At 49.3% G+C, this 142567-nt stretch overlaps 2 protein-coding genes across 6 annotated transcripts; both read left to right on the top strand.

The window, feature by feature from the left end:
* The first annotated feature begins 47478 nt into the window (after positions 1–47478).
* PJA1 (praja ring finger ubiquitin ligase 1) lies at positions 47479–52102 on the top strand. 4 transcript variants are annotated; one of them, XM_009234946.4, is made up of 2 exons: positions 47479–47606; positions 49817–52102. In XM_009234946.4, exon 2 carries the CDS (start codon positions 49884–49886, stop codon positions 51660–51662), a length of 1779 nt encoding a protein of 592 aa, XP_009233221.1. In that variant the 5' UTR covers positions 47479–47606; positions 49817–49883; the 3' UTR covers positions 51663–52102.
* Positions 52103–52235: 133 nt separating this feature from the next.
* Positions 52236–141614, top strand: LOC129052946 (uncharacterized). 2 transcript variants are annotated; one of them, XM_054544686.2, is made up of 6 exons: positions 52236–58398; positions 62681–62774; positions 129127–129648; positions 130584–130740; positions 131391–132203; positions 136272–141614. In XM_054544686.2, exons 4-6 carry the CDS (start codon positions 130641–130643, stop codon positions 136295–136297), a joined length of 939 nt encoding a protein of 312 aa, XP_054400661.1. In that variant the 5' UTR covers positions 52236–58398; positions 62681–62774; positions 129127–129648; positions 130584–130640; the 3' UTR covers positions 136298–141614. The 2 variants fall into 2 exon arrangements, with proteins under 2 accessions (XP_054400661.1, XP_063577146.1); XM_063721076.1 differs by lacking the exon at positions 52236–58398 and adding an exon at positions 59026–61522.
* Positions 141615–142567: the final 953 nt, after the last annotated feature.

Raw genomic sequence — 142567 nt, 5'->3', positions numbered from 1 at the left:
AGGCAGGAGAATCACTTGAACCTGGGAGGCGGAGGTTGCAGTGAGCGGAGATCACACCACTGCACTCCAACCTGGGTGACAGAGTGAGACCCTGTCACAAAAAACAAACAACAACAACAAAAAACTCATTACTCAACTTCGAGGCCCTCAACACTTAGGGATCTACTTGGGCTCTACTGGATAAGGCCCCCAGATACATTGTGAGCTCCCTGGGTGGCCTGGTGGGGAAGGGAAATGGTGGTTTGTTTGGGTCCCGACTAGTGTTCACATGCTATCATTTGCTTCTTGAGACAGCCATGTAAGGTAGGGATTCCTATCCCATTGTACAATGAAGACACTGAAAGTCAGAACAGGTGACTTGGCCAAGATCATACAGCTGGTTGCATGGTGGTCTTCTGATTCCAGGGCCAGTTTTCTGTCCACCACATTAAAACAGACCCCTTGCCACTTACACAGCAGAAGTATTTCCAGGGGTCCCACAATAACCTTCTTTGAGTGCTTGCTGAATACCTTTAAAGTCACATCTTAGCTTTAAGAGGCTCCACCCTCCCTCAACCCCTCGCTTCCATTTCTTCCACTGAAAGGAGCCCCCAGCTGTGCTGGCCCATTTCTGCTTGGCCTTGGGGGAAGAGATTCCACCTGCCTCACTGTCCCCCATACTGACCACCCTGATCCTACTGCCCAAAATGCCCCAAGGCATCTCCTCTGAGCTAGGTGCTCCAGGCTAGCCATAGGGGACCACAGAGAGCATAGACCCACAGTACACCCTGATACCAGGAGAGGGTGACACACTAAGCCCCTGGGAGTGCAGATCTTAGAGATCGTTGCCTTTGCAGAGTAGGTCAGTATTTGGACTGGGACCTGTATGATGAGTAGGGACCTATTACATGGAGATGGAGCAGAGGCTGAGGGACCAGCACAGGCAAAGGCCTGGAGGTGGGAAGAGCAGAGTAAGCAACTGAGTGTGGCAGGAGCTCAGGGTGCATGAAGAGAACAACCAGAGCTGAGAAAGGAGAGGACAATTAGGGTCAGGTCTCTTCTCAGCACCCCAGCCACCTTGGGCTGCTGCCAGCCAGCCATCCTGCCCAGTTCCCCATGGACAAAGTGGGCAGGCAGGCCTGCTGGGCCACTGTGTGTCAAGTCATGACAGCTAAACTTATGAGAGCCAGGACCCAGGGGCTGCTGGCTGTAAGGCTTTGGGGGATTTGGACCTGCACATTTTGACAGACAAAAGATCCTACTGTGGTGGGAAGGGCCAGCACCTGAGGATCAGCTTGAGTCTTGGCACTTGGGCCAGGAAGAAGTGGAGACGCAACCCTTGTTGAAAGTAGACAGCTCTCACCCTTAGCAAGAGACGACTCCCACTGTTAAGGCCCACCGCAGCCTGATAAATGAGAAAGCAGCGTCTGCACTTGGGGAGAAGCGAGTGGCATAGGAGGCAGGTGAGTCCAGTGAGGGTAGGCCAGATGAACCAGGAGCCAAACTCCTTACTAACCGTCCTCTCTGCCCATGGTGGACCAGAGAGAGGAAAGGGACCCTAGGATTCAGAATGTCTTGAGCACCTACCATAGACCAGGCTGGGAGCTTTACATATACATTCTCACATAATTCTCATGATAGCACTATGGTCTAGGTGTTGTTCTCCCCATTGTACAGAAGGAAAAACAAGGTACATGATGAGCAAGAGTCCTGCCTGAGGCCACTCAGCAAGTCAGTGGGGACAGTAAGGCTTCAGTTCAGGCTTGGGGCTCCCTGCCTAGTGCTCTTCTTCCCACAGCCCCTGGCATGGGAGTCCTCAAATCTCCCAACATCCTTCAAGACGCCAGCTTGTCTAACCCTGTATTTGTACAGACAGGGGCAGAAGTTTGGCCAGGAACATACAGCTGGCTGAGAAGAAGAGGCCCCGAGGTCCCCTACCCAGCCTGTGGCAGCTGGAGGGAGACGGTAAGTCGTGGAGCGGGGATGGAGGGTGGGCTTTCTCACCTGAAACATTTCAATTACATTCTCATAAAGTATAAATGTATGACTATAAAGAAAGACTTGCTCACACATGCTTTTGGCAGCCTCTGTGCAAAAAGATAGCACAGAGCTCAGAAGATCTAATTGCTTATGTAATCTCTGTTGAATTTGGTCTATCGGGAAATATCTCTTGGAAGTGTTTATCACATCCCATGTTATAAATAGCCAAGCTCGACTCTCCTCCATGCCTTCCTGAGGCTGCCTGGGAGCTGGGCTGGCAGACGTCAGGAGGGAGGAGCCAGGCCCTCTGGGGAGGAAGGGGCACCTGCCCTGGCAGGGCAGCTCTTGGAGGCAAGCAGGGAGGGCACTGGCCTTCAGTGTGCACAGAATCACAGCCAGCTACTGTTTTGCCCAACCCCCGCCTCATCCCGAGGAGGGGGGTCTTGGCATTTCCATGCCCCCCTGGCATCCCTGCATTTAAAAGCAGCAGCCCTCCTCTTGCCTATGAACATCTAGCTTAAAGAAGAAATGCGACAACAAGGGAAAGCTGGAAAATGAGAAAATATCCTTAGAAATTACACCAATATTATCATCCCCATTTTGCTGATGGGGAGACTGAGGCTCAGGGAGGCAGCAGGCACCAGTATGTGGTGGTGCTAGAACCAGGTCTGTCTGACCCCACATCTTGGCTTTTTGCAGCATGACCAAGGGCCACCCTGCTGGTGATGCAGGGTTCTGCTCATTTTCCCCTGGGAGGAATGTAAAGTGGCAACTTGGCAGGATGTGGCCTTTTTACATACACACCACTCCCCCTTCACTTCTGCAGTCTCAGTGATCTCTGGCCACACCAGGCCTGATCTGCTCAATTGTCACAGCCCAGGGAGCCCTGTCTCTTCCCTCTGCCAAGCCCCCTCCTCCATCACTCTTGAGATCCCAGCTCCAGGCCTGCCTCTTCCAGGAAGCCTTGCCTAAGATTTATTGCCATCAGTTGCCTGGCCCACCTTGGTCGTGGTCCAGGCCCCTCACCTGCCTGTGGACCTCCCTCATTACCTATCTCAGTTTCCTGTGGCTTCTGTAACAATGACCACAAACTTGGTGGCTGAAGAAAACAAAAATGTATTCTCTCACGGATCTGGAGGCTAGACGTCTAAAGCCGGTATCACTGGGCCAAAATCAAGGTGTTGATGGGGCCATGCTCCTTCCAGAGGCTCTAGGGGAAAATCTGGTCCTTGTCTTTTCCAGCTTCTGTGGCTGCCGGCATTCCTTGGCTTGTAGCCACTTCACTCCAATCTCTGCCTCTATGGTCACGTGGTCTTTTCTTTTCTTTTTCTGTCTATGTCAAGTCTCCTCTGCCTCCCGCTTATGTGATTGCATTTAGAAACCCTTAACTTGATCACAACTGCCAAGATCATTTTTCCAAATCAGGTAACTTTTACAGGTTCCAGGGACTAGGACCTGATATCTTTGGGGGATATTATTCAGCCTACTATATTGTCTTAAGGGCCTCCCTGGTCTTCCTTTTTGTGAGACTAGAAACTTCCAGAGGGCACAGGTAATAGATGATGTCTCTGAATGTTCTCCACATTGTTCCCTCTGTCACTTGGAGCCTCCAACAATCTTCAGGAAAGATTGGCTGACTGAGTGACTGGCATCTTGCCCCCTCTCCCATCGGTCAACCATCAACTTCTAGATGTACTTGGTGTTTCCTTCAGGCTCCTGGGGCCACATGGCAGCATAGAGGAGGCTGATCTGTGACCTCCAGGCATCTGTCAAAGTCTCTGGATGAATTTGCAGACAAATGCCTCGTGGCACATGTGCGGACGTGGCTGTTCACTGATCAAATATGGAGCCTGGGTCCAACTGTGGGCAGGAGGAGCACATCTCATTGGCTTTCAGAGTCTGTTTTCAAAAACATTCCCATTCCTGACAGACTAGAAGGAGGGGCTGAAGATTACAAAGTAAATATGACAGGGAGAAATGTTAGGTCTTGCTCTTGAATCCAGTCCTCAAATGTAGGCTGGCAAGGGGGAACCAGGTGAGAGGGCAAGGAGCAGAGCTGAGGAGGTGACTGTCATATGCATGGTCTGACCAAATACATCCGTGGAACCTTCAGCTGCATCTGTAGGCAGTATAGAAGTGAAGTTTCAAGAACAAGGAGGTGACAGACTGCCCTGGAATATGGTGTCAGCTCTGTGTGCCACATATTAAGGGTACCAGAGTCACACTGGAGCATGACCAGGGAGGCAAAAGCATGCCGTGGAGAAAGCAGGGGCCCTGGTCTCATGAGGAACAGTTGAAGGAAGTGGAGTTGTTTTGCTTGGAAAAGACTCAGGGGTTATGGCTATGGTGATGCTTCAGACCTCTAAGAGGCTGTTGGAGGGCAGCGGGAGAAGACAGAGCTTAGGTGCCCCCCAGAGGCGGCACTGTGACCAATGGATGGAAGCCACAAAGAGACAGAGTTCAGCCCAAAAGTTGGAGAAAGCAACTTTTGGGCCGGGCACTGTGGCTCATGCCTGTAATCCCAGCACTTTGAGAGGCTGAGGCAGGTGGATCACTTGAGGTCAGGAGTTTGAGACCAGCCTGACCAACATGGTGAAACGCCGTCTCTACTAAAAATACAAAAATTAGCCTGGTGTGGTGGCATGCCTCTGTAGTCCCAGCTACTTGGGAGGCTGAGACAGGAGAATTGCTTGAACCCAGGAGGCGGAGGTTGTAGTGAGCCGAGATTGTGCCACTGCACTCCAGCCTGGGCAACAGAGTGAGACTCCATCTCAAAAAGAAAAAAAAAAAAAAAAAAAGGAAGCAACTTCTTAGAGTTAGGCCTGTCCTGAAATGATCTCTGTCCTGAGAGGGAATGAGCTCCCTGCTTCGGGAAGTGGGAAAGGAGAGGCTGGGCAAGCATTTGGCTGAAACATGGTATACGGGACTTGAACATCTCAATGGGGATTTGACCAGAGCAGGCAGCTCTCTGGAAGCTTGGGGTGGCCTTCTGCCCATAGAGCCTCTCACTTCTTCTTGATGCCTCTTCTGGGAGGCCTTTCTTTACTCTCCCTGCTGGTCCCCTCACCCCACCCTCCACAGACATAATTCTCCCTCATCAGAAGACCGAAAGCACTGACCACCTTGTATCCAAGAAAATTCTTTAGGCTTTGTCTCCTGCATGAGACTGAAGTCCTCTAGAACAGAGAGAGGACTTCTTCCGCTGTGGATCCACTCTTTACCTTTCCCCACACAGTGCCCGGTGTCTGGGCCACAGGAGCCACCAGAGAAGAAAGAGAAGAGTGCTAAGGCACGGTGGGCAGGGAGAGGGCTCACTCGCCAGCCAGGAATCTTTAGAAACTGCACACTGACATAGATTCAGATACAGTGGAAGTGCATCCTAGATGAAGATGGGATGAGTGAAGGTGACCTCTCAGAGTTCTTTCAGGCCTCAGAACGCTCTCATGAATGCCAGCCCAGGTTCCTGGCCTTTCTTTTTCTTCTTCGCATCATTCTGAGAGAGTTCCCCCAGCCCAGTCTTCTGCTCCCAAGGGGCTTTTCCTCCCTACTGGCCCCTCTGGCTCACTCCAAGCTCCCTCCAGATGGGCCCCATCGTCCTTGAAATCCCCAGCTGGACCCACCAGCTGGACCTTCTCAGGAGTGAGGCCCGAGGAAGGTCCAGAGCCCACCCAGCAGGCTAGAGGGAGAACAGCTGCCTTTGGGGTAAGAGGGGTGTGGGGTGAGGTTCCCCCATGAGCAATCTGTGTTGGAAATGGATAAGCTCAGTATAGGAATGGAGGTGGGGGTGGCTTTTTTGGTCACCAAAAAACATGCCAGGCCCAAGGTGTTCATTCTCTTCTGCAGCTCTGTTGATTAACTCCATGCCCACTTAAATGGTTCATGCATGCGATGGTCCACATGCATGCCCTGAAGCCTGAGGGTCTGTTTTAAGGGTCTGACCTTTGGCAGGCCCTGCCCCTCCCTCACCCTGGCCCTCACTCAGGCATCCCTTCAAAAATGTTAGCAGTGCCTATTTATGTAGTGAATGACACTGGACTAGAAAGAACCCAGCATCACTATCTGTCCTCATGTGTAGATATTATCGATTTGCTTACTTGTTCACTGACTGCCCCCTGGACTGGAAGCTTCCTGGAGGCAGGGATCTCTGTTTTGCTCATCGCTGTACTCCTAGTGCCCAACTCAGTGCCCCACACAAAATAAGCATTCAATCAATATTTGCTAAATCAGTAGATGAATAGTAAAAGCTACGAATAGCCATTTGGAAAATGTCACATCCCCCTATGGTTTTGCCTACAATTCTAGGGGAATCTCAGACCCCGGAAACCTGTTTCTCAGATACCCAACAGATCCATGGTCCCGTTAGGAGACCCAGGAAAGACCCAAGAGAGTAGCACATGTTTATCGTCCTATGCACTGTGTGAAAACAGGTTGTTATGGGCCTAGTCAGGAAAAGGAATGGGCATAATCAGGGAGCCAGAAGGTGTGAGGATGTCTCTAGGCTTGACTGGGACACAGCAGCCCTGAACCACAGAGCTGCCAGAAGCAACAGGCTCTCTCTGCTGAGGCTGAGGGCTTACCTCATGGTAAGAAGCCAGTGAGAACACAGGGGCTTCTTGCTGGCTTGCTGTCCTGCCCCCAGTGCATAAAATGGGTCCTTTGGTTGAGACCTCAGCATCTTGGGCTTTGGGCCAGTGATATTCAGTGGCCCTGAGTCTGCAACCTTGGAGGATTCCTGAGCATACAGAGATGAGGAATAGCTCCTGGGTCACGGGCCATCCCTTGGTGAATCCAGGCCAGGGCCTTCCTCTACCCTCTGTGTGCCCTCACACCCACCCCAACAGCTCTCAGTCCCCACCAGCTTCAACAGGGATCCAGGTCCTTGCCCTGCCTGTTTACCAGGCCTGTGGTGGGCAGGCAAGTGCTTTGCATATGTTAAAGAGCTGTGCCCAGAGAGTGATTTTTGCTATCACTTCAGGTGCTGTGTTGCAGTCCTCTCTCTGTGGGGGGACAGACATCTTCTGTTCTGTCAGGGAGGCTGTTTGCAAGAATGGAAAAAAATAGGGGTTGGGAGTGAGCCTGGTCCGAGTTCAAACCCTGTCTCTGCCACTTCCAAGCTGTGTAACTTTGGGAAAGTCACTTGATTTATCTGAGCCTCAGTTTTCTCATCTATAAAATAGGGATAAAAATACATACCCTTCAGGGCTGATGAAAGGATTCAAGGAGATAATGCATATGGAGCACTTCCACAGGGTCTGCCACTTACTGGGTTTTCAATAGACAGTAGCTCTCTTTGGTAGTTAATATTGACAAGGGCTACTATAGAAAGTGTGGTCCCTGGACCAGCGGTGTTAGTACTACCTGGGAGCTCGTTAGAAGTGCAGGGTCTCTAGCCCCACCCTAGATCTGCTGAATCAGAACCTGCATTTTAATGAGATACCCAGGTGAGTCCTAGGCACGAGAAAATTGGAGAAGAGGAGGCTAGTTCACAGCCTTTAGGGTGGCAATCATATATGAGGAATATCCACTTCTGGAAGCCTATCCAGGAAATAGCTTCATACATCCTTATGTTAAAACGGTAGTAGTAGTGAGTGCAGTAGTAGGGTTGGGAGCAGTAGTAATAATGGTAATAAATACTGAACATTTACTATGTACCAGACACTATTTGGGGTGCATCACAGCAACCCCATGAATCAGTACTATAATTGCTGATATTTTACCAGTAGGAAAGCAAGGCACAGAAAGGTTAAGTCATTGTGAAAGTTGGGGTTAGTGACAGAACCACAGCACAAATCCAGAGCACCTGTCTCCAGAGCTCACTCACTGAGGGCAGGCACAGAAGAAACTGCATTTCAGGGGCTGGGCACAGTGGCTCATGCCTGGAATCCCAGCACTTTGGGAGGCTGAGGCAGGTAGATCGCTTGAGGCCAGGAGTTCAAGACCAGCCTGGGCAACATGGTAAAACCCTGTCTACTAAAAATACAAAAAGTTACCTGGCTGTGTTGGTATGTGCCTGTAGTCCCGATAATTGGGAGGCTCAGGTGGGAGGATCACTTGAGCTCGGGAGGTCAACGATGCAATGAGCCAAGATAGCACCACTCCACTCCACTCGGGGTAATAGAGCAAGACCCTGTCTCAAAAAAGGAAGGAAGGAAGGAAGGAAAGAAGGAAGGAAGGGGAGAAAGAGAGAGAGGGTAAGGGAAAGAAAGAAGAAGAAAGAAGAAAGAAAGAAAAAGAAAGGAAGAAAGAAAGAAAGAAAGAAAGAGAAAGAAAGAAAGAAAGAAAAAGGAAGAAAGAAAGACAGAGAGAAAAAGAAACTGTGTTTCAGGAGCAACATGGTCAATTCCATGCCACGGGCACCCACTGAATTCCTTCCCCATGTCTGCCTGGCCCAGGCCTGGGAGATACAGAGATAGAGGAGACACAGGCTCTGCTCAGTGCCAGAGACATGCATGTGAGTAAATGACGAAAGGGGGCAACCTGCACCCACTGATGTGCCTACATGGGGAAACAAAATACTGTGGTGGCACAGAGGAGTGAAGCCATGTGTCTTGCTTGTGGGTACCTGGGAGAAGCAGCTTCCCAGCAGGCCGGATTGTTCCCAGTTACAGTTTCCTTTATAAATCTCCAGGCTCTTAGGCATGATTAAAGTGCCTTCCAGATCAGACAGTGAGTCTAGGATTCTAGGGAGAAAAATTTTGACAAGGTGTGGGGAGGTAGTGGTGGTTAGGAGATGAGAATTTGAGCCCAGTTTTCGGTTTTAATTCTCTGTGTGGTCTTGGATGATCAGGCCCCAAATTCCTCCAAGTCTGTAGGGAAGAGAAGTAGAAGCTATACTGGAATTGTAAGGCCAAAGTGAGGAACCAAGGGTTTGCTGCAATTTTTAGCAGCTGCACCATGTCCACCTTGCTCACTGCTGTACCCCAGGCATCTAACTCATTGCCTGGTCCAGAGCTACTGCTCCATAGTGACTTGTTGAACTCATATTGAGGGAGCAGTCACAGGAAAAGGGGCTCAGGGTGAGCAGATCCCAGCCTCTTTATGCCATTATGCCTGAATCAGCCCTCCATTTTGAACACAGTCCAGTTGGCCTCCTCTCTGCCTCCAGGTCTGCTCTTGACCTCAAGCTGGAGTTCATTCTGCTTCTCTCCATTAGGGCAATGAGTCTCTGCTGCCTGGTGAGAAACCCAAGGCTGACAAGGCCCTTGGAGATTGGCTCATTGCACAGATAGGGAAAGAGGCCAGAAAAGAGAAGGGACTGACCCAATGGCATGCAGGGAATCTGTGGCAGAGTCAGGACTGGGAGCCACATGTTCTTGTGTCCCCACCCCATCACTCTCCCTTCCTGGCCTGGGGCTCCCAGGAGCCAGGGAAAGAGAGAGATAATGAGTGGATGAAGGACGGGGCTCTGTCATGAAGAAAGATTGGCCTTCAAGGCCTCTGGAAACAAATTGGAGGTATGGGGAGAGCCAGAGGTGGCAGCACCAAGGACAAGGCTGCTCACGGGCAGGGGCTGGTGGGGAAGTGAGGGGGAGGCGCACGGGAGTGGGCAGGCAGGGAGCTGTAGTTGGAATGCTGAGGACACGTGTTTCTTTTTAGGCACTCCTCTTCCACTGCTCACTGTCTCCTCTCGGGAGTAAAGGGAGAAAAAAGAGGATGTGATGCCTAGGTGAGCCCCATTATGTGGGATGTGTTGGTAGGGGCTCCCCAGACAGCCCCTTCTGCAGCTGGCAGCACCAGGCCCAAGGCCTTCCTCCAGGCCAGAGCCCAGCCTGCTTGCCCAGCTACTCTGTCTCCTTGAGGCTGGGTCAGCACACTCAAGGTCTCACAAGATGCCCTCAACCCACTGGCTTTGAGTTAAACACACCTAGGTTTGAATCTCTCCTCCAACACTTTCTAGGCTATGTGAAATTGACCTTACTTCTCCAAACCTAGGTTCATGCAACTGTAAATCGAAGAAAATGGTCCCTGCCCTGCCTCCCTCCCCAAGCGGAGTGCAGGGAAGGAGCAGAGACCCCAGCAAGAATGTTCTGCACTCCTTCCTGTGCAAGCGCTGTGGCAGGGGTCATGAGTCCCTTGCCTCTTTCTTTCCCTCTATACATCCTGGTCCAGCCTGGTGGGGAGGGTACTGAAGACCTTTCTGTGACAGCTCACATTCCAGGCCCTCTCAGCAATGGAAGTGCCTCTGGTCCCTCAAAACTGTCCCTCACCCCAATCATCCCCAAAGCAATCTCGGCAGTCATTTCACAGCACAACATGCAATCACACATGTGCTGTGTTTCCCCCACACGCATGCACAAACTATACCTGCTGCTTGTCAAATGCACAGGCCAAGGGTGGAGAAGGCACCTGGGGTGCCCTTGAGCAGACCCTCCAGACCAGGGCCTCCACTAAATGCTTGCTGTGGATCATCTTGCTAACTCTTTGCTACATCTGTAGGAGGGCTTGCCACTATCTGTTTCACAGATACAAAGACAGAAGGGAACATCCTGTTCAGAGAAGAGGACTCCATATCCCTGAGCTCAGCAGTGGTCGGGCCCACATCAGAGCTCATAGCTGCTCGTGCTGTGTTACACTGCCCTGTCTCAGGCCCCGAGGAGGAGACAGACAGGGAAACATCATTAACATGGAAGGTACCAGGAAAGAGTCATATAATGGAATACCACACAGCAGTGAAAAAGAACATGGCCACATGTAACATGTAACAACATGGGTGGCTCTCCCAGATGTGATGTTAAGTGAGGGAAATACAGCATAAAGAAACAACATACTATGGCACGCTATATTTATATTCCATGGATATGAACTTCAAAAACATGCGGAACCAACCTACAGGGAGAGAAGTCAAAATAGTAGTTTCCCTTGGGGCGGGGATTACTGATTGGGAAGGGGCACACAAGAGCCTTCTGGAGTGCTGAAAATGGTCTATATCTCGACCTAGGTGGTGGTTACAGAGGCTGATACATATGTAAGTATTCATGGAGATGTACACTTAAGATTAGTGCACTTTAATGTATGGAAATTATGCCTCAATAGAAAAAGTATCTTTAAAAACAAAAAGTGCCAAGAGCTTCCCCCAGATCTTTGCATAACTGGCCTCTTGTCGTTCAGGCCATCCCCTAAATGTCACCTCTTCAAAGAGGCCTTCCCTGGTCCCCCCCGCACCTAATCGAATTTAGCAACACTCCCCACCTCTGTGCCTCAGTTGCTCTCTATTCTATTAACTGGTTTTCTTTTCTTTTTAGTATGTACCAATGTGCTGGAGCTGGCTTTCACTGGCTCTTCCCAATTCAGTATTGAATAACTTCACACTGCCAGCTTGAGATCAGCCATGATGGGAATGTCAGCACCACAGAAGTCAGCAGGTGCTGCAGATGCCCTTCTTCAAGCAGATGACTCAGCATTTTCCAGTACACCCTGTACACAACACTATTTCAAATCATCTTATGTATTTGTCGGCTTACTGATCTGCTATATGTCTCATCTACATTAAGTTTCATGAGGGCAGGGTCTATGGCTTGTCATTTTTGCCACTGTATCCCTGGTTCCTAGAACAATGCTTGTTGTATAGTAGGTATCCAATACATGCTGCTTGAATGAATAAAAGTCTGAGGGAAACATTGGAAGCACAAGAGAGGAAACTGTTACCTTTGTACCTGAATAGGGAATATTTGAGCTGAGGCTTCAACCATAAAAAAGAGTTTGCTAAGGAGCCAAGGGAGAAAGGACTTCCCAGGCAGAGGGAATAAAATGGAGGCATGAAAGAGCTTGGGAGGTCTGGGGGAAAGCCAGCCACCAGAGTGGCTGTATTGTAGGGTGTATGGGGTAAGAGAGGCCTTGGGAGTGGCACAGAAAGGTAGGCTGGGGCCACATTGTGAAGGGCCTTAGCTTCTTGGATGGAAGGCTGGATTTTCCCCTGTAGGAGATAGGGAGCCCTTGAAATGTTTTAATTAAAGAAATAATCCAATCAAGTCTTTGCTGGCAAGGTACCTCTGATGGCAGCCTGGAGGGTGGATTGAAGGAGGATGGCTGGAGGTCCAGTCACCTCTCCACAATATGCCTAGGATAGAAGGCTCGTCTTTTGAAACCAGCAGTTCTTCTCACTGTTTTTCCTGCCTGTTTCTATTCCCTCAGTCCTCAGTGAAGATGGAAAACAGCTGGCTCTTCCCTCACAGCTCAGTGGCCCTCTAGGTCCCAGGCCTTAGTTTCCATTGGCCACATTTCTCCATCTGGCCTAGCTCTGTGGGGGCAGCCCCTGTGGCCCTGCCAAGATGCCCAAAGGGTGAGTGCCCAGTGTGGGCACAGGAACTATCTGTGCCTTCCTAGTGTTTTGACTTAGCCAGCCCATTCCCTGTTCTGTGCCTCATCCTGCTGAGTCCCAAGGCAGCAGCAGCCACTGCTACAGTCGCCACTAGAAGAGGAGGGTTAAGGGGCCTTTGTTGTCTGTGGTGTTGCTATGCAGGGACGGCCACAGGCAGCTCTGAGGTTGGGTTGTGGTCTAGAGTGGGGTTCATGCTTGGCAGCTGAGGCAGGCCACCCCAGCCCAGGCTCCCGCTCCGGGCAGGGAGTTGTAAATTAGAACCTCCAGCCTTCTAATTTAAGGGACCAAAATAAGCCCAGGAACATTCCTGCTGGGGCCCCAGAAGCCCAGCCTTCAGGCAGCAGCTACGCTCTGTCCTCAAGCCCTGAGTTGCAGAGGCTGGGGAGCTGGGCAGCCAAGGATGGCTAAAGCCTGGGTGACAGGACGTACAGGAGGTATGGGAGGGACTGGGTCGAGGCATTTGTCTGTGGTTCTATAATCAGTCCACTTTAGTTCAGCCTGAGTCCTTATCAAATGTTTAATATCAGGCACTGGACTAGCTTAGCCCTGGGATGACAGTGGTGAGTAATGCTAGGATTGACCCATCTGGGAGAAACCTTAAAGACCATTTGAGTCAAACTTCTCAAGATATAGATGAAAAAGCGAGGCCCAGAAAGGAAAAGACACTGACCCCAAGTCACACAGAAAGTCAAGGGGCAGAGCCAGGACTAGAATCAAGGGCTGTAGTGCAGAACTAACTCCACCCCAAGCAGACTTTGGGGAGCATCGGATGGAGCTTCAGATGGCCTGTTGGGTGTGTCCTACAGGAACCTGGAATTCAGTCAACATGCAGGAACTGCGGGAGGCCTCCCAAAGGTGAGGCCTTGGAACTTGGCCTGGGGACAGGGCAAATTAGGCATAGAGAACAGGCCACATGAAGTCACAGAGGTGGGGAATCTCACAAGGCAGAACCAGGAACGTGATGTGGTCTAAGAGTTGCATGGGTGCATGGGTGTTTCTCCCTAACTCATGTTCCAGTGGACACGTTCCCCAAGAGTACCTGCTGCCTCTCTTTCTCAAGAGGAAAGGAAGCTGAATTGTTGATGAGCATCCTTATCATCACAGCTAACATTTTTTGAGGGCTTACTATGTGTCAGGCTCTGTGCAAAGTGTTGTCTCATTTGATCCTCATAACAACCTTATGAGGTGGGGCTATTATTAACTGCCTTTTAAAGATGAGAATACTGAAGTACATAGAGGTCAAGTAGTTGGTTAAGTTGGCACAGGGGATTTGTACAGAGGAAGTCTGATTCTAAGGTCTGTGCACTTAACCATCACACTAGAATAGTGTTAATGATAACTGTGATAATAAGCTAGTGTCTGTTGAATATTTACTATGGGCCAACCACTGTTCAAAGGATTTCATAGGGAGTAGCTTGTTTGATCTTCCCAATGACTTTATGGGGTAGGTATTATTACTATTATTGTCATCTCTAATTTACAGATGAGAAAACCGAGGCAGAGAGAAGTAAAGAGTTAGTATTGCTTCCACAAGACCTTGCCAAGTAGACAAGGGAGAAAGGATTTCCAAGGCAGAGGGAACAAAATGGAAGCATGAAAACAGCATGGCAGTGTCTGGGAGAGCCCAGCAGTCAGACTGTACTGTAGGGTGGGTAGGATGGGGAAAGACATTGGGTGGTCCTGGAGACTGCCCCCCTGCCCACTGAAGGAGTACTCTGCAATGGCCCTGACAAGAGGGAAAGAGAGGGTTTCCGTGGTTGCTCAGGATTTGAGAGCTGGGTTGGGAAGCCTGAAACATCCTAAGATCCCTCCCTGCCTCAATGGGCCAGGTGAGGCTAGGGCAGGCGTGAGTCGAGGGAGCAAAAAGTACAGGACTCAAGCCACATCCCCCAAGGAAAGCAGGGACAGAGGGTGTCTCTGTGGGGTCTCTTTCCTCATCACCAGGAGCTTGGCACCCCTGGGAATTGGATAGTTCTCAGAGACCCAGGGAATGTCAGGGTCTTTAGTGTGACAATCCAGTCCCACCCTTTTATAGCAGCAATGTAAAAGCTGAGGTTGGGAATGGTGGAGGGACTCATGCGATGTCACATGGATAGGAAGTGGTGGAGCTGTGACTCAACTCCCAGTCCTCCAGAGTTCTTTCTGCTACCCTTCCTGGCCTCCTTTGGAGCAGACCCTTGAAGTCAGAAGAGACCTGAGTATTAATGATGGTGGATTTCTTGCCTGAAACCGTGGAGACCAGAGGAAGTGCCACAGTATTTTTTAAATTCCAGAAGAAAAGAACTGTCAACCCAGAGAGTTCAATATCCAGTGAAAATATCATTCAAGAAGGAAGCAGAAGTAAAGACATTCTCAGATGAAGAAAAACTAAGAGAATGTGTTTCCAGCAGATCTGCTCTAAAAGAAAAGCTAAAGGAAGTTATTCAGTCGAGAGGGCAATGAGGGAAACTTGGGACAGGGGTAGACTTGCTTTTTTCTGTCATACTGGTCCTCAGTGCCCTCCCCCATTTTAAACCCTCTTCTATTAAAGTCCCTCCCAGCTTGGGTGCCCTATTACCTTTGCCCTCTGGCTGGGGCAGAGATCCAGGAGCCCAAAGCCTGGGTTTGTAAGCCAGGTGAAAGCTAAGGGGAATATGCATGGGACATGGATTCCTGGATTGCAAATTGTGCTTAATACCACCACCAACTAGCTGTGCAACCTCAGGCAGGTTTCTTGTCTTCTCTGAGCCTCCATCTGGCTACTGGGGATAATTACCAAGCCTTTTGTGTGGCTGGGACAAGGGAAGGGGAGGGAAGCCTGTTAGTGGTGTGTGAAAGGGCCCTCCAGATGGGAGGGATGGTTATTATCATTCCTCTGCTAGTCCCCTCCTCTCCAGCCAGCCAGGCATCTGCAGTGGGGTGGAGGATGGGGGAAGGCCACTTAGCAACTCAGCTTCCTTTCACTTCCTCCCTGGGGCCTTTGCAGTTCTGGATTCCAGGGCTTTGATGGAAGGGTAGGAGCTGCCTCTTTGCATTAGCAGCCTGGGCTGCCTGGCCTGGGCCTACCTATTTTCTTGGAATCTTTTTGGCACCAACAGCTTCTTCTTCACACATGCTATTAAGAGAGAAGGAAGTGGGCCAGAAGTGGGGTGGCTCTTCCACCAGGGGTAGCTGTGGGGGCACCAGCTGATCCATGGGTGCTCAGGTGGAGGGCGGGGACTTCTCCAGCAGTAGGTTCGGCTCTGAATGCAAAGCTTGAGGACAGGGTGAAAAGAGGACAGGTAGGAATAGCTGCTGCAGCTTGGTTGTAAGATAAGGACAGGAATGTAGCCAGGCCTGTACACAGAACCATGGCTGCCAGAGGAGCCCAGGGATCTGGCTTCTAGACCCATCAACCCGCTTGCCGATCTTTGGCATTCTCCTTTCCCTCCCCAAGCCTCAATTTTCCAGCTGTAATTGTGTACTTGTGTGTGTATGCATATGTGTGTGTGAGGGGAGGGCTAGGCTACTGACCTCTGAGGTCTCTTCAAGGTTGGACACACTGTGGTTCTAATGAAGTAGTTAAGGCCTGAGGCAGGGGGCTGGCGGGGGAGCTGAGGGCTCCTGAAAGCTATCTGGGGGAGTTGGTACAATGTGGTCTTTGCTAGAGTGCTTTGTTGCTGACTGAGGACTGGGGAGTTGCAGCTCTGCTCATTATCATCTACATAACCTTCAGCAAGTCACGTAATGTCTCTAATTTCCCAAGGCCAGTTTTACCCCCACGTTGGTAGGACATTGCCCTTGTGGAGAACAGAAGATCCCCTTTACATCTGATAAGAGGGCTTGTAGCATAGCTATGAGAGGGATCCACGCCAATAAGTCTCCAGTGTGGTTCCCACATCCAGCCTGGCCAGCCCCCTGCATGGTTGGCTCCTTGACAGGCTGCCACCAGACCTCTCAGCCTCCAGGGCTTTGAGCAGACTGGCTCGCCTCTGGCTGATTCTCCTGGGGCAATCATGGGTCTGGACTGTGCCATTCCTCCAGCAGGTGCCCCCCCACCCCCTCAGCAGATGGCAGGGGGTTTCACCTTTACCCTGAGGTCATGACATGTACTAGTTTACAGGGCTTTAAATTAGGCTGGGGGCAGGCACAAAATGATCAAGACCAGTGGGGGAGATGTCTGTGTTGGCCCCTTTAGTTGTGGCCCTAAAGGACATACATGGAGAGGAAAAAGAAGTTATTTGGAGACATAGTGAGTTCAGAAAGCCCAGGGCTGGCTGGGGCATTTGGAGAAGCCAAAGAGCTTGGTCAGTTAGAAAACAATATCAGCTTGCGCATAGGCTGCAGTAGCTGGAGAGAGTTCAGGGAGGGAGGGGGGAAGGCCAGAAGCTCAAAGAGCTCCTTCCTCAAGCCCCCTGACAGACAGCCAGATACTCCTCATGGAAAGAAGCATTTCAGAAATGATTCCCAATGTCAGGGTCCATTGGCAGGGGTCAGGTGAGGAGAAGCAGTACTGGAAGTAGTGTATGAGCCTGACTGTCCCTTGGTTCTGTAACATACTTCCCTGCCTCGTTGGGTGCCTGCCCTTTCTCTGAGGTTGGTTCTCCCCCATCCCCAACAAGGCTGTGAGCCATCCCAAAGCTTTCCAGTAAATCTATTTTTGGTCAAACTTAGCTGGACTCAGATTCAACCAAAACCCCTGCTAGATATGGCCCCTGATGGCTAAAAGTCACAAACCAGTGTGCCCATCCTAGCTCTAGAACAGAGGCAATGCATGGTGAGGGGAGGAGCCAGTTCAGAATCTATTAATAGGTCCCTTGAGTAGTGGAGCAGCATGTTAGGGTGCCCGATTTCCAAGTCCTTGGTCTAAGGAATGCAGTAGGTGCTCCATGGATGGATGAATGAATAAATGAATGAATAAATAGTCCCCACACCCAGCTATCCCACGCACCCTGTCCTTGGTGCCAGACTACCTCTATTCCTGCCCATAAGCCTTTTCTGGGCCACCCTGCCCACCTGGCCTCTGAGAGAAGAAAGAGAAACTCACAGAGTCATGGGATGGCAAGCTGGCCTGGCCTTTACTCTGCAGAATCCAGTGCCCTCCTGGCCCTGTTGGAAAGGGCAAGGCTCAGAGAGGTGAAAGGTCTGGCCAAAGGTGTCAGGACTCGGCTCTCCTGCCTCCATCATAACACATGTCAGGAATTTTTGTAAAGTTTGTGTTCCAGAGGTCTCACTCCACAGCAAGTTCTATCACAGAATGCATTGGGACTTCAAAGCATGACAGGACGGCATCTGAGCTCTCCCACTCCCCTTCGGCCCCGGCACTCCTGGGGCCAGAGGGTGGGAGTGCCTTTGATCAGTCAGGAGTGTTGACTGTCCTTCACCGGGCCTGACAGCAGAGATGAGCCAGAGGCTGGCCCATGCCCTCTGGATGCCGGGAGAGCACACAACGTCACAAGAGAGAAAGTCCAGCCTCCAGCCTGGGGCCTCCTGCATCTGGGGCACGCCACCCAAAGCCTGAACAGCTGGCCAGCAGGGAGGGCCACAGCTGGGGGATGTTTGTGCTAATCCTCAGCAAAGGAAGCAGTGTGATAGCTAGGCTGATGTCTCCAGGGTGGGCTGCCACTCAGCGCTGGGGGCTTTGCTTCCCCTCCACCTTCCAGTCCCACATTCCTCCCCTCAAGTTCCTGCCTCCTGCAGCCCCCACCCCTAGCTTCTCCTACCAGTTACCATCACTTTCTCAGATAGAGTCCTGGGTGTGGGAAAAATGGCCCTGGGCTGGGAGTCTGGAGGTCTGGGTTCCACTGCTGTCTTTCCGTGTGATATGAATCAGTCCCTCACCCCCTCTGGACCTCAGTCTGCCCAGCTGCAATGCAAGGAGGAAGGTATATGGAACGGCCCTAGCACTGCTACTCTGAGAGTCTCTGAATCAGGGAATGTGATTTGTGACTGATGACTCAATCACATATAAGGGAATGCTTATTCTCTGTCCTGTTGGGCTCAGCTGGATTGTCTGGGCACTCTAGCCCCCATGACCATGCTCCTAAACTTGCTGTTAAAGGAACAGGAGAGTAAGGTCCAAGAGTGAGCTTTGATCAGGCTGGGGGGAAGAACAGAGGGAAGTACAGATTGCTCAAACCCAGAAATGCTCCATTGGTTCTTGGACCCATGGCCCAGGGGAGAAAAGCTAAGAAACCTGATAGTTGATAAATCCAGGAACAAGGTATCCAGGTCTCCTCTAAGAACAGGTTTTCTGTGACCAGAGCTCACATACCTTGCTCCCAGAGCCAAGTGCTGCTCAGGCCAAGTTCCCTTTCTTAGGGGAGATGACCATGTCATGACAGCCTCTCCAGCCAACGAAGGATGGGGGCTTGTTACTCCTGGAGTCCTCAGTGCTCAGTGGAACCAGAACAACCCACCTTGACCTGCACAATACAATGATGCAGGCCTCACTTGTTAAGACTGGGGAAAATCTCTACTATCAGGCCCCAAACTGAGGCTGCCCAGAAAGGGGGTTTCCTGTCAGGACTTTCCTCCCTCAGGGATTTTTGAGGACCACTGCATGCTGGGCTAGGAAGAAAGCAAAGATAGAGAAACAATCTCAGGGGTCGGGGGTGGTAGAACAGTCCTTGGCAGTGTGCTGTGGAGCAGAGGGCTGTGGACATGGAGTGCCCCTGGGAAGAGGTGATGGGCTCTCCCAAGGCCTGTTCACTGTGTACCAAGCTTTGCCTGCTGCCTCTTATTCCACCCTCACACAACCCAGAGGAGAGGTATTCATGACTGCATTTTATAAGGAAGGACACTGAGGTAGAGTGATTAAAAGGCCTTCTCAGATGTCCCACGGCTCAGTTTTATCTCCAAATCTCATGGTCTGTCCGATCTCCATATTACACTGCTGCAGTCTCAAAACAGCCAAGAGTACTTTCAACAGGAGAGGACAGGAAGGCTTCACCGAGGAGGTGGCATTTGGGATGGACATTCATGACAGGTGGATGGGAAGAAGGAGAGTATTCCAAGGGTGTAAAGGAGTGTGGGGATGGGATGGAGTACGCCAAAGACAGGAGTTCAAGGCATTGAAAGGTACCTTGGAAGGACAGCAAGGAGGCCAGATTGGCTAGAGGGAGTGGCTGGGAAAGTAAAGGGTGAAGTTCAACAGATAGTTGTTCCCACCGTGGGAGCCACTGCATGTCAGAATCAGGAATTTGGCCTTGATCCTGTAGGCCATGGGAAACCATAGAAGGATTTTGAGCAGGGGATGGGCCATGGGCCCTTCCCATGGCAGTGTGGAAAATAAATGCGAGGGGAGAAGACAAAAGTAGAGATATGAGATGAAGAATCTAAAAAAGTTGATCTTATAGAAGTAGAGGGTAGAACAATGGCTCCCACAGGCTGGGGAGGGAAGATGTGGAGAGATTGTTCCAACTGTAACTATGTTACAATTAGACAGGAAGAGTAAGTTCTGGTGTGCTACTGTGCAGCAAGGCCATGCAGTTAACAATCATGTAGTGTATCTTGCAAAATATCTAGAAGAGAGGATTTCGAATGTCCCCACCACAGAGAAATGATAAATGCTTCAATGATGGTTATGTGAATTACACTGATTTGATCACTGCACAATGTATACATGTATGGAAACATCACTACACCCCATAAATATGCAAAATTATTATGTATTAATTAAAATAAAACTAAAGAAGAAGGAGAAGAAGAAGACTCTAGGGGGAAGGATCACTGAAGGAGAAAAAGAGGAGGGAGACTGAAGAAATGTGAGTGGGTAGGACTGAAGACCCTCGAGGTGTTGCAGGGGGAAGAGAAAGGAATGCAAGATATACCACCCAGGGATGTAGTAGATGGGAGAGTCACTGTGGGGGATGAGGCTTCTGGGAGAAGGAGGATTTTGGGATGGGGTGTGGGTACAGGAGAAATGTCAGCGCAGTTTTGGCTGTGGTGGGTCTGAGGAGCTTGTGGGACATTCCAGCCTAGGTGTGCCATGAGTAATAGGAAGAAAGGAGATGAGAAGAGAAACCAGCTCAAAAGAGAGCAGTTTGGGAGTCATCAGCCTCTTCCTAGCAAGTTTCATAGCCTCCCAGACCTCATTGTCTTCTTCATCTGTATGATGGCGTAATATTAGGGTCAACCTCATTAGGTTGCTGTGAAGATTAAATGAACTGACACAAGCACAATGTTTAGAACAGTGCCTGGCACAGAGTTAGCACTCACTTCATCTGAACTCTTATTAGCACAGAGGTGGTAGCTGCAATCTAAGGGGTGGATGAGGTCACACCAGAGGCATGTGAAGGATGGAAGAGAGGTGGGCCTGGCACAGAACTCTAGGAGCACTAACCACCAGTGATGGGCAGAGAGCACCTTAGGAGTGTGCCAGTGACCAGGCTGGAAGGGCCTGGGTCTTCAGTTCTAATCTCATGAGGTTCCAGTGCCACCTCCCTGTGACAGAGTCTTTCTGCCTATCTTGAGACCCAGGTCGTAAGCTGTGAGAGCTGCAGGCACTTGGGACTCCAAGTATCCCTGCCTCACCTCTGCTCACGAGCACCCCATTCCCTCACACTGAGCCCACAACCAGATATCTTCATGTGCCACAGCACTGTGCAAAGGAAGAACCCCACATGGCCAGAGTTTCCATCCCAGGCCGCCATGGGTCTGAGACTGGTCTCTTCAGCTTCCCATCTGGGGAGTGATTGCAATATGCCCCCCTTGCCCTTTTCCCCCAGGGTGAAGCAGGCAGATGGGCTTGTGACTTTGAAGTGTTTTTGGGTACTCTTGGGAATTCCCAAGGCAGGCCCAAGCCCTAATTGCCTCCCAGAGGCTATGCAGGCTCTGCCAGAGGAGGAAGGGCCAATTCTTGCTTTTTGTGATCTTCCAACAGGCTGCGGGCAGTGCCTCCAAGAGAGCAGGGGAGACTTGTTTGAGGGCTACAGGCCTAGGCATTCGGCAGGCGGAGGCCCCATCAGCAGCCACCACTCCACAGTAATCTCAAACTTCCAGTCCTCTCGGTGTGTAGCATCTTGCAGAGTCATGCATCCAGGCTCACACCTGTGGTGGGGTCCGGGGACACATGTGAAGCTTTCAGGGCCCACGCTCATGTCAGGCAGCCCAGCAGAAGCTGTGGGAGCATGCACAGAGGCCAGAGCTTCAGCTTCTTGGGATGGTTCTTTCTTTTTGGCAGGAGGGAACATAGTGGGACAGGACAATGAAACAAATAGCTGAAGGAGGCCCAGACAGTTGCATTGGGAAGAACACTGAGTGTGGAGTCAGGACAGGGTGTGGCCCCAGCTGATTGGCTGAGCAGGCTTAGCTATGTGACCTTTCACCCTTGTCAGAAACAGGCTTTATTTGAATCTCTACTATGTGCCAGGCACACCGGTCTTTCTTTCATCTTAACAATGCCTCTCCAAGAGAAGCCTTATTACCCCACATTACAGATGTGGAAACTGAGACCCACAGGGGTGAGGTGGCTTGCCAAGGTCAAGCAGCAGGAAAGTGGCAGAGCTGGTTTTTAACTGAATCCAGAGCCTGTGTGCTCTCACTATACCCGGCTATCTCCTGTTGAAAAATGAGAGGATAAGGAGGAGCTCATCATTACTTAACTACAGAGGGGCTGAGCCTGAGTTGCAAAGCCAGCACTTGTCCCACACACAGTGGAGGCTGCCCCAGTGTGCCTAAACCCAGACAATTAGGAGTTGCCCACAATCGCTGTACCACGGTCTCATGGAGGCAGCCAAATTCTTAAACATATGGATCAGTGAAGGCCAGAAGGCCTCCCTTCTGCAGCTCAGTGGACTGGGGAGCACCCCACCTTTCTCCTCAACTTCATGTGGACTGCTCTTCCTATCAGTAAAATCTTAGGAGGTCGTCTTACCTCTCTGAGCCTTGGCTTCCTCTTCTGCAAAATGAAATTTCCCTATCCTGTAGGGATGTCATGAAGATTAAATGAAATAACCCATGAGAAGGAACTGGGGCTCCAAAAGAGATGGGAACAGGGAAGAAGTTATCTAAGAATGCCTCACCTGTGTACACTAAGTTAGACTTTACGACAGCACGGTCTCATTTGTTTCCAGGGTTTCCCTTGTTCTGTTCAACAAACCAGATGCCAGCGATGGTGTATTGGTGGTGGTGGTGATGGTTGGGGTAGTACATACAAAATGAAATGTTTATCAAATGGAAACATGGCTACCCTTTGATCTCACAACTTCGCATTAGGAATTAGACAAGTGCATTAAGGATGTTTATTGCCTTCTTGTTTGTACTAGCCCCAAATGGAAAACAACATAAAAGTGTAACAATGGGGGATTGGTTAAATCATCTCTGGTTATGGTACATACAGTACACAATTAGAGTACATTTCCAGTTAAGATGGCAACAGAGCCCCTCTGTACCAAGCACGGAGTGATGGAAGATCAATACACTGTAAAAAGAGAAAACCCCAAAGACAGAATCAGGCTGAAAAAATGAGATATAGAGCACACACAGAAATGCAAAGCAACCAGCACAGCTGTAGCCTGCCGGCCCCTGGGTCAGAACACGGGCGCCGTGGCGGGGGGTGGGCAGGAGTGGCTGGGACTCAGCTCCTGTGAGTACTACAAGTGCTCCATTGTGGGATGGGAGGCAGAAACCAGGGGGAGGAGGGGCAGGGCTCTCCCCTTACGAGCTGGAAAAGACAGCTTCCAGCTGCTTCTGGGAGTTCTGACTACAAGACAGCGTGGGCCATGGGGAGCTGGGTGGAGGCAGACTCGGCCTCATGACAAGGAAGTGAACCGAGCCCCAAGGTTCTACACTGAAGCAGGAGAATGCCCCCAACATCTCCTATAGGGCAAGAGACCTGAGTGTCATAAAATCGGATTCTGGGCTGAGGGGTCTGGAGGGGCCAGTGGAGGCCACCATGAAACCACCAGACAGGGAGGGGTAAGCACTGAGAGAGAAAGACAATAAGACACAAACACAAACAAAACAACACCAACACTCCCTCTCCAAACCAAAATTCCAAAACACATAAAGAAATCTAATGCTCAGGGAGAGCCAGCAAAATCTACAATCAGCACATAAATTTACTCCAGATGAGTTTTAGAGAATAGGCTGACAGATTTTGAAAATAAGCATGCCTAGGATGCACACAGAGAGAAATGAAGGAATGATATTCCTTAAAAGGACAAAATAGGATTGCACAAAAACAGGAAGAGAGATAAAAAGAGAAAATCAAGTAGAAACTTTGGAAGTCAAAAATATAGTCATCGAAATAAAAAGAAAGCCAACTTCAATGAATGGGATAGCTCTAGCCTGGACACAGCCAGGGAAAGAATTAGAGAATTGTAGGCTAGTGCTGAGGGATTCACACCAGTATAGAAACAAACTTTGAAAGAGCAGTTAGTAGGCATGAAGGTTGGCATTGAGGGGCTCCAGCCTAAGTCTAACAGAAGCTCCAAACAGATAATGGTGAGGAGGCAATCATTGAGAGATAATAGCTGAGAATTTTTCAGAAAGGAAAAGAGGTATGAGTTTCAGGGAGAAAGGGCAGGCCAAGGACTAAGCAAAATAAGTAAAACAAGTCTATACCTAGACACTTTGTGGGGAATTCACAGACCATCAAAGATAAGGAAAAAAACCTCATGGGCTACAGCAGAAAAGAGACCCATTCTATACAAAGAACAAGTTCACAATATGAGACAGAGCCATGCCCAGAGGATGACTGCTATGACCTGACGACGGGGAAGTGTCTTGTTGCAGCTTCTCCGGTAAGCCGCCTCTAAAGATGGCCAAAGACATGGTTTTTCCTAGGTTTGAGGTGCACTACTTCAGGGTTCCTGCTTACCTCCTACTCGTTCTCTGGCCCTCATTGTGACCATGCTTGACTCTCCCATCCTGTGCTGGGACAACCATTTTCCTTTCCTCATTGCTGCTACTGCAGAGTGAGGGGGGCTGGGGCCTGGAGGAGATCCTCTCAGTGCACCACTGAGTCTTGCTTTGGAGGAGAGGATCAGGAGAACCAGCCCTTTACAAGATGAGTACTGTCACCACCAAACTTGATATCGGAGGGTAAAGGAGTGCTTGCCTTGGAAGGTGAAGGGGGCTCCCCACACACTCGGGTGTCACATGCATCTAGCTTAGAATGTCTGCCTTGCGACTTCCAGACTGCATGCCTTTGGTTAGCAAGTCACTTCCAAGCCCCAGTGTTCTCATTTACAAAAGAGGGACAATAACTTTACCCGATAGAATGGTTATACAGAAAAAAAGGGGAGCCTAGAAATTAATGGAAACGTGCTGTGTAAGCTGTTATGTGATGGACTATTATGACTGCCTCTTCCTGTCTCCAGCTCACCTGGAATCCAGTTCCTTCCCCTGAGTGATTTCAGTTAGTCCCCACAACCCCATGACATGGGTGATATTATCCCATATGTATAGAGGAGGACACTGAGGCTCAGCAAGGTAGTTCTTCCTCTCTGAGGTATTAAGTGGAAGAACCAGGACTTAAACCCGGATCTGTCTCACTCCAGGTCTGTTCTTTACTGCTGGTCCTGGCTTTTCCCTGACCTCAGACCTCTACGGTACATGGAGGGAGGGAAGGAGGGAGGGAGGGAGGGAGGGAAAACCTGCTGCATTGGAGTCTCCACTCTTTAGGGAGACTGAAGAGGCAGGGTCCAGCTCCCAGGCTGAGGTTTGGGGACAGCTGCAGAGCAAAGAAGATGGGAGATTGGGATGGGGGAAGGTAGACAGCACAGGGGAGAGAGTTTCTAACTGCACCCCAGTCAGGGACCACACAAAGCAATTGGCCTGCCTTGCCAATCTCAGTTTAAACCCAGCTCCACCCCATAATGCTTGTATGATCCATGGCAAGTCATTTAGCCTCTCTATGCCTCAGTCTCCTCATCTTTCTATGAGGTAGTAATCTCTATCTCCCAAAGTTGTGGGAAGGATGACATGAGGAGGCATATGTAAAGCACTCAGAACTGCGTTCATAAAGGGTGGCCTCTCTGCACCCATCACTGTCCCAGTCCTCAACTCTGGGCTCTGTCCTGGCTCCTGACCCCAGAAGCATCTCCCTTGCTCCTAGTTCTGCCATGCCTTCTTTCTTTGCCTCACATTCTCAGGGAGACACAAGTCCAGATGCCCTGGTTGTTTGGAAAGATGGCAGTGTCTATGGCTGGGCCCACGTTCGATAAGTGAGAGTGAATTATTGGTTCATTCTTGTATTCACTCATTTACTCCAATATTTATTGATCACTGACTAAGTGTCAGGCACTGGTGATAGAGCAGCAGACCAGACAGACAAGGCTTTGTGTTCACAGAGCTCACATTCCAGAGAAGATGAAGCCTACCTCTTCTGTAGAGGCCTTAGACACAATCCTACCCCAGGTTGGCTTCCATGTTAGACATCACTTTCAACTGCCTCTGAGCTGCCTGGCCCTTATGACCCAGAAGAGAACCCAAGAGATCATCTCATCTACCCTCTGTTTCTAGACAAACGTTCCAGCCCAGATGGCTAAAACCTGCTTCTGTCTATAAAACATGGGCTCTGGAGTCCAAAGACCTAGGATCAAAGTACAACTCTGCTGCTCATTAGCTTTGTGACCTTGGGCAAGTTCTGTAACCACTCTGAGACTTTGTTTTCTCATCTATGAAAGGGGCATTAGAACAGTGCTGTTTTCATAGGGTCATTGTGTGAATGGAATAAGTTAGATAACACACGTAACGTGCTAGAAACAGTGCCTGGCATATGGTATGTGCTTAATGCAGATAAAATGGTGCTATTATTATTATTATTACTACTGTTGTTATTAATATTACCTGACCTAGGGTGTCATAGGCCTTTGGTTCTGTGTCCAGCCTCAGTTTCAGAAGATATGCTTATTCCTGTCCCTGTGGCCAGGCCAAAATTCATGGGGAAACCTCCCAGGAGGCCCTCTGACCATGGCCCTGTTGGGGGCAGTCTGGAGGTTCGGACTCTGTCTCGGGTGTCCTCACAGTACACTGTAGAGAGAGCAAGTGCACTCACTCACCTCCCTCAGGCTTTGCTCCAGTGCTCCCTTGTTAAGGAGGCCTCCCCTGATGACACCATCTAAAATCACAAACCCTAGCACCCTCATTCCCCCTCCACTACTTTCTTCTTTTCCATAACCCTTGCCACCATCTTTCATGCTACATATTTTACTTGCATATTCTTTTTAAAATTGTGGTCTGACTCTTCCCTCTAAAATGTAAGCAGGAAGAAACTATCAAGTCTGTAGGGCCAAGCAGGCTAAAGGCTAAGAGATAAGCCAGATGCCCTGGCTTGTTAGTTACCAACTACAAGACAGTCTCTGCCTGAACCTAAACCTCAGCTTTTCCATCGGAATCATGAGGTGGGTGGAACTGGGGTTCAAAGGGCCTCCTCAGCTCTGACTTAGAACGGTCTGTACTTTTGTGTCAGTTCTCATGGCAGACTGGGCAGGACCTGGCCTTACAGACCAGTCTGTTGTAGGAAGCTGTGCCACAGGCAGTGTGTCAGGGCTATAAGCAGAATTCCTCTGCCCACTCAACCTGGCTTTCCTCCACCCTTGACCTTTGTTGGAAAGGCCCTGGGTTTGGGAGCAGGGTGGTCTGGCTCCCCTCTTCAGTGGGGCAGGAGGATTCAACCTCATCTCCATATCCTGGCAGGTGCAGCCTCAGCCTAGTGCCCTCCTCCCCTCTGACAACATTGCCACACGATGTGGCCAGCTATTTGCTCCCCTTAAAGGCTACTCGGCTGGACATGATGCTAGCACATGTTCTGTTGAGCTGCCTTCTCTCTCAAAGGCTGCCTTGTGGTTTGCAAATGGGGTGAAACAACCCCATAGGACAGTTTGCTGATTCAGAGACTGCTGGCCCCTGGGTGCAAATCCTGCTTGGAATTTCATCTTTCATCCTGATTGTGGGTGTAAGATATCTGCTAAGGCCCAGCATGAGAAAAGCCAGGACATGACATTTAGCACCTAGCCTCTTTCTCTACCCCACTGCCTTGCCAAGAAAAAGGCTGCCTCTGGAGAAGGCAGCTGTCTCCATCCTAACATGGGCCCTGCCATTTATGTATTTGACAATATGTATTTATTGGGTGACTACTATGTGCCAAGTACTGCTTCAGGGGCTGGGGACACTGTAATAAGCAAACATAGACACAATCTCTGCTGTCTCGCTCCGCTTACATTCTAGAGGCAGAGGCTGGCATTTAATACGGGGGCCTGAGGCATATTACAAAAACCTGAGCGGGAGACTCAAAGTTTGACATATATGGTGATGGAAGCTATAAGCATAGATGAGATGGCTCAAAAGGGAGTGTATAGAATGAGAGGTGAAGGGGTTTGGGATAAAACCTGAGGAATCCCAACATCTCGGGGTAGGCAGAGGAAGAGAAAGTAGAGAGGAAGCCACCATGGGTAAAGGGATCCCAGGGCATCAAGCCAAGACAAGAGAGGATTTTCAGGAGGAAGAAATGATCAGCCATTAAATGAGTCATATCAAGAAAGGAGAAGCCCAAGTAAAGTCCACAGGCTGAGTGTTTAGAGAGCAGTGTTGTTGAGTAGCACACATGGAAGGCAACCCATTACAGGCTCCAGAGCAAAGACAGTGAATGCAAGAAAGAGGAAAGCAACATTTCTTGAGCACCTACTATGTGTCAGGTTCTCTGCTGGGGCCCTTATATGCCTCATCCTTTCATTCATTTGGTCAACAATTTTCTAGATGCAGGGCCTTTATGTAAAGCAAAGATAGGTAAGGCCTCTGCCCTCATGGACCTCATAGTCCACATGGGAACAGGAGCCAGACATTTATCAAAGTATCCCCCAAATGAATGTGAACTTACAACTGGGACTAGGGTTATGTAGGAGAAGCATGCGGTGCTAATGAGATCCTTTAATTTGGGGCTTTGACCTAGCAGGGAGCTCAGGGAAGGCTTCCTAAGGAGTGGACAAAGAAGCTGAGATCTGAAGGACACATAGAAAGGAACCTGGTGACTGGAGCAGAGTGGAGTGTTTTATGCAGAAGGAACAACATATGGGCCAGGCTCGGTGGCTCACGCCTGTAATCCCAGCACTTTGGGAGGCCAAGGCGGGTGGATCACGAGGTCAGGAGATCGAGACCATCCTGGCTAACATGGTGAAACCCTGTCTCTACTAAAAATAGAAAAAATTAGCCAGGCGTGGTGGCGGGCACCTGTAGTCCCAGCTACTCGGGAGGCTGAGGCAGGAGAATGGCGTGAACCTGGGAGGTGGAGCTTGCAGTGAGCCAAGATCACGCCACTGCACTCCAGCCTGGGCAACAGAGCAAGACTCCGTCTAAAAAAAAGAAGGAACAACATAAGCAAAGAACTAAAAGGTGGCCACTGGGAGTGGAGTGGAGAAGGAGGGGGCAGAGGGGGTCAGGGGAGCAGGGAGAGGTGGGTGAGGCAGGGCCAGTCTCAATGAGGCTTCACAGGCCATAAGGAGGAGTTTTGTCTTTACCCTGAAACCACAAGAAAGCTGCAGCAGGTCGTTAAGCAAGGCAAGGATATGATCAAAGTCATGTTTTGAAAATACCAGTCCAGCCACTACGTGAAGATAGAGCAAGAAATGATTTGGGCAGAGTATTTAGGAAGCTATTCCGCTGAGTCCAGGAAAGGATGGTGGTAGCTTGCGCTGGAGTGGCGACAAAGGAGACTGAAACAAGTGGATGGGTTGAAAAGATGTTTGGAGATTGCTTAGAATAGCAGATTACCTATAACTGGCACTTGTAAATAAGGGAATGGTAAAAGAAATGTTGTTAGGTCCACCCAGTAGAATACTATTTGTAAAAACAGAGCAAAATATTTCTAATACTGAACAGAAAGATTGACAAAATATATTTTTAGGTGAAAAATGCAAGGTACAGAACAGCATGTATAGTATTGCATTTTGTGGAAGAAAGGAAGCAATATCTATTGTTTGTCTTTCCACAAAGATGCACTGGAAGGAAACCTACCCCCCAAATAAAGGTGGTTTATCTGTGTGTGTTTTAGGGGGAGTGCTGAAGTTGATGGAGTTGGGTGAGACTCCTTACTAAATCTCGTTTTATATTTATTTTGATTTTTCAATGTATTTCCTGTTTAGAAGTAAATAATCTTGAAAGCCAAAGCAACTTAGGAAGTAAAACGAGCAGGACTGGCTATGAGGTTGGTAATGTGGAAGATGTTGAAAATGACTCCTAGGCTTGTGGCTTGTGTAACTAGATGTAAGGGGGTCCCTTTGCTATGATAAGGGACAGGAGAAGACAGTAGGTTTGGGGAGGGAGATCATGAGATCAGTTTAGGACACACTGAGTGTGAAATGCCTTCAAAAGAGTGAGATGACTCTTGAAGAAGTTTGGCTGTGAAGAAGAAGAGAGAGGCAGGGCAGTAGCTGCAGAAGGAAGTAAGGTCCAGGAAGGTGGGTTGGTTTCTTGGTTTCAGTGGGAGACACCTGGGCACCTGAAAAGTAGTAGGGAAAGATCCAGTTGAAAGGGAGAACCTGGTTGTCCTTGAGCCATATCATTGTTAATTATCCCATTTTAGGGATGAGGAAATGAGGCTCTGGAAGGCCCAAGATCACATCGCTAGTAAGTGGCAGAACGGAAACTGGAAGCTACATCTTCTGACTCCCAGACCAATGGAGCCATGGAAAGGTGCTGGCAGGGAGCCATTAGGAGATAGGATTAATGAGGTCACCAGGCCTAGAGGCTCAGAAGACACCCACGTATTCTGAATAATCCCTCTAGAGCAGTTGTCTCAACTGGGGGTGATTTTGCCCCCCGGGAGACATTTGACAATGTCTGGAGACAATTTGGTTGTCAGAACTCAGGGTGGGGCTGTGCTATTGGCACCTGGTGGGCAGAGACCAGGGATACTGCTAACAGTCTGCCTCACTGCCCCCCATCCCCAGCAATGCACAGGACAGCCCTTGCAACAAGTCAATAGTGCCCAGGTTGAGAAACCCTGCTCTAGAAGCTCCAGGGGTTCAGGGAGCTTGTCAGCATCTCCACCCTCTCCACAAATGCGAGTATCTTTGTTGTTTTTACTATCTTTTTATTTCTGTGATTTGGGCACATTGCAAAACATTCAAACATTGCAAAGTTTTTAAAGTATTAAGTAAAAGTCTTGCCTCCCTCAATCAGAATTCCCCAGAGGTAATGGTTGTTATTGTAACTTTAGTAAACGGGCTGAAATCCACAAGCAGAAAACTTATTTTCTCCCTCCTATTTCTTCCTAAACACTCTCTGTGACCTATTTCTCCCCTACTTCTTGGATGAATTCTCCTGAAGAGCCAGAACTTTTTGAGACGCTTTCAGATAATTAAAAAAATCCTCCGATTACCTCCAGGAATTAACATGTCCAGCCTAGTGGAACAGACAAAACCCAAACTTCACTAAAAATGAAAGCTTTACCCCTCTCCTCCACTGAGGCCTGTCAGGCTGCAGAGGCCAGGGATGTGGTCAGTGTCTTCTCTCTTTTCTGTCCCTACTGGCTTATTATTTAGCCAGTTTCCCCTGTTGATGCATATTGAGGTAGTTTCCAGTTTTTTACTTCTATAAACAATGTTGAGCCATCCTTGTACCTACGTTTATCTGTACACACTTGTTATTTCTTTAGGACAAATTTCTAGAAATCAATGTGCTGAGGTATGCATATTTAAAACAGTAAAACATACTTCCAGATTGTTCTCCAGAGTAACTGCATCAGTGTATGTTCCCACCAGCAGAGTATGAGAGGGCCCATTAAGAGTTCTCACTCTTGGCTGGGTGTGGGTGGCTCATGCCTGTAATCCCAGCACTTTGGGAGGCTGAGGTGGGTGGGTAATTTGAGGTCACAAGTTGGCCAGCTTGGCCAACATGGCGAAACCCCATCTCTACAAAAAAAAAAAAAAAAAAAAATTAGCTGGGCGTGGCAGCGCATGCCCGTAATCCTAGCTACTCAGAAGGCTAAGGCACGAGAGTCACTTGAACTCGAGTGGTGGAGGTTGCAGTGAGCCGAGATTGCACCACTGCACTCTAGCCTGGGTGACAGAATGAGACTCTATCTCAAAAAAACAAAGTTCTCACTCTCTCTCCCCATCTTTTTCGATACAATATATGCTAGTGGGGCCAGGCTGACATTAACTACTGATTGAATGAGTGCTGAGAGAACACCCATTCTTTGTGGGCTTCTTGAAGCCCATGAAGAAAGCACAAACTCTCCCAAACTCGCTCCTCCCTCTTGACACACAGTCATCTCTTACTCCCCTCCATCCTCCACCCCCTCAAACTTCAGGATTCTAGGTCCTGAATTGCTCTTGAATCCATTGTCTTCTTTCCATTTTATCACCAATGTTGGAATTCAGGCCTCATCATCTCTTGCCTACCAGAGTTCCTTGCTGGTCTCCCCATCTCCAACTTTGCCATCTCTGATCCATTCTTGACACCCCCAGAGTGAAGGTTCTAAAATGCCAATGTGGTCACCCCCCACCCCCAGAGACTCGCTCCCTAGGGCCCACTCCACAGGGCACACTGTGATCTGTCTTCTCCCTGTTCCCGTCTCATCTGTGGCTCTTTGCCTTTCTCCTCTTACACCCCAGTCACACATTGCTGCCTGCCTGCCATGAGCACAGCAGGCTTCAGCTCTTTCTTTGCCCATTCGGTTCTCTCTGGCTAGAATGCCCTCTTCCTCTTTCTTTTAGCTGCCGTCAAGCAGAGAGTGGACATTTGTTGGTTTGTGGCTTCCCAGACTTCATTCCTCCCCTTTCCTTAGGCTCCGGTTTAGTGAATTGTCTCTGCCTGATTGTGGGTAATGTTGGTGAAACAATAAATCCATGCATGCCTCCTTCCATAGAAGCCAAAGGGAAGTTGCCTTCCCCTCCCCAGCCCAGTATAGCCAGGAGGCGAGCATGGGACTAAGCTTGGTGACTGGACACTCTCGTTGGACTTTGAATCTGGAACAAGCAGTATAAGAATAGAGGAAACAGACTTCACTCACGTTATTGGCAACATCCTGATCAAACCATTCCTGCTTCCTATTCCTTCCCGACCCCTCCCCAAGAAGTGCCTTTGCTTATGTCAATTTCCATACCTGGTTCTCTAGCTTTTCCCTTGATTCTGTAAGCTCCCTATAGCTTACCCCTCCAACCCCATAAATTCCCTTCTCTCCTAAGTTAATCAGAGATGCTTTCTGTTGCTTGCAACCAACAATTTCTGATAGGAAACCCAGCTCAAATGTTCCTTCCTCTGGTTCTGCACAAACATACTTCCCTGTACATTCCCATAGCACCCTCTACAAAGTGCAGATCACATATTGTTTTTTTTTTTTTCTGTTCCTTCCATTAGGGTAAAAACTCATATTGGTCCCATCCTTGTGAGCTCTGGGCTCACTAGCTCATGCGTGGTCCAAAGCCAAACATTTAAGGGAACAAACATTTAAAGACAAAATTAATGAACTAGTAGCTCTGCCTGCTTCCCCTCTAGGTGCTTCAGTGACTTACACAGACTCTGTCATGCCACAAAAATAGTAAAAAATGCACCTGCCTCCCTCGTGAGTCTGGCTAGGAATAACGTGGGATGATTTCTGTTTGGGACACTGCTTCTGTCTGTGTCATGGACGATGGTGTGAGGGAGGGCAGGAGGGGGAAGAGAAAAGGACAGAAGGGGGACAGGGAGGCAGCTGTTGGAGCAGCTCAGGTGGAAGATGGTGTGAGTGGGATTAACATGGTGGCAATGGGAACAGAGTAAAGGGGCTGACTGGTGAGATTGTGAACAGAGCATTAGAATTGAATAGACTGCTCAATTGTTTCTGGTAATTCTTAAAGCAAAAACTGGCCATTTGAGATGGCTCCCATCAGAAGGAGGTGGTGAGGGAGTTCGAGTGTGCCTGTGCATGGTGGAGAAGGGGTGGGGGGATTGGTAGGGGAGGGTGTCACACTGTCTCCAGCATCCCCCTCCTGCCAGCAGCCATGACCGTGCAGGCTGTCTTGCCTGTTTTCTAAAGAGCTTCCCCAGGCAGCAGGGGAGAGAGGAGAAGGGGGGCTGGCCACCCACGCCACTCAGCAGAGGTGAGCCAGGAGCAACGAGTCCTCAAATTCGCCCTCCCCCCAGCCACTACAGGCTGCCAGGTGCCTTGTTTTTGATGAAAGCTTTTAAAAACCCATGTGCATGGATGGTCATGCATTCATTTTTGTTCATTTAACTAATACTCACTGAGCCTGGAGCCATGCAATGGTGAGCAAAGACTGCCGTGGACCCTGCTCTCAAGAAGCTCCCGAGCTGGCGAGCTGGTGGGGGAGAAGATGCGTAATCAGGCAATTAGGAACCAGTGTGAACGGGAGGTAAGCATTGGTTGCTATGGGAACACGAGGAGCGGCCACAGCTGCTGCTCCTCTCTGAAGAGTGGTGGCAAGCAAAAAAGGAGGCACAAAACAGGCAGACCTGCTTGCCAGGCCCAGCTCTGCGCACCCCAGCCAACTGGTCCAGCACAAAGATCTTCTGGAAGGACAAAACCCATCAGCTCTCTGCCACACCATCTCTGCACCTAAGAAATAAGTAGGGAGAGCATGATCCAAGGACCCAATGAGATGCTGTATGTCTGTGCCTGGCCCCTAGTAGGTCTACAGCACATGGCAGCTTCTAGGGGTTTTGTTTTCAAGAAATATTTGTTGGTTAAAAGTTTCCTGGGTTATTGGACACCAGGGGTAGAGCTGTGAACGAGATAAACAAGGGTCCTGCTATCAGGGAGCTGATAGTAATTGAGGAGGAGAGACAGATACAAACATACTTATATGGTACAAGCAATTACTACTATGATCATTATCATGATGCTATGAGTGTGTTTCAGAGTGGGAGCTGGCCTAAGCTAGGGGCCCAGGAAGATTTCCTGGAAGAGGGGCCATTTCAGCTAAGATCAAAGGGAAGAGAATTACCAGAGAGGTGGGAATCCTGCATTCCAAGTATAGTGAACAGTGTGTGTGAAGGTGCCAAAGCAAGAGGGAGTCTGATACATCCCAGACAAGGAAAGGAGGCCAGGGGAAACTGGAGAGGGAGAGGGGAGGCTGGAAAGATGGGCAGGGCATTAATCTACTCAAGCCTCTAGGCCGTGGTAAGGAGTTCACGTTGGATCCTAGGATGACCCCAATGCACACCACCCCCACCTCACAATGTTACTGTGACTTCCACTACTGATCAGCACATTAAAACAACTGTCAGTGCCTGAGGCACAGCCATGCTCAAGGGGCTTGACTCAGAGAAGGTTTGGAGAAGATTCTGGAATTTGAGAGCTGACAGAGCTCTTGGAGAACATTTAGGTCCAAATTCTCACTGTGCAGATGGAAACACTGAGACCCAGAGAGGAAGAAAAAAGACCTGCTCAGGGTTGCACAGCAAGCAGGGGTATCAGGCCTGTAACTAGAGCTCCGCTTAATCAGCCACACAGTGCCCATTGCCTCTGTGGAGATCTAAAGGCAAGCTTTTTCTTACAGGTGCAATTTCCTCTCCCTCTCAGGACAACCAGGAGAGTGTTTCCAGCCCTTTCTTACCTTGCACTTCCTCTAGTGTTCCTCTTTTCAAAAAGGCCCCATTTCTATCAACCACAGATTCTCATTTGCTTATCCTCCACCTTTCTGTCATGATGGGGCAGCCAGAGGCAGGGCTTGGACCCCAGGCAGGGCCTAACAGAGCTCTCGTACCAGCTATTGATGTGTCTTCCTGGCTTACCTTAGCTCCTGCCCTTGCTATCCCCTGAATCATGTTCTGTGGGCAAAGCCATCTCCACTGACATGGTCACAGCACTTGCCTGCCCAGGCAGGCCTCACCACACACACACTGGTGGAGTTGACATGGTCTCAGCCATTGTCTTATACACCCGCCCATGCCCCATTGCCCTGATGGAAACAGTGAAGCAGGGGCAGCCCAGAGTTCTTGCCTGTGAATGATCTGTGTCTGGTCTTCTGACTGCCTACTCTACTCTCAGCACTGTCTGCTGGCTCCCTTCTCTCCCTGTTGAGGAATAAAGGGAGTGGGGAGACCCTATTGGAGGAGGGAGGCCAGCACTGCCTGAGCGGAACCTGCAGGGGTTGGGGTGAGAGGAACCTGCTTCTCTGCCCCTCTAGCACAGCTCTTACCCAGCTAGCCCTCCCTACAGAGTGGGCCCAGGGTCCAGGAAGGTGCTCTAGGCCTCCACCAGGGAGCTCTCTACCTGGTAGGGCCTCCCTTTCAGGGAGGAACTGAGGCCACTACATTCCTCTTGCTTTAGTCCTAGAAGCAGCTGGCTTTGGAATCAACAGTCCTGAGTCCAAATCCCAGCTCTGCTGCCTCTGGCTGAGTAGCCTTGAACAAATCTTTGAACATCTCTGGGCCTCAGCTTCCCTATCTGTCCATAAAAATTGCTATCTCATTGGCTTGCTGTGGAGATTAAACAGGGGAGCTAAGTGCTAACTCCCTACCTGGTATATAATAATAGGTGTTTGACAAATGGTAGTCAACTCCCCACACTCTTGGCTTGTCTCTCCAGCCACACACCCAGCAAGTTCTGCCTAATTCCTTTCAGAGATCCTTGGAGCGAGGCTGTGACCAGATTTGGCAAGAGCCTCCTGGCTCCGAGGAGAAGAGAAGGGAGCTGTGTCCCATGGTAGACAGTCCTAATCTCTGAAATTCAGCAGGAGGCATGCAGTGAGAAGACACACCAGGGAAAAAGATGATGGGAAGGAAATTGGAGGGAAGGAGGAGGTGGCAGGTGGCTTTGGGATCTGTGGGAAGTCAGGACAGTGGGGAAAGGGGCCTGAGCCTCATGGGGCCCATTGGGCTAGTTGAGGCAGTGCCAGAATGTTGAGAGAGACAAAGGAGGAGGACTCTAGGCCACAGGCTGCCTGGACCTCTTGATGACAACTCCTCTGAGCTTGCCTTCGGAGCATGGGATCTCTCTCTCATAGAGACCCATGTAGGCTCCAGCAGGCAATTCATCCCAGCCCCATTCAGCTCCAGACACTTGGCTCCCTCATATCCCTATTATCTGCCTCCACAAACTAAACCCTCACCCCAGAACCATGTTCTCTTTTGGCCTTTTATTTCCTGCAATCCAGATGTCCCCAAAACATCTCTTAGATTTTACAAATTTTTCTTCATGAGAAATTCCCCCGTCTCCAGAAATCATGGGCATTGGTTGCCACAAAGAAGCCTTAACTTTGGGTCCCAGGTTATGGATACGTTTGGCTGAAATGTTTCCACTGAAATGTATCCACTGACAGCCAGGAACACCCCTTGAAGGGGGGTCCTTGGCAGGAGTTCAGTGAAGTCTGGGGCCAGGAATGGCCCTCAGTTTCCAACTTGGGTGAGGATTAAGTCTATGGCGTGGATTAGAGTTGAATTCGTAGTTGGGATCATGGCTGGATTTGTGACCAGGTTGAGGTCTCAGTCCATAACTATGGTTTATTAGTGTCTTTTGGTTGCAAGCAACAGAATTCAACTCTGGCTAACTTGGGCAAAAACTAAGACTGTATTTTCAAGATATTGGGCTTGTTTTCAGAATTGATTGATATGAATATGACTCAGCTCCAATCTTCTCAATCTCTGTGTGTCTCCTTTTGAATTTCAAATTCCTTGGAGAGGAATCTCTGCCAAGAATAAGTCAAGTTAGCCAGGCTGCTGGGCCACACATTGTCGAGGAAGTGAGAAGGCTCCAGCCTTTGGGGAAAGCAGTCTGGCACCATTTATTAAAATGAAAAAGATGCACATCATTTGACCTAGCAATCCTACTTCTGAGACATCATCCCATAAGAATGGAAGCCCCAGTACTTAAGGACCTATATGGACAAAGATGTCTTAGATCATTTTCTGCTGCTGTATCAGAATACCACAGACTGGGTAATTTGTAAAGAACATAAGTTTATTTGGCTCATGGTTCTAGAGGTTGGGAAGTCCAAGAGCATGGCACTGGCATCTGGTGAGGGTAATCCCATGGTGGAAGGCAAAAGGTGGAAGTGAGCATGCAGAACACAGAGTAAGAAGAGGCCAAACTTATCATTTTATCAGGAACCCATTCCTTCTGTAACTAACTCACTGCCACAATAATGACATTAATTTATTCAAGAGGGTGGAGCCCTCATGACCTAATCTCCTCTTAAAGGCCCCATCTCCCAATTCCATTACATTGGCAATTAAAGTTCAACATGAGTTTTGGAGGAGACATTCAAACCATAACAGATGTGTATTGCATAATTACTTACAGCTTTTTTAAACCCTAAAAATCATAGTAATAGCTGAGTAGATTGTGACACATCCACACTCTGAAACACTAGGCAACCATTGAAGATTAGTAATTAGAGCCATACTGATTGATTTCCAGGGAGTGTTATTGAGTGAGAAGAACACAAACTGGAAAAGTATGTATATAATCTCATTTTAATAAAAAAGGACAAATAAAAACTTGTGCATGTATTGCATATGTGTGTATGTATATACACACAAAAGTATACATATATGTGTACGCATATGTCTGTATGTGATTACACAAGTATGAAGAAAAATATGGAATAATGAATACTAGCTTATTGACGTAGGTTGTGGAGGGGGTACTGATAGAGGCCGAGGTGGGAGGCAAGTAAAAATAGAAAGGACTATAATTTTTTTCTCTCATAATTGAGAGTTTATTGGTTGAGGATCAGTACAGACATTTTGATTTGTACACAATTCTTAACATATGTAACAAAAATCTAAAAAGCCATGTATTGTAATTCTTTTTTAAAGTTATTCCAGTGACTTTCCTGCTTAAAATTTGGAAGCAAATTTTCCTTAAAAGGCTATCAAGTACCAGTACCTTCACATGTTGAAAAGCTGTTATATACGTCCCAACAATTCACAACTGAATAGCATGTACACTACCTATTCAAATTTTAAATCTTTCACAGCACAGTAACAAAGTTATCAGGAAAACAGGACTACCACAACCAAAGATGTTATAGAGTGCACACAATTCTGACAGGGAGAGCCATGATCAAGGAGTGGTTTTCTTTAGGAAACAATTCTACTAAAAAAAAATAAACAAAAACAAAAACATGGGACTAGAAGTAATTTAAAATGTTCAAGACATTAAATGCAGGACTGATTCCATACTGCCATTTAATATGCTTTGTATTATACGGTATAAAAACTAACCCCCCATCTATGGAATGTTAAGCTGGCACCCGAGATGGTCAAAGCCTCCCATAATTCAATATCCCACACTATTTTCTGGTTGTACCAAAAAATAAACAACCAGCAAACGATTTCACCTCTTAAAAAAAAAGCATTTACACTTAAAAAATGGGATAAGGTGTGATTCCCTTCTTCTTAAAAATGTTTCTAGAGCTACTAAAAAACTTGCATTTACAAAATAGTTGATAAAAATATTCCTCTGGATTGTACAAGAAGGGAGACAGGGACCACTGATTAGACATTGTATATGGTGCTAATCAGACTGGGCTCCTGCTTCATCAGAGGCTGGACTCTCCTCAGTTTTCCTTTCCCTGTTTTCTGCAGGTAAATCTTCTTTAGTTTGTTGGTTAGCCTCTTTGGCCTGTTTTCCCTTTGCTCCCCTTTTCCCTTTTGTTTGCACTTTTTTGTCTGAAGATTTGTCCTTTGCTGCTGCCTTTTTCGGCTTTGCTTCCACTTTTGCAGGAGGTTTAGCTGACAACCGCGCAGATCTCCTCTTGGGCTCTTCCTTGGCGGCCCCTTCGGCGGAGCAGACCTTCCTCTTGGGAATCCTGGCGGCGGGGAGGGCGCGTGCCGGGTGCCTGTGGGCCGCGGCGCGCGGAGAGCCTTCGCGAAGCTGGGCTGGCTGGCTGCTACCACTCCTCCGGCCACCCAAGCTCAGAAAAGACTATAGTTTTAATAAAGCATGCACATAGAATTTCTTTTATGACTGTGTCTAAAATTACATAAATATTTGTGTGTAATTATAAAGATATTACCTTAAAAATATTTTAAAAAGATGAGTAAAAATATGCCAGAAAAAAATCTTATCAAAAGAAAACTGGAGGCCGGGCGTGGTGGCTCACTCCTGTAATCCCAGCACTTTGGGAGGCCCAGGCAGGCAGATCACTTGAGGTCAGGAGTTCAAGACCAGCCTGGCCAGCATGGCAAAACCGTGTCTCTACTAAAAATATAAAAATTAGCCTGGCATGGTGGCATGAGCCTGTATTCCCAGCTACTCGGGAGGCTGAGGCAGGAGAATCGCCTGAACCCAGGAGGCGGAGGTTGCAGTGAGTCGAAATCATGCTGCTGCACTTCTGCCTGGGCGCCAGAGCGAGACTCCATCTCAAAACAAACAAACAAACAAACAAACTGGAAAGTAGAATTGCTGACAGGATTGACCTTTATACCAAAAGTCTTATTAGAGATACGTCATTACATCATTTATTAGTGATCAAATAATTCTCTGACAAGATAGAACAATCCTGAACCTACAATGCCCTCTATGTGCTTTTAAAACATATATAAATACTATTGTAATATACATACCCTCTTACAACTCACTTTTTGCATTCAATATTGATTTCTAGATTTATCCCTTCTGATACAACTAGGATTAGATTCTGCATCTTAGCTGCGTTACAGTAGGTCTTCCACCATCACAACTATTCATTTCCCTCTTGATAAACGTTTAGGTTCGTTCTAGTTTTTTGCTATTAAAAACAATACTGTGATGTAAGGAATATAACAGCACATACTTCATTTCAATCATGTGCAAGTATATCTGTAAGCAAATTCCTAGAAGTAGAATTTCTGGGCCAAAAAGTATGTGCTTTAGTAATTTGATAGCTGTTGCCAACTTGCTGACTATAGAGGCTCTAAATACCAAGTACCCTCACCCTACCACCAGCAATGTTGAAGGGTGCCTGCCTGTGGCTCCACACCTTCAACAACAGTGTTTATCAAACTGTCTCTCATTGCTCAGTCTGATGGGTGAAATCATATCCCATTTTATTTTTATCATTGAGCTTGAACGTCTTCTCAAATGTTGAAATGCCATTTGTATTTCCTTTCTAATAAAATGTATATTGGTATCCTTCGCTCATGTTAAAATTGGTTTGTTGGCCTTTTATTGATTTGTAGGAGCTCTTCATGTATTTGGGAAATTAATCCTTTATGCAATTAGCAGCAAATATTTAATTGAAATGGGGTCTTGCTGTATTGCCTAAGCTGGTCTTGAACTCCTGGCTTCAAGTTGTCAAGGCGAGCCACTGTGTCTGGCTCTTCATTTGTCTTTTACTTTACTTAGAATTGTTTATTTTTTGCTGGCCAGAAGATTTTTTTTTTGATGTAGTTGAAACTTTTTCTCTTTTTTTTTCTCTTGTATAGTTCATCGAACTTACAAAGGTCTTCTCCATTCCAGGATTATGAAAAAACATTCTCCCATGGTTTATTTTAAGTGCTTTTAAAATTTCATATTTACATTTAAAGAAAACTCTGACTATGAGAAGATATTTGCAACGGTACAAACACAGCTGACATCTGGTATTCAGAATATATAAAGGACTCCTAGAAATCAATAACCATAAAAACAACCCCAGTAGAAACATGGACAAAAGATATGAACAAGCAATTCAGAGAAGAGATCTAAATGGTCAAAAACTGTAAAAGGATGCTTAACTTCTCTAGTAATTCAGGGAAAAGCAAAGCCAGTGTTCCATACTCATCAGATTGGCAACAACTTTAAAGCCTATATCAAGAGTGCTGAGGATCTGGTGAAATACTCACCAAAAGCAGAGACGTGAATAAACTTCAGGTGAAAATGTGAATTGTTACAACCACTTTGGAAAACAGATTGGGAATATTTATTCAGGTTGAAATGCTCCAACCTCCTCCTGCCCCCATGATGCCTCATGATGTCCTTCTCCTGCCCCGATGAATGCTCTTGGGTAATCTCCTCCCATTGAGTATGGGTTAGGCCTAATAACTCACCTTTAATAAATAGAATGTGGCAAACATGTTATGATGTCACTTCTAGGAACTGCCTTGCAAGAAATGTTAAAAGAGTTTCTTCAGAGAGAAGAAAAATAATATTGGTTAGAAATATGAATCTACATAAAGAAAGGAAGAACATTAAAACAGAAATAAATGATGGTATAAATAAAATAAAATATTTTGTTTTTCTTGTTACTAACTGATCTAATAACAGCTTTTTCAAAAATAATAGTAACAATATGTTGGATGATTATAGTATATATACTAATGACATGAATGACAGCAATGCTTATTACATTTCTGTTATAAGAGACTGAAGGAAGGAATTGGAAATATTATGTTATAAGGTGCCTGCCCTATTCATGAGGAGTTATAGTGTTATTTAAAAGTGAACTTGGACTAGTTGTAAATGTATATTGCAAGCTTTAGAGTAATCACTAAAAAAGTAAAAATAAAAAGTAAAATTAATATGCTAAGAGAGGAGAGAAAATTGAACATATAAAATGCTTAATTAAAATCAGAGAAACTGGGTGCAGTGGTTCATGCCTGTAATCCCAACATTTTGGGAGGTGAGGTGGGAGGATCGCTTGAGCCCAGGAGTTCCAGACCAGCCTGGGAAATATAGGGAGGCCTCATCTCTACAAACAAGTTAAAAAGTTAGCTGAGCATGGTGGTGTGTGCCTGTAGTCCCAGCTACTCAGGAGGCTGAGGTGGGAGGATTACTTGAGGCTGGGAGACAAGGCTGCAGTGAGCTGACATCGCACCACTGCATCCCAGTCTGAGTGACAGAGTGAGGTCCTATCTCAAAAAAAAAAAAAAAAAAAAAAAAGGGGCTGAACATCGTGGCTCACACCTGTAATCCCAGCACTTTGGGAGGCCAAGGTGGGTGGATCACCTGAGGTCAGGAGTTCAACACCAGCCTGGGCAACATGGTGAAACCCTGTCTCTACTAAAAAAATACAAAAATTATCCAGGTGTGGTGGGCGCCTATAATCCCAGCTACTCAGGAGGCTAAGGCAGGAGAACCACTTGAACCTGGGAGGAGGAGTTTGCAGTGAGCTGAGATCGTGCCATTGCACTCCAGCCTGGGTGACAGAGCAAGATTCCATCTCAAAAAAAAAAAAAAAAAAAAAAAGCAAAGGCATAGGGAATAGTTACAAGTATGGTAGATATTAATCCAACTATATCAATAATCACTTTAAATGTGAATGATCTAAATGCACCAATTAAAAGAGACTATCAGAATGGATTTTAAAAACAAGACTTAACTATATGTTATCTACATGAAACCAACTTTCTAAAGACAGAGATAAACTAAAAGTAAAGGGAGTCAGAAATACATACCATACTAACAGTAATCAAAAGAAAGCTAGAGTAGCTATGTTAATTTCAGACACAGCAGATTTCAGAGCAAAGAAAATTATTATAGGGATAAACAGGGGTGTTATGTAATGAAAAAGGAGTCAGTTCTCCAAGAAGACACAACAATCTTTAATGTGTGTGTGCCTAACAACAGAGCATCAAAATACATGAGTCAAAAACTGATAGGACTTCAAGAAAAAATAGATGAATCCACAATTATAGTTGGAGACTTCAACACCACTCTATTAGTAATTGACAGATCCAGCAGGCAGAAAATCAGTAAAGATATAGTTGAACTGAATAGCACCATCAATCAACTGGATCTAATTGACATTTATAGACAACTTCATCCAACAAAAGCAGAATACACATTCTTTTCAAGGTCACATTGAACATTCACCAAGATTGACTACATCCTGGGCCATGAAACATGCCTCAACAAATTTAAAAGAATAGACATTATACAAAGTATGCTTTCAGACCACAATGAAATTGAATTAGGAATCAATAGAAGAATGGTAGCTGGAAAATCACATAATATTTAGAGATTAAACAATATACTTCTAAATAAAACACGGGTTAGAGAAGAAGTGTCAAGATAAATTTTAAAATATTTTGAGATAAATTACCAAAATTTGTGGGATGCAGCAAAAGTGGTGCTTAGAGGGAAATTTGTAGCATTGAATGCATACATTAGAAAATAAGAAATACCTTAAATAAATCATCTAAGCTTCCATCTTAGGAAACTAGAAAATAAAACAGCAAATTCAGCCCAAAGTAAGCAGAAAAAAAATGCAATAAAAACTAAAACAGGAATCAATGAAATTGAAAACAGAAAAATAGTAGAGAAAAAGCAATACAGTCAAAAGCTGGTTCTTCGAAAAGGTCAACAAGATTGAGAAGCTTGTAGCCAGACTGACCAAGAGAAAAAGAGAGTAAACAAAATTACTCATATCAGAAATTAGAGATGAGCCATTGCTACTGACCTCATGGACATTAAAAGGATAATAAAAAGTATTATGAACAACTCTATGGCCACAAATTTGATTACTTAGATAAAATGAACAAATTCCATGGCTTGTTTTTAATGAATAGGATATGGCAAAAGTGATGGGATCTCACTTCTGAGATTAAGTTATAAAAAGACTGCATCTGTCCTCTTGGGATCTCTCTCTCTCTCTCTCTCTCTCTCTCTCTCTCTCCAGCTACCATGCTGTGAGGAGACTCAGGAAGCCTACGGATAGGTCCACGTGACAAAGAATCAAAGCCTAACAACAGCCACATGAGTTAGCTTAGAAATGGGTCTTCTTTGGCCTGTCAACAACCATGTAAAAGAGCTTGGAAGTAGACCTCTTACCCTACTTGAGCCTTCAAATGAGACTGCAACCCTAGATGAGAACTTGGGTGCAACCTCATAAGAAACTTTGAGCCAGAGGCACCTAACTAAGCCATGCCTGGATTTCAGACCCATAGAAACTGATATGATAAATGTTTGTTGTTTTTAGCTGCTATGTTTTGGGGAAATTTGTTACACAGAAATAGATAACTACTACATACTCTTTGACCAAGAAATTCTACTTCAGTGTTTCCATACTAGAGCAATTTATTTCAGTCCTTTTCACATCAGAACATATATTTAAAATGCTATCAGCTCACTGGAATAAACAGACAGTGTGCTCTTGGCCAGAGGCAACAATCTCTAGGGGCAGCTGCTGAAGCCAAAACTACCTTCCTGGAGAGCTAAGGGGATCAATATATCAGAACACTTATAACTCAGTTGGGAAGCTCTGCCCTGAAGAAACTCTTCTATGTAGGCACAAGGAGCCATGCACTAGGATGTTCATTGAATCCTCACTTATAATTGCACAAAACAGAAACAGTAGGAAAAGAGATAAATTAGATAACTTATGCAAAAGAAGTCCATACAATAATATGTTATAGTAATATATTGGATAATTGATACAGTAATATTCAGCAGTTAAAATGCATGACTTAGGTCTACAGGTATCAAAATTGCTGAGTTTCAAAAAACAATAGAGTGAAAATCTAAGTTACAAAAGTATATATTTATAATGATACCATCTGCATAATTTAAATACATGAAACAAAATTGTGTATTGGTCACAGATATATATATGTAAATATATATTATATATCTGTATAATATATACATACATATATACACGTATACATATATATATACACACACACACAAACATGAACAAGACGAGAACACATCAACTTCCAAATGAGGCTTATTTTCAAGAGAGAGGTCAAGTGAATAGGATGAAGTGAGGGCTTCATCTGTACTATTTTGTTTCAAAAACAGAAGGATCTGAGGATCTGGAGAAAATAAAATTTGCTCAATCCATGTGACAGGTGCATTCAAATGTGTATTTTATACTCTACTTTTCTGTATAGTTGACATATTTAAATATATTTTTATAAAGAAAATGTATCCTCTCTTGAGTCCAAAAATACATATACGAGCTGGGCACAGTGGCTCACGCTTGTAACTCTAGCACTTTGGGAGACCAATGCAGGTGGATTGCTTGAGATCAGGAGTTCAAGACCAGCCTGGTCAACATGGTGAAACCCCATCTCTACCAAAAAATACAAAAACTAGCTGGGTGTGGTGGTGCGCACCTGCAGTCCCAGCAACTCAGAAGGCTGAGGCAGGAGAATTGCTTGAACTCGGGAGGTGGAGGTTGCAGTGAGCCAAGATTTTACCACTGTACTCCAGCCTGGGTGACAGAGCAAGACTCTGTCTCAAAAAACAAAAATACATATACATTCGGTATATTGTATTGTCCCATTTCCTCATATTGTTATTTATTTTGCAGTCTATTTGATTTATCTGTACCATAAGAAATGAGGTGAAGTTTCCCATCATAATTGCAGACTTCCTGATCTCTCTTTATATTTCTAACAGTATTTGCTTTATATATTTTGAAACTACATTGTTTGACACATAAATTTTTGTGACTATCATATGCTTTTTTTTTAAATGCACTGTTCTGCAACATGCTTTTTTTCACTTAATATATTTATATTAGACCAGTACATATATACTTGCCTTATTTCTTTCTTTCTTTTTTTTTTTTTTTTTTTTTGAGACAGGGTCTATTGCCCAGGCTGGATTGCAGTGGCGCAATCTTGGCTCACTGCAGCCTCCACCTCCTGGGCTCAAGTGATTCTCCCACCTCAGCCTCCCAAGTAGCTGGGACTACAGGCACATACCATTGTGCCAGGGAAATTTTTACATTTTTTTGTAGAGATGGGGTTTCACCATATTGTCCAGGCTGGTCTCAGACTCCTGGGCTCAAGCAGTCCTCCTGCCTTGGTCTCCCAAAGTGCTGCGATTACAGGTGTCAACCACCATGTCTGTACATGCGCCACCATGCAACATGTTTAAATAAATTTAAACAATTTATTTGTTGAGAAGAATTAAAGTTGTTTACATTATCTTGCTACACTCCTATTCACATATCTTTCTCCACTTGTGTGTCTTAATAGAACACACAATAGAGCAATTGACTAGAAGTAGAATTGCTAGATGAAAATGTATCTCCATTAAAAAAATTTGATAGTTTCAGATTTCTCACCAATGAAGTTCTATTATTATTATTATCATCATCATCATTTTGAGACAGCATCTTGCTTGGTTGTCCAGGCTGGAGTGCAGTGGCGTGATCTTCACTCACTTCAGCCTCAACCTCCTGGGCTCACACAATCCTCCTGCCTCAGCCTCCTAAGTAGTTGGGACTACAGGCACACACCACCAGCTTGTCATATCTTTCTCAGTGAATAAAACAACCTGTTTTGTTCTCTTTAGTTCTTTTTACTTTGAGTTCTCGATGTTTAGGATATTGATATTGTTACGAGTTTCTTTCCTCCTTCCTTTCCTTCCTTTTTTTTTTTTTTTTTGCTTCTTTCCTTCCCTCATTCCCTCTCTCCTTTTTTTCTGCTAGTATTTTACTCTCATATATTTTTTATTCCTATTTCTGCTTTGGGTGAAACTCACATAAATAGAATATAACTTGGCTTTTGAAAACAAAATGCTCAAAATAAGAGTTTGGTTTTTATTAGGAGATGTTAACCCATAATGCATGCTGATATATTTGGATTCCTGCATTTTTGTTTTCTTTTTGCATCCTTTTTTTTGCACCCCCCCCCCAGCAACATTTCTTGGCCTTTGTTAAGAATGAGTTTTTCTCTTTGTTCCACATATTATTACTTTAATGGTTTGAAAGTTATACATTTTATTTCTATTATGTTGTTACCCCTAAGATTTTTGTTCTATTATGCATTTTGTTTCCAGTAAGAACAAAACTTTGTTACTGTTGTGAACATGGGAAATGTTTAGATTGGCTGTAAATATTAGAGTTCCATTATAAAGCGCAATTTAAAGACTTCAGAATTCAGTAAAATGGTATAAATCCAAAAGGCATAACTACAATATTTTTTAACTGCAATGCAATACCAGAATATGAACCTGTGTTGTGTCTTATGATCTCTTGGGATAGAGAAGCTTGGTTTTGTGATTAGCAGCAACAAATTCAACATAAACAGCTTCAATTTGCTTTAACCATCAGGTTAAAAAAAATTTAAGCTTACTGCAACCCTAAATATAGTTTCGCAGTTTTAATACTTTCGGTACAACCATAACACGCAACATAGGATGTGATGTAGTAACGTAATTACTCTCACATTGGACTTAATCAGAAAGAATTTGCAGATTTTATTTTATTTATAAAAAAAACCAGAAGGGAATATAGCTAAATGTTTAACATTAGTTAAAGCTGGGTGTTTGTGACATTTTTCGCTGTCCTTTTCTGTATCCTTGACGATTTCATCATTTAAGATGAAATAATGCTTTCGGGCCCACCCTGATTTGTGGAGAGCAGCTGCCGCCCCCGCCACATCAAGGGGGCGGGCTCCAGCTGACTTCACAATCACTTCCGCCGCCGCAGTCGCCGCCCGCCCCGCTGCTGTCTGGCGGGGGAGGAGCTCGAGACCGGGAGCAGCGGCTCTGGCGGTCGTGGCGGTCGGAGATCCGAGAGCTCTGCTTCTCTGAAAAGCGTGTGGCTTTCTGGACTTGGTGAGTGAAAGGCTGATTGTTTCCTCGATTCATCCGGGCGCTGGCGGTGGCGCGAGTGGCCGGGCGCGGGGCGAGTGGCCGGGCACGGGGGCGAGGATTTTGGGGGGTTCCTGGGAACTGCTTTTCAGGTTCGCCCCTCGGGAAGGGGTGGGGCGGACGCGGGACCTGACTGCAGAGTGAGGCCCATGCCCTCCATCGGCCTGTTCTGGGGCCACATCCTCCGCTGCCGGAACCCCTTTGGTGTGGCGCGGTCCCCACTCGAGTGGCTTTCATCGCTCTTGGGAGGGCAGTGGTGGTCGCGGCCCTCTCCCACTTCTCCCTGCCTCTCCTCCCCTCTCCTTCCTTCTTCCCTCCTCGGCCCCTTTGCGGAGCACTCCGTGGCTTTTCTTCCCATATTTTGCTGTTGTTTTGCCAAATGGTAAATGGTTAAGATTTTTAGGTAAAAATACTGTTCCCAGGGAAAAAATTGTAAGGAAAAAATAATTATTCTCAGGGAAAACTAGACCCACGCACGCCCTTTTCTTTCATTTTCCCTCTCCCCTGCCACATCGGTTTGGGTCTCCCCGTTTGAGCTGATGGCCTTTTCCCACCTCTTATTATGACATTGCGTCCCCCCCTACCCCCCACCCCCAGTGTCTCGCGAGCACGCGCCCCCGCACAGAAGCCTTTCATTGTAGCCCCCTCCTTGCCCCTCCATCCGCAAGGTTCCAGTGCGTCCCCTCCCCCGCGCATGCGCAGGCACACGCAGCACACACCCTCTCACACACCCTCACACCCTCTCATGCCTTCCCCCTCCTCTATCCGCCTACCACATACACACCTCTAGCACCGGCCCCCTCCCTGCTCGGCCTCTGCGTGCTCTCGCGAACACATGCCTATTCACACACCCCCTCCGGCTGCCCTCCTTCTTCCTTCCTGTTATATACACACATAAGGACATCTTTCTATCGCTGGCCAGTGACATACATATGTAGCCACATGTGCTCATTCATACCCCCTTCTCAAATGCTCTCCTCTATTGCTCTCTCTGCCACGTGTGTCAGACACAGCTCTCTTTTGCTGGTCCCCGAGGTGCACACACTCACACTCACATAAATCCTTCTATGGGGACACCACCTGCCTCCCTACTTGCCATATCCACACAGGCAGGCATCGTTCTTTGATTGCCCGCCTCTGTTCCATCCACCTCAAGCACATCCCTCTCCAGTGCTGCGCACCCCCCACCCCCGCTTCCATTTGTGCCTGCTGCATTTGCTCACACTGACATTTCTCCATTGTTGCCTCTCATTTTGGCTAACATACACACACACAAACTCTCAGACACTCCTCTCCATTGCCAACCATACACTCCCCTGCCTGTGACATACACATAAACATGGGCATCCTTCTGTAGTTTCAGCTGCCTCACATACAGCTACACACACAAACACCTTCCCTTTCCTCATACATACACGCACCCCTCTCCTCCAAAGCCACCCCACCCATGCCTGTCATTTTCATACCCACATCCAGAATGGGTCTCATTCTAACACTCATACCCTTTCCCCCTACAAACATAAACATCCCTCTGTCCCCTTCCACCTGTCCCTCTCCTCTTGATAGACAGACACATAGGCACTCGTGCACACACAGCGATCTGTATTTTCCACTCTATTCCAATTTGCATTTCTCCTGTATGTCTGCAGCACTCAGAAAAACGCAGACACCCCATAAAAAAACCTACAGCAGTCTTTCCTTTCCCCACGTTGCATAATTCCACAGTACTTCACCCACCTTCCAAGTGTCCAGTCACCCCCCAACCTTCCATCAGATTCTCCTCTAAGTCTGGCTTTCCTGCAAACCCAGTCTTGTAATCATTTTGCCAACATTAAAAATGTGTTCCAGGTCTACACCTGACAGTCACTGGAATGCTACTCCAGGCCTTAGAAGAAAGTGAAACTCATTTTAAAGGCCCCTTATTCTTTCTGTTACCTGCCTGCTGAAGTGAAAATAAATCTCCCTGCTCCTTTATTCTAAACTGATTTTACTTTCCCATCTCAAAAACGTGTGCAGGGAGCAGGAGCCCTCCTACCCGAGCCCCAGCTGTATTGGAAACCCTCCTAAGTCAGAGTGATGGGTCAGGAATCTAGCAAGCCTGTATGGCCCAATCCAACAGGAGGGTATCAGTCCAATACAGGTAGGAGGTATGGAAGAAGGCATGCTTATGTCAGTTTCAGGCCACCCACGAGCCAGCGGGAAAGGATTGCCAGCCAGAGAAAGACAAACTCCGAAGTCCCAATGCACAGATCAGCCCCCAGTCAAACCACCAAGAGGAGCCGATCGCCATTTTCCACTACTCGTCGTAGTTGGGACGACAGCGAGAGTTCAGGAACCAACCTGAATATTGATAATGAGGACTATTCCAGGTATCCGCCAAGAGAGTACAGAGCTTCGGGTAGCAGAAGAGGAATGGCCTATGGACATATTGACTCTTATGGGGCAGATGATAGTGAGGAGGAGGGGGCTGGGCCTGTTGAGCGACCGCCAGTGAGAGGGAAAACTGGCAAGTTTAAAGATGATAAGCTGTATGACCCAGAGAAAGGGGCAAGGTCTTTGGCTGGGCCACCTCCACAGTTCTCTAGTTTTAGCCATGATGTGAGAGAGGAGCGAGACAAGTTAGACCCAGTCCCTGCAGCAAGATGCTCAGCTAGCAGAGCTGACTTCCTGCCACAAAGTAGTGTGGCCTCACAGTCATCTTCTGCTGAAGGCAAGGTGGCTACAAAAGGTGACAACTTGGAGAGGGAGAGAAGGGAGCAAAATTTACCTGCACGTCCCAGCAGGGCTCCTGTGAGTATTTGTGGTGGTGGGGAAAACACCTCAAAGAGTGCAGAGGAACCTGTGGTCAGGCCCAAAATCAGAAACCTGGCAAGTCCAAACTGCGTGAAACCAAAAATTTTTTTTGATACTGATGATGATGATGATATGCCACACAGTACTTCCAGGTGGAGGGATACCGCCAATGACAATGAAGGCCACTCGGATGGCCTGGCAAGAAGAGGGAGAGGCGAGAGTTCAAGTGGCTATTCTGAGCCAAAGTACCCTGAAGACAAACGGGAAACAAGGAGTGACCAAGTGAAACCAGAAAAGGTGCCGAGACGACGACGCACCATGGCCGACCCTGACTTCTGGACGCACAGTGATGATTACTACAAATACTGCGACGAAGACTCTGACAGTGACAAAGAGTGGATTGCTGCTCTGCGTCGGAAGTATCGAAGCCGAGAGCAAACCCTGTCCTCCAGTGGCGAAAGCTGGGAGACTCTGCCGGGGAAAGAAGAGCGGGAACCTCCACAGGCTAAGGTGAGTGCCAGCACTGGCACCAGCCCCGGCCCCGGTGCTAGTGCCAGTGCCGGGGCTGGCGCCGGGGCCAGTGCTGGCAGCAATGGCAGCAATGGCAGCAATTACCTTGAAGAAGTTCGAGAACCATCTCTTCAGGAAGAACAGGCATCCCTGGAAGAAGGAGAAATTCCTTGGCTCCAGTACAATGAGAATGACAGTAGCAGTGAGGGGGATAATGATTCTGGTCACGAGTTGATGCAACCTGGGGTATTCATGCTGGATGGAAACAACAACCTTGAAGATGACTCCAGTGTGAGTGAAGACCTAGAAGTGGATTGGAGCCTCTTTGATGGATTTGCAGATGGGTTAGGAGTGGCTGAAGCCATTTCCTACGTGGATCCTCAGTTCCTCACCTACATGGCACTTGAAGAACGCCTGGCCCAGGCAATGGAAACTGCCCTTGCGCACTTGGAGTCTCTCGCAGTGGATGTAGAGGTGGCCAATCCACCAGCAAGCAAGGAGAGCATTGACGCTCTTCCCGAGATCCTAGTCACTGAAGATCATGGCGCAGTTGGTCAGGAGATGTGCTGCCCCATCTGCTGTAGCGAATATGTGAAGGGGGAGGTGGCAACTGAGCTGCCGTGCCACCACTATTTCCACAAGCCGTGTGTGTCCATCTGGCTTCAGAAGTCAGGCACCTGCCCCGTGTGCCGCTGCATGTTCCCTCCCCCACTCTAAAGACCAAGGCTGTTTACTCCTGGTCTGATTATTTTCCCCATCTGAAATCCACAATACTGCAGGAGCCCTCTTGAAATTAACAATGGAAACAAAAGCAATCAGTCAGTTAGCCTAAACCTATTGATTCCTCGTGATTATTTCCAATGTGAAAACAGTTGTGTATGATTGCATTAAAAATCATATCATCTTTTAGAGGTTAGAAAAGGGAAAACTAAACTTTCTAAATGCTACTTGAGATTGCAGTAAGAAGATATGTTTTCTAACCTGAAAGTTAAATCGCATTTGTTTTCTTCAGTAGAATGTGTTGCTGTTACTTGTAATGTCAAGTTTATCTGTTAAATATGTCCAAAAGGCAAAATAATTTTTGTTGCATGTTATGGGTCGATGTTCCTGTAATTGCAGTGCCGTAAAAGCTTATTAAAGTTGTTCTTTTGGTTTTACATGGTATAATGGAATTTTTTGGTTTTGTCTGAAGCAGTGGTACTGAATGACTTTATAATTGATCCCTTGCATTTGCATCAAAAGCTTTAGTTTCACTGGGGATGCTGACTTCAACAATTGCAAAAAAAAAAAAAAAAAAAAAAAAAAAAAAAAATGAGGGCAGTGACTTTAAAAGTAGGAATAAAGTGTATGGTTGTCCAACTACTGCAGGGGAAAAGGTCAAATAGATGAAGAAGGAAGAAAAGAAAGAAGGAAAGAAAGAAACAATAAGAAAGCATGGTAAAGAAAAAAAACAATGGTAGGATTAAGTCCAAACTGAATGTAGGGATGAATGAGTTAAAATCACCTTTGAGAAAACAGAAACTCTCAGAGGGAATGGGTCCAAAAAAATAAAGCTATATGCCAATTTTATAGCTTAACACAGTGACACAGATAGGAATTGAAAAAATATGCCACACAAGTGCTACAGGAAAATACAGGTACTCACCTACACAGAGTGAACAGGTTTTAACATTTAGCTATATTTGCTTCAGAGATGTCTCTGTCTGTCTGTCTGTCTGTCTCTCTCTCTCCCCCTTGCCACCCCTCTCTTCTCTCTCTCTCTCCAATAAATAATTTTTTTTTAGGCACAGGTGAAGTTCCTCAGCCCATAATATTTACCTTCTTTCTTACACAGAGGTAAGCACTACCCAGAAAATGGTGTGTTTACTTCTTGTCTATGTCTTTAGACATATATATGAGTGTGTGTTTGTATGTATATGTGTGTATATAAATATTCATAATCAAAGAGTATTAATGTTTTTTAAATGGATATAATTGATAGACTGTATATATCATTTTGCAACTTGAATTTTAAACTCAACAGTGTTTTGGAGACAGCCATTTTGATACATGTCGATCTAGTTCATGCAGTTTAACTGCTGTATACAAAATATTTAATTGTATGAATTACCACACCTTATTTATCCATTTCCCTACTGGTGAACATTTAGGTTCTTCCCAGCATTTTGCAGCAATGAACATACTAAACAGATGTGCTTTTGTGTACATGTGTGAAGTTCTCTAGAGGTAAGTATATGGAAGTGAAATTTCTGGGTCCTAGGGTTTGAGCATCTTCACCCCAACTAGATATAGCCAAATTGCTTTCCAAAGTCGTTGTACTTGTTCATGCTCCTGCTAATAGTTTCTGAGTGCTATTTCTGCGCATCTCCAACAGGCTGGATGTTGTTCATGTTCAACCTGACTCATAATCGGTGACATGTAATTTAACACACCAATGAAACATATTACATCTATCAGAAGCCAATAGCTTTTCTTCATGATAATATCTAGTTTAGGCTAGGAAGAGATGAAATGAGAAGACTCATGGGGTTGGTGTGCATATAAACAATAGCAGTCTTTTTGGAGAACAGTTTGGGTAGTAGCTATCTATCAACATATTCAAATGGTGCATGTCCTTCAGCCTAACCTGGGTTCCTTGCTACTATGGAATTAAAACTACGCAGCAGTTAAAAGTTGGATGTACTGATATGAAAAGATCTCCAAGACAGTGTTAAGTAAAGAAAGCATAGCGTAGAGCAACACGTACAGTGTGTAAAATAAAACTTACAAAACCAAATTTTATATGAAAATGCTTAAGAATGTCTGGAAGGCGACATGCCTAACTGATGGCAGGGGTTACCTCTAGGGAGGGACGGAGGATTGGGGGAAAGCAGTCAGGAAGGAGGCTTTTGTTTTTCACTTGAAATAATGAATTTGCTTCATATTTTTTACAGTGTCAGTGCATTTTCATGAATATTATTACAACAAAATAAGCAAAATCAAAAATTTTTCCAACTTAGAAAAAGCAAGATGTCATTCTTCTCTCACTGCAAGTACAGAAACGTGGGTTGAAACTGCAGCTCTTTTTTCTGCAACTGGTCAAGCTGATATTTATGACTTCATCCCTCACAAGTCATTCTAGGTTTCCCCTTGGCCTTCAGCCAGCACCTTAGCTGGTTATGGAGGCTCAGGAGTCTGAGTCCTTGGAGAGCCCTTTTAGGGTGGGGTTTTGGAGGTTTGCCATTAACCTTTGCTGTGCTCCGACTGGCACCACCTAAGGAGGTATTTTAGGAGCACGCTTGGGTCCTAATCATCTTCCTTTCTGTTGCTATTGCATAGCAGTGACCCTAATTTGCCTTTTAGTCAGAATTAGTCTCTGCACAGAAAGGAACACTTACCCGGTGCTCAAAGCCCCCTGCTGGTGTGTTGGAGCAACCTGCTACTGCAGTGTCTTGGTGGACTTGAGGCGTGCTCTACCAGGAAAGCCCACAGGCCCCAAGACCTGTACTCCTGGGGCCCTGAGCAGCTGCGACTTGGACCTGGGACGTCAACTAAGCCCATCATACGCTTGTACCCAGTACTTTAAGGCTGGAGGGAGAAAGTCAGAGAAGTGGGGGTCCTGAATCATTTTGTCCCTGTACTGCTGTGGTGATGACGTTGGTGGCAGCAGGGGCGGCAGCAGCGGTGGTACAGGGCGGCAGTGATGTGGGTCCCGTGCTGACAGTGCTGGCGGCCAATAGCTCCTATGGCAGGATGTGGCTGTGTCCTTGGCTGCCCAGTTCCCTTGCTCCTGCCAGTTTCTGATTCTCCAGCCTCTCTGACAATTCCCCAAGCTCCTCCATAGCTTTCCAATAAAACTTTTCTGATTCAATTAAACTAGCATTGGTTTCTGTTGTTTGTAACTAGGAACCCCAAGTGGCACACTTGCCAACACCATAGCCCACTTTTGTGACTGTTTTCCTCATCATATGAGATATTCCACATGGCCAAGGGTCAGATAATTTCTGTTTATGATGCAGTGGACCTGTCATTGGCACCCGGGGCCATGGTTTTAGAACAGCAGGCCTCAGGGGCCTCCAGATATGAAGCAGTCATTTATGAGAGTAAGTTGTTTGGATGTTCATTGAAGGTATCACCCACCACAATTTACTTCTGGGTTTCTGGTCTTGTTTTCTGGCTGTGAAATAAAAAGCCCCAGATTTGGTCAATCATTTGAGGCATAAAGCACTACATCTTGCAAGAGAGCACTGTAACTTCTGAGGTGGTCTCCCCAGCTGGCACTACAGCTGAACCATTAGAAGGCTCTTACTGTGCCCTAAGGCCCTACCCTTCTCTTAGCCCTTTGTTTCAGTGAAACCCTTCCATGGAAGTGCCTAAGGACCTCTGACCTGAAATGTCCTTTTCAGCTCTGTTTAAATTTTATTCATCCTTTAAAAAGTTCATCTGTGGCCGGGCGCGGTGGCTCACGCCTGTAATCCCAGCACTTTGGGAGGCCGAGGTGAACTGATCACGAGGTCAGGAGTTTGAGACCAGCCTGACCAACGTGGTGAAACCCCGTCTCTACTAAAAATACAAAAATTAGCCGGGCATGGTGGTGGGGCGCCTGTAGTCCCAGCTACTCGGGAGGCTGAGGCAGAAGAATGGCTTGAACCCAGGAGGTGGAAGTTGCAGTGAGCCAAGATCGCACCACTGCACTCCAGCCTGGGCAACAGAGCAAGACTCCATTTCAAAAAAAAAACAAAAAACAAAAACAACAACAACAAAAAACCTCATTTGCCAGCTCCTGAAAAGAAAAATTCAATATCCCCTAGCTCCTTTCCTCTCTGTGTCTCCCATCTCTAAGTTCTTAAGGTCAAAAGCTATGTGTGAGCCATTTCTACAGTCCTGGCATGCACTGCTTGGCACAAAAGTGTTCAGCAACACTTGGTGACAGGGTGAATAGATTCCTCTCCCAAGGTAGGCTCAGGCAGGGGCTGTGTTCAGAGAACCCAGTAGGAGTCATGGGGCTTGGACCAAGCTTAGCCCCACTCCCACCCCCAGCCTCTGAAGGCCCTGACGCCCCCTTCCCCTCCTGCCATCCTCTCAACCCTCAACCTCTATCCCATTTTCTGTTTGTCCTGTGGAATCCCCAGTGTGTCAGAGGCTGTTCTCATGCCCAAAGCCTGTGGAGAGAAGGTGGCGTTTATCTGAAGATGGAGAAATACATGGCAACAAGTCTCAGCACAGCCTTCTTTGGCCCGGATTGAACCTCTGAAAAACATGAAGCTGATAGGGTGTTTGCCGACATGGTCCCAGCCTTGCACAAGGTCTGGCGTGGAGCAAGCCAGGTTCTGGGACCTCTGGGCAACCCTTTCAGCCTGCCTTGGCATTTGCCTCTGCAGCCTGGAGCTTAGTAGCTAGGCCCATTGCTGTGGGTTTTGCTGATCCCTGGAGGTCCCCCTTCCTCCTGTTTCCTCCCTGTGTACTTCACTATCCCAAGAAGGGTGGTAAAACATTAGTGAGACTTCACAGTCTCTCACATTTGGATAAGATTTCCCCAGACCCCTTTGCATTCACTGATTTCACTGGACCCCGCCATCAACCCCAGGTGAGTGGTAAGGAGACCAACGTTCAGAAAGGTGATGGCATTTTGAAGACAGAGCAAGAGCGTGTTTGCTTGGTGGGGGAGGGCACCAGAGATGTCTTCTCCCCATCCATCCTAGTCCCACCGTGGTGGGGAGCATGCGGGGATCTGGACGTCAGTGTAGAAGCCCCAACTGGCTGCAGCTAGACCCCATTCAGGCACTCTGGTCGTAAGCACTGTGTGCCACCTGCCTCCAAGCAGAGCACTGTGGGACCAGGGCAAGAGCAGCTCAGGGGCACACAGACAACAGAAGTCAGGCACTTCGGTAGGAGAAAGAGGAAAAACAAGACACATACATAGAAGAATTCTTCCATGGGAACTGAGGACTAGGAGACAGTGTCTACTCATAGTCAGAGGTGTGTGACTAAAGCAGGGCCTGGGGGCCAGCCTGAAGGGAATCAGGGACTGGGCCACCAAACACATGGATACAGATCTGCAGGGACCCAGGGAACCAAGCCCAAGGCTCTGCTCAGTCAGGACCATGCTCGCATTGCATTCAGCAAACACATTTCTGCCCACTCTTGCACTCAAAGATGGAGGTTCAGAGCTGGCTAGTTTAGTTCAACAAATATTGATTGAGCTTCTGCCTGTGGTGTGTTCAGTTGGGGCCTGTGAGAGATGAGTAGGGCTTAGTCCTTCCCTCAAAAAGCTCATAGTCTAGTGTGGGAGACAGACAAACATAGGTTTGCCACATTCTTTGTAAAAGGCAACGTGGAGGCAGGCACAGGGTGACCTGAGAGCAAAGACCGTGGCTGGCCCAGCTGGGAGGGGGCTGGGCCTCAGAGGCACCAAACAGGTAAGGAAAGGGAGTGTAGGATGGGCCCTTTCTACGTTGTCTTTGTGGGGTTGTCTTTGACAGTGGGGGTGTCAATTGTTACCATTTGTTTGAAGGGCCCTTTAGTAAAATGTATTAACATTTAAAATCCACATACTTTCTGACCCAGCAATTCCAGTAGTAGGAATTTATGCTACATGTGCAAAAGCACAAGGTTGTTTTTACAAGTATCTTTATTGTTGCATTGTTTGTAGTAGCAAGAGACAGAAAGGCATTTAAATGTCCATTACTAGGGGCCCGGTTTAAAAAATTATGGCACAGCCATCAGATACTTCGCTAGACAGCCTGTACCCAGCATGAGGCACATCCACAGTTATTGCCGTGCAACAGTATCAAAAAATCAAGAAGTTACAAAAGCAAGGCGTCCAACAGTGGGCAGTTATTATCATTCACGATTCACAAAAGACACATATTCATTTGTACTAACCAATATACGGAATATCTCAGGAAAGATGATATATAAGAAACAGGGGCCAAAGTGAGGGACAAGAGGAGCCTCACTTCTCACTGTATGCTCTTTTTCCCTTCTGGAGTTTTTGTTATGTTAATTTGATTGTTTTTATTTTTGTTCGTTTTCTTTTTTTTTTTTTTTACCATGTGCATACATGACAGAGACAGAGAAAGAGGGAGGGAGGGAGAAAAAAGGGCAGAAATCTCAGGCAAAGGGGCCTGAATGAACAAAGGCCTGGAGGTATGAAACAGTACCGTGTGTGTGTGTGTGTGTGTGTGTGTGTGTGTGTGTTGTGCATGTGAGACCCTGAGTTGTGAAAGAAAGACCCTCCCACGTGACATCTAGTAATGTAGTAATGAAGTGGGGAGTCTATTGTCAGGATATAAATGGGAAAACGCCAGTCGAGACTTTCAGCTACAAGGCCAGGCCCCCGGTGGGGAACCAGAAATTTTGGCTCCAGCAGGTCTCCAAGGGAGAAGAACTGCAGTCGAGCTGGCCTCATGAAGATATGATGTGGGGGCTGGAAGGTGGCCCAGCACTCAAAGCAGGTCCACCATGATCTCAGGTATGTAAAAGAGATCTTCACATTGTATATGTGCATAATAAAAAGATTATCAGGAAACCTACCATGAAGTTAGCTAACAGTGGTTCTCTCTCAGTGGTGGGATATAGGTAATTTTAAGTGTCTTTCCTTTTTAAGGGCATTTCTTAAATTCTCTTCAACAAGCAGATGATTGGGGAGAAATAATTAAAAGACAATTCAAATGTTGCTCGAACACTGACTGAAACCTCTCAGGCCAGGATCTTCCTGAGGGAAGCCAAGCGGGCCCTCGTTGGCCACCCGGGTCCTATGTTGGAGTTGCAAAGAGGCTTTGCACCCAGGCAGTGTCGCCTAGTGGAACGACCACAGCATTTGGAGTCAGACCTGGGTCTGAAGCAGTTTTAGTGCTAATTAACTGTGAGTCTTGATCAAGCATATGCCCTCTCTCAGCTTTGGTTTGCTTATTTATAAAATGGGACCCCCAAAAAAAATCCCTATCCCATAGAGTGGTGGGAATGAGCAAATGAAATGACAGACAGACAAAATATACTATACCATCTTAATGGGACTGTTGTTGTTTGTTGTTGTTTTTGCTAGCTCTTTTTTTTCTGGGCTGGAGCAGTAGGAGCTCAAGGTTCAGAAGGAAAACAAACAAACTACTCCCTGGGTAGAAAGAATCCCTCCATCCCATCATTCTCTCTTCAGCAACTTAGCAAGGCTGACTCCGGATGCCTGGCCCCAGTCTGGAGAAAAATAGTTAGCAGGAGTCCAGCATTCCCTTTGGAAGCTGAGTGTTGCACCATGGTGGGGTGGGGGCGGGCGTAGGGGGAGGAAGCAAAATGTTTGCTATTTTTTTTCTGTGCAATTGACTCCGCTGGCCCAGGCCCTTTGCTCACTGCTGCCTGCATGCACAGATGGCGGCTTAGCCTCTTGGTGAAGGGCTTGGCTTCCTGTTGCGCGTGCCCACCCCATCCAGGCCTGCTGAGGAATGTGGGCTGGTCCCGGCTGGATGGGCTCTGTGTCTCCTCTGGCCCCTCCCAGAGCCCCAGTCTGACCCCTCCACAGGCCTAGATGAAGGAGCTTCTGTGTCATGGGGCCCCGCCTGATTAGACATGGCTGCCACATCGACTCCTCCCTCCCAGGCTGGGCACTGGGAAAAGAAAGGCCCAAAGCTTGCCCAGAGTCCCCTCAGCTAAGAGGGTAGCTGACCTGGGATCTTATCTAGGGCTGTGGGAGTCAGAAATTCCTGCTGGTCTCTTTGTTCTCACGTGAAAATGTCCTACAGCACCAAGTTTTGAGGCCAGCGAGGGTGGGGGCTTCTATGGCCCAGTCCCCAAGGGTTGTCAGTGAAGGCTTAGGACATATAAGTGCAAATCTCATCGTGTGCTGGCTCTGCAGAGGTAGAGCTTGTCCATTGGCCGTAGATGGGTAGTGTGAGGCAGAGGTGGTAAGGCCCATGATCACCAGAGAATTGTCAATTGGTGTGTTAAAATGCACCTTCCTCCCCTGCCATGAATGGGAGGGGTTCTTTGTCCTTTTTTTTTTTTTTTTCCTCTCTCTTCTCTAGGTTGGAAGAGTCACTTGACTACTCATCAGCTCTGGGCCCTTAGTGAGAAACTTCACCTCTCTGAGCCTCAGTTTCCTTATCAGTCGAAGGGGGATAATAACCTCACAGGACTGCTTCAAAGAGGACATGAGGGACTAGTGCAATGGCCGTACACAGGAGGCACTCTAAAGTGCCATTTCCTTCCTATATTTATTAAGTACTTCCTTTTGTGGAGCACTGGGGAATCCAAAAGTGACTTAAATGGTCTCTGCCCTCAGTCTCATGGGTTAGTTCCCTTGGCCACTAGCCCAGGCTTGACCTTGAGCCCTGCTTCTGACCAGCGGAATTCTGGCCTGTTCCTGGAGTTGCTGATGCTGCCTCAGGGCCTGTTTGATGCCTGAGGCTCAGGCTTCCTTTTGCTGGTCTAGCCTTTGTAGCCTCAGCCCAGTGACAAGAGCCCACAGTCTGATGACAGTCCTTCCTGGGCAGCCAGCCAGCCTGTTAAACACTTCCCTAAGTATCATCTCAGTGAATTTTCACAGCAGCTGTATAAGGAAGGTGCTCCGATCACTAGTCTCAAAGATACCTGCCTTCAGGTCTTAGTTTTGCACTTCACTTGCTCTGTGACCTTGGGCAAGAGCCTGAAGCGCTCTGTGCCTCAGTTTTCTCATCTGTAAAATGGGAGTTAAATAATAGTAACTCCCTTTGCAGGAAGCAGGTGCATAGGACAGTGCCTGGCACATATTAAGCTCTCAGCACTTGCCAATTGCCATCCTTAAGAAACTGAGGCTCAGAAGGGGAAATGACCTGTTCAGGGTCACATAGCTAGGAAGCAGCAGAGCTGGAGCTGCTACTCTAGCTTTCTTGGCAGTAACTGTTATGCTACCCTTTGCTTCCTATCCTTTGGATTTCTGGATGCTGCACCTGGAGGTCCTATAACAGGCCTCTGCCAGCTAATGAGGACTCGGTTGGATTTGCTTGTGCTGACTTCTTGACAGGACCATGGCAAGCTCCTGCTGTCATATTCTTGCAATCCGACCCACTGCTTCCCAGCCTAGCCTGGCCTCCCCCTGGACTCCTGGAACTTGGTTTATGGTCAGGCCTTGCCTCACTGCATATTTTAAATAATAAAATTAACAATGCAAATAGAACACTGTGCTAGCTGGCACTTTAAAATAGCAATGTAGTCAACCCTGAGATTAGCCCTATGAGGTAGGTGCTATCATCACTCGCATCTTCCACACAAGAAAACAAGCACAGGGAGATTAAGTGACTTGCCCAAGGCCACACAGTTATAAGTGGTAGAGCCACTTGTATTTTTAGTAGAGATGGGGTTTCACCATGTTGGCCAGGCTGGTCTCGAACTCCTGACCTCAGGTGATCTGCCTGCCTTGGCCTCCCAAAGTGCTGGGATTACAGGCGTGAGCCACCATGCCTGGCCTGAATACCTGCTTTTAACCATTGTGTTCTGGCTCATCTTGTCGGCCCCATCCCACTGCAGCGAGCCCAGCTGTGCCTGACAGAAAACTCCATGGGACTGTGAACCAGATCGGATTTATTCACAGCCAAATCTTCAGTGGCTAGCACAGTGCCTGGCACATGGTAAGGGCTTAATAAAAAGTTGCCGAATGAGTAAATGAATGAAGGAAGCTGACATAGGGTCGTGGCCACAGGGAAGAGAGATGAGACAGATTTGAGAGATAAGAGGGAACTGAACAGATTGGGAGACCAATCCAAATGGGGATATGAGGAAGTCTTGGATGACTCCCAAGATTTTGGCTTGGGTGGCTGAAAGATGAGATCATTTACTGAGATAGGAGCCATATAGGAGAGACCGAATGCACGGGTGTGGAAAGTGGCATTGATGAATTCAGGTTAGGATGTGTCAAGTGCGAGGTGCCTTTGAAACATGCAAGGGATGTCCAGGAGGCTTTGGGATCCAAGTCTTGGAGTTTAGAAGACGGATTTGGGCCTCCTGCCCAGCCCTCTCCCACTGCCCCTCCCCCTTCAATCATACACTAAACCGCTGGCCCAGCGGCTTTTACTCTTCCTACTGGGAAGGAAAGGAAGGAATCTTTGATGGTGGGAATGGGAGGGGGCTAGACTTTTCTAAACCAAACAAACGCATACACAGTGCCTGCTTGTTGCATATCAGCTTGCCTGGCTCTGGGCACATGTAGGCTGGCTTCCAGGGCCGACCTCCCCCAACCACCCACAGGCCCCTGCCGCCTGCTCCCTGCCAAGGTGAGCTCTGACAGGGCGACTTGTCATCTTTTCAACACCTCATTTTTCCCTCCTTACTCACTGCCCAGGGAGAGGTCCTTCCTGTTTGCACACCTCAGGGGCTAGGCCAGGAGGAGGAACAAAAACAGCCTTCATGGTGGAGGGGGAGGGGAGGGAAGGGCAAAAGGAGGGGGGTGAGGGAAGACGAAGAGAGGGAAGAGATGGGGTGAGGAGCGGGGGGGAGAAGAAAAGAAGGTAAGAACCCAGCTTCTGCCTCCCCCTACCCTCCAGCCCATCACACCCACCCGCACACCTCTCGCTGGCTCTCTCTCTGGGGAGGCTGATTCCCAAGTCAACCCAAGGTGGTCAAGACCCGAACTGAGTTTGGAAACTAGCTGTCACGTCTTTCCTACCTCCAGAAGAGGTTTGGACCTAAAGTTGCCCATCCCAAACCCCTTGCTCAGTTTTCACCCCAGGAGGCCTAGGCCCTGGGCCTTTTTTCCCCGGCTTCCCCACCGTTTTTCTCCGGCTCTCCAGGTCAGCGGGTCCAAGGATCTTCCGGCGCCCCCTCCCCGTGCCGGCAGGGCCCGCCACCTCCTCGGAGCCCCGCCCCTCCGCGGCCGACCAGCAGGTAATCCCCTCCCCCTTCCTGCCCCCGGAGCTGCAGCCCCTTCCAATTAGCCCAGGCTCGGAGTCCTTAGGCTGGGACCCGCTTCTCCCCTCCCGCCCCTCCCCCACCCGGCTCCCACGTGGGGAGCCCGGCTCCCAGGCCTCGGCGGCCCCATTCACAGCGCCCTCCTCCATTGTCCTTGCACTGTCACTCATGCATGGTATTAGCATTTCTAAAGCCCCCTTCTCCGTGTCGCCGCTGTGGCCCAGCCTGGGCCAAGGAACTTAGCCCTATAGAACAACTAACAATTATAACTAACCTTCAAGAGCACTTTAGAGTATATAATTCACTTTTCTATATGGCCATTTCATTTACTTCTCACAACAGCCCTTAGTGATGTGGGACACTGACATCCACAGAAGTCCAGTGAGTTGCCCAAGGCCACAGAGTAATTTCCAAAGCCAAAATTTCAACTCAGGTTTGTCTGATGCTAGAGGCCACATTCTTTCCACTACACCATCTTGCCTCTCTGTCAGGCTGAGCTTGCTTCTGCTTGACTGAGCTCTCTTAAAAGGTGGGCATGGCTGGGCATGGTGGCTCATGCCTGTAATCCCAGCTCTGTGGGAGGCTGAGGTGGGTAGATCACCTGAGGTCAGGAGTTTGAGACCAGCCTGGCCAACATGGTGAAGCCTGTCTCTACTAAAAAAATACAAAAAATTAGCCAGGCATGGTGGCGGGTGCCTGCAGTCCCAGCTACTTGGGAGGCTGAGGCAGGAGAATCGATTGAACCCGGGAGGCAGAGGTTGCAGTGAGACGAGATCTTGCCACTGCACTCCAGCCTGGGTGACAGAGTGAGACTCTGTCTCGAGAAAAAAAAAAAAAAAAAAAAAGGTGGGCATGGTGGCTCACTACTCCTGGGGAGGGCATGCTGGATCCAGCCTGCAGAGGAGGGCCTGGGTTGTTTCCCTGCTGCCACTAACCGAGAGGCTCATAGGTGGTGCCTCCTTCAGGCCACAGCCTGGGCAAGACAGCTTGGCCTAAAATGCTGTATGGGGAAGTGGTTAAGGACACCGGAGCCAGATGGCCAGCTTCATATCTCAGCTCTGCCACTTGGCAGCTGGGTAGCCTTAGATAAGTGACTTAATGTCTCTGTGCCTCAGTGTTCCCTATGTAGTGAGGAGGATAATCATGATACCTACCTGATAGGGGTGTAATGAGCATTAAATGAGATAATATGCATAAGGGACATAGAACAGTGCCTGGACAGTGCCATGAGTCTGTTAGTATTATTGTGTGCTTGTCCATAGTCCTCTTGGGGTCAGGGGCAGCATGGTGTGAACAGAGGATAACTTTGTCATCACATAGCCTAGGATTCAAATCCTGGCTTTGTCATTTACTAGCCTTGTGTGTCTTTGGATAAATGACTTTCACTCTCTGGGCCTCAGCAGTAAAATTGAGATAATTATAGTTCTCACTTCTCAGAGTTGTTATGAAGATTAATATTTGCACAAGTGTTTCCTCAAAAAGTAGAATGCTATAAACTACAAGCTTTAAAAATTATTAACTTTGCTCAAGATCCTACTCAAGATCTTTACATCCTTTGCCTCTTCCGTTCTCACCTCTGACTCAGGGATTCCTTTCACCCCTCCTGGGCACTGGTTGCTTCCCAGTGCCCAATCTACCCTTGAACCATAGTAGACAAAACATTTTCTGAGCCTCTCCACTGACACTGAATGTGCAGAAGATAGCCGAAAGACACGATAGTCTCCGTGTTTGTACCCCTGTTTTCCTCTGGGTGGGGAGATAATCCTTCACATGTGCTCAACACGCTCAACACTTTGAAGTCTACAAATTCTGTTTGCATGTTAGTTATCTCATAGGCCCCTCCCTCAAAACAACTCTGGGACTCAGGCGGGCTGGCTTTGTTGATCCCACCTTACAGATGGGGGCGCCAAGTCTCAGAGAAGGGAAGAAACTTGCCCAAGGTCCCATAGCCAAAAGCTGTAACCAAGTCTTGAAATAATTGTCTCAGGGGCAATGTCCAAGTAAAATGTCCATTTTTTTTTCTGTGTCCTGGTCCACATTTGCAAAGATTTTCCCCTATCAATACATACACTGGCCCATCCCACCTTCATAAACAAAGTCTTAAGTCACCAGAGAAAAATGACTTCTAGCAGGGTGTGGTGACTCACACCTGTAATCCCAGCACTTTGAGAGGTCGAGGAAGGAGGATTGCTTGAGGCCAGGAGTTTGAGCCCAGCCTGGGAAACATGGCGAGACCCTGTATTTACAAAAAATTTTTAAAAAAATTAGCCAGGTGTGGTGGCACACACCTGTAGTCCCAGCTACTCAGAAGGCTGAGGCAGGAGGACCTCTTGAGCCCAGGAGGTCCAGGTTGCAGTATGCTGTGGTCATGCCACTGCACTCCAGCCTGGCTGACAGAGTGAGACTCCGTCTCAAAATAATAATAATAAAACAAAAAGAAAAATTATTTCTTTTTATGAACTGGAAGTAGAACACTTATTTTAATTCTACAACATTTGACCTTGGTGATAAGGCTACTCCAGTAATAACTTTAAGCAGGCTATATTTCCTTTAGAATAATAATTCTAATAGGCCAACATGGCTCCAAGTGGATTATAACTAGCCCAAATCACTGGAAAATTCCCTTGTCTTCTGAAATCTCAGGATTAGAACTCTACTAAGAACACTTCTCTAATGGAAAAAGTGTTTCCATTTAGGCCAATGACTGTGAGCTTGGTCAGGAGGTAGGGATGTGGTGGTGGTAGATTACAGAATTCCCAAGGGCATGTGTAGTTTGTAGAAGCAGATTCAAGATACCTATTTTCTTCCCCGTGATCTGACCTCCAGAAAGTCAAGCTTGTATCAAAACCTTTTTGGTTGACATGGGGTACATAGAACGTGGAGGTGGATGCCCATGAATGAAGACTGAGAAACACTGAGCCAGGAGGGTTCTCAAAAAGGTGAGAACCGACTGCCTGATATACCCCTGGGCTGACTTGTGCTTAAGCTGCTCCTGTTGTTGGAAAGGTGACCTGACTCTGCATCGATTTAAGTGTCTATCTGTGACAGCCCAAGGCCGAGTTTCAGTGTCCTTTGGTTGTGAGGAGTGAAGGGCCAAGTCCCACAAAACCAGGGATACTTCCAGAAGAGGCCACAGTTTTATGGTCTGGAGAAATGGGGCTCTACCAGTGCTCATCTTGCTTCCTGAGAACTGCATCACTTACTGGACTTTCTATTTTTACTAATAGCTAGATATCCTCGGTGTGTGGGGGGATAGGAGGCGGTGGTGGTTGAATGTTCAAGCTGGAAGAGTCTTCAGGCCAATCTTCTCACTGTAATATAGTTGTAATATCTAGAGAAGGTGAAGTATTTATTCAAGCTCCCTGGTCATGTAGCATCAGCACCAAGAGTAGAACCCAGGACTCTTAGCTCCCAAGTCAATATCCCTCCCACTTCCTGCTTCCCTTGCACAGTGTACCGACCCTGCCTCTGCATTATTTTCGTTATCTTCTGTACTCTGGGTCCCTCCAGGTCCACACTCTGTTTCTAGATCTGTGCTGTTCAATACAGTAGCCACTCGTCACCTGTGGCTAGTCAGCACTTGACCTGTGCCTAGTTGGAATTGACATGTGTTGGAAGCAGAAATACACCCTGGACTTTGAAGATTTACTGTGAAAGATCACAAGTAAAACATCTCATTAATAATTTTTATATTGATTACACGTTGAAATAATAGTCTGGATATATTGAGTGAAATAAAATATATTACTAAAATTAATTTCACCTGTTTTTTAAAAAAACTTTTTGAACTGAGCTACTAGAAAATTCCATATGTGGTTTGCATTATATTTCGATTGGACAGCACCATGCTAAATCTCCAGCAGAGGTAACAATGCTGTCAGTTCTGAAGAAATGCCCTAGATAGAGCAGGGCAGGTAATGGGGGAAGGTCCCATCAGATGGCAAGAAGACAAGGTCCAGCCTGGCAGGCAGGAGGGCCAGCGAGCCTAGGGTCGGAGGGTTGGGGCGGTATCAGGCAGGTGGTTGGCATCTGGTAAGACTCTGATAGGCAGCCAATTGAAGAATAGCCACAGGGCATGGGGTTTGGAGGCCTGACTGCCATCCTGGCAGACTGAGAAGACAGGGCAGCAGCCCTGGAAGGCAGTGATTGTGTGCTTGAGGGCATGATCTTTATACTCGGCTGAATCCCACTTCTTATACATGCTAGCTGTGTGACCTTAGACATGTTACTTAACCTCTCTGTGCCTCAGGTCTCTCGCGTCAAATGAGAGTAACGCTGAGTTTCTATGTCATAGCATACGTATAAAGCTCTTGGAACAGTGCCTGGCTCATAGCAAGCATTCAAAAGGTGTTAGTTATCATTGCTATTATTACTTGTCAGAGAAGCAAGTAGCGATTGTACCCCTCTTATGGCATCCTTCCATAGTCCTATGATGGGCCCAGACAGATAAGCTTGGGGGTTAGCTGCTGGATCTGGGGTGCAAGGCAGAGGCACAAATTGCTGTGAAACCAGTTGCAGGTGATGATGACACCCAAGCCAGGGGTCTAAGAGTCCAGGTGAAGCTTCAGCTGAGTTTAAAGGTCAACCCCAGGGGCCAGGGTGCTGGCTCTGTGGCCACAGCTGTAGCCATAAGGAGCCGCAGGCCAAAGAAACCAGGTAGCTCAGCCCAACTTTGTCTCCGCTGCTCATTCTGGGAACATCTTTGAGATGTGAGAGGCTTTGTCCCAGCCCTGCCTATGCATAGGGATTCTGGGCCTTGGCGCTGAGAGGGAAAATCACATGGAGACATAGAAATCCCTCTGTCTATAGCTCAAATAAGAAGACCCAGCTCTTGCTGCAAAGCAAGAAGCAGCACTTGACTGCTCCAAATGCTGCTGTTTCTGTTTGTGCTTGTCTCTAGGCTTAGAGAGCTTGTATAGGCAGACACGACACTCCATTGATATTCTCAGTCATGCCCAGGAGTTTAGCTTTTCTTCCCCCGTGATAATAGGGTTGCAGCCTGGGTCTGGCCCTTCAGATAGCTGAATCCTAGAAAGTGTGTCCTCCCCCCTCCCTCCTTCTCACCCCCCACTATGTTTAAGCCCTGCAGCGACGAAAGCACAAGTGTCAATAGTAGACACAGAACAAAAAGGACTAAGGAAATACTTTGTAATATCTGGCCTAATCCAGTGAGGCATGAGACACTGGAAAGGGAGGCCCAGAGAGGCTGGGATGATCCAGTCCGAGGAAGGGAGTGATTTCTGGTTCCCCCATGGCTGATATTCCCTCTCAGCTTCAGAAGTGGGGGTAGGAGACTTGCCCATCTGTTTAGAATTTATTGCAAGAAAAAAGAGAAATGGGGAGTGAGGGGGGAAAGAGAGAGAGAGGAACGAGGAGGATGTTTGTGCATGTGCGTGCGTGCGTGTGTGTGTGTGTGTGTGAGAGAGAGAAAGAGAGAGAGGAGGGGTCACTGAAATAGAATCTAATCTCCTTGGTCACCATCTCCCCAAACCTGTTCTTTAGCATTGATCCTTAGCACTCTTGGCATGGACACCAACACAGGTGTTTTCAAAGCCCCTTGGGGCAAGGGCTTTGTGTAGACAATGGGCCATGGGTTACTGCAAAGCTGGTAGTCTTAACAGTAGGGTGAGGCTTGGCCAGCCCCCTAGGCACAAGTGGAAGGACAGCCGTCACCAGATGCTTCTGGAAACAGTGTATGTGTGCAAGTATGTATATGTTGTGGGGACTATCTCTTTCCAGGTCCCTCCAGGAGTCCAGAGAGCATCCAGAGACAGCCTTGGGGTCTGCTACAGACTAGACCAGAGGGTCTCTACTCCCTCAGCCTGGCCTCTGGTGGGCATGGAAGGAGACCAGGTTTACAACAGAGTTGGCAAGGAGGCAGACAGATCTGAGATGAGGGAGGAGCCGAGTAGGGACTGAACAGTGCTGGGCATGAAACTCTTGGTAGCCTGGGTTGGACTAGCCAGTGGCAGGCTGGAAGCTCTGCTTCCAGAAACAAGGTCACAGGCCCAGTCACCTAAACTCAGGTGCTCACCATTTGGCAATGCTGTTCACAATCAACTGTGGGTATTTGAGACTGGTCTGGGTGAAGAGGCAGGCACTAGTAGAAACTCCCTCACAGGCAGCTGCGGTTGCAGAGCAAATCCAGAGAGAACTTTCAGACTTTGCAGAGATCCCCTGAAAGAGAACGCCCAGACCCTAGGTTAGAGCTGGGGTGAGACGGGGTGAGAGAAGCCTGGAATCTGCTTTCCTACAAAATCACAACACTTGAGCAAGGGGAGCAGCACAAAATGAAAAGAGCACTGGACCGGAAGCCAGCAGGCCTCTGATGCAGGCTTTGTCCAGAACCTGATCTGCTGTGCTATCCTGAGCAATGCCTTCCCCTCCCTGGGCCTCGGAGTCTCTGTCTCTCGGCGAAGGGCTGGGCTCCAGGATCTCTACTGCCAGCCCTGATTAAGTTAGGACTCACTGAATCAAGATATATAGACTCTATTCATGTCTGCAGACATCTTTGAATCCTTTACATCTGAGACTCAGTGGGACCTCCCAGAGCAATCATCCTTCCAGGCAGCACCACCCTCCCTGCAACCACCCAACCCCAGATAGGAATCTTTAGGAACTTGTCTTTCGGGGAATGGGTGAGCTACCCCCCTCACCTCTCCCATTTCACCTGCACCTCCGGAAGTCCTTCCTGTGTCTCCCTTTCATCCCTTCTTTATATTAGGGTTCTTTTGAAAGTGGTGTCTCTAGGGTCCCATTTTTAATTTCTTTTGTTTCCCCCAACCAAGAGAAGAAGAATCTGACTGCACATCTGGTTGAAATTTGGGGGTGGGGGTAGGGAAACGAGGCAGCTTGCTTCTCCTACACTTGGTGAGTTGCAGGGTGGGGAGAACCTGTGAGAGCCAGGGCCTCCTTACCCCCTCCCCGCCATGCCCCCCATGGTCCTTGTCAGCTGCCTTCTTGGCCTTTCTCATCTCTGAAAGAAACAAACAATCAAGAGGCAAACCTGAAACCTTGTGCTGAGACGGTAAACAGCGCGGCCGGGCTCCGGCTTTAATGGGCCCCAGCCCCGGCCTGTCTGCTCCCCGCCCGGCCTGCATGCCTCCAATGTGTTTCTGATTTGTACTGAGCTAGCGGCTCTGCCACGCCGAATGTGGCAGCTGCCTCAGCCCCGCCTCTCGGGGATCCAGGGGTGGGAAGGTTGGGAGAAGTGGGAGGAGGGGACCCCACCTCCCCAGCCAGCTTGGTGCAGAGGCCGTGGCAGGAACTTCTGAGACATATACACAGACGTGGGAGGGGGTGGGAGTAGGGATGAATTTCTTCTGGCTATAAACAAACATGCTTCTCATTTAAGGACCCGGGGTGCCAGTCACCAGATCCCCCTTACCCATTTTCCAGGGGGCAGGCAGAACAAGAATTGGAATGGGATGCTTGGGGCCTAGCATGGCGTCTCTTCAAGGAGTCCACCTCCCAAAAGGTAATGGGAAAGGCAGAGGTGGGCATGAAGAAAATGAAGTTCTGGGAAGTCTTGCCTCCAGAAAAGGATTAAGGGTATGGCAACAGGAAGTTCTGTCTGCAAAAGAACTGAGGAGCAGGGGCCAGGGGATACAATGTTTCTCACCCTCCCCAGCCCTAAGCCTACAGTGAGAGAATGTCAGTTTCTGAGGACTATTTACCCTTGGGCCTGTTCGCTCCAGGGAAGCATCAAGAAGGTGGTTTTCATATGGGTTGGCCCTGGTGGCTGAGGACGGGCATCATGCCATCTTTGCTCATCGGCCTTGTACACGTACCCATATGCATCTCCTTTCAGACTTGGGTTGAGGCATCTGGGCCCATTTTCCCTTGTCCTTTCATCCTAGCCCTGTATTTAAAGATAAGGCCTACACATTTGACAATGCTAAGGGGGCCAGCTGAGGGGACAAAGGAGTTGACCACATTTTCGCCAAAGAAGTTTTCCCAAGTCATCTGATAAAATCAGTTTTCTTTGATCATCTCCCCCTCATCTCTCCCACATCCTTAAGCCACTGCTTACCATCTCAGGGATCGCTTTATCGCTGGAATTAGGGCCAAGACTGAAGCTTGGGTTGAATAGAAACAACTGGTTTTTCTACATAGACCTGATTAGGCGTGTGGAGACACATCCCTTCGGCTTGGGCCCTGACAGTTGTCCAACTGCTGCTCACCCAGCCTGGACCCAGCCTAGAGATTGGATCTGACCAGAATCCAGGACCAGAGGGTCCTGCTAGGTCAGCTGGGCAAAAAGATGAGAGGCCATGGAGAACCTTGGGTTCTGTGCAAAGAGACAAGCCCTGCATACCCAGTGGGCCATTCGGTGTGGCTGAGAGGAGCGCTTGCTCCCTCCTTGCAGCCTCCTTTCCAGAACCCCATTCATGGGAATGTGGGAGAGTGGGGGTAGCAGGCCATCTTTGGGAAGGCAGCCCCTGGGACCCTATGGCTTTGTGGCTGTTTATTCCTCCTCCTGCTTTTTCCCAAGTACTAAACATTTCTCACAGTGTCTAGCCAGTTCTAGTTATGCAAGCAGCATTGTGTGTTAACAAGAAAAATATCCATCGGGGGTGTATGGAATCCAAGGGCCTTTGTCCCCCAAGCCACCCAGTACTTCTCTTCTAACTGCAATGCTAGGCCCTACTGTGAGACAGGAGGGACAGAGAACGTCTTTATAACCATTGCCTCTGTCACATAATGGGACAGATCCCCCCTAGAGCTCTGTGCATGTGCATCAGTGTGTGTGTGCATGCGGGCGCACACAGTGTGGTGTATGGGGAACACAAACCTTGCCCTGTGGACTTTTTGAGAGTAAGGAACAACTGGCTCAACCTCAGTGGCATCAGAGTGGCAGAAAAGGGCTGGAATGGACATCTGTCTCCTAGATGCACAACTCTACTTATGACCCGGTAGTTCCTCCTCTGCTCCCCCAAAAGAAGTTCATCTCTCCTCTTTCTTTATATGTTCTCTATCCTTCCTGGTTTCTTCACATCTCTCCCAGGCCCAGAAGCCACTGGGTCAAGGCTCCCAAGCATCTGTCTGCAAACTTCAGTGGCTGAGAGTGCTGTGACTGAGGCAGCTCAGAGGCGGGAGCTAGGGGAAGCAGTAAGCTGCCTGAACTGGGCGAGCAAGGCATGCCCCAGGCTGAGCCCTGTCACCAGTGGGCTGCAGGATCTTGGAAAATTCATTCCCAGTCTGAGTCTCAAGTTCCTCACCTAAGAGAGTGGGGGAGAGGTTAGATTAGATGACTAGGAGGGGGCTGGGCATGGTGGCTCACACCTTTAACCTCAGCAGTTTGGGAGGCTGAGGCAGGTGGATCACCTGAGGTCAGGAGTTCGAGACCAGCCTGACCAATATGGTGAAACCCCATCTCTACTAAAAATACAAAAATTAGCCGGGTGTGGTGGCATGCATCTCTAGTCCCAGCTACTTGGGAGGCTGAGACAGGAGAATGGCTTGAACCCATGAGGCGGAGGTTGCAGTGAGCCGAGATTGCACCACTGCACTCCAGCCTGGGCAACAGAGTGAGATTCCATCTCAAAAAAAAAAAAAAAAAAAAGACTAGGAGGGGCCCTGCTAGCTCTGGCTGATGATGACCCAGGGCCCCACCTGCTGTGCCCCATTGTGCCAGGCCTCCCGATCCCACTAGCGGTGCCCAAGGGCTCAGTTCCTTTTCTCAAGGCACTGTCCTTTGAAACCTTCCCCATGCAGCCAGCCACACCAAGTCAGCCAGGGCTGGGTGGTGGGCTCAGGCCCAGGCCATTGTGATGACAATGGCAAACGGTGACAGAGCTCATTCATTCATTTATCTAATAATCATAGATTGCCACCCACAGGGTGTCAGGCAATGTCCAATCTCATAAAGCCCAAGAGACTTATCAAACTCATAGCTCTTTGCTTGGGGACCTCTGCCTGGCCTCTCTCCAGCTCAGCAATTTCTTCCCCAAGCTCTAGAGAGGCTGCCCTCCGCTTCCATCCCTCGTCTACCTCCAGTATAGACTAATGTCCAATGGCCCCTGAACTGACACTTTCTGGATGGCTGCCAGGCTACTCTTCCAGGACCTCATCCCAGCTTTGTCAGAATGGGGCTCCAGCCCGTCCACTCCTGAGCTTACCTTGCGTGGGCTATTTAGCCCTTGTCTCCTTCTGTTCCCTCTCCAAACACTAGAGAGTCTTCCCCTTGCTTTGCTCTATCCAAGGTGTGGCTGAGCCCCACGTCTCCCAGCCGGAGCCTTCTGGATCCAGTCTACATTCATACAACTCCCCCAACCACCCCCCTACACCCCTCCCTGCCTCCTCTGCCCCAGCACCTTCTCTGCGCAGCTGTGGGCAGTCATATCAACAAAGGGAGACCCAGGGCAGCCAGTGGGGAGGGGCCTGTGAATCAGTGTGGGTGCACCTGTGTGAGGGGATGGTGGGGAGGGGATGGGATGGGTAGTTGCTGGCGAGTGGGCAAATGGGGTTGGTGGAGTGCGTATCTGGGGACGGCCAGCTGGGGTATGTGTCAGAGTGAATGGGCTGGTGTGTGGCTCCATGTGTGACCCTCCCAGCAGCCGTCAACCTGCATTAGCACACACACGGGTGAGCCTGTACGTGTATGCAGGAGGCAGCAGGGTACAGGGGACGGTGGGAAAATATTGGCTGTGGAGGCAGAAGAGGTTTCTGGTCTTCAGTCTTATGCCAGGTTTCTCAGTCCCTGCCCCCTCTCTGGGCCTCAGTTTCTTCATCTGTAACCTGAGAGGGTTGAATTGGAGATGTCTAAGGGCTTATTGGAGCTGTAGCATGCTGTAGTTCCTTGATGTTCTGTGGACTAAGGAAGGCTCAGAAATGCTTCCTTTAGGGCCGGGCGCGGTGGCTTACGCCTGTAATCACAGCACTTCGGGAGGCCGAGGTGGGCAGATCACCTGAGGTCAAGAGTTCGAGACCAGCCTGGCCAACATGGTGAAACCGTCTCTACTAAAAATACAAAAATTAGCCGGGCGTGCTGGCAGGCGCCTGTAACTCCAGCTACTCGGGAGGATGAGGTAGGAGAATCACTTGAACCTGGGAGGTAAAGGTCACAGTGAGCTGAGATCGTGCCATTGCACTCTAGCCTGGGTGACAGAGTGAGACTCTGTCAAAAAAAAAAAATTGCTTCCTTTATGAAGGAGGAGGACATGAGGGAAAGGCAGGCAGAGTCACCTCTGAAACATCCATGAAACTTTCTTTATTCCTTTGCAAATCTCGGACTCTCCTCCTTGTACTTTTGTCTTCCTAGAACCAATGTAAGGGCAGAAGTGGAGGAGGGTGGGGCTCTGAGAAGCCTCCCTTAGTTAAGGAGGGGTGGGGTCCTGGGCCAAAAGAAGGTACCCACGGGTGCTGTGTTCCCAAACACAAAGAGGAGGCTTCTGGGAAGAGTGCAAGGGGCCCATGTCTACTGAGTCACCACCATCGTTTCTCTATAGGAGGGCCTTGAGGGCAGCAGAGATCTGGTGGGAGGTTAGCTGTCCCTTGAGGCTGCATGTGCTGAGCAAACACTGTATACGCTCAGAGGATGTGTGTTACAGATACATAAAAAGAGGAAAGTTTTCTGAAGATACCTTTATAAACATTTTACACAGGATTTTAACTATGCATTTATTTTTAATGCTATTATAATTAATAATATATAATAATAATGTGTAAAATGTGAATAAAAGGAAGGCTTGGGGAAGTGGTGGAAAATTATAGGAAGCTAAAATCTCTCACACTACCTTTGTTATCACCACTGTTGATCTGGATTTTAATCCTGACTTTACTATTAGCTTCCCTGGATGACCTTGAGCAACTGGCTCCCCTTTCCTGTGCCTCAGTTTGCCCATCTATCCGATGCTGGAGGATGGGGGGAGTGGTTTCCACTATCTTCAGGGGCCTACCTAATCAGCTGTCATGTGCAACAATTCCAAGGTTCTCACAAGACCTTGAGCTGTGGAGGAGCTGCGTAAGGGAAGGTCAATTCCATTCATGCTCCAGTGAAAACAAGAGGCTGGGCTTGCAAACTCATGCAGGGAAGCACACTTTCTAAGCCTTGATTTGCGATCAGAGAGGTGAAGGGACTTGCCCAAGGTCACAGAGCAAGTGGGTGTCAGAGCCAGGCCCAGGCCAGGTCTTCTGGATCCCAGTCCAGTACTCCTCCATTGTCCCCACCCAGGCACAACTAATTTATCTCAGGGGGCTCCAGGAAAATGGTTGGGAACTAAGAGAGCTCTCAAGATCCACAGCTGGGTCTGAGAAGGTTAAATTCCCAGCTGGAAGCATTCAGCGAGGCTTCCAGAAACCGGGCAGTCCTTACAACTTGCAAATAAGTACTTTAGGCCACAGGAAATGATCCCAGACCACAAGGCCCAGGGATTGCACCAGAAGAACAGTCCTGCCTGCGTGTCAGCCAGCGTGTGGGAGAGGCAGCCTGGGGTGGGGGTGGAAGGACACATCCTGCAGACCCCTGGGTTAGGCCCAGCTCTATGAGTTGCTAGCCCAGGGGCCTTGGGCAAGGCATTCCCCTCCCCCAGCCCCATTTGAGAACTGATAATAATAGAAGCTCCTAGCGGGGTTGCTACGAGGAGTAACTGGCCTGGTGAATGTGCAAAGGCATTGCAAACTGTAAAATGCCGCTCACGCCTGAGGGACTGTTCTTAGAATTGCTGCTTGTACACATGACCTCTGGGTAACTTGGGAGGAGATAGTCCTGGATGTGCCCTGTTCCATGGCCAGCGCCTCCCGTTTGGGGAAAGTGGGGGAAAGGGAGATGCGGTGGGGAGAGGTGATCTGGTGCGTCCTTGGGCTGGGGGAGAGTGGGAACTGCGGGCCCGGGCAGCGGACTTTCATGCGGGGGCTGAATGGCGGGGTCCCGAGGCAGAGCTGAGGCCCGTTGGCCAGGAATGCCGTTCCACAAAGCCGCCACACATCGCTGAGCCCGCCATGACCACAGCCGCGCACGGGGGACCCGGGGGACGGGGCGGGGCTTCTGGTCTTTTCTCTGGGAAGAATCTCCTTCCAAGAGGGTCCCGGCTAGAACACAGGATTTCCATTTCAATGCTCCCTGGCAAGCTGCCCTCCCCCGAAATCGGCTGAAGGCTCACGGAAAAGCCTTTAAAAACACACTAATTACAAACAATTCCTCCGCTTCTCCTGATTTCTCTCCACGCGGCACTGGGGGCGGGGCGGGGCGGGGCGGGGCCGGGCTGGCCTGGAGAGGGGGGAGGGGAGGGGTCATCTCCTCGAGGCTGCGGAGTTGTATGTGAAAGCCGCGGCGAGCCAGCCCAAGCACTGACCCAAGTGAGCCAGTACTTGGGCTCCTGCTTCCTTCTGGGTGCCCTAAGGCCGGCCTAGCTGGGTCTGGGTGGTGGGAGGCAGCTATGAAAGCCGAGAGCAGGCGCCTGGGAAAATGCACCGTGACTCCAGGAAGCCTATTGTAAATGGAGCCAGAACAGGAACTTCGGGGAGCATTGTCGGCCCTTCACCGTCTGGGCCTGGACCCCAGGTGTTGGCCCCCAACTCTGCCCTACCCGGCCCTCTGCTGCTGCTGAGCCCATGTAGCCAAGCCCCTACCGCCCACAGCCATGGGGGCCAGAGTTAGGTGTGTGAACGGTGGATCTATTCCCTAACAGCCACCTCTGGCCTCCCAAGAAGGGAGAGGGATAGCGGGTAATGGTTTCTGAGCTCTCCGAGCCCAACAAAACCCTTTGCAAGGACTCTGGACAGTTCTGGCTGAATCTGGGGGACAGCCTAGGGCATCTTGGCTGAAGTCTGGCTTGCACACAGCTATCCTTACAAGCAGGGCCCCAGCTCGGGAGGGGTCATTTTATGCCTTTAGGAAGCTGAATGAAAGGAACCCCATTAATCTGTTCCAACTGGCCTCAGCTAATGTCTTTGTTCACAAGGGGATGTGATGCCTTGGGCGAAGAGGGACACTATTTCATGCCTCTCGGGCCTTTGTCTGATAATAACAATGCTCACCAACACTCAGAGCATGTACGCTGTGCCAGAAGCATTTGACATGTAGTCACTTATTTAATCCCAACCGTATGTGTGCTGAAGAAACCAAGGCACAGAGAAGTGAAGTGACTTGCTGAGGGTCACATAGCTAGTAGATAAAGCTGGGCTTAGAACCCAGGTGGTATGGCTCCAGAGTCTTCATCACTGGCTCTGCCATCTAATCTGTGAGAACAATAATAATGACTCTAGTAGTCCCAGCTCCTGTGTCAGCCATTTTACACACATACTTGCATGTGGCCGTTCACAACGATTCTGTCAGGTAGACTTCATTGTCTCCATCCTACAAATGAGGCAGCAAAAACTTGGAGGGTTTATGTGACTTTCTTAAGGCCCTACAGTTGGTAAGGGGCAGAGATGGCATTTCAAAACCCAGCTCTGCCTAATTCTTGACAGGCAGACTTTCCTTGAACACCTTTGCCACTGTTTCAAACAAGCTTTCCAAGTTAAGGTGCAGTGTTGTATCTGTTGGGTGCTTAGGACACACCAGGCATTTGTTTCATTTTACGTATATCATCTCTTTTGAGACTTACGCCTACCATGTGAGGGTGGGGATGTTATTCCTTTTGCAGATGGGAACCCTGAGTCTGAGAGACCTTCTCTCTCGCCTGTCCTCTCTCTAGGTTGGGCCACACCCAGCATTCACATCCCTTTTCTTTGGGGGAATAACTTCCCCAGCCACAGTCTCAGAATCCTCAGGCTTCCTGCTGGAAGGAAGGGGCTTGCTGCAGACTTTATGCATTGACTAAATGTTGGAGTCCCAGCTCTGCCACTTCTGGGTGACTTGCGGCAGTTCACTGCCCTGTCTGGGACATGACTACCACATCCCAGGTGCGTGAGGCTGATCAAATGACGAGATGAGATGCAAAAACATTTTGTAAACTCTGGAGAACTATATAAAGGTGAGCAGGGGCTCTGAGATGAAGGTTTCCATCTCTAGCATTCTGGCATGACCTCATTGCACACGTGTCCAACACATGCGTTGGCATCAACATTGAAACACACATACCAGCACCAGTAGGCTTCAGACAGATGAGTGGGAAGGGAGGGGATTGTCCTTGCTCCTGCGTTGTCTCTCCTCTAGGCAGAGCATCCACTAGTTCTTTAATCTTTCCTTCTAGGACAAGATTTCAAGACTCCCCTCCCCCAAGGAGTTAGATAAAGTAGAAAGATCATGGGGTTCGGAATCCTGCAGATCTGGGTTTAAACCCACGTTTTGCTAATTTCTAGCTATGCGATCTTGGAAAATTGCCTTTACCTCTCTGAGCCTCAGTTTCTTCATCTGCAAAGTGGACATGATAATATTATAGGACTGATATCACTCAGGCTAGTCTGAGGCCCATATGAAAAGTCATGGGCTAGGTGCTAGAGATGCAAATATGGGTAGACTTCAGTCCTGGATATTAAGTAGCAAGGGAGAAAGGTCAAGCAGCAGGCAGATGGTCTCAAGTGTTGTGATAGAAGTTAGCCAGGGCTCTAGAGTCCCAGAAGGAGCCAGAAGAGGAGCACGTAGTCTCAGAGGAGGGTGTGGCTTCACAGATACGGTATTGTCTGCACTGGTTCTTAAAGGGGAATAATAAATAGTGGTTAACACTATACAGTGCTTAATGTGTGTCAGGCACTGTTCTAAGTGCTTTACATGCATGATCTAATTTATTCCCTTGTAAGAGAAATACAACCTTAAGAGGTAAAAACAGTCTTCACCCCCATTTTACAGATAGGGAAACTGAGGCCCAGAGAGGATAAGTGACTTTCCTGGTTAGGCAGTCGGGGCCCTGAGCCCACACTCTCAACCACTCCACCAAGCTGCCTGTGTGAGTAGAAGCTTGCCAGCAGAAAAGTAAGGTGAGACTACGGAGCATAGCATGAAAGCACAATCCCTTCCAGGGCTGGGAGGTGGGATAGGTGAGCAGGGGCCGGATCTGAACGGCCTGTGCGCCAGGCTCAGGAACTTAGACTCTCCTCTGGGGGCAGTGGGGAGTCGCTGGCAGATTTGAATTGGAGAATTACATGCTCAGATTTGTCTGCAGAAAAGGTCTAAGTGGCTGTAGTGTGGAGGCTGGTCCGAGGAGGACGCACTCTGGTGGCAGAGAAATGATAAAGGCCTGGATTCCGGCCGTGTTTGTAGGGATGGAATGCTTGGGATGGATTCCAGAGCTATTAAGGAGGTAAAATTGGCAGGTCACAGTAACTAATTAGATGTGAGGAGCAAGGGAGAGGGAGGAGCAAAGGTTTCTAGCCAGGAACTTCGGTGGATAGTGGGGTTACCCCTGGAGAAATAAAGCTGAAATGAAGTGTGGTGTGGGTCTGGAGAAATGAGGTGTGGTCTGGGAGTATAAATTCTGTTTGGGGCAAGGTGGGTTTGAAGTGTCTTTGAAGATGACCACTGGGTAAATGTCTGTACTAGCTGATGCTTGGGGGAGTAGCCCAGGCTGAGATTACATGGAATTCACTTGCTGAGAGGAGGTGGTGGAAGCCGCAGGAGGGGCTGAGAGAGCCAGGGAGAGCACCTGTAGGGGAGGTGACCCGACATTTAAGTGGCATACTGGAGAAGAGGGGCCTGGGAAAGAGACTGAGAAAGAATGGTCAAAGAAGCCGGAGAACTAGGAAAGCCATGTCGGAGTAGAGTAGAGGATTAGGGAGTCGCAATTGTCACATAGCAGGAAGTAGTCACAAATATCAAATGTGACTGAGAGGTTCCACGAGCTAAGGATGAAAAAGTGTCTGCTGATTCTTGTAATTAGGTTTTTGAGGTCCTGGATGAGAGCTGAAGTAGGGATGGGAAGCTGTCAGCAGTGGTCTGAGGTGTGGAGGACAGGTGGGGAAGTGGGGACAGCCCAGTGAGGACCCTGGAAAAGGAGATATGGAACATTAACTAGGGAGAGACACAGGATCAAGTGGGGAGCCAAGAGCAGCCGATGGGAAAGTTAGTCCCTTCCCTCCTGGCCATTTTGCTCCCTGCCTCTCCCCGCCATACCCCCCAGACTTGGGTCTCTGCCCTGGGCATGCTGGGGTTTGTCAGTGCCTTTCAAAGTGCCGGCCCCTCCACCTCTCTTCAGGCTCCCTCAAGTCTCACAGCAGAAACCTCCCTTTGCTTGGCTCTGGAATGAGCCCCTAGGAGAGCTGATGAGACAGCAATTAGACCAGTTGCAACGGCCATGCGTTCATATCTCTGTGCCAGGGCAGGCCTGCTGGCACCCTGCCAAGCTCTTCTGAGCCAGCCCCATAGCCTGGTCTCCCTCCTATGTGACCCCCATGGCCACCATCTACTGAGGGACCTCCAAAGGAATAGAGGCTGGGGAATGGCCTCATTAACATCTCTGGCCTCTGTCAGATATGGCTATCTATGCATTTAGGATCCAGGTACAACCCTACAAGCCCTGGGGCTGGGCCAGTGCCCACCAGTTTTAGGGTAGCTGAGTGAAACAGAAAGGGCAGGGGCAGACTTCCCTTCCGTGCCCCTGCCCTTCATGCCTGTGTGACTCAAGATGTTGCCCCTTTATCAGGCTCCCATGTCTCCCCTTTCCACAAAGCCTCTAGAGGATTCCAGCCTTCTAGAAAGAAATCTGCCTTTGTGTGATGGGTTTGTTGTTTTGGGCCGGCAGCATCTGCCTGTTGTGCCCTGTAGCTGTTGGGACCTATTTTTCCAGAGGCTTTTTAGCCTCAGTAGGAAGGCTTCATAGCCCTGGGAGTCATCCATCTCACATCACTACCCCCAACCTTAGTACACTTGTCTTTCCTGTTTCCAGCTTGCAGTCAATGGATGGCAGCCCCCTGGCTTTGCCCTCACCATCTCAAAATTGATATATCCTAGAACTATCATAAATGTTCATTTATCCTAACAGTTTTTGATTGAATGAAGGCCACAAATACCTCGGCAGACTCCGCATTGAAAAGACCATCTGCCCCTCTCCCCAGCCCCCCACACCTCACCCCTTCCACAACATCTCAGTGATTTGTTCTGCGTTGGGCCCCAGAGAAACAGAAATGCATCAGAGATCACTCCCACCCTCTCCGAGCTCACCATCTGGTGGGAGGCACAGACATGTCCACAAAGCATTCAAATGTCTTATTTGGGTGTCCTGCTGGGATATTGTTCAGAGTGCAGGGAGGGAGGGAAGGCAAAAGAGGCAGCCACTGCATTGTGCTGAGGGGTGTTGGGAGACTTGAAAGGTAAACAGGTGTTTGGAAGGTGGACAAGGAGGCAGAGGATGCAGTTTGGGAAGAGACTCAGTGGCATACAATGGCCTGGTAATTTTGAAGGCTGTGGGTTGGGCTCTGGGGGCACTTCTCATAGTACAGATGGAGACACTGAGGTATGGAAAGGATTTACTTGTGAGGTGATGGTACAAAAGGAGGGGAAAGCTGTGTGAGTCACAGCTTGAGGACTGGAGTCACTGTGTTGGGTGGCTTGGCCTGGTAGAGATCAAATGTGTGATGGGCTGGGGCCAGGCTATGGCTGTAGAATAAACTTGTATTGGAGGCTTGAAATCCTGTCTTCTCATCTCTAAAATGGGGATAATAACACATACTTTATAGGCTTGGTGTGTGGGAGAAATGACATAATGCCTGTAAAAGGGCCTTGGACGTGTAAAGCTCTCTGTCTATGGGAAAGGTTATTGTTATTCGGCCCGCCCTTTCTGGCCCCCAGGTTAAGAGCTACCACTCTCAGGAAGCCTTCCTTGGTTCTTCCCAGCTGGAAATCGGAGCCTCTCTTCAGGTCATTTCTCCTTGCACAGCATCTGTGAGTGCTTCGAAGGCAGAGCCCATGTCTGATTTCTCTCCACAGAGCCCTGGGGGAGGTTCCTAGAAGATCAAGCTGCATATGCCCTCATGTTCCTGCCATGCACACACACATGGCTAAATGTATGAGCAAGGACAAGAGTCCAGGTACCCACATTTGGAGATGGCCCTGTGGGTAGGTGTGTTCTCAGGCATGCCCCTCAAAGGACTCCCATCTACTCTTTTCCTGCGCACAGCCACATTCCATGCCCACAGGAATAGTCCCCTTACACTTTCCCCGCATTCATTTGTTGAACTCAATACCACTCACTCCAGTTTACAGGTGAAGTGAGACTGAGAGAAGTGTTGTACAGCTGGAAAACCTCACATGGAAGCCACGGTGGGCACATGCTTTCCCAGGGCATGTCCTCAGCTCCATTTGTGCACACGAGTCCCCTAAGCTGGCTGATTTCTGCTCCCCATTGGAAGCCAGAAGGCATCAGTTTAACCTGGGAAGGGCCCACAGAACTAGTCACTGGTGGGAGGGCAGTGCTGCTGGCAGGGGTGGTGGTGGGGTAGAAGGGTGGAGGGTGGGAGACAGGGTGGGGGGTGTTGGAGTTGAAGAGGGAGGAGAAAACCTGATCAAAACCATGTCACAGAGGAGGGGGGAAAGGGTAGGGGGAGAGAGAGAGGGAGGGAGAGAGAGAGAAAGAGAGAGAGAGAGGAGAGAGAGGTTTCCATTCACAAAGAAATCATTATGGTTAATTTAATTCATTGTAGCGTTTAATACAGAAAAGCTTTTCTACAGAGACTGGGCATCAGGCCAACATTTATATATAAATGGGTTTTATTTTAAAAGCGAATGCAGTGAGGGGGATAGGCTGGAGTTAGCCCTCTCACTCCCTCTTCTTTCCTCCTCTCTTTATCTACCTTTCTGAGTCTGTGTAGACCAGGAATTGGGTCTCCCACAAAGCAGGAACCCCCTACTCCCCACTCCTATGGCCCAGAATTTCTACCCCCAAGACCTTGTTTCCTCTACTTTCTCAAGACCATAGGGAGACCCTGGGCTGGGCCCAGCTCAGAGCTTTGCTGGGACATTAAAATCTTTGAATGTTCTCCTTAAGATAGCACTTAGAGACCACTCTACCTTCCTTGTCCCCATCCAGAGCGCGCTCTACCTACTGCACAGATGAGGACACTGAGGCTCAGAATGGGGGCATGACCTGACTGTGGGCATACAACTTGGTCAGTGACAATGGCAGAACTTGAATGTGGGTTTTCTGTTTCTCAGTCCAGTGCTCTGGAAGGTGCAGTCCCCCTGTGCCAGCTCCTTGGGGGCCTGGCACTCTTCCCTCTTGCACCTGAGTCAGGCCCAGATCTATCCTTCCAGGCTCTGAAATGATCTGCCCCACCCCCATCACTCCTGGTACTCCTGCAAGCTAATCAACTAATTCACACTGTGGCGTCAATGGCAAATAATAACTCGCTGTAAAGTGCTAATGGTGCAATTTCAGGCTCTCTGGGCTTGTTGGAGACTGAAAAAGAGCTTGAGGATGAGGGAAGTTTTAAGAGTCCATCATATTATATTACACACCATTTATCCAATACTCTGTGTTGCCTCATACTCAGTAATGCCTGTTGGTCTGGGATCACAGCTTACCGCCATAGGTTGAGTGGCACCGCTCTTAAAGGAATATGTCCAAGGATGCACCCAGATTTGCCTGCCCAAACTTTCCTCCCAGCCTCTAGTTCCTGCAGCAGGGACCCAAACCCACATTGCCAGTCCCTTTCCTTCTGCTTAGCATGGCCGGGCCCTGTGGGAGAAGAAGCAAGCATGTAAGAGTGGGGGCAGGGGCACCACTCCAGAGGTCTCTGGAGTGTTGCCTCCTTTCCCTCTGAGCCACCAGGTGCCAGCTTTCAGGGCTGGGATCCATTTTTCCTCACATAGCAGAACTGCCCACACATACTCCCATTCTAGGGATGAGGTAACTGAGCCCTGGAAAACTGAAGTGACACGCACCCAAGACTTGGCACTCAAGTCTTGTGATCCTTGGGCGTCATGGCTGCCCAAAGTCCCCTCTGGACAAAGAGGGTCAGCTCAGGCTGGGGACAGAACCAAGTGTAGTGGCAGTGTCAGAGGATAGGGCTTCTGAGTCCAACAGGAGCACATAACCTCTTCCATGGGCCTCAGAGCTACCTACCAGGCTCCTCATCTCCCATAGGGAAAGAGCTGGGGAGCCTCGCAGCTGAGCACCAGGACCAAGCACAGAATCAAGAGAGAGGAGAGGCCTGGGCCCAGGCTCCAGATCTTGCCCTCAGGCCCCTGGAGCACAACTGGAGGGGGCTTGAGGGTGGGGTTCAGGCCCTCGATGAGGCCGGGAGTCCCCAGCATGCCTCCTGCACGTCCCCAGGTCTGCCGGTGGCCTGGCTGGTATTTGGGGTATTTGGGGTCCAAGCCCAGAGGACTCCTACATCTGGATCCCGTTAGCTCGCCGCGTTCCTTCTTGGCCGGGAAGAATGCTTGCAGCGCCGGAGGAGCTGCGGGACTGCGGACTTGCCTCCCGGACCAGGCTATCAAAGCAAAGTGGCGGGTAGCCTGCCCCTGGGGAGGAGCTTCGCGGGCTCTCCATCTTCGCCCCGCCGCTGCCGCACCACAGTCGCCGCCGCCGCCACCGCTGCCGCCGCCGCCACGGCCAGTAGCTCCGGGGTGGAGCAGAGGCCTTTCAGCAGGCGCTCGCTGCTGCGTAGGAGCGAGCCAAGCGGTCGGGGCGCAGCCCGGGCAGACCCGCTGCTTCTGATTAGCTGCTCACCCGCTGCTCCTGCCCCACCGACCTGCTCCCGCAGCCAGAGTGAACGGGAGCCGCCCAGAGGCTCCCCGAAATCCAAGGGGCCCCAGGCTCCTAGCCAGGGCAGGCACAAGCTGACCTCTGCATACCTCCAGCAGCTTCAAAAACAGGCACTCACTTGTTCTTTCCTCTCCAAATCCTCATTTGCTCTCCCTTAGAGCCTCCTCTCTGAAGAACACCACGACCAGCCTTAGTTAGAGGCAGTTATTTAAAAATCATACTGAGGAATGTGCAGCCTTTAATAGTGCAGATGCACCTTAAGGTTGGGTATGTCCACATAAATCCATCATAAGTTGAAAATATCATAAGTCGAACATTCATTTAATACACCTCACCTCCTGAACATCCTAGCTTAGCCTCGCCTACCTCAAACGTGCTCAGAACACTTACATTAGCCTACGGTTAGGCAAAGTCATCTAACACAAAGTGTATTTTATAATGAAGTGTTGAATATCTCATGTATTTTATTGAATACTGTATCGAAAGTAAAAACAATGGATGTATGGGTACTCGAATTACAGTTTCTACTGAATGCCTATTGCTTTTGCAGCATTGTAAAGTCAAAAAATTCTAAGTCGAACCATTATAAGTTAGTGACTGTCTGTGTAGCATAGTGTTTAAGGGGAAATAAGGGGAAGTGTTTGGAGCCAAGTCTCCTGGGCTTAACTCTTGGTTCACTACTTAGTAGCTCTGTGACTTAGGGTGAGTTACACAGTTTCTTTGTGCTTTAGGCCCTCCCCCATCCCCCTGTATAATTGTGATAACCATAAGTCCCTAGGTCACAGGGTTACCGTGAGACTTAAATGAGTTAATACTAGAAAGTGCTTAGAATAGTGCCTAGCAGTTAGTGAGCACTCAATAAATTATTTGTGTTACAAAGTTTGTTTATAACCATTGACTCATTTGAGCCTCCAGCAATTCTGTGACCTAGGGGTTGTAATGGAAAGCTAGAGAGGGGAGGGCCTTACCCAACGTTACACAGCGAATAGTGGCAGGGTTGGAATTGCACTCTGCAGGTCTCTCTGTCCTATTCACCGACACCCATGCACCTCCTGGCATTGCCCATGGCAGCTCAGTCAAGCAACAGAGAGAAGGAACTTTTTTCTCCAGGCTGCAGTCCTTAATTTTGCCGTATAGCTGATGGACCAAGGGGAACAGGTCAAGGATTTCTAAGTGTGAGTTCAGATAATTGCTAATCCCCCTGAGCCATGGCTGCAGAGTGTAGGCCTCCAAGCCAGTGGCCTAGACCTGCCTGAGGTCCTGAACAGACCCATCCAGAGTCCCCCAAGACTCATCTCTTTAAGAGGGCAACTCACCTAGTGTGAGTGAGAAGCCAGGAGCCCATGAGGTAGTCTAAGTGCCTGGAAAGGGCTTGAGTCCTGATAGTTGTGCCCTGGCAGTGGAGGGGGGAGGGAGGGTAGGAGAGCCAGCCACCAATGTGGTTGATTGGGTAGTCAGCTCAGAGGAGGGGTAGGATAGCAGGAGAACTCCTGAGGCCACCCTCCAACCAGAAGAATCCTCCCCTTCTCCCTTGGATAGCCTGGGTTACCTTCTGTAGCCATCTTGCACTCCCCCTGCTTTCCACGCAGCCTCATGCCTGCCTCAGTGCTGCTGGAGTGGGTAGGAGGCAGCAGAGAAATAGGAAGTCCTTGCTCTGTCCCCTCTGGGACTGAGGCTCTTTCTCAGGCCCTGCCCATAGCCAACAGATCCGGGCCAGCCTTGCAGAGAGCTGGCAGGAAAGCCTCCAGGGAATGTGACCACAGCTCGCCCTGCCTCTGCCCACGAGGCCGCCTGGCACCAAAGGCCTCAAGCACCCTTTCTAAATCAAGCTCAGAGATTTGTTTAGATTAGATAGATTGAGCTCTAGAGGTGGGAATGAGGAAAGGAGGGAGAGGGAGAAGAGAGCCCAAGAGAGTGCCACTAACACAGAGTCCTGAAGGCCCTGCTGCGATCCCGAGGAGCTGCTAAAACAGCAGTTCAGTGGCTTCCCCACAGGGGCAGGGGGAGAGAACAGCCAGAATCCTGGGTTCAAGTCCCAATTCAGCCTGTTGGTAGGTGATGACATCGGACAAGTCATTTCCTGCCTCCGAGCCTCCAGGTCCCCATCTGTATTTGGAGTTGATACTGCCTGTGTCTCAGGGCTGAGGTGAGGATGAAGGGCACGATACGTGGAAAGAGCCTGGTGCGAGGCCAGCCTCGAGGAGGCTCAACACGTCTTCCCCATGTGCCTGGATGGCCATTACCCACGCCCTCAGCACAGAAGGCTTTGTTGGTCTAGGGTTGCTCTGATACCTATGTCCTAGCATCCCTTGTCCTGGCCACTTGCCATTTGGAAGCTGCCCATTTCCCGTCCCCCTGCCCCCTGATTTCTTTTCTTTTTTTCTTTTTCTTTTTTTTTTAATTTTTTGAGACACGGTCTGGCTCTGTTGTCCAGGCTGGAGTGCAGTGGCAGTGATAGTGGTGTGATCTCAGCTCGTTGCAACCTCCACCTCTGGTACTCAAGCAATCCTCCCACCTCAACCTCCTGAGTAGCTGGGACTACAGGCATGCGCCACCATTGCCCAGATAATTTTAAATTTTTTTTGCAGAGATGGGGTTTCACCATGTTGTCCAGGCTTGTCTCGAACTCCTGGGCTCAAGCAATCTGCCTGCCTCGGCCTCCCCACGTGCTGCGATTTTAGGCGTGAGCCACCCTGGCTGGCAACCTGATTTCTTTTGAAGGAATTATCTCTCCCTATTTTATGGTCTTACTGGGGTGTAATCTAAGATAACTGCTTCAACTTAAGGTGGTTGAGGGGGCTGGCCATGAGAGCAAGGGACACAATGGAGAGGTGGATATTGGCCATGAGGGCTGTGTGGCAGTGACAGCATCCTGACCAGGCAGTGCTGGTTACAAGACAGGCACTGCACATCCTGTTTCCTGAACCTTGGCTTCCACTGGCTCTCAAGTCTGGCTCTTTGGTTCCCATGAGTTCTGTCAGTACCCTTTCCATGAGTCTCGGTACCAATCCCTTTGAAGCTCAAGTTGACTGGAGTTTGGTTTCTATATGTGCCATCAGAACCCTACCTCTTTCACCACCCCCCGCAGACTGTGGGGGCAGATACTCTTTCCTCTGGTTCCCCATCACCCCTTCCAGGGTTTAGCATGGGCCACAGAGCACACACCCATTTGCTGACCCCTGGCCCCAGACCTGGAGAAAGGGAGACATGCATTGCCAGAGATCAGGGAGACCCTGGTTTGACTGGTGTGGGAAGAAGCCATCTGGTGTGGAGGTAGAAGTCACAACGGGATGACTTCTGGTGGTGCTGGTCGGCCTCAGCTGAGACTTAGCCACCCTCGACAAACACATGTTCAGTCCTAGCTAGGACCTGGCCTAGAGTAGGCATTCAGTTACCTCTTCTTAGTTCCTGTCTTGTAGTTGTGCCACTGTGGGATGAAGAATATCAGTGAAGAAGTGTCAGGCCCCACCTGCAGGCCAGGCCAGGGCTAGTGGAGCAGTCCAGGAGGGGCGAGGGAAAGCTGGCACTTTGTTCTGTATATCTGCACACATACATGAATAAGTATAGATAGACATGTAGAATTGGCTTCTTTTTTTTTTTTTTTTTTTTGAGAAGCAGTCTTGCTGTCACCCAGGCTGGAGTGCAATGGCACAATCTCGGCTCCCTGCAACCTCCACCTCCCAGGTCCAAGCAATTCTCCTGCTTCAGCCTCCTGAGTAGCTGGGATTACAGGCACCTGCCACCATGCCCGGCTAATTTTTGTATTTTTAGTAGAGACGGGGTTTCGCCATGTTGGCCAGGCTGGTATCAAACTCCTGACCTCAGGTGATCCGCCCGCCTTGGCCTCCCAAAGTGCTGGGATTACAGGCGTTAGCCACTGAGCCCGGCCTGGTTTCACTTTTCACAAGTGGGATCTGACTTCACGTGCACCCAATGTTTTACAGCTGTTGAAACTTAATGGTAGCCAGGCGTGGTGGTGCGCGCCTATAGTCCCAGTACTCAGGAGGCTGAGGCAGGAGGATCACTTGAACCTAGGAGTTCGAATCCAGTCTGAGCAACATAATGAAATTCTGTCTCAAAATAAAATAAAATAAAAATAAACTTAACGTATGTGTGGGGCATCTTTCCATTCTGCATGTATTGATCTATCTTATTCTTTTGACCAACTGCATTGTATTCCATAGTATGGAATAGCTTTTAAAACCAGCCCCCTAATGATGGCCATTTAGGTTGTGTACAATTTCCCATGCATGAGTGTAGGATGGTTCATAGAAGAGAAATGCTGGGTTAAATAGTTGTATTTTATCTAACAACTTGGTCGCTCCAACTAGACTGTAAGTTCCAGCAGTCCAGGGTCAGGCTATTGCCATTTCTACATCTGCAGCACCAGCAGAGAGGGAGGGAAGCAAGAAAGAGAATAAAGAAGCAGTTATGGAAACTTTCTGGCTTGTAGGTGGGAACAAGTTTACTTTTCACCTGGTTTTCCTGGGGAAAAACATCTCAGATCCCAATTCTGGCCTTCTGAGGACCCAAGGCACTGAATCAGGAGCCATCTTTCTGCCCCTCTGAATCACACCCACACATAGGCACATGGCAGAGGAGTGTGCCGTGCTAACCTGGCATGGTTGAGCTAAGGCCAGAGCCAAATCGAGCCGGGACAGGCTCACAGGCAGGATGTTTGGGCAGCACCTCCAGCTTCCCCTCTGCATGGCCCTGGGACCTGCATTACCTCCAGCCTCGGGTCGTTCCCCTCCCTCCTCATTTGCCCACCGGAGACCAGGGTCTCATCTCCCCCTCCACCAGGGCTGCATACCTTCAAAAAGCTCACCCAGGCATGATAGGCCATGGAGTCCCGAGAGCTTACGGAGTACAGAGCACCTGGCAGGGGGTGGGTGGAGTGGAGGCCAGAAGCTGGGAATTTTTCCTTAATAACAACCTGGCGCCCCAACTCATTGGCAGTTCTGCCTGCCTGCAAGCTGGCCTGCACTGCCTGCCTCCTGCAGGAGCCTTCATCTTCAAAGCTTTTTGGGAAACAGTTAATTAACCCCCACAGCCCTACCGCCTGCCCAGGAGCCTGCCAGTTCCCTCATCTCTGTGGGGTGAGGAAAAGGTGGGGGGCAGTGAAACTGAAGTGTGAAGAAAGGATGTGGAGCTGGAACCCAAGTGATCCCCGGCCCCCAGACAAAGAAGCAGCTTACCTTTTCAATGCCCCACCCCACCCCTCAAAGAGTTGGTGGGATCCCCCATAGAGGCCAAGGGACTAGGGTTTAAGAAGCTTATCTTCGAGCACAATTTTTGGAGGGGATGTGTCATATCATCTCTTTGTGCCCCAGTTTCCCCATCTTTAAAACGGATATTAATAGCACCTAGTTGTCAGAACTGTGGGACTAATCTAATGGGACAGGGGAGGGGCAAATGCTCTGGGAACTATGTGTACAAATACAGATTGGAAGAAATCAGGAGTATCAGGGATGGAAGGGGGTGCCGAGTAGAAGAGAGGGGCCTGAAGTGGGGCAGTGGGTGGGTAGTCGAGCTCCTTGAACTCTGTAAACAGGGGCTGCCACCCAGCACTGGGAAGAGGGAGAGAGGAGCTGGCAGAGGGGAGACGGAAGTCTTTTTCCCAGCCACCTGCTTCTCTTGCCTCATCTTCACCCACTCTTTTTCTCCCCTAAGATTCTCATGAACATGCGCACACACATATACACATTTGTCCTATACATGCATGTGCATATGTATACACAGACATGCAAACCCATATGCACACGCACAAAGGCACACAAATGAGCTGGAGCAGACTGTGGGGGGTCTTGTGACTTCCTATGTGGCTGTGCCACACAAAGACACTCTTGCCCAAGTGTCCAGGGTCTTAATGAACACAGGGAAGGACAAACGGGAATTGGGTGGTGAGTTGAATGCTAATGAAATTATCTCCTTCACTAACTCTACTTTTCCTACTCTTTTTTTTTTTTCTGACCATCCCCAATAATTTGTGTGTCTCTTTTTAAGGACGAGTACCACAGTTCTTCTTCTGTTCTGGTTGTTCTCCACATACGAGACTGGAAGCTTCCTGAAGGCAGCAACAGGGTCCTGTTTCTGTGTCTGCAGCCCATAGCACATTGAGAATTAGCATGTACTCTATGTCTTCTCTGTGCTTGGCATCCTGCCGTGGGGCTGGCGGTTTAATCTTCACACCAAAGTGTGAAGTCAATGTCATCTTCCACATTTTACAGATAAGGAAACTGAGGCTTGGAGTGGGAAATGACTTGTGCAAGGGCATGCAGTGAAGCAGAGCCAGGATTCCAACCCAAAGCCAGTGTTCCTCTTCCCCCTCTTACAGCACACTGCCTTTTCTCTGGGAGTCTCCAGGGCGTTCCCTAGGCTGGGGGTGAAAGCTGGGTAAAGTCAGTGTCTCTTCTGGGGTTTCAGCAGAAGCTAGCAGCAGCCTGACTTGGAGGACTGCTTGGCCTTTAGACATCTACATCCGCTCTGCCCCGTCTGTGCAAGGAGCTCAGAGGCAGCAGCCATTTTCCCTGCATACCAGGAGAGGCAGGTGATGGCAGGAGAGGAGGGAGGCCCAGAGAGGGTAAGTTCTGGCCATTGGCAGCAGAGCCCAGAACAGGATCAGAGCTGAGCCAGGCCCCATGGGGGTGCATCGGGTGAGTCGGGCTGGAGCCTGCTGGTGTGCTAACCACCAGTCTCTCCAGCTTCCTCCTCCGGCATGGGCCCTGGGGTCAGGAAGGAGGTCCCAGAGCACCACTGAGAAACCGAGCCCTCCTGAAGCCGAGCCAGGGGCTGGGCCACTGTGCCTGGGCCCTGTGGGCGGTGGAGGGGGCAGTCTGGCGCCTGGTAGGAGGGGCAGCCAGGTGAGCACCCCTCGGCCTCAAGGAGGAGGGAGTTGGAAGTCCAGAGGGGGAGGCTTATTTCTCTGGAAGGGAAACCTTCAAACACTAATTGGTAGTTGCAAGTAATTAAAGTAATTTACTCAGATTATAAAGAAATTTCTTAAGAGTGATTAAGCAACTCCGGCTGTGTATGGTTGTTGGTAATCACTTCCCCAGGGGGATTAGTACACTTGGCAGGGTGTGAGAGGGATGCTTGCACGGGATGGGTCCTGCTTTCTCGGCATGAGGGGGAGGGTCACGGAGGCTGCAGGGGATGTTGGGGGACTACTGAGACTCCCCAGTGGAGATTGAGATCAGGTCTGAGAATACACTGAGGTCTGCGTGTACCAGGCTTCCTCAGAGACTCAGGTGTACACAGACAGATGCACATGCAGACATACTCAAGTGTGTGCTTTACATATATATGCCATTACAGATACCCCTAGACCCAGGCACGTGTGGTGGAGACGCTCTCCCAGATGCACAAAGACCCTGATGATCACACTCCTGCAGACACAGTGACTCGTATAAATTACACACATGATATTATACACACCTGGGCACCCACACAAATCTGAGTCAACAGTCAACAGGCACAGATACTGGTATAGGCACCTGTGTCCACACCCAGCCACACCCGGACACTGGAAAGATTATCTCACGTGCTTACAATCCTGCACACACACAGTTGTAGTTACAGATTTACATAGAGAAATACACGTCCATAGACACAGTGGTACATGTGGATAGATACATGTATACAATGGCACACACATCCAGACATCTGTTTCCACCCGGGCAAACAGAGCCTCAAGTGCTTGGAGTCAGACACATGTACAGACCTAGGGTCTCCTGCACAATTGCAAATCGACTCAGACACCCAGTCGTCCTGCATGCAAGCATGTGCGTATACACAGAACCACACCTAGACAAGACTTGCACACAGTACCTGTCACCGACACCTGTCTGTTCCACAGTGTGCTGAGAGCTGCCTCCTAAGTCCTCTGATTCCTTAGAAGTGGCTGAGTCAGAGCCTGTGTGTTCCCAGGAGCACTGAGCTGTGGATCCCCCACCTGGCCACTCCTATTGGGGTCAAGCTAGGTGAATTGGAGGTGGGTTGGAGGTGGAAGGGGAAGGGAGCACGGGCCGGGCTGGGGCCTGGCTGAGACGAGCTCTGAGGAGCCCTCTGAGGCAGGAGGATGGAGGTCATAGGACACAGGTTCCAATGCCAGAACAGCACTTTCTAAACTAGGTGACCTTTGCCAAGTCTCTTCACATTTCTGACATTTAGTTTCTTCACCTGCAAAATAAGGATAATCATGCTGCCTTCTTCCTAGGTAGAATTGCTATGAGGATGGAAAAAACTGACCAATGTGGGAGTATTTTACACATAGTAGGCCAGCAGCAGATGGGAATTTCCTTCCTTTGCCCCTCAGAGGACGGCCTAAGCCGCCCTTAGCTAGGGGAAAAGCTCCTCTGACCCCACCCTGTGTAAAGCAGGCCAAAGTTGGTTCTGATGCACCCTCTAAGGCTCATTCTCAGAGGCCCAAGCCACAAGCCCTCAGGGTTGGAAACAAAAAGCATGGCTGAAGCCCTTTGAGCCATCAGGAACCATGGCCTCTGCTTCTGGCTCAGTCTCTTACTCACTGTAGAACCTTAAGGACTCCCCTTCTCTGGGGCTCAGTTTCCTTCTTTGTTCCCCAAAAGGGTAGGAACGGGGGAGGGGATGACCTAGATGATCCTTAAGCTCCCTCTCAGCAGAAGCATTCGAGGGTCCATGTAAATGACACACTTGAGTCTGCTTCAGCTTGAATGGTGTTAATCACGATGCTTATTATTTTGCCCTAAGAAGTCTGTGCTACCCCCAGACTCTATTGATGGTGAGGGAGTGATGGGGGTGGGAGCTGATCATGAGGGCACCTTGCTAGGGCACACAGGAGCCCCAAGCTCAGGCATAAAACAGAGAATGAAGTTAACAAGCGATGTCCATGGACCATGGAAGAAAAGGAGTCTGGGAAAGGCCTATGAGAACGGCAGCCCCAGCCCCATTTCCATTTCAATGAATGCCAAAAGCAACTGGAACTATACTCTCTTGACCCTTTGAGGCTTCCTCTTGGTTGTTATTCTGGTGACACCCCCCACTCTTTACTTGTTTCTCTGTCCCGAGTAACTGTAAAGTTAAAACACAAAAGGCTGTGGATTTGTTGCAAAGACAGGAGGGAGGAGAGATGCTGGGAACGATCTCCCTTTCCCCAGTGGGCAGTGGTGGAGCAGGTGGGGCAGCTGAGAAGCAGAAAGAGAGCTGAACCCATTGCTTGTGGCTTGTGGAAGGAAGCAGAGGCCCCCTCGAGGAAGCAGTGGGCTCTGGAGTGTGCCAGCCACAGGCCCCATGGATTTCTAGCTCCCCCTGCCTCCCTGACATGGGTTCAGATATCCTCACTATTTTGTCCTTCATTTGGCCATGTAGATTCTAACACTCATGGAGCACCCAGGTGCATGGCACCATCTCTGGGCACAAGCACATATGTTCTCTTGTTTCAGCCTCTCAATAGCTCTGTGAGAGTGGGACTAGCCTCCTTGTATCTCAAGGGGCACTATCTTGGTACTGGTAGAGAACCCTGGATGCCCTGGTGGAGCTTTGCCTTGAATGAGACCAAATCCATTTTCAGTAACTGCTGAGCCTAGGGCCCTTACACCTATTCTTTTTGGCGTCAGAAAGGGCTCTAGCATAGACACTGCCCTCAGCCAGCCCTGGTACCCTGGGACATCAAGGGTCAAGGTTGCTTGGGTCCTGAGGAACCTCATCCATGATGGCCTGGCCTGATGCAGCAGCCTTGCTCCTGACAAGTGCCAGTAAGTCAGTGCCACACTCTTCCCCACTTCCCTCTCCACCAGCAGCAGTGGCCCAACTTGTCACTGCTCTCCTTGGAAACTAAGGCTTCTGGAACAGTGGAAAGAGCACTGACTTAGGAGCGAGACCTAGGCTCAAATCCTGGCCCTGTCATTGCTGTCTGTGTGTGACTTTGGACAAATCACTTCACCTTTCTGAATGAGCCTCAGGTTGGTTCCTCATCAGTAAAATGAGCACAATAATCCCTTTACTTCAAAGGCTGGCCTTGAGGGGTGAATGAGGTCGATAGATTCAGAAGCACCAGGGGCACATCCTGATCTATAATTGGTCTGCAGTGAGGAATGGGGCCATTCCCCTTTGGCCATCCACAGTCTCTTAGTGGAGCTCCCAGTTCAGAGTCCCAAATCTCTATCCCAGGGCTTCACAAGGCCCTCTTACTTCCTGCTTCCTAGTCAGGTCTTGCCAAAGTCTTGCCCAGTGCCGCTTATGCTGTGCCTTCTTGCTCCCTGAGCCTCTTGGGGCCATCGTGTCCATGCCTTGATTCCAAAGAGAAGAATGCTTTGCCCAGATTGAGCTGGAATGGAAGGTGACCTGATCTTAGAGCTTTCTAGAGAGAATGCTGCACACCCAAATCTAGGGCCCCCGGTCCCTGCGTCACTGATCCCTCTAGGTCAGAAACCTCAGTCTCTTCAACTGGAGTTTTCATCTGCTCCTTCTTATCCTGCTGTCAGGGAAAGGGGAAACAGCTGGTTCCCATCCTCAGAATAATAAGCCCGCCGTGGAAATTGTTTTCCAAAATCATTAGGCCACAAAGATTCTATTCAGCGGCATGTTTGCATTGGCTCCACCCTCATTTCCCGGAGACTGGAAGACATTCACTCACAGAGACAGTGGCACAGAGATAAACCCGAAAAATCTCGGTTCAGAGGCCTGTACGGATTTTCCTAGAGGAAGACAGAGCCTGGAAGACAGTCTCTGAAGGGCCAGGAAGGCCCCTCAGCCCAGAGACCTAGAGCTTAGGAAAGATTTGGAATCTTCACCCTTTTTGGAAGGACCCTTAACAGCTGCCCAGCCACGGAAGCAAGAACTAGGTTGGCCTGAAACTTTCCAGGTGACCACCCTTGTGAGAAGAGTGAACAGAATGGATGAAGGGGTACCCCCAGGTCTTGAGGGCCTTGCAGTCTAGTTGAAGAGACTGCACACACCCAGACACACACATAGATATGCACACCAAGCCAAATAATACGAGGGACTTAATAACAATGCAGGAGATGTCTCCAGACAGCATGTTCTCTGTGCCATATGGAGGGGCTTGTTAGAAGACTACAGAGCAGGGAGAAGCCACACAGTGTCCTCTTCTTAGTCAATCCTGCCACATCTACCCAAGTCAGTGGGGAAGGGCCATTTTCCTCTCCTGGCCACAAAGAGATGATCATCACCCTTTGGCATTCTGGGAGATCTCCTTATGGACCAGAGCCTAACCTGGAGGTTTCCCAGTGAATTGGGTCAGGTGGTAGCAAGATGAGCCTCTTGGACACCTAGTCTCCCTCTCTGGGGTGTTCGGGTGCACCACATGGATAAGGTGTTAGGGAAGACCATAGTGTCTCGGTGAGATTCAAAGGGAGGAAAAAGACCTACTACTAGTCGTGGAATGCCCACCATGTGCTGGGAGTTGTGACAGGCCCAGTGTAGAAATATGTCATAACAATCCTCTGCAAAGTATGAATTTTTAGCCCATTTTCCAGATGAGAAAACTAGGTGCAGGGAAGCGCAAAGACTTTCACAAGAGCACGAAGTTGGTAAGTGACTACCTTCATTGTCACCACTGCTGCTTCCATTACCATTATCACCAGCTTAACAAAATCCATCATCGTCACCATCAGCAACAACTTTAACTATTTGTCCTATTACTGTTATCAACAACAACTACCAATATTTCCAGTCATAATTTCCACTCACTGTTGTTATCTATTTCCTCCACCACCTTCGCTGGAATATATTTACTTATTTAAAGGCCCAATTGCCGTTGGTCTCTGGAGAGAACAGTGGGAGGCCAGTCCCGGCCTTCTAGTTAAAGGCTGATAAACTAACACAGACACAGGTATTTGGGAGCCACCAAAACCAGTGTGTATACCTGTGGAGCTATTGCCTGTTTGTGACCATATGTTCAGGTCAAAGGCCAGAACCCTGCCAAGGTCAAGGGCATATTGGGTCTTAAATGGGTCACATGCTGTTACCCTAGTTGATGTGGGTACTGCACCCACCACACCTCTGCTGCCAACTGTCCCCTACTAGGGCTGGAGGCCCTGCTGAAGGCCAGGGAAGGGACTGATAAAGAAGGGGTACACTTAAAGGGCACTTGGGGGTGGTGGGCAGGGCCGAGAGGAACCACCTGCTAGAAGTGTAGCTCAGGCCTGGGGGTTGGCGGCCCCTGAAGCCTTGAAGTTTGCTTGCTCCCACGGCTGTCATGAAGACCTGTGCCTGCATGTCCATGGTGAGGAGGTGACTCATCCCGGGCTCCAGGGCAAGGTGTGAGAGGCGGCCTAGTACATGCCTTCCAAAGACTCTAATAGGGTGTGTGAGTATGTGAATGTGTTTGAGTGTGTGTGTGTGTGTGTGTGTGTGTGTGTTAGCGGTAGGGAGATATGTGCCTCTTTCTTTCTGAGCAAACCTTGGGTACCAGGGGTAGGACAGTGCCAGTTGCAGACTGGGGAGAGTAGGGGGCTCTCTAGCTGAGGAAAAACCTTGCAATCCCAAGGCACTTTAGTAGTCTTCACTGCTCAGATGCCAGCACCACCCTCTCTGCTCCTTGACCTGCACCCCATCAATTCAGTTATGTTGGAAAGGAGAGGGACTGGTCATAATGGAGAATGGCCTCAGGGATACTCATGGCCTTCCAGTGCCAATGAGCTCCTTTCCTCATTCTCCTGGACATCAGTTCTAGCTCAGGACAGGGCTGGCCATTAAAATCATCCTCTGTATACATGCTGGTAGGATGTCTGGAATAGGCTCAAAAATAATCCTTGGATGAGGAGTAGGTTGGGGTGGGGATAGAACAACACTGGCCATGAGTTGGTAATTGTTGAAACTGGGTGATGGTTACATACATGGGGGCTCATGAAACTATTCTGTCTACTTTTACATATATCTGAAATTTTCCATAATAAAAAGTGAAAGCAAAACAGAACAAAACCAAGCAAAACCCCACAAACACCATCTATGTATTGAACTGAAATCATACTTTCCAGTGGTTTTCACCCACAGATCCCAGATATGACTTCTCAGACCACCCTTATTTTCTCTGCCCCATGTGGGTCTTCAGCAGTTTGGACAAAAGTACAGTCTTTGGAACTAAGCAGATCTGGGTTGTGTGCTGCTGGCTGTGGGACTTTCTAGATGTGTGAGCTTGTGCAAGTTACTCCACACCTCCTGAGTCAAATGAGAGTGAGAACGCCTCCCCTTAGGGCCGCTGTGGGGGGTTCCATGTCGGTAAAGCCTTCTCCCATGGTGACTAACACAGAGTAAGCGCTCAGCATGAGTGGTCTCTACAGAATACTGCTATTTTAGGCCAAGGCTCATGAGTCCCCTTGGATAGGGGACATGGCCGCTGTTTCTCCTACCACTTCTCACATGTGGCAGTTCCCTAGCCTGCGTGACCTTCCCTGGCTGTTTAGCAATGTGCCTTAGCAAATGTGGGCCTACAATCAGGCCCCATATTCCAGATGGTCTGGACAGGCAGGAGTACAGTAGAGCTATTACCTCTCTGTATCTGAAAACTGTATTTCTATTCATACAGACTGAGATTTCATTAGCTTTTTTAGCCACCACATCACACTGTTGGCTTTTGTGAAGCTTGTGGTCAGCTCAAAGCCCTCGGTCTTTTTCACACATGTGGCTGTTAAGCTCTGTCTCCCTAGCCCGTATTTGTGCAGTTGGGCTTTGAATCTCAAAGCAGGACGTTACATCTACCCCTATTCAATTTTATCTGGCTGGTTTTGGCCCCTGCTTCCAGCTGGTCAAGAATTAAAAAAACATTTTTTTTTCAATCAACATATTAGCTGTTCCTTGCAGCTCTTGGTCTTCAGAGATCTGGTGGTGACCAGGCCTTCTGTGTTCTCCTCCGGATCACTGATAACCTTCGTGTGCAGGATGGGATCAAGGCCCAGGGCCCTGTGGCAGCTGCTAAATAACTCCTTCCGGGTTGACATCAGTCAAGACACTTTAGTTCAACTATTCAGCTACTAACTCACCTTGCCTGACCTTCTCCAGCCCACAGTTCTCTATCTCATTCACCAGGACAGCGTGTGGGTCCTTGTCAGAAGCTTTGCTGAACTCGAGACCAACATAGTCACAATATCAAATGAGGCCTAACTGGCCCAGACATGTTCTTAGTGAATGCACTGCTTCCTTATGTTCCCAGCTTCATTCAGAGGTTTCCTGACAACCAGCAACTTAGTACTTCTTTTGAGAATTTTGTTAAAGTTCTAGACTGAGCAAAGTGGCTTGATATTGCCAAAGTCTACCTTTCCCTACTTTGGAGAATTGTTGCTATACTTGTAAACCTCCCAGTCTCCATGTGTTCTTAGAAGGATAATGATAGTTCTAACCTTGTATCTGCAATTGCTGTTGGTACCCGGACTTGGAGACGAAGTCATTTACAATGATAACAAGTGCATTCAACATCACTGGGCTGGAAACAGTGGTGAACCAGGGCTGAGCAAGATGTGATTCCTCTACTCAGCAAGCTGCCCATCTGTCTAGTAGGAGAGGTAAGCCATGCCAACAAATAGTTCTAATAAGAGACAGAAGGTGGCAAGTGCCAGAAAAGAGGGACAGATACAGTGTTAAGAGGTTTGGAGGAGAAAGAGCTGAGAGGCAGCTGGGAGGTGATAAGGGAAGGCTTTGTGGAGGAGGTTAACAGTTGAGCTGGGCCTTAAGGCATGAGCAAGATTTGGATATGTGGCAGTGGGGTGAAAGATTTTCTAGTTGGGTGGAAGAGCCCAAGTGAAGGGCATGGTGGTGGGGGATCTTGCTTGAGGTCTGTAGCATGAAAAATGAGGAGTAATCATAATAGCTGCTATTTATTAAATATTTACTGTGTGCCAGAAATTGTATCAAGCAATTTACACACATTATCATGGAATCACCATGCCCCCTGTGAAGTAGGTAGCATGATCATTTTTATTTTACACATGGGGAAACTGAGGCTCAGCAACGTTAAATGACTTGCCTAGGGTCACGTGACTAGGATGTGGCAGTCAGGCCTTTGAGCCAGAGCTGTCTGACTCTAAGACACATATTCTTAACTAATAAGTCATTCAGGTCTCTGTTTCTCAGCCCTTTTTGATCTCCAATGCCCTCTTGTTGGTGTTTGCTTTTCTTTCTCAATATACAACTCTTTCTGGGATAGAGAAGCCAGAAGGTAGAAGAACTAGGTTGTGGACTTCCTGTCAGTCTTCTTGCTGCCTGATGCTGTTTGCTGCCCTCACTGCTTCTGACTTTAGTCCTGTGTTACCGCATTCTCCCATGGCTTGGTTCTCTGCCCTACCTTGCAGCCTTGGTGCGTAATCTTGCCATCTCTGAGTTCCTTTGGAAAATCCTTCTGTTGTGCTTCTTACTTCCAATAACTGCGCCATTTTGTCTAGACTATAGGCAGCTCTACCATTCAAGTCCAATGTCTAGGTGCTCCTATGCCTCTTGAGCTTTTGAGCCATCTTCTTTTTGAGGGTGTTGTGCTATGAGATCATCTTCTCTCATCCTCCACTCCTGATCTTTTCCCTGGCTTCTCTGAACTGAGTTCCAGGTGCCCAGGGTCCATGCCCTCTTGATGAGAAACAACCCTGAGCAGACCTTCTCACTCCTCTTAGGGTACCCAGAACCTCTGTCTCCCCAGCTAGGTCCTTCTTGTGGGCCAGAATTGGGCCCAGAAAAGCCACTGGCCTCCCCCACCCTCTGCCCTCTGAGAGGCTGATGGACACCAAGGGCCACCAAGGAGGGGCAGCCGTTCCCCTTCTAGCACCAGAGGGCTGACACCCACAGCAACCTGTGTATGTGGTGTGAGGGTATGGGAGGGCATGCGTGTGTGTCTGTGTATGCAGGAGGGAGGGGATGAACTGGAATTTTGAGGATGGGAGGGAGGAGGCTGCAAAGGAAGGTGTGTGTGCATATGTGCGTGTATGTGCATATGTGCGTGTATGTGCACATGTGTGTGAGTGAATGTGTGAGTCCATGTGCAGGGGTGTCTGTACCTTTCACAGGATGATTCCCTCTCCCCTCTGTCAGATCCCTTTCCTTCTGTCACAGGCTTCACCCCATCAGGCCCCAGTATTAGCATCCTGGTTCTATGTTCCTTCAGGGGCCAGCATTTTGACATCTCTGTGGCTTTTACCTGTGCTCCGTGCTTGTCTCAGAGGAGCAGGAAGCCTTCACCAAGAGGCTTCCTCTGGTCCAGTGAACCACAGCACCCCAGTCCAATCCTCTGCCACCATGGCCATTCCATCTCCTCACTTGACTAAGCTGGTCCCATCCCCTCTTTTCAAAATGAGGCAGGAGAGCATGATGCAAAAAGCCCTCTCTCTCTGGAGGCAGGAGAACTGAGGCTGTGGCCTGTAGCCCCCAGAGCAGTCTTTTTCAAACTGCGTGTTGCAACTCATTAGCAAGTTATACAATCAATTCTGTGGGTCTTGATCAGGATTTAAAAAAATGGAATAGAGTACATCCCACGCAGGCCAGGTGCAGTGGCTCATGCCTGTAATCACAGGACTTTGGGAGGCTGAGGTGTGAAGATCACTTGACGCTAGGAGTTTGAGACCAGCCTGGACAACATAGCAAGACCCTGTCTCTACAAAAAATTTTTAAAAACTTAGCCAAGTGTGATGGTGCACACTTGTAGTCCTAGCTACTCAGGAGGCTGAGGCAGGAAGATTGCTTGAGCCCAGGAGTTCAAGCCATGATCACACCACTGCACTCTAGCCTGGGCGACAGAGTGAGACTCTGTCTCTAAAAAATAAAAATAAAATGAGTACTTCCCATACAGTAAGGATAAGTAGTTTCATGAAGCTTTTGTTTCCATTTTATATACACTTATATATTTTTACATAAATGTATACTGAGTCTTGATGTAAAAAATGATTTTATACACACACATAAATATTGTTATTGTTGGTTTTGTAACCATGAGTTGCAATGAAAAATCAACAACAGCAACTCAAAGCACTGGTCCATAGTCTAGCTATGGGACCTTGAACAAGCCCTTTCTACTCTCTTGTCCTCATTTTTCTCATGTGGAAAACAGAGATGGTAATCCTTTCCTCCCTCCCTCATTCATAGGGGCTAGGTCTCCATGGCACGCCTCTGGAAGCGCTTTGAAGACTGACACATGCTGCACACACAGGAGTTATCCTTCTCACTATGCCTGCCCCACATCCTTTTGTTTCTTCCCCAGGGCCTCACTGCCACTTGGCATCCATTGTGGGCTCTGCTAGGGTGCCTCCAGTGTGCAGATCCTGGGCTGCAAATGGGAAGGCGTAGCACGCCTGCTCTGAAGGAGCTTCCCAGATCCTCCCACCCCTCTTCCTGGCAGGAAGTCAAAGAGGAGCAGCCAGGGGTTCATCTTACCTGCTGGAACAGCAGAAACTGGGCCTTCCTCTTACTAGTGGACCTGGCCAGGCTTTCATTTCCCCAGAAAGTGGAGCTTTAGAGGACACCCAGAGGATAACTTCCCAAGGGGCTAGGTTTGCAATATCAAGGTAGAGAGGGAGCTGCAGGGTCCCCATCACACCGCCCCCCAGGAGGCGGCCAAGCCCATGGGCAGAGGCACACACACCTGAGTCTGATGCCCCACCTTTTATTACTTTCTAGCTGCGAGAGCATAAGTCTCATCATTTTAAGCCTCAGTCTCCTTGTCTGTGAAATGGACATTATGAGCTCTACCTTTCAGAGCTGAGGTGAGGCACCAGTGAGCTAGGCGGAAAGCCACTGCACAAGAATTATACTGGGCCTTTCTGGTCTCCTCTGAGCCCCTGTCCAGGCCCTTCCATTTTACCCCGGCAGAGAGTGCAGAAGAGATGCCTGCATGCATATGTGCACGTGTGTGGCTGTGTGTGTGTGAGCTTTGTGTAAATGTGGATTGTTGGTGGGGTGGAACAATATTTCCAACCCCTCAAGAAAAATGGCTTCTGTCTCTTTTCCTCTGCCTTCTATAGGCAACATTTCATCTCAAACCCAGGAACATTGTTTCCCTCTTTGCTTAAAGCAGGACCAGCACCCCAGGCCCTCTCACCAGGACATTGGGCAGAGCATAGAAAAGTGTGTGAGTGTGAAGCTGAAGCTCTGGCCCCTGCCCCTCCGTGGGTGGCATCTCTGTGTGGCCTCTTCTCTGAGCTGATGCAAGGGGGCTAAGCCTTGCTCAGACAAGCCAGGTCTCCCGGCACCTGGGGCCCCTGGGAGGCAGGAGGGGATGGGCTTCGGAAGGGGGCTGCTGCTCCCAGCCCTGGGCTGCCAAGCAACCCTGAGGCAGTATGTGTGGATGGACAATCAGGCCCAGAGCTGGGAATATGCAGCGTGTGCTCATAGAGTCAGTCCTATTAGAGATGGAAGAGACCCAAGTTGGCACTAAGCCCCACTCCAGGGAGTGGGGCAGAAAATGGGAAGTGGCCTGCCCACTCCATGGGAGGGCCTAGGGTGGGAGGTCAGCACCCTTGCAGGATGGGGCACCCACTGAGGTCTTCTGTAGCTCATCAGGGCCGTCCTCCAGGGCCCTGCTCCCTGGCTCAGCCTAACTCTCCCAGCGCAGCTCCCAAGGTGGGTGTCCCTACACTGACTGGCCAAGGCACTCTACTTCCCACCCCTCCCCTCCCCTCCCCTTCCAGCTCCTGCTGCCTTCCTGCTCCTCCTCCTCTTCCTTGAAGCCTACTTGGCTGTTTACACCTCAGAGATATTTGTAGATTACTATCTCGGGAGGCCTGACTCATCCCTGAGCCAAGCCCTGTCTGTTGGATCCTTTCATCTTCCTCTCGCAGCCAATGCCTCTTCTGCCTAAATCATTTTCTCTCTCCCTCTAAATGCCCTCCAGCGAGTCTGGCTCCTGCTCCTCTACTTTGACTGCACTTCACTGGAGAATTCTTCAGTGGAACCCACATGCCACTGCCTCCCAGAGCAGGACTGAGGGCAAAGTGACAAAGGCCACCTGAGGTTTGCTCAAGGGCTTGGGTCAGCAGCTCACTCACTGCCCCAGAGTTTAAAGTGGTTCTGCTTTCCTGGGCCTTGGTTTACCCTTCTGGCAAATGGGCAACGGTAATCTCAGCCTCACCAATGTCACAGGTCTCTGGTAAGAAGCAAAATTAGATCATGTGTGTAAACAGCAAGCCCTACTTGAATGAAACTGGTGCTGCTATGACCTGCCAAGGCGGTCGCTGTCCTTTGATAACTCCCTCCAGGCCCCAGGCCCCAGGCCCAGCCTGCTCACACCTTCTGCCTCCCCTTCTCTGTCTCTGTCTCTCTCTGTCTCTTTTTTGATCATTTTTGCCCTATAATCCCTGCCCCCCCCCCCCCGCCACTGCCCCATCATATCTCAGTAGCAAATGCTCTTTCCCACCAGCTGCACTGCCCACTTGGGCTGGTATTGCCCCCACAACGCCCCTGGCGGGGAAAGGAGCAGGCAAGCCCAGGGACGCAGACCATGAGACCTAGAAGACAGTCTGACCCTACCCTCAGTCATCCCCAGAGATGAGAAGGACCTGGGCGCAGGGACTAGCCCCAGGTTTTTCTTCAAGTGCCTTGTCCAGAGATGGAAAATGAATGGCTTAGTGGCGGTGAGCAAGGTAGATTTGCTTACGTAGACTTTTCATGTTCTTTATACAAAACAAACTAGTCCCTGACAATTTTCCTCTTCAAATGTTGCCCTGCTCCCCTGAGAGCTGTGTCTTGAGGTGATCTGGACTCACTCCCTATGCATGGGCCTCAACCTCCCCATCTGTGCAGTGAGAGAGGCTGGACTGTGTGGCTCCCAGGGTTCTTTCAGCTCAGACTGTCTATGTCACCCCATCAGATGCCATCTTCTCAGCCATGTCTCCCAAGGGGCCCTGGAGGTTTCTCTCCTGGGGGTCTGCTTTGGGTGGCATCATTGTGATGCATTGGACCTCACCAGCCCTGCTTCCCAGGAGGTTTTCAACTGGGTCTCTTACTAAGAAAGCCCAAAGACCAGGATCCTAGAGAGAGCTGTCAGGCAGAGGCCAGCATGGACTTAGAGAGCATGGCCTAAGAGAAGCCAAAGAGCAAGCCCTCTCCCAAGGGTAAATGATAGCAGAAAGTCCTGGGTTCAAATCCTAGAAGCTCTGCCACGGACTCACTGTGTGACCTTGGACAAGTCACTTCCTTCTCTGAGACTAAGTGTCCTCATCTGTAAAATGGGGATAAAAGAGTCTTTCCATCACATGGTAAAAAGGATTGCTCAGCAGAGGAGCTACAAAAGGTTGCTTCCTTCCTTCCCCAATCTTCCCCAGGATCCTGTGTGCAGGGGCTGGTGTCCTCCTCCTTCCCCTCTTTGCTCCTTCTCTGTGCTGGGAAAAGCAGCCGTGGGCCTGGTCCTGCTCAGAAGCACGGCCGGCCAGCCCACTGCGGGGCCAGGCTTCACACTTGGTGCTTCCACAGCTGATGAAAGCCTCTTGGGAGCCACTCAGGAAAGGGAAAGGGAGAGATGACAGGGGAGGGCAGTGGGGCAGAGAGGAAGACAGACAGAAAGAGAAGCAGAGAGAGACAAGACATAGAGAAGATAGAGAAAGACATGCTCAGGGACACAGAGAAATGGACCCATCTAGAGAAGAAGACAGGTTTGGAGAAAGGCAAACAGAGAGAGAGAAAGGGACAGGCAGAGAAGTAAAGCCAGAGACACACACAGAGGGAGAAGGAGCCAGGGAGAGGGCCAGAGAGACAGACAGACAGACAGTGGGTCCAAAGATGAAAACGAGAGACGAAGGCAGACAGAAAGGCCGGAAAGAGAAACAAAAGCAGGCAGAAAGAGAGGCTGACACCAAAGAGAGAAAGAAGCCAAGAGACATGGAGACAGAAAGAAAGACTGATGGAGACAGAGAATGGGAAGGACAGAAGGGAGGAAGGAGGGAAGGAAAGAAGGAAGGGAGGGAAAAGGGTGAGGGGAGGGGAGGGAGTTGTTAGTTCAGGGCTGAGCCTGAGCACAATTGGCTGACACAGCACATTCTCCTACACTCTCCCCTCTCCCTCCTGCTGCTGCCTCCAGCTGCCCCCTCCCCCTTTCCTTATCACTGGGTCCTTGGCTGGGAAAGGGGCCCTGTGGCCTGCTTGTTCTGCACATTCTTCTAAGCCAAGGTTAGCTGGTGTTCCTAGCCCCTCCCCCGCCCTCCTCCACCTACTCGGCAGCTCTAGTGCTCAGGTAGGGAGGAAGCAGGTGACCACCCCAGGGAGAAAGGGCAACATTCCAACTCCTCAGCGGCCTGAAGAGTAGGAGGAGGGGGCAGGAGAGGAGGTTGGCCTACTTCATTCATTTGCAAGCTCCTGCTGATGCTGTCATCTCCTGGAGGGCTTGCCAGGGTCCCAGGGTCCTGGGGTTCTGGGCGGAGCCTCAGGCTTTAGCCTGGAATCTCAGCTCCACCTCTGATGCTGCTGTAGCAGTAGCTGGCCGGCTGGCCAGGGGGCTCAAGGTGGCCAGCTCTTACTTCCTAAATGGAAGCAGATTCCATTTCCCCCAAACCAGCCTCTGTCAGAGATCTCTAGGCGTGGCCTTTGAGGATCTTCTTCAGACAGGATTCCAGAAGGAAGGGAAACTGTAATGAACAAGATTTAGGACCTGAGATGGGGGTTGATTCCTGGGGAACTTAGTTTCAGCCCTGACAGGAGGGGAGAAGGCATCAGGAGTGTGTCAGGTGGCTGCTTCAGGTCCTGCTTCTTGGGGCTTTAGGAATAAGGGCAGCTGAGTAACTATAAGGTCAAGGAGAAGACTGCATAAATATAGAGAAGACAAAAGTCCAAATTTGTTTCCTTCCCTCCTTCTTCCTCTCAACACACAGTTCTGAGTATAGGTCACTCCGGATTACCCCCGCTTCCACTCTCACTGAGGGGTGTTTGCTGGCTGGGAGGAGACAGGGACTCATGCCCTAGAAGGATAAGTTGAATAATCTGGAGTTGTTGATCCTGGAAAAGAGAAAACTGTGGGAAAGTGTGGGAGGTGTGGTCTTCATCCTCAAAAGTCTGAAAGGCTGTCATGGGGCAGAACACTGACAAAAAAATCTTAGAGCTGAATAAAAATCATCAGGTGTAACCTGGAGGGGAAGGGACCATCTAAAGATGAGCCAGGGAGGCTTTCTCTCAAATGTACTGCTCTTTCCATCCTCGTCCCCCTGGCCAAGTATCCTCCCCATCTATGAGGGCATAGAAAGCAGAATAGACACAAGGAGGGAGGTTCCAGGGAGGTGACTCCAGACTTTTAATAGGGAACCACTTTCTGACAACTAGAGTGGTCCAAGAAGGGAAAGGTACTGAGTCCCACCCTCCCCACCCCAAAGCTAGGGGTATGCAAGAAGTCCTCTGGCAGGGCATTAGGTGGGAGTGGAATGGGATGGCGTTCAGGGTTCCTGCCAGCCTGGGAAATGGACCCAGAATGACGATGGTCCACTGGGCTGCAAAAGAGCTATGTGCCATGGGAAACTTCCTCCCTTCTCTGGGCTTCCATTTCCTCATTGCCCTATGGTTGGCCTTCCTCCCTGAGGACTGGGTTCGGATCCCACCAGGGTCTGCTTGCAACAGAAATGATCAGAGCCTAGAATCTCACGTAAGCAGCTGGCTCCTCTCCCTCTGCTGCCTGATTTTCTGTGGGCTCATATGCTTTTCTCTGGGTCAGTGTCTGAGGATTTCATTTAAAGAGGCAGAAGGCAAGGTAGACAGAGTCAGCCCATGGTGGGGCTGTAGGTGTGACCAGAGGTGCCAGGTGTGACAAAGTAAGTCCACAAGTTGACCTGCCTGGAGAGGTGATGAGCAACCTGTCCCTGGAACTCTTCGAGAAAATGCTGGTTGACCACTTGGGAGAGCACTGTTGAGGGAGTCCTGGTGGCCTGAGAATCTGCAATCAAAAGGCTTGAGGATCTTTCTAGACCATGCTAAGCAGGTGTCTCCTGGGACAAAGCCAACTGGAAAAATACCCACTGGGCCTGGGCTGGACCCTTGATCTCAGTGCTGGCAGCTCCAGGAGGCCCCCACTCCAATTCACCTGCTGAGGCTGATTTAAGTCCCAAGCTCAGCCTACCTTATGTCTCCCCAGGTGCAGGCAGGGTGGAACGTGTGTGTGTGTGTGTGTGTGTGTGTGTGTGTGTGTGTGTTTGTGTGTGTGTGTGTGAAGACCTGAAATGAAGACCACATGGCAGGTTGAACCCCACTCATGCAAGCAGGGCCTGGCTGAGTCCAGAGGAGCCTCTCTCGCTTTTGAGGGGAAGGAAGGGGCCAGACAGCCACTGGCTGGGGCTGTGCAGGCCTTTCTGTAGCACAAGCTTTTCTCTCCTTCTTCTTCTGAGCCCTGGCCTGGTGGCCCAGGCCCTTTCTGCCTGGTTGGACTGATCTTTTCTTATCTCTGCCCTCATCAACATTCCTCATTCTGGCTTCCCCATCCTGAGCTGGGACACATACCTGAAGGGCAGATCAAAGGCCCACAGCTGCTCTTGTCAGCTCCCATTAGACCTTGGCTGAGAAGGGGAGCCCACCCTGGCAGGCTGCCCCGGCCCCTTCACCTTGCCTTCCCCATCCTGGCTTTCAGAGGTGAGCTCACCCCAATGTGGCGCCTCCAGATGTGGAGGGGGCCCTGCCCCTGCCGGCCCCCTCCCCCTGCCTCTCTCTTCTGAGGAGAAGAGAATGCTTTGAATGCCTGAGTAGGAACCAGTGCTGGAGGCCGGACCTGGGCAGACAGAAAAACAGCTGTCTGGACAGTGGAAATGCTGGTGCCTGGGGAAGGCCAGTCCCTGTTCCAGCAACCCTGCTAGAGGTTTGCCAGAGAAGCTGAGATAAGGGATGAGAAGCCAGATCTACGATGTGAGGGCAGTGCTCTCAGGGTCTTGAGGAGTCCTGGGCTTTCTTCCCAGTCCTGTCATGTAAAGGGAGCCTTTGAGGCCCTCGGGATCCAGCCCTTGTCTACATCTCCACCCTCTCTGATCTTCCTAACACACATCACATATTTCCCCACCTCCATGCTCTTGTACTCGTCTCCCCACTGGCTTAGAATGCTTTTCTCCACCTGACAGAATCCTGCTCCACAGGAAGAAGTAGGATAGCAAGCTACATGTTTAGTAGAGTTCCCTTTTTTATGGAAAATGTACCTAATAATCACTTAGACTTGTTGAGCACTTACTATGTTCCGGGTACTATATTTTTTGTCTTTAGACTCACCAGCTACTATTCTACGTGCTTTATACCTTATTTAATCTTCATAACAATAGATAAGCATTAAACAATGGACATGGCATTCATTCTTCTATGAATTAGGTATCATTATCATCATCACCATTTTACAGATGAAGAAACAGAGGCCCAGAGAGGTACAGCCTCCTGCTCCATGACACACAGCTTGTAAGTGGCAGAGCTGGAGCACACACCAGGTGGCCTTGCCCCGGAGTCCGTGCTCTGAACCATCACACTTTGCTGCCTCTCATTTCTAGGGCAACAGCAAGAGGAAAGGCCTGGAAGCATGTGTGCCTAACTACCTAATGGGGCAGGTTGGGGATTCTTTTTAGAACATAGTGTGTTTGAAATGTTCTGCAATATGTATGGAACTGGATGCAGAGGATGTGGTAGTAAGCATGTGAACTCTGGGATCAGGGAAATCTGGGACCAAGTTCCAACTTTGCTACTCACCACACGAATGACCAGGGGTACCTCCTCTTGGTCATTGGTAAACCAGGGATGATGAGAATCCCTATTTTTGGGATTGGTATCTGGATTAACTGAGATATTGAATGAGCAGAACTTAGCTTTAATTGACCAAAAAGCCTTAATTTTTATAATCAAAGACAAAGACTAGAAGAGCCCTCCACATCCAACAAGGCACTGGTCAAAAGTTACCTCCCCTGGGAAAGCTTCCCACTGTCTCCTCCTCCTCACTCTGCCTCCAAAAAGCAAACAACTTGCCCGTTCTACCCTTAGTACACCAGCTGGAGTTTCCAGTGTCTCAGGAGCAGGGAACACGATATTCTGTCTTTTAATCATTGCTTGCTTCCCTAGGACGTTGTTCAGTGCCAGGCAGAGAGGGGTCTCAATAAGCTAATTCATCGAACATTTGGTGAGCACCTACTCTTATTTGCTGTACACTGGGGATAGATATATGGAGAAGATGCTGCCCTGCTCTTGGTGAGCACATAGTCTGGAGTGGGGGTGGAGGTGGGATGGGGTAAGGGTGGAGGTGGGAGATAGTCTTGAAATTGTGGATCATAATAGAATATGTTGACAGAGGAAAGTGAGAGGAACACATTCGCTCAATCATTAACAAATATTTATTGAGTGCCTATTATGTACCAGGCACTATTCCTAGAGGTTTATCTCTCATCATTAGCATACTGACAGTTCAGACTGGAAGAGTAATGGGAAGCTTCCTAGAGGAAATGGAATTTGGCCTGGTGAAGCTGGGGGAGAAGGGTGTGCCAACAATGGCATGGCTAGGGTCAATGGTGCTAAGGAAATGTCTGCCCCCTTTGTCCCCTCATGCTGGCTAAGGACACCACCACTAGAATCTCAGAAGCACCCCCACAGACTGGTACTCAAAGACAGATGTCCCCTTTGGCCCTGCTCTCACTATGCCCCTGTGTTCCAGGAAGTGGAAGTAACACATGCAGGGCCAGGGGTGAGGGGCGTCTGGTGCATTTATAGAACCACAGTTCTATTCAGCCAATCCGATCTGGAGTGGGACAGTCAGGAATGAAGGCCAAGGAGAGGAGAGTGGGGAGAGGGTAGGCTGGAGAGGTAAATAGCGGCCAGGCTCTGTCTTTTGGCTATGGAGTATGGACTTGATCTTGTGGGCCAAGGAGAGTCCCAGAAGTTTTCTGAGTGAGGTCATCAGATGTGTGCTTCAGAAAGTTCACTGAGTGTGTGAAGAAGATGAGCTCAGTATGGGTCCTGTTGAATTTGAGGGGCCTGGAGGTCATTCAAGCTGGGATGGGGCTGAATCAGCCCAGGGGAGAGGGCTGGGTGGGAGGCCTGGGGTGGAGATTCTCAGCACACAGATAGGAACTGAAGCTGACAGAAGATGAGCTCACGCACAGAGGCTGGGTAGCACAGGAAAACGAAGGGGAAGGACTGAGCCCCGGGGCCTTCCAGCATTCAAGGAATAGGAGAGGAAGAGGAGCTGGCAAAGGAAACAGAGAGAGTAGCCAGAGAGTTAGTAGCGAAACCCAGAAAACGTTGAGTGGTCAGTGAATATTTGTTAAGTGAACTCAGGACAGGAGTGATCAACATCAGGTATCAAAATGAACTCCTTGCCAATGAAGATTTAAAGGCAAAAAAATCAAGCAGAATCTTTATGAATGAAACACTGGTCATAATGTAGATTTCTGAGCCCTGGCCCCAGAGATGTGGATTCCACAGGTCTGAGTGGGGCTGGGAAGTCCTCATTTCTAGTGATTCAGAAGCAGGGGTCTGTGATCACTACTTTGAGAAATGTTGTCATCTTAGAGGCAGAAAGTGAAAGGCAGAGGGTAGGGAGGATGTTCTGGTGGCCTGCACTCAGGACAGAGAGAAGGGCTGGACAACAGCAGCATTCCCCCACTCAACACACACACACTCTCACACACACATGTTCACACACACACATGCACACACACACACACACACTCACACACCCCCCAGACCTTTTAGAACCCAGGTGCAGGCCCAGAGCCCAGCCAGGAGTAAACTGAGCCTCAGCGTGGAAAATATGGAACCAAGATATCCGGGGAGGGAGGCGGGCGGGAAGGGGAATAATGCAAACCATGCAGCTCTGCCCGGGAAAGAGCAAGGAAAGGGGGGCCAGGGACTGGTGAACAGCAAATGAGATATGAGCTTGCAATGTCATATGGTAGCCCACTGAAGTCAGCATCTCTCTCTCCCCGTCTTTCTCTCTCTGCCTGCATGGGGCCACACTGCTGTAGCACAGAGTAAAGGCAGAGGACCCCCTATCTGCAGGCCCAGCACTGCCAGGACATTACCTAGAGGTGTCCTCATCACATCCAATTCAAAAGAGGGGTACGGAAAAACACCCAATATTGCTGCAGGAGCCAAATCAGGGCTGTGAGATGAGCAGCACTCTAGTGTGCTATGATACAGACAACCCGGATTCCAGTCCCAGACCTACCACTGATAAGCTGTGTGGTCTTGGATAAGTCACTTAACCTCTCTTGGCCTCTACTGCTGCATCAGTAGAACAGAGGAGGCAGGGTTCAGAGGATATTGCCCCCCCCCAACTTCTAACATGTAGGTGCTTCGTGGACTGGTGGATTTTCACCAGTTTTATCCTGACCACTTTTGTAGAGACAAAAAGTGGGTGGGCTGGCCTAGCACTTACTACTTACTTTGTGCTTGGGACTGTGGTGGGAGCTTTGTATCCAGTCTCTTGTTTCAGCTTCACAACAGCCCTGTGAGGAAGGAATTGTGCCCATTTTACAGAGGAGGACATTGGGACTTCGGAGAACAGGCTATTGGGCATGGCTTCAGCCCCTGTGTATGCTTTCCCCGGGGCTATGTATCCTGGGGCTTCCTAGAACCCATGTTCCCAGTCCCAGAGAGGAGCACTCCCCTAGCAGCTTTTGTCTGACTAATGGGCCCATTGCTCTGAGAGGCAGGCCCTTGAGCTTATAGTGCCCATATTTCCCCATGACAGTGGGACACGTGCTTATCAAGTGAGGGGTGGGGAAGATGGGGGCACACATGGCTTGAAAAGGGGCCGACTAGGTATTTTAAATGTCTTTTTGACATGCCCAAGGTAGCCGGCAGCCATTGGGGGGGGCCTCAGTGTGTAGTCTAGGCACTGGGGTCCTCTCTGCCAGCCTCTCCTTCACCTTGATCCGTCCCAGAGTCAACCTCTCCTGACAGGGATCCTCTGAGCAAACCTAATGATTGCCAGCTGGGAGTGGAGGACCCAGGGCAGAGGCCGCCAGGACCCCACCTAACCCTGGCTCTAACTGGCACCCCCACCAGCTGGGGATAGCTGCCTGCTCTGAGTTAGGCCTGGCTTCTCTCAAACCAGGACACTTGCCTGGCCAGCCAGGCCCAGCCAGCCCTTCTATTCCCCTGACAAGCTCTTTCCTGAGGGCTCCCTGCAGAGAAGGAGACCAATGGCATGGCTCTGGGGTCCCTCCCGAACACCCAGACGTGGGCCTTGGCCCAGGATTCTGGGCAACCAGCAAGACTCCAGGGACTTGACTGCCCCTTTAGGGAGCCCCGTACCCAAAGCCACATCTGACAGCCTGGGTGGGTATAGGGATGGGATGTGGGGCTGCTCCAAGTCAGGTTCCTTTTCTCTCTTTTTCTGGACTCCCCACTCTTGTGGTCCTTCCTCCCTTGTCTCTGCTTGTACAAATCTCCAAGGTCTGCCAAGACCCAACTTAAGGCCTGATTCCTGCCGGGCACAGTGGCTCACGCCTGTAATCCCAACACTTTGGGAGGCCAAGGTGGGCAGATCACGAGGTCAGGAGTTCAAGGCCTGGGCAATATGGTGAAACCTCGTCTCTACTAAAAATACAAAAATTAGCCGGGCATGGTGGCAGGCACCTGTAGTCCCAGCTACTCAGGAGGTTGAGGCAGGAGAATCACTTGAACCCGGGAGGCGGAGTTTGCAGTGAGCCAAGATCGCGCCACTGCACTCCAACCTGGGTGGCAGAGCGAGACTCTGTCTCAAAAAAAAAAAAAAAAAAAAAAAAAAGGCCTGATTCTTACAATCTCACTGCTCACTGGTTTACCTTGTCTAAGTCATTGGCATCTCTGGAAGGTCTCAGTGTCCTTTCTAGCTGGGAAGCTGGGACATGTCATGACTGTCTGAGTCTATTCCCTTGAATTACTCCTTGGGTGTAGCTTCTCTCAGCAACCAGAAAGTAAGTGGATTCCTTGTCACTTGCAGAAATGAAGTCCCAATTCCTTGGCTTGGTATTCAAGTCCCCACTTCTCTTCCACAAAGTCTTGTAGTGGCCTGGGACCCGGCACTATTTCCAGAACACATCAGGCCTTTTCCTACAGCCATGCTTTTCCTCCGGCAGTTCCTCTGCTGGAGATGCCCCTCTGTTTACTCCCACATCCCCAGGTCTTCCACCCTCCCAGGTCCAGCCCAAGTGGGAAAGCGAAGGACTCCTTCCTTTGTTTCCAGGGCCATTGTTAGTTACTGAATAAACCTCTGGTGCCTGCAGTTGAATATTAGAATTAGGGTCTCCTTGAGAGCAAGAATAAGTGTTTGTTGAATTGTAAACATAAGGAATATCTCTGATCTGCTTCCCTCATGCAAGGATTCCACCTCCCTTCCATCCATAGAGCACAGTGAAATTTCATTTACAGATCATTACCTATTCAACAGAAAAGTCCAGGTTGTAGAAAGCGCTAAAGATCTGAGTCAGAAGATACAGGCAATGCCGCTAACCTATTGTATGCGTGACCTTGGGCAAGTCACTTCCCCTCTCTGAGCCTCAATTTCTTGTCTGAGTAGTACAGCACAGTGGTTAAACTCACGGATTCTAGAGCTAGAATACCTAGGACTAAGCCATACCTTTGCTGTGTACTAGTTCTGTGATCCTGGGCAAGTTACTTAACTTCTTTGACCTTCGGTTTTTCCATCTCTAAAAATGGGGAAAATAATGGTACCTGTTAAGTAAGTTAATAAATACAGAACACTCAGAACTATAGTAAGTCCTCAATAAGCACTAGCTGCCTTTATTATTAGTGATCATCAACTGCCAAATGGGGCTCAGGTTGCCTGACACGTGGGGGAAAAGCAGGTATTAAGAGAATGAAAGGGCACAGAAAGCCCTCTAGATGTTGTTTGTAAACTGGATCACACAGTACAAATGCGAGTCGTCATGTGATAAGCACACAAATTGGGTTTCCCTTGCAATGGAGTGGTTTAATGGGCAGGTGTTTGTGTGTGCAGATTCCCAGGATGGGAAAATACATGGAACTTCAGCAGTTCACAACGTCTAACATATTTCCTCAATCATTTGCTTATTTGATCTCCACAACAGCCCATGCAGGAGGCAGGGGAGGGACTGGGATCCTCATTTGTCTAGTCTTAAAAGTGAGGCTCAAAGGAAACGGAAGTGATTTGTCTAAGGCCACACAACTAAAAATGGTCAAGGACTTGAGCCCAGATCTTCTGAGTCCAGGTCCACAGTTGGAAGAACTCACCCAAGAGGACAGAGTCACTCTTACTTCTCTCCCTGTTCCCTTCACCTATGCTGAACTCCGTTCCTTTAGTGGATACACCCCATGGAAAGCCCTGTGCAGGGCACCAAAGATGCAGAGATGAAACTACACAAGCTCTGTTCTTGAGGTGGTCTGAGGGATGCAGAGGAGAGAGCCCAGAAACGCTGTTCCAAGGAGCTAAGAGCTGCTAAGGACCACAATGGAGGCACATACAAAGTGTGGTAAAAGCACAGAGGAGGGCAGGCTAGTGGCATGTGGGGGACAGGAGGAGGCGGGGGATGGGTTGAGGGAGAGAGGATGGGGCAGTGGAGAGATGACATTCAAAAGAGTGGGCGGAGCCTTTTCTGAGCTGGTAGCAAGGTGTTTGGCCTGGAAAGTGGGTGGCCCAGCTGCAGATGGTGGATTAGCCCCAGTGCTGTCTGCCATTGATGAGCTGGCATTATGCCACCAGCCTCTTGCTCGGACTCATTCGTCCCTGCATTGGCCACAGCAGTAAGTAGGACAAAGAGCTCTTAGCGGAACTGTATCCTCACTGTGTTTTTGCATTGAAGAGGTAAGGAGCAGATGACAGAAACCAGGAAAAGGTTAACTCGTGAGAGAGGGGACTTCAAGCCTAGGTGAGAATGAGTCATCTTAGCTCCCAGAGAGCTGGAAGCCATGGTGGAATCTTCCCAGGCTCATCGGTGATCCGTGGGCATGCAGATTTGAGAAGGGAGAGGCTTGACCTCATCAAGTTGCTGGCATGTGTTGGTCACAGAGCTGGGATGTCAGAGATCCTTCAGAGCAGGTAGGCATCTTGAGGTGGGAGGCCGGAGTCATCAAGTCCCAGCAGTTGAGAGCAAATCCGCTCCCAACCTGGTGTTCTTAACAGTATGGAGGCCCATTCTTTCCACTTGACATTCATTATCTCAGTGCATCCTCACGCTAACCCTGTGACTTAACCCCGTGTTGCACATGAGGCTCAGCGGGAAAGGACCTGGCCCAGGTCACATAGAAGTAAGTGGTGGTCGGTGTGCTTCTCACTCCCTGCCTGTGCAGAGGCGGCCTCCCATTGTGAGCCAGCCAGAAGCAGAGCATTCTGCCGCTTTCGTTATCGGAGAGAAAGAAACTGACAGGTACTCAAGGGACCCCAAGTTTATGCTGGTGCTAAATTGGGAGAGAAACACCTCATGTGGGCCCTTGCCTGAGGGGCACTGAGCAGCCCAGTGGACAATGTCCTGGGCAATGGCTTGACAACCCAACAGACACCGTTTACACATGGCTGTTTTCTTCTCGATTTTCGTCAGATAATGTTTATTTCTCTTCCTGATTATGAAAGGCACACAGGCATGCCTGTTTCTTGAAAGGGCCTTTGATAAGAGCCGAGGGCAGTACATGAAAGGGCTGCTCCGAAAGGGCCATTCTGCCAGCGCCTATACGCATGTGGCCAGGGTGGTTTTTTTGGTTGGTGTTTTTTTTGTTTGTTTGTTTTTTGTTTTTTGTTTTTTTTGTTTTTTTAGGAGATGAGGGGAACAACCAGAGCGGTGGGTGCCCGCCATGGCGCATGGATGCTTCCCCCCATCCCAGTGTGCCTTACAGAGGGGCTCTTGTTCCCTCTGTCTTGGGGCAGGCCCTAGCCTCTCTCACTTTTAGAGGCTTCACCCCACAGCGTGTCATATATATGAAAATGCTCCCACATCCCATATTAAATGTAATTTTTGCCATAAAATATTTCAAAGGATTTTTATAATTCCGCTTTCGAAATTATTTGCCTATGAGTAACTCGTTTCATTCCCAATTGGCTCTGATTTCTTTGTAATCACTGTGCATACTTGGGAATTCTTGCAAAGTGAGGAAATCTAACCAACAAATTGTTTTCAAATGTAATGAAATTTTTAGGAATACTAAATTTAACAATTAATGAGGTTGGTCTTATATTACATTTTGTAGACATATAATAGAACATTTATTAATTCCAATTCTGCTGTTTTCTTTTCATATTTTAGAGCCAATAAATTTTCTTGGGGCTCACGTGTTTTCATAGGCCCCTGAAAAGCCCGGAGGCCCTGGGTACTGTGCCTTTAGTGCCACGTGGAAAGAACAGCTTGGGCTCAGGACTTCAGGTGGTCTCCACCCGGCCACTGGAGAGAATGAGACAAAAAAGCCCCAGGTATCTTTCAGAAGGGGCAAGAGGGCGATGTGAGCTCCTCTGTGCTAAGTACTTCCTCACACATTGTCTCCTACAATCCTCTCGCCACTCTGAGAGCCAGCTGTTGTGATTATTTCTATTTTACAGATGAGGAAACTCAAGAAGCTATGCAAAGTGAACGCATTTGCTCAGAGTCACACAGCTATTGAGGGGCAAACCAAGGATTTAACCCTTCATCCCTTTAGCTTTGAGGCTCTTTCAGCTGCCCAGTGCCCGTGAAGATGAATAAATATCAACTATTACTATTATCATTACCAGAATTTTTCTCTCCCTGAAGGAATTAAAAGAATAAAAAGCATCCTCATTCTACCGCTTACTAGCTGTGTAACCATGGGTAATGTACTTAAGCTGTCTGTGCCTCAGTTTGCTCACCTATAAAATGGGGATATAGGACCTACCTCAAAGGGTTGTTGTGAAGAGTCATGAGTCAATACAGGCAAAGCATTTGGCAAAGTGCCTGACACACAGTAATGTTCGATAAGTGTTAACTATTATTATTATCATTGTTATTATTATAGTTCTCTGAGCACCAGGATCCAGGCTACCCACTGTGTGAAGCTCTAAGTTGGAGTCGCTGGGATATTGGGAAACAAAGAACAAAGAGGGCAGTGCATGGGGAACCTAAGCTTTTGGCTGGAACTGGGGCTTGCAAGATTTCTCCTTGAAAAGGATAATCTGATCTCTCAGGCTTGGAGGGGCCATAGACACCAACTGCCACCTGCCAGGCCTCTGGGACCCTGCAAGTAAGAGGGGCTCCTTCACACCCAAAGCTGCCTAGGCTATTTTTAGTGACGATAGCAGCTGGCCCTGAGGCCTCCCAGAAAGCCTGGAGGAGAAAGGTGAGAAGAAGGGAAGGGGAGGGCCAGAGGGAGTAGGAGGGATTCTGTTTGTGGCCGCCTGGCCCTCTTTCCTAGGCCTGCTTCAGTCCCTGGGGCCCACAGCACACCAGCCAGACCAGCGTGTGAAGTTTCTCCCTCAGTGCAACCTCTGCCCAGGGCCAGGGGAGCCAGAGACACTCACATCCCTCCCAGCCCAGCTCCTCATCTTGCAGGCACCCCACAAATCTCTTTCCTTTGCCTCCTTCCAGCTGCTCAGAACCAATAGTCCTGGATGAATACTCAGGGCCAGATTGGAAGGACCCCAAGATCTCCCTTCAGGCTACAGAGGCCTAAAGCAGGGGAGGAATGTGGCCCCAGTCAGGCAGCCTGTCAGTGGCTTACTTGGGACTCAAACTCGGAGATACTGTCTCCCAGTCCAGTGCTTACGTCACCACGTCACTCCCTAGGCCTACTCTGTGGCCTTTGGCAAGTCCTACCCTGTTGGGGACACACACATGTTTGTGGTGGTGGCCCTGAGTCTGGTGAGAGGTCCAGCCTGAAGGAAAGTGGCTGCAGGGGCAAGTGAAGGGGGCTACCTCACATTGGCTTCCCCAGGGCCCAATGTGGTTCTGTTAAGTGCATTTTCCACAGCTCTTGCATACTCCCATGTGCACATGCGCACACGTGCACATGCTTTGCCGGTATTATCTGGGCTGGGGATCACCATGCCGCATGTGTAACCAGTTTGCCTATCCTCTCCCAATCTAGAGACGGTTGAAGCGATTTTAATTACAGCCTGCATTCCTGCTCTGTCTGAAGGCTTTCCCTTTTCCAAACGGTCTAGTTTTTTTTTTTTTTTTTAAGTCAGCACTTGGCTCCCTTGCTCCCCGCTTCCTGACTACCCCAACACACACCTCATTCTCACGCCCTTCATCTCCTCCCCCTTTTCTGGGTTGGATTGTTCAACTTCAGCTTGATTTTCTGATGTCTGTGGCTTGGCAAGACTTAAGAAAACCCACTCTCGGTTGCCTCTGCATGCATGTGCGTGTGCGTGGGTGTGTGCTTGCATGTGTGTATATGATGGTATGGGGTAATATGGCTGTGCATGGTGTGTTGGGCCTGTATGCATGGTGTGTATACGTTGGTACATGCAAAAGTGTACATGCCTGCTTATGTACATTTGCATATACATATGATTTTGTCCACATGTTCATGCTTCGTGGGGGGTTGGGCTAGGGTCTCTGTGTGCATACAAGTGTGTATCTGAGGGTATGCAGTCATGAGTGGCTGCTTGGATGTGTGTTTCCATGCTTTGCTTGTTTGAGATTGTCTTCTCTCTCAACAGAGACACTGCCCCCTGCAGGTTATATGGGAGACCTACAGAGCTTCCCCTAGTTACAGGTCTTAGCTCACCCTCCGCCTCAGCACCACCAGCCAGTAGCAGGCAGGCAGTCTTTCAGCCTCCCCATGTCTGCTGGCTTGACCTGATGAGCCCATTTTCTTGACAGAATCCTGCTATATCTCATTAGGACTCATATCCCTCTTTACCTTGCTCACCGCAGAAGCCAGGCCTCCTGGTCTTCCATCACCCCCCAGACTCCAATCACTCCATTGCTCTGTACAGTCCCTACTTTGGGCCTCATCTTACATTCCTTCCAAGCTCCTCAAACCCTTCCACTCTGCCTTCTGGGACCCATGGTCTACTGGCAGCAACTGTTGCCCCTTCCCCATATCCTCAATCTCTTATGACCATTTCCTTTATTTCTATACCCCAAGGTCACAACTCTCCTGTTATATTTTGGGAGCTATATTTTTCTCCCACACCCCACATACCTCTGGGCAGGGAGATGGGGTAGATGTCCTCCTTGTTTCCCATGGCTGCTTCTAGACCACTTGTTTTCCTTCCTCCTTCTAAAACAATCGCTCTTCCCAAGACTGCCTCGTCTCCCACCCCTCCTGAAGGCTGCCATCTTTTGACTGCATTTGTCGCTGCCCTCCATTCACTGAAGATGTCAGTAGGTGGCTCACTGTCTCCTCTCTACCCCTGCATCCTGCAACTTCTTCATTAACATAGACCTACCACCCTGGCTTTTCTTTCCTGGAGTACCTCACACCTCCAAGGATCTGGCCCTTCACCCCATCTCAGTCACTGATTCTCTTGGCCGTATCCTTGACCTTGCCATCATGATTAATGACATCAGTTTAAGAATCTTGATTTCAGTCATCTCACTTTTTGATCCCACACCCTATTATTCTTATTCCCTCTAGTACCCTTACTTACCAAGGCTCCGTCCTCACTTAGGCCTCCAATCCACTGCACTGCTACTTTTTCCTCACCCATGCACTCCTCCAGCTTCTGCCTCATCACTCTGCTTTCCTTCTCAGTGGGACCTCTCACACCAGATTTCTACAATCAATGTGTCTGCTTCCTCACAGCCCATTCTCACCTCTAGCTACCCTAGAGGACTTCCATCCTCACTGAAATTGCTCTTGTCAAAGATCACCAATGACCCAACATTGCCAACCCCAACGATCTGCCTTGCCTTTCTGGACCTCTCAGAAACATTGGCTATAGTTGACCACTCCCTTCTGGAGCCAGGCTTTCCTAGTTTCAGGCTTTCCTCCTATTTCTCTGATTGTTCCTTCTCTGTTTTTTTTTGCAGGCTCTTCCTCTAAATGTTGGATCTTAGTGTTAGATGCTCTCATCTTCTCTACCTATATTTTCTCTATAAATGATCTCATCAAGCCCCATGGCTTTAAATACCATCTATATGCCAATGACTCCCCCAGATTTGTATCTTCCATCTTGATCTTTGCCCTAAACTCCATGCTTGTATATCTAACCTCCTGGTTTGGTGGTGGTGGTGATGGGGAATCAAGTATTCTTTTGTAGCCAGAGTATATTTGAGATGCCTAACTAGACAATTCGAGTGGATATATGGAGGAATCATCCATTGGAGGTAATCAGGAAGAGCCTGACACCTCTACTGAAGTCTGTTGTAGCTAATTACCCATTTGATATCCACTTCTCTCTGGCCACCAGCCTAGGCCAGGCCACCATCATCTCTCACCTGGACTGGTGCAATACATTTCCCTGCTTCTACCCTTGCCCCTCAATAATCCATATCCCTTGTAGCAGCCAGAGTGATCTTAAAACACAAATTCAATCACACTCTTTAACATGTTTAAAGCCCTTTAATGGCTTCTCATCACACATAGAGTAAAACTCAGAGTCTTTATCCTGACTTATAAGGCTTTATGTGATATGGTCCCTTTCTGTCTCTCCAACTTCAGCTTTTACCCCTTTTCCCCATCACGTTCATTTCCACCTCAGTGCCTTTACGCTTTCTGCTGTTTATTCCTCAAACCCTTCCCCCAGATTCCCACATAGCTGGCTTTTTCTTGTCAATTGGGTCTCGACCCAAGCATTACCTCCTTACTGAGGCCTTCCCCGATCACTCAATCTAAAATAGCCCCCTCTAACATCATAATTACATAAGCCTGGTTTATTTTCTTCATAGCTCCTGTCACAATCTGGGATTAACTTGTTAATTTATGGTTACTTGTTTATTGTTCACCCCTTCCCCTGGCTAAATGCTAAAGTTCATGAAAACAAGGACTTTGGGCTGTTCACTGCTGTATCTCCAGTGCCTTGAAACAGTGCTTGGCACAGAGTTGGTGCCCCATAAACGTTCACTGAAATAACAAATATGCACGTATATGTCTTCATTCAATTGAGTTTTCAGAAGAGCCTTTTCCGTGGGTAGAAGACCTGCTCAGTTTCTACAGGTACGTGTGTGAATGGTGTGTGGGGCCTGTACACGTGCAAGGAGGAGAAGGCGTTGGGGCGCAGGGCTTTAGCAGCACCAGGAAGCCAGTGCTGGGCGGGCCAGACAGGCGGCCGAAGGGAGCCTGCTTCCCCTCCATTGATTGCATTAATGCCAGGGATTTGGAATGAGGCAGGTTGGGTAATGGGTGGTAATTCAGTCCAGGTTTCACACAAATTCACTGCTGAGAACCAGAGTGGGGAAGGATGAGAAAGACAGATGGGGAGAGAGACAGGCAATCTCCCAGAGCCAGTGCAAGAGTGAGCTCCAGGCAGCAGGGATAAGGCAAACTCTGACTGAGGACTGTAGCCCTGACCTCTGCCATATAGGTTCTCTGTGCTCATGGCGCTTTTTCTGGGCCCGAGGTCTTTGGGACAGGGGGAACCTCTTCTTGCAGAAATCACCTTTCCTCCCTTGGGGATAGGCCAGGCTGAGGTATAGGAGTGGGTATGGGAAAAATACCATGCTACTTTCTCATTGTGTGGTCTTGGGCAAGTTACTTCTTCTGTCTGTGCCTCAGTCTCTCATCTATAAAAAGGCCAAGATTGTTGCTTGCCCAAAGGGTTGTTGTGAGTATTCAAACAAGAGAAGGTATGTGAAACTGGCTACCAGTGGTTGACACACAATCAGTGCTCAGTTGGTTGGATAACTTGAGACACACAAGGCATTCCCTCGCTCTTCCAAGTGCTGTGTCCTTGGTGTACACTTTTCTTCTTCACTCTGGCTTTAGCTTTAGAATAATACAATTTTAGGGAAATAGAGCTGAGATGGAGCCTCAGGCCAGAGTAGATCACAAGCTGCACACAGGTCAGCACAAAGTTTCACCATTTGAAGCCTGAGCAGGATCTGAAGCTCTATGACTAGCTGCTGCAAAGCAAGTACGGATGAACTGGACCTCTTTCTGTGACAAGAGGACATTGGTGTGCAGGCATGGGCATGTGAAGGGGACAAGGAAAGAACACAGATGAGAGGGTCTAACTACCCAGGCTCAAGTTGTGGTGCCAGCATTTCCTGGCCTTGGGCCTGTGGGTCATTTCTCCATTTCAAGCCTCAGTTTCCTTAGCAGGCACTGTGATGATATTAATACGAAAATGAGGTAGAAGGCATGAAAATGCCTGGCATGCTCAGTGGATGGCAGCTGCCTTCCATTTCTACAGCTTCAGAGGGCCTCGTGAAGCGGAGAATGAAGTTTGTGGCAGAACATGGAAGAATTTTGGAGTCCAGAAAGAAGGGCACAAAGACCTGGGATTCACCTCTCAGGAGAAGTAGAGGACAGAGTTGAATTCAGGAAACAAGAGGATGTCAGGGCTGGGCGGGGAGGAGCCTCTAAAGGAATCAAGACCAGACTGACTCAAGGTCATGGATTGTAGCTAAGGTAGGACTACAGCCCAGAACAACTACCTTCCCAGCTATGCCTGGAGGGTTATCTGGCCGCTGTCATGTACCTGTATCAGCAGCATAGCCATGGACCATGGGCCATGAGGGCCATGAGGACACAAGGGCAAACGCCATGAGGGATGGAGGTGTTATCTAGGGAGAAATGCCTTGGTGGCATTTTATTTTATTTTATTTTATTTTATTTTATGTTATTTTTAAGATAGGGTCTTGCCCTGTCACCTAGGCTGGAGTGCAGTGGTGCAATCGTGGCTCACTGTAGCATTAACCTCCTGGGCTCAAGTGATCTCTTGCCTCAGCCTTCTGGGTAGTTGAGACTACAGGCATGCACCACCATCCCCAGCTATTTTTTTTTAAGCTTTAGTAAAGATGTGATCTCGCTGTGTTGCCCAGGCTGGTCTAGAATTCCTGGCCTCAAGTGGTCCTCTTTCCTAGGCCTCTCGAAGTTTTGAGATTACAGGCCTGAGCCACAGCGCCCAGCCTGTCTGTGGCTTTAGAGTCTTAAAGGAGGTGGCTTCCTTCTCTAGCAGCCTGGAAGAAGGGAAAGCACCCCTTTGAGGCTAGGCTGGAGCTCAGAACACTCCTAGAAAGTGAGCTTTCAGCCCCCTTTCTTAGTCCAGGCTGCTGCTGCTTCCTGGGCCCCAAAAACCTCCTCCAGGTGCCCCCTGCTTTGCCCCAGAGGCCTGGGTAGGGGAAGATCAGTGTGACAGCTGCTAGGCCATGGGCTGGCGGACGCCAGTGTGGGGGTGGGAGTTGGGGGGTGGTCAGCCTAGAAGAGGGCCAGCGGGCAGGAGCATGGAAAGGAAGTTCACAGTCTGCAGCAAATGGATTTCAAGGCCCTGTTAAGTGGAAAAGCCTCCAGGAACGTGGCAGAGAAAGGCCCCTGTCTTTGGAGAGGGGCTATGGGGCCAGGGTGGGGTTGTCTTGGCAGGGGGAAGCTGAGCTGCATGCCTTGTGTGTGATGGGAGGAGTGGGGGGAGGGTGGATGTGGGCAGCTGAGTGAGTCTGGGGCCTTGGGATGGCTGTCTGGGTGGGGGTGGGCTCCAGTCATAGCTCAAGCTCCGGAACCCAGGGACCCCAGGACTCAGTCTTGGTTCCCAGAGGCTGCGTGAACTGAGGGTTGACAAAAGCTAGCACTGACTTATGTCTCTCAGTCCCCAGGCTCATCTCTCTAGCCATCCCCTACAGTGGCACCCAGGGCTGGATCACAGGGGACATAGAGGTTAGCTCAGACACGATTCCAGCCCTCCTAGAGTTTATGGTCTGGTAGAATAATTTATTTTCATGGGTACAGAGCTTTGCAGTTTATAAGACACTTGCCTATTCATTCCCACATCTCAAGTCTGTGAGGTAATCAGGGCAGGATGGAGAAACTGAGGCTCAGAGAAGGGAAGAGATTACCCAAGTCTCACAGTGGCAGAGATGGGAAGTCCCAGCCTTCCTCTGCTCTTGCCCTCCTGAGCAATGTATAAGCCCGCAGCCCTCCCTGAGCCCTGTATTTTCCATTCCTATTGGTGGCTCCTCTTAGGAGATGCTATGTGGGAGGGCTCAGGCCAAGAAACCCCCTTAGCTCAGGCAGGCAAAGTGTTTTCTTGGCCAAAGAGCACGTCTGGCTGTCTGGCTGCCCCATTCTTGGGCTGGACAGTATGCAACCATCATGCAATCCTTCTCTAGTGGCCTCAGTTTCTCTGACATCCTTCTTAGCACTAGAAGGAGTCATAGTAGAGAGGGGCTGTGAAGTCAGAGAGGCGGTGGCCACGGCTATGCAGGCGGCTTAGCAGAGGAGGAGGAGCCTCAGGCCTCTTTCCCAGCCAGGCCCCCTGCCCTTTGCCTGGCCTGGCCCCAGGCACAGGGCCCAGCCAGCTGTCCCAGGGCAGGCCAGCTAGCTGCATTAGCAAATGTGTTTGCGGTTATGGGCCGCTCCCGAAAGCAGAGGAGCGTTGCATGACGTGGGTGGGGGGCGGGTAGGGACTGAAGACAGACCAGACTCTGGTTCCCAGCCCTAGCCAGGGAAATCAGAACCAGGCTGGACTTCTGGCCTCAGCTCCCCCCCGCAACAACCTCCCTCACTGCCTCCTCCGAGCCTCCCTGGCCTGGGAGAGGCCTGAGGGAGGCCAGGCCTCAGCAATGCAGCGAGTTCAGGGAGGGTTTACCCTGTGCTACTCAGAAGGGGCTGCCTTTGGCTGTCAATGGCGGAGGTCTTGAGTGGGCTGTGGTGGGTGAGGGTGAGAGGAGAATATTCTTGCATCCAGCCTCTCACTCAAAATAACTCTCCCTTCCTTTCCTCCTGGGGTGGACAAAGCAGATGAAGAAGACAGACCTCAGCCCAGATCACGCAATCTGTGCAGCAGAACCCATCCCAATTGGAACAGGGAGAGAAAAGTCTTCCTGTTCTACCTTTTTTTTCCCTGAAAATGGTGGGGGACTGGCAGAAAGGATGCTAAGTGCTCTAAAGTCTGCTAGGAGCCTGCTAGGGCCTGACCTTTCGGACTTCTGCCAGAGTCAAGCCAGTCTGTTATAGAAGAGGCAGAGGTGGGGCTCAGGGTGAATTAAAGGTAGGTGAGAAAACGTGGGGCGAGGGAAAAGGCAGGCAGACCAAGGTGGGGCTAGGGCAGACACCCTGCAATGCGGTCATTTTGAGATGAGATTTAGTGAAGATATTGATGAAGATAACAATAATAAGAAGATACCAGTTAAAATAGCTGTCTATTATCTCACACTGACTAGGTACCCAGCATTTAGATTGCAGAATTGAGGCTCAGAGAGAAGTGATTGTTGAAGGCCAGACATCTAAGAAAGAGCAAAGCAGAGATAGGAGCCCAAGTTCCTCTAAACTGTCCGCTCCTCCAGGTGGGGGCCTGCATGCAGCTGACAGGGAAAGAGGGGTGGGGGTCCCACTGTCGTGGGTCTGCTGGCACTAGCTCTGGCACTTACTAGAGTTGTGTCCATCTATGATGTCATTTTCTCCCTTGTCAGCTTGGCCAACTCTTATGCATCCTTTAGGAGCCATCTTAAAAGTTCTGGCTCGCCAAGCCTTGCCCCACTCCTACAGACAGGACTTGCCCCCTTGTGTCCCTACTGCCCCATTCCTATCCTTGCCGTGTCACTCCTGTAGATCATCAGCTCCTAGAGTGCTCGGACTGGCCCTGAGAAGCCTCTTGATCACTGCCAGCCACCTTTTTTGTCATACAACTAGAAAGGTTTTTTTTCTTTTGTTTGTCTGAAACACGGGGCATCTTAGTGTAGTGGTTATTAGCACAGGTGTTGGCATCGGACAGACCAGGGTTTGGAAGCTGCTCTACCATTCTCTGCATGGTAAGCTCAGCATGGTGGGAACTGTGTCTACTGCGTTTGTTGCTGCTGAATCCATAAGCACCCCGCATGGCATAGGCACTCAAGTGGACAAGTTATGGGGTATGATCCCCTCAGCCGGGCTCACAGGGCTATTGGGAAAATTCAGAGTAGGTGCTCCACAAAGCTGAGTTCCCTCAACCCTGCCCTATCCTCCCAAGGCTTAGGCAGCCAAACAGAGGAGTTCCCTTCTCCAGAGAATGTCTAGGAGATGACTCACAGGAGATGAAGCAACGGTAACTTTCAGCATCTTGACCATCCCTTTTAGCTTTGGGCCATAAGGCCCCCCAGCACATCCCACCCAGATCCCCTATCTTGCTGTTGCAGGCTGCTGTTTCAGGTCAAGTCTTCTTCCTTCCTGTGGTGGGGGAAAGCCCATCATTCCCAATGGAAGCTGACAGCAGCCTGGGGAATGAGGCTCCTGTTTGTGGCCACGGTGGGCTGTGGGGCCCTATGCCCAGCGTGCCAGGGATCTTCAGGGCTGGGGGGCAGTGTGTGAATGAGAAGAGAAGCAGAGAAGGCCGAGGGGAGAACTGACTCTGCAGCCCTGTCCTCCCCCAAAGTGAACAGAGTGACTAAAATGTGCCCAGCCCTTTGCAAAGCACTTTTCTCACCTGGGTCCCTGCCAGTTGCTCCATTTTATAGATGGAGAGGATGAGGCCCAGAGAGGTGAAGGGACTTCCCTGGGGGTACTGAGCAAGTAAGCTGCAGCCTTAGGGTTTTGGTCCGGGTGTGTTGGATCTCTGCTTCACTTAGCTGTCTCTAAGGGGCCAAAGGCAAAGGGGCCAGGCTCACCTGGCACTGGGAGCTGACTCTCTCACCTGGGGACAGGAATGCAGTGACACTGGCAGGCCATGTGGGGGGCCTCTTGCTGCAGCCAGAGGGACATGAAGATGATATGTGGGAGAAGGTGCAGGAGCAGTAAATGGATTGGAGCGGGTTCAGAGGCAGGCAATGAAAATGATTAAGGGAAGAGAGGGATTAATTTATAAAACGAGATTAGAAGAGCAGTGCTGCCCTGCTTGGCTAAGGGACAGCTAGAGGGCGGGCTGGCGGGCTTTGAGGAGGGGGTGGCAGTAAAGTGTGGGGGAGCCCACTGACTCTGAGGGGCCCACCAGTCCTGGAGCCTGGGCTGGGAGCCCTAACTGCTCTGAACCATTGCCTGACAGGACAACCGCGAGGGTTCCCGAGGGCCCAGCAGCTTCAGCAGTTAGGGCAGCCCCCAAAACCCCCTCTGGCCTTCCTCCCTGCTGCTTTGGAGTGACAAGGAAGACTCATCTGGGCAGCCCGCAGAAACTCATAAAGATACTTCCCAATGGCTTCGAGAGGAGGGAAGCTCTTCTTCCACTGTAGATGACGTAGATGAGGAACAGAAGATCAGACTGGGGAGTGACCTGCCCACAGTCACACAAGGAATGATGAAAATAAGATCCAAACCCAGGGCTCTGTCCCACCACAGTATATGGTCATTCCACTGCTCCAGACCCTCCAAGGCAGTACTCAGCATCCTCCTGCCTCCAGGGTTGGGCAGCTCTCCTTTGCTATATGCTGAAAGGCACGTCTACAGATTCCAGTGTGCATTTCTTTCCAACTTCTACATTCCTGGGAAGTTCTTTCTCATGTCTAAGTACAATCCTTCCTGCTGCCCTTCAACCCCAATTTTCTTCAGATGAGAGTAGAGAGAAGAAGGAGGAGGAGGAGAAGAAAGAGGAGGGGGTCATTCCTTCAGTTACTGCACAGTTATTTGTAATGTATCGAGGACTCTTTGTTTTCACTCATTTAAAAAGGTCAAAATGGTTAGGTTTTTTGTTCATTTGTGTGTTTTAGAGACAAGATCTCACTCTATTGCCCAGGCTAGAGTGCAGTGCTGCCATCATAGCTCGCTGTAGCCTCCAACTCCTGGCTCAAGTGATCCTCCTGCCTTAGCCTCCAGAGAAGCTGGGACTACAGACACATGCCACCAAGCCTGGCTAAAGTTTTAATTTTTTGGTAGAGACAGGGTCTCGCTTTGTTTTCCAGACTGATCTCAAACTCCAGGGCTCAAGCGATCCTTCCTAGTTGGTCTCCCCAAATGCTGGGATTACAGGTATCAGCTACTGTGCCTGGCCAAAATGGATTCCAATGTTATTTAAATCTCATGACAATTTTATAATGCAGATCTTATTATCCCTGTTTCTCAGACAAGAAACAGAGGTTTAGTGAGGGGAAATGATTAGACCAACACCCAGCAAGTAAATGATAAAGCTGGGATTTCAACTCAGATGGGCCTCCCAAGCCACAATCCCATATGCCCGTATGCCTGTTGATCCATGAAGAAACAAGGGCCTTTAGCAATTTAGTCAGCAGTTCAGGGAGGGGGCCCCCCAGCAAGTGCTCAGAGGGAACGGGCTGAAGAAACAGGACTCTGGTTAGGTGGCCTGATGATGATGGGAAGTGGTAACAACTGTCCAGGAATATCTATGGGAGTAAAAATAAAGGAAGGTGAGTGAGAGACGGGCCCAAGTGGCATTAGGGTCTGGGGCCTGGGTGCTTGTGCGATGCTGCCAGGAGCCTGGCCAACCTTGGCAGGGCCCACTTTGCCAACCTACCCTCAGAACTCCAGGTATGTCTCTTCTGGGCCACCCCTCTGCCTCCTACCCTTGGCCAACTCTGGGTGGCAGGCCTATGACTGCAAGACTGTGAGACTGTCTGTCCTCCAGAGCTGGGAGCTGGCACAACGTGAGGGCAATGGCACCCCAAGACCTAACTTAGACATGATGTCTGGGTGAGCCCTGCAGGCCCTCCCCACCCCTGCCTGGTGAGTGGAGGTGGGTGAGGCTGGGAAGAAGAGGAGAAGGTGGGGGAGGGGGAGGGGGAGTGGTTTGCTTTTTTTTCTCAGGCAGAAATGAGCTCATGTTTTGTCTAATCTAAATTCTGTCAAGCAAGCGAAAAAAAGAGAGACAGAGACAGAGAGAGAAAGAGAATGAGAGAGAGAGAGAGAGAGAGCGCACGAGAGAGCAAGCTATAGAGTTAATAAATAAAAATCTGCCAAGCACATGTTCTTTCCAGCTCAGAGACAAACGAAAAGAAGAAGAAGAAGAAGAAAAAAATACCAGGAGAGCTGAAAGGACAGACCAGACAGGGAATGTGTTCTCAGCTCACACAACTTCCTCTTCACTTCAACCAGAGAAAATTCTACCTCCAGTCAAACTCCCTGCTCACCCAGCCGGTCAGCTCCCTGCTCTGTGCCTGAGGAAGGGTGGGAGGGCTGGCCACCAGGAGAGAGTCCATTCCTCCTCCTGACCCTCTTGCCTTCTTAGTGATTGAGGTGGAGGAGGGGTCAGGACACAGAACAGAGAGGCCTGGCCATGCCGGTCTCTGGCCCTGGCGGGGAGAGATGCCATACTGCTTAGTGGCCAGTGGGTAGGAGGACACCTTCCCAGCCAGCAAGGAAAGTCCACCAGGCTTCCCTGGAACAAGGCCCCCCAGGAAGTAGGCTGTGATACAAGAGAAACGGGAAGGTCGCACCTAATGATGAACTAACTTCGGTGGGGCGATCTCTGCCCTCTAACAAGCAAAGGCTTGGGAAAGGTAAGTTCTCAGGGGCAGCCCTTCTTCCTCCCCAACCCCTCCCTGCCTATACCATCTCCTGTCCCGCCTCCCCACGGTTGGAAAAGGCTGGCTGTGCAGTGTTGGAATGTGGAGCTATTCCTAGGGGGAGACAGGGAAGTGAGGGGAGCTGAATTGGCCATGCTGAGCAAGACGTTTCACTACTCAAGCAATAAAAGGGCTTTCATGGAGATGGCCAACCTTGGGTTCCGAAGCGATTTTCCACCCACAACCCTCCTTCCTCCCGCCCTGAGTCGCCTTGCCTGAGAATCCTCCTTTGTTGGGCTGAGCCCTGGGGGGAGAGGGGCTGGGCTTTGTGAAGGGGGCCCCCAGGCCAGGCTGACTGGGCTCCCTGTTGTCTGGGTGGAGCACATCTGGGCAGTGGAAGGGAACTAGGGCCAAGGCCAGGGCCAAGAGAGCCAGCCCTTCCTTCCCAGAAAGCCCCGGGGCACAGGCCCTGCCTCTGCTTCTGGGTGCTGAGTTGCATTTTGGGGCTGGTGTTTCCCACATTTCTCTGTGGGAGGGTCCTTGAGAGGACACAGGGATGAAATGGTGACTCTGCCCAGCACCCTTGGACAGAGAAGCCTATGCAGGAGCCACCTCTCACTACAGGCAGACACAGGGGCAAGGGTGGGGAGGATCCCAGGCCCTGACTTGGAGGGTCCGGATCTGAGGAGCAGGACCTGGCAGGATAGGGGTGAGGCTGGGGCTGGGGCTGGGGCTTGGCCTTGGCCTGGCCAGGCAGGGTAATGAGATCCAGCTGGGAGGGAGCGAGAGGGGAGGGGGAGGAAGTAGAGGAGGAGGAGGAGGAGGTTCCTTTATCTCTGCTCCATGTTCTCAAGGCCCACATTTTTTAATTTGTGTTGGATAAACAATATGGGATTGTGTACGCAAAGAAGCTCTAATTATCCCCCGAGGTTGTGTTTCCTTAGAGGAAATGAACTGGGCATGGCATTCGTGGTGGATCGGCAGAAATGTACCAGCCCAATAGCTTCCAGATTGCTGCTCAGGCGTGCCATGCTGGGAGCCCCTCCAGTGGTGCTGCTGACTCCATACTCCCATCTGGGTTTGGAGGTTAGCCTGTGCCCTGCCTGACCTAGACCTGGGAGGGCGGGGGAAGGGCTGCTTGTTCTTCAGCCTGACTTCTTCCCTGTGCACTAAGCCACTCCCAAGCCCCATCGGCCTCACCTCTGTCCCTCTGTTGTGAATGGTCAAGGGTATGGGATATGGGCCTCTAAAACAAGGGCTGGAGGTAGAGGTGACCCCTGCTGCCTCTATCCCTTGCCACAGTCCTCACTGAATTGTGTCCCTGAGCATTCCCCATGGGGAGCCTGTGTTTCCTTCCCTATCTCCCCATGAACATCATCCCCCAAACCACCACCACAGGGGGTAGTTTCCCACGGACACTGCCTCTGGGAGCGGGCGGGTGCAGGGGGAATAACCCTGGGAGCCAGGCTTCTTTTGTGGGGGACTGGCCTCATGGGAGCATCTCCCCAGAGCTGCTTCAGCATGCTGGGACTTATGCATCCCGATCTTAGGCTGGGATAAGAATGAGGACCTGGGGTGACCAACCATTTGAGTGGGGCTTGTGAGGGAAAAGTCATGTAAGGGGGTAAGAAATGGCTGAGTGGGCTAAGTAGACAGAAGTGTTGACCCACAGATGAGTAAAATCTAATCAGTAGCCCTCCACCCCCTACAGTATATTCTTCTCTGTTCTCATTGAGGAATCCAACGCATTCCCAGAGACCAAATGAGGACACAGTCAAGCATGGAGGAATTAAGTTTTGCTGCTACTTGCTGTGTTCCCAGCCAGGAGCCAGACCCTGCCTTCAAGGAACTGAATGGCTGGGAGTATGGGGAGTCCTACAAAGGTGAACTGTGGGATGCTGTCAGGACTTACACGTGGGGATTCTTTGTCCTCCACGAAAGGCACAGGAAAGGCAGATCAAGCAGGCCCCAGGAGGCTTCCCTGGGGGAGCTGGGCCGGGCTGGCGCCCAGACAGCAGCGCCTGCTCAGACTCCGGGATTGGGCAAGGCAGTGGTGAGGGCGGAGGTGGGGAGGCGGCTGTCGGCCCTGGACCTGGACTGCTCCCACTCCAATGGAAGGTTCGCCCCCATGTCTCCCTTTTATCTTTTCATTACATACAAATTAGGAGTGCGATTAACTTTATTAAAAGCAAACAAAGCTGGTCAGAGAATGGGGCCTCCAGACAGAGCTGTGGGGGTTTGGGGAGGAGGAACCTGGGAGAGCAGGGGAGGGTTGTGGTTGCAGCAGTTAAAAGGACAGGAGGTGAAGGGCTGGGGGAGGGGGCTTCCCTGCAGGATTCTCCATCCCCAGGGATCCCACCACTTTTATGGCCGTCTACAGCCTTCTGAAGTTATGCCAGCTCGGCCCAGCCTCCAGACAGAATTCCAGACTTTAAGAGCTAGAAGGAACCGTAGAGACCGTGGAGTCTACCGCTGCCCCCCACCCCCAGCTACAGATGGGGAAACTGAGGCCCAGAGAGGGGAAGGAATTAGCTGGAGCCCCACTGCCAGTAAGTAGTTAGGGGTAGTGTGATGAGAATTGAAGCTTTCTGTTTGCTCAGGGAGGGACATCTATACCCTGCCTCACCTCCCCACAGTGTCTACAAGGTCTGACCTAAATCCCTCTTGCTGCAGATGAATTCAATTTGTTTTGTCACCCTTCAGTGGAGCTACTGACACGGACTAATATTTTGTGGACTCCAAAGTGGCCGTGTCCTGCTCCTTCAGCCTCCTCTTCTGTGGCTTTCATCATTCTGAGAGCTCCGGCCCCAACTGCTCTGGGGAGCCTTGATCAGCCTCACGGCCACCACACTGATGAGATCCCCAGGCATTCGGGTGGCACTTCAAGTTCTTGGAAAGGATTTTCACAGGATGTCATTGTTTCCACCTGGAAACCAGAAATTAATCAATCCAGAAAACATTTATTGAATGCTTACTTGTTCCCAGCAATGTACTAAGTCCTGGGGATTCAGTGATAACAAGACAGATGTGGTCTTTGACTTCCTGGGACTCATAGGGAAGAAACTGAGGTTCAGAGGGAACATAGCATGTCATTGATACTACTAAAAATAGCAGCAAGATACAGATGAGAGATGATGCATACACACCCTACACATGCTTCTGCCCTGAGCCATTTTCCACAAACCTGGAAGCCATCCCAGGGCAGAGATGGTAGTGACCTGCCCCCTTTTCTTCTACTTTGTTGCCTGGGCAGTATCCCAGTGTCTTAAACTCATCTCCAGTGGCCCCTGGTGCCTTCCAGGACTTCCAGAAATGACATCGATATCATTGATTACTCACCACTCATCTTCAGACAGCTAAAAATAAAGGTTTCTTTTCTTTTTTCTTTTCCATTTTTTTTTTTTCTTTTTGGCTAAAATCCCCTCTTGGCTTTATATATCAAGGTCTCTCACAATGCAAAACTGGTTCCAGGAGGAGTTTCAACTTCTCAAGGAAGCAGTTTTTAAGCACTTTAGAAACACCTACTAGAAACCACCTATTGACTCTTTATAGAAATGAATCAAGTATGCTTAGCAACCCCCTTCCCTCAACTGAAGAGGTAAGAAATGAGTGGAGGCTGAACCATCCCTTACCCACCCCAAAATGAACCTTGCTATTATGCTAAACCATGTGAGATAACCATTTTTGTGGATCAGAAGTGGTCAAATATTGACAATTTCATACAGTTCAACCTGATAGTTTCCAACTGTTCTGAGTGAATCAGTAAAGTAAATCTTGCAAGGACTGTCTCGGGCAATAGCCTCCCTGTTGCATCATTACAGTGGGCACTCTCAGCCCTACTACTGGGCAATCTCAATTGTTGGTGAATCATTATAATAGGCCCATGGAGGCTTCTTACTGGGCACTTTTTTTTTGTTGGTGATATAAGAGTTCCTTATGAAGTTGAATAATGATGAGCGCCAAAATGTATGTGGCACTTCCCATGCGCCAGACCTTATTCTGAGTGCTTCGCAAGTATTAACCCATGCAATCTTCGTAACTACCCTATTGGGGTAAGTGCTATGATCACCCAATTTTGTAAGGTGGGAAACTAAGAGACAGGAATTAGGCAACGTGCCCAAAACCTCACCACCAATGCACTGTTAAACTAGGATTTGAACCCTGGCTGGCTGGAATGCTATGCTGTGTCTACACTTCTGACTTGCTCCTGTGTCTGAGTCTGGTGCCATGTTCCTTCCTGGGCCAAGGGTTAAGGCCAGTTGATGTCTGCTCCCACCTACCCCTGGATCCAATATGACGAGTGGTTGGACTAGATGACCTCAATGGGTCCTGTGGCCTCTGATAGTCTGTAGCTCTAGGATTCTTGGCAAACAGGAGGAGTTGACTGGGAGTCCATTAGTACTGAGCCCTATTGGTGGAAGCATGGCCCAGAGGTGGCAAGTCCCTGGCACCTCCTCCAGCACCCATGGTATCATGTCACTGATGCCCCTGAAGTCTTGCCATGGGCATCCGGAATTCTACTTCTGGCTCTGTTATAGCTGTTTGACTCCATCCCTCTGGCCTCAGTCTCCTCATCTATAAAAAAGGGGAGAGTAGGGCTGGGCAAGCTCACCTTTAGGGCTGTCTCTAGCTTTGTGGCTCTCTGCCAGAGGGATGGGAGTTTGGTGCCTCTTCGTGTGGTACTTGGGCAGCCCCTGCCTCTGGAGGGGGAGAACAAGGGGCCATGTAGAACCAGCTGGCCGGGATGAGGCTGGGAAAAGAGCAGAGGAGGGTGGAGGGCAGCTGGCAGCTGGCAGCTGGCAGCAGGCAGATTTGAGAGGTGATAGAAGGAGGAAAGGCAGCTAGGGAGGAGGCAGGAAGAAAGAAGAGAAGGAGGTGGGAGGGAGGGCACAAGAGGCAGGGAAGGGAAAGAATAAACACATAATCAGGGTTACTGAGTTTCCTGTGCAGCTGGAGTCATCTTTTGCTCTTCATAAACTCAGCTGCGGCTTCACCACCCACTCTAGATGGGTGGCTGCTGCTCCCAGTACAGCCTGCCTGAGACCTGAACAGGGCAGGAGGTGGGTGCCCATGCCTAGGTATCTGAGGCCCTTTACACTGAATGCCCACCTACAGGACAAGGCTGAGCTCAGCTGGCTTGGGAGCCATTCCTTCCCCCTGAGGCAACCTGGTGGGGAGCAGAGAATAGGGCACTGGAATGAGAGAGGCTCTGGCTGCATTTACAACTCAATCACTTAAGAGCTGAAGGGCCCTGCACTTGCTCCCCCCACACACCCATCCCTGTCTCTGAGCCTGCTGTCTCATCTGCTAATGGGGCTATTAACTCCTCAGACACATGCAGTCTTATCTACGCAGTGAAGGAGAAGACAGTTGGGGAGGTCTCCCAGCCCGTTCCTGACTGGGTGGCTGTTCAACAGCTGGGGTTCCTTACTGTGTCCTGAACCCCCCACCTCTCTCCCCTGTGCAAGCTGATCTAAAGCCGGTAGCCACGCTAGCCTTACCCACCCCATCTCTGGCTTTTAGAGGAAGGAGGAGAGGGTGGAGTCAGACAGACTCAAGATGCCAATGGCTGTGGGGGAATTGTGGCAAGGGACCCCTCCCCTTGTCCCCAAGCCTTTGGGAACTCCTCTTCCCAAACTGCCCCTTTCCAAAGGTCTTGGGGCCAGGAGTAGGCAGAGGGGAAGGGCAAATACCACCGTGTCTCCCAATATCATTCCTATGAGGGCATCTGGAGCCAGACTCTTAAAGGTGGGGTCCAGTCTTTAGAGGTTCCCTGATCTTACATGGAAAATTGGGCAGCTTGGTGCATTATTCTAGGGAGATGGTCCAAAGTGCTTATTAGGTTCTCAGAGGCTTCCAGAAAGTCAACATGAGCTACTAATTATTAAGTGCTCATTGTATGCCAGGGACCATCTTAAGTGCTTTATAGCTCTTATCTCTACCCTTCAAACAGCTCCAAGAAGGAGGTGGGGGACCTAGATTCAGAAACAGCCACCTAGCTGGTAATCGGTCAAGTCAGGATTTGAACCTAGGCTGTCTTGACACAAAAGCCAATGCTTAACCACTATGCTCTACTGCCTGCGAAGAGCCACTGAGGGGGCTCAGCTCGAGGCACCATTCATTCATTTGTTCACTCATTTATTCATTCAACTTCCAACTTGCCCTGCTTTGTGTCAAGAACCATGCCAGTTGTGGAAAGACCACACATCCTTCTTGTATTCCTCCAAACTGCCCCAGAGACGTTTGAGGAGAAGTCATTTAGAATAAGGGTGTCAGGCAAGACTGGCAAGGTGGTCAGAGCCTGAAGGATCTCATTTGGTCCAGGCCTGAAATTACCAACAGGTCAGGACCAGCCTTGCACCAGTGAGGGCTTTCTACTCAAGAGGACAAACCCCAATCTCAACATGAGTTTAGAATACCCCTCGCCTTCCTGGAGGAATTGAGGTGATACCCCCATGGCATTCCTTCAAGACTGAGAGCTCTTGACATTAATAGGTGTTTTATGAAGCAGTATAGTATAGTGCTTAAAAGTGTGAACTGCCTGGAATCAAATCCTGGCTCTGGTACTGGTCAGCTATGTGACTTTGGGAAAATGGATTAACTTCTCTGATCCTTAGTTTTACCACCTGCAAAACGGGGCTGATGATGGTGCCCACCCGAGTGGCTGTCATGAGGATTAAATGAGCTAATGCCTGCATAGTGTTTGGAAGAGTGCGCTCAACAGATGCCTGCTGTGCTCATTGCTCCTTGCCTCCAATCCTGGCCTCACATGGGGCCTCCCTCAAGAGGAAATCAACACTTCAGGATCTTGACTGAGAAAGGGTCAGAAGAGTCACCTAGGATGGGCCAGCGACCTAGCTTCTACATGGCCCCAGAGTCATGATTCTAAACATAAGCCACTCCTTTGCCCACAGCCTTGCCATGGCTCCTGTTGTCTGCAGTATAAATTCCAGCTCCTTAGCAGAGCCTATGCATACCCACTCCCATCAGCTGGGCCATATCCAGATCTCTTCTCTTTTACCACTTCCACTTTTGATGCTAAGGCTTTGGCCATATCAAACTTTGTTGTCAAAGCAAGGCCTCCTCTCTCCCACCCATTTGCTCATGATATTTCATTTATCTGGAATACCTTTCCCCAGCTTCCCTGCCTGCCAAATTCCCACTGACCCATCACAGGGCATCCTTACTAGAATGGAAGCTGCAGGAGGGCATTGCTGCACCCCCAACACCTGGAACCATCTTGATGGACAGTAACTGCTCAATAAATAGTCCCTTAATGTTGACTGCATGAATGAGTCAAGTTCAAATGTCACTTCCTTTGTGAGGTAGCCCAGGAAAAGCACATTGGTGCTAGCAGCATGCTTTTCTATCCCTGTCAGTATGTACATCCTTTTGTCTGGTTGTGGCTGCCTTACTTGTCTTATCTTCCCACTAGCCAAGGAACCTCGTGAGGCCAAGAACCTCAGCTGAAGCATCTTGGAATCACCTACTGCACAAAGTGCTCACTCCCCTGGCTGCACCTCTGTTAAACTCAACATGTGTGGAGCTTCTACACAATGTCTGTGTCCCAGACCCAGTTCAGGTTAATTAAAGTAGAGTCTAGGGGATAGAGCCCATGCATGGGCATTTTCAGAGCTCCCAGCATGATGAGCCTAATATACAGGGTGGAGAACTGCTGGAACAAGCATTCTGTGTCTGCCTGTTGGTCAGATGGCTCTGACTCCTCCTGGTCTGTGAGCTGGCCTCTGAGGGGACCAGCACTGGCTCAAAGGGACCCCAGAAAGGGCCTCTGAGGAAGCTGGGTCTCCAGCCAGCCCCGGCATAAAAAAGAACACATAGTTGGCCATGCGTGGTAGTTCACGCCTGTAGTCCCAGCACTTTGGGAGGCTGAAGCAGGAGGATTGCTTGAGGCCTAGAGTTTGAGACCAGCCTGGGCAGGGAGACACCTGTCTTTACAAAAATTAAAAATAAAAAATTAGCCAGGCATGGTGGCATGTGCCTATAGTCTCAGTCAGGAAGCTGAGGCAGGAAGATCACTTGAGCCCAGGAGTTCAAGGTTGCAGTGAGCTATGTTTATGTCACTGCACACCAGCCTGGATGACAGAGCAAGACTCTGCCTCTGAAAAAAAAAAACCAAAAACAAACAAATACAGAGAAAGCTGTATTTTCTCCCTAGGGCAGAGAGAATGAATGAAACCACCACACCACTGCCTGGCATCGTTTGTGTCCTTCGACTCAAGTGTGTCTAAGCCAGCCTGGCCCTTGATAAGTCCAGTTTGAGCCAGTCAGGCTGCCTTAACAGCAGGCACAGAGGGCCTGAGACCAGGGGGGAAGAATGGCCTGGTCAGAGGGGCACAGTGTCAGTTGGTGAGCCCTTGGGTCTGCCTGGCATGCTCAGTGGGCATCACCTGGGCATCAGCACCTGCAGGCTGGTGCAGTGAAAGAGCCCTTGAGCCAAGAATGTTAACAAACATGCATTACTCTATGCCAGGCCCCACAGTGAGCACTTACATGCGTTGTTCCACTTCATTCTCTCAACAAGCCTGTGAGGTAGATATTATCATCCCCATTTAACAGATGAGGAAACTGAGGCTCCTATGAGTTAAATCCCTTGCTTAAGGGACACAGTCATTAAGTACTCTCAAGTGCCAAAGCCCAGGTTTGAATCCAAGCTTGACTACTTAGCAACCAGGCTAGACTAGAGCTGTGACTAAAAGGTCAAGTTCATAGCCTCTTTGCTGCTACTGTCTGTGTGACATTGGGCCAGTCCTGCCTCCTTCTTGGACCTCAGTTTCTCATTCATTGAGCAAGGGTGGGAGGTAGGGGGATGTTAGTGGCTGGTCTGGATGGTTTCTGGGGTTTTCTCAGCTGCAGGCTCTATGGATCTCTGACAAGGCAAAAAAAAAATCAAGTATTCTCAGCCTCCGCACTCAAAGGCAATAGCTTTGCTTGGAAATGTCCAAAGCAAGACTCAGAATAACATTTGTCTGTCACCTCAGGCCCGGGGAGACACCAAAACTACAAACAGCCAATCATTATATTTACTCTTTAGTGTCAAGTGCTGTCCTAAGCACTTTGCAAACAATCTGTTTAATCTTTGTGACAACCCTATGATATAGTTACCACCATCATCATCCGCATTTGACAGATGAGACAATGAGGTTAGAATGGTTAGGTAACTTGCCCAAGGCCACATAACTAGTAAGTGGCACAACCACGATTCAAACCCTGGCCACCTGGCAAAGGAGCCTGTGTCTTAACCACTATGCATTGGGCTCAACACTTTCCAGAAGGATGGCTGGATGGGCAAGAGGAGGGAGAGACCTCATTCTGCACCCTGGGGCCCCAAAGGCGAGTCAGGCTTGGCCCTGGACACCAGCCTTTCAGCCTTTCTTTTCCCAGTGTCCTCAGGAACAGAGGGAAGGCTAGTGTCCTCTCCTCAGGGCCCAGGCACTTACATGGGGGCAGAGTAGGGAGAAGAGGCTCCCAGGTAGGGCAGAAGCTGAGCCTGGGTCAGAAGTCAAGACGGTCTGTGTTAATTTTCCAGCTTTGCCACTTACTAGATGCATGACCTTGGGTTGGACATTTAACTTCCCTTACCCCAGTTTCCTTAGAAATAAAATGGGCTTAATAATTATGCCTATCTCTAAGGTTGTTGGGAAGAATAATTCTGTTAATGCATGTGAAGTGCAGAAAATAGGGTCTGGCATACTGTGAGGCTCAAGGCCACATGGGTCGGGCCCACAGGAGAGCCTGAGTGTGTGTAGGCCCTGGCACCCTCATGCCCAGTCACCTAAGTGGTGCTTGACTGAGGCAGTTTGTGCCTTGATGGTTGCTCAGCAGGCTCATTCAGAGAATCTGCCACTAGCATGGAGGACATAGCAAAGAAGCAGGGCCAAGCCTTCCCCTAGCAGTGAGTGTAGAATAATGGAGAAGAGAGAAAAGCCACCCAGTTCAGCTTGCTTCAGGTTGAAGGCCACCAGCCAGCAGACTCTGGCTCTTGAAAGTGACTTTAGGTGGATAGGAGCCGTGTCTGCCCTTCCCACGTCCATCCACTCATTGCCTGCAGGAGAGGAGGTAGGCCAGTTTCTTAAGGGCTTCCCCCACCCAGACCTGACCCCCAGGCTAGGTCACGAAGCTCTGTCATATGCCCTCCTAGCAGCCTGTGCCTCCCCTTCAGAGTACTCATCCTAACTGTAACTAAATCTTTATTTGATTATTAGTCATTGAACATTTGTCCCCCAGCCCCCACTGACTAAACCCTCCAGGAGGGAGGCAATGGTGTCTGTCTCCTCTGCCACTGTGCCCCAGAACACAGCACTGTATATAGTAGATGTCCAAGGAAAAAATGTTGAAGGAAAGGAGGAATGAATGCCTTCCAGCCATTGGGATGGGGGTGCTTAGTATCTATCTCTAAGGTTTGAAGGAAACACCCCCTTGTTGGGTCCTATTGCTGAGCCGGAGAGAACAGCCAGCCTATGCACTCTCAGTGCCTTTTAGGCCCCATCTCAGCGAGCTCACACCTCCTCCCTTCCTCTCCTCACCCCTTCTTCCTGTCCTCCCCCATCTGTCAGAAGGACTGGCCAGTGGACATGAGCAAGATAAAAATTGTGCCTGCAGGGCTGAGATGGTACCTGATGCCAGGAGAGGCAGGCTGTGTGCAGGGCTGCCTGTGCCTCCACCAATCCCAGCCAGCCAGCCTTTGTGTGTCCTGGGGCCCATCCTGGAAGGGCTAGAGAAGTGCACCCCAGTGCCTTACCAGGAGTCTTTGGCAGATGAAGCTATCACGGAGGTTTTGGAGGCCTGTGGGGAAGAAACTTCATTATTAGACAGTAATGAGCGACATTATCTGAAAATTTGGAGGGATATAGAAACACGTGCCTGATATCTGGTGAAGCAGAAAGAAAACAAAACACTCCCAAGGTAATGCTCTATTTCATAACCTGGTCAGTGATATCACAGATGCTCACCTTATTCCCAGCCTTTAAACAGTGTTAGCGTTACATACACTCTTTTGTATGTATATTTTATCATTTAAAAAATTTTAAGGCAGTCTATCATTAAACACCCAGATTCCAGAAGTCAAGATGGCCTGTGTTAATTTTCCAGCTTTGCCACTTACTAGATGCATGACCTTGGGTTGGACATTCAACCTTCCTTTACCCCAGTCTCCTTAGAAATAAAATGGGCTTAATAATCATGCCTACCTCTAAGGTTGTTGGGAAGAATAATTCGTTAATACATACGAAGTGCAGAAAATAGGGTCTGGCATACAGTAGGCATACAATAAGTGTTAACTATTGTTAGCATATATATTCTCAAGTATGTTAAAATGTATCTGTGTGTATAGGTATTAATATAGCTACACAGGGCTCTGGAGATAGGCATAGACAAATGGCAGCAGGTAATAAACCAAAATGTGAACAGGAATTATATCTGGATAGTTAGGTGTGGGAAATGTTATTTTTGTCTTCCTTATACTTTTTTGTACCTCCCAAACTTTCTGTAATGAGCCTGATTAACTTTTGCAAACAGAAAAAAAAAACCTCAAAAATTTCATCAGTACATAGCGGCCTCATCAATGTTAAATCATCAAAACGGAAATGTAAACACATTTAAAAGGGACAATAAGAGCTGCCCCTAGTCCCAGGACATATCTGCCGAGGGAAGGCCCAGAGAGGTGTGGGGCTCAGTGGAGAAATCCCTTTGCTCTGCCACTTCAGCCTCTCCTTAGTTTGAGGACACCCCACCGTCCGTCTGTTGCCTGGAGTGACCCATCCCCCACCAGACCACTGTGTCCTGCGGAGCCCGGGCAAGGAGGCTGGTGGAGGAAGGGCTGAGCTCTTGAGGGCCTCTGAGAAGCCAAGACCATTTCATTCCTCCCTCCTCTCCTGTCAGGTCGTAGGAGATGGCATTAGTACCAGCTCAGTGGAGCCCCAGCTGCTTCTGAGGGGCTGCCTTCCAGCTCGTGGGTGGAGGAGGGAGGCAGCCCCAATTGCACTCAGTGTAGGAGACAGGGTGAGGGCGGGGACGCATCTATGGGGAGCTGGGGGGAGGGAACCAGGCTGAAGGGACTGCCCAGGCTGGCTGCTGGGAGGTGGCTGCAGAGATTGGTGGGAGGGGAAAGCAGAGATGGGATTCTGCCCAACTCAATTGGAGCTGGGGAAGCGAGGGAGGCTGGGATCTGGGCTGGATCAGTGCCAGGGCCCTGGGACGGAAATAGGCCAGGCCACTGGGTTTCCAGATCAGTCCTGCTCTGCCTGCCTGGCTAGGCCACTCATAAGCAAGGAACCATGTGGACGCTGGAGAAGGCAGCTCTGTCAGCATCCGGTGGGCAGAAAGATGGGGCAGTCAGAGCCAGGACACCACTGCCATCACCCTCTGCCCCCTCATTTGGCCATGTCTTTATAGGACTTATCACAGCTGATGTTGTATTAGATATTTGTTGTTTACTGACTGTCTCTCCTCTCTAGAAAGGGCACTTTTCAAAGGCAGGGACTTTGTCTCTTCTCTTCACTGTAGCACCCTAATGCCCCAGAACAGTGTCTGGCACACAGTAGGTGCTTGATTAGTCTTTTTTCATAGTAGGTGCTTGATTAGTCTTTTTTGAGTGGACAAGTAAATGACCAACACCCCCTCCCTGATGTGGGGCTCTCAAGGTAGGCAGGGCAGGCAGGCAGTAGTAATTACCTTCATTTTGGTAGTTGAGAAAGTGGAGGCTCACAGAGGTTAAAGGACTTGCTTAATGTCACACAGCTAGGAAATAGCAGATCTTAGATTCAAACCCAGGAGTCACAAACTTGATTTTTTTTTCAATATTACACTGACTCTTTGAAAGAAAGAAAGTCAGTTGGCTACCGGGCAGGTGCCACACGGGCATCCTGTGGGTACATGTGCTACAAAGATAAACGCC

The sequence above is a fragment of the Pongo abelii genome, chromosome X (assembly GCF_028885655.2).
Source record: "Pongo abelii isolate AG06213 chromosome X, NHGRI_mPonAbe1-v2.0_pri, whole genome shotgun sequence".
Lineage (NCBI taxonomy): Eukaryota > Metazoa > Chordata > Mammalia > Primates > Hominidae > Pongo > Pongo abelii.
This window is presented reverse-complemented; position numbering and strand designations above follow the sequence as displayed.

What these genes read in the sequence shown, in the direction of transcription:
- PJA1 (XM_009234945.4), top strand. Translation starts at nt 49,719, where the DNA reads ATGGGTCAGGAATCTAGCAAGCCTGTATGGCCCAATCCAACAGGAGGG.
- LOC129052946 (XM_054544686.2), top strand. Translation starts at nt 130,641, where the DNA reads ATGTACCAGCCCAATAGCTTCCAGATTGCTGCTCAGGCGTGCCATGCT. An exon ending in ACTCCCATCTGGGTTTGGAG is followed by an intron (nt 130,741 to 131,390) that starts GTTAGCCTGTGC and finishes GTTCTCATTGAG; the next exon opens with GAATCCAACGCATTCCCAGA. An exon ending in TAGCTGGAGCCCCACTGCCA is followed by an intron (nt 132,204 to 136,271) that starts GTAAGTAGTTAG and finishes TCTGATCCTTAG; the next exon opens with TTTTACCACCTGCAAAACGG.